The sequence below is a fragment of the Melanotaenia boesemani genome, chromosome 9 (assembly GCF_017639745.1).
Source record: "Melanotaenia boesemani isolate fMelBoe1 chromosome 9, fMelBoe1.pri, whole genome shotgun sequence".
Classification (NCBI taxonomy): domain Eukaryota; kingdom Metazoa; phylum Chordata; class Actinopteri; order Atheriniformes; family Melanotaeniidae; genus Melanotaenia; species Melanotaenia boesemani.
The window spans coordinates 29,882,485-30,026,663 of NC_055690.1; the positions used below are offsets into that span (position 1 = coordinate 29,882,485).

Sequence of the window (144,179 nt, forward strand, 5' to 3'; positions counted from 1 at the left end):
AACGCATGTGAGAACTTTGCATGTCACTTCAGAAGTAAAATCAATGCTATTAGATCCAGTCTTGTATCACAACAAAATTTTAGTTTTAACAGATCTGAAGCATTGTTTTTAGCCAAAGAAACACTGGAGAGTTTTGTCCTGGTTGATGCAGAGATGCTTGGTCGAGTTTTCTCCCAGCTAAACCCAACAACCTGCCTTTTAGACCCCATTCCCACATCTCTTTTAAAAACATTTTATGGTTTCTTCGAGTCTGAGCTTTTAAATATTGTAAACTGCTCTCTTCAGACAGGTGTCTTCCCATCTGCCTGTAAAACAGCTGTGGTGCGGCCTCTTCTGAAGAAGAATAATTTAGACTGCAACATCCTTGACAACTACAGACCTGTATCCAATCTACCATTTTTAAGTAAAATTATAGAAAAGGTTGTTTATACTCAATTACATGGGTTTTTAAACAAACACAACATTTTAGAAAAGTATCAGTCTGGTTTTAGGACAAACCACAGTACCGAGACGGCCCTTTTAAAGATTGTCAGTGACCTTAGACGTAATTTGGACTCTCAGAAACTTACTGTCCTGGTGCTACTTGATCTTAGTGCTGCTTTTGATACAGTGGACCACCAGATTTTATTAGACAGACTGAGAAGTCTGGTGGGCCTCTCAGGTACTGTTCTTAACTGGTTTTACTCCTATCTGGCTGATCGAAAGTTCTTGGTGAGTATGGATACATACTCTTCAGGAATCTATGACATAAAATGTGGGGTTCCCCAAGGCTCAATTTTAGGCCCAATACTCTTTAATCTTTACATGTTGCCACTTGGGGACGTCATCAGGAGACACGGCATTGATTTTCACAGCTATGCTGATGATACACAGCTTTACATCGCCGTGTCTCCTGATGACCTAGAGCCAGTTAACACCCTTTTAAACTGTATTTTAGACATAAAGTCATGGATGGCAGTCAATTTCTTGCAGCTCAACCAGGACAAAACTGAGGTTTTGGTCATCGGTCCTGAAGACAAGAGAGAGATCATTTCCTGCAGACTGAAAAACTTCAAACCCTCTCAGTGTGTGAGAAATCTGGATGTCCTTTTCGACTCTGAGCTGAATTTTATTTCACACATCAGAAATGTCACAAAGACAGGCTTTTATCATCTTAAAAATATCGCCAGAGTTCGCCCATTTCTCTCTCTTGCCAGCACGGAGGTACTAATGCATGCTTTTATTTCCAGCAGGCTAGATTATTGTAATGCCCTGCTCTCTGGTCTTCCCAAAAAGTCTATTTCTAGTTTACAGTTACTGCAAAACTCGGCAGCACGAGTTCTGACGAGGACCAGGGGGCAGGAACACATTACACCGGTTTTAAAATCTCTGCATTGGCTCCCCGTGCGCTTCAGGATTGATTTTAAGGTTCTCTTACTTGTTTATAAATGTCGTAATGGTCTTGGGCCTTCTTATTTATCTGACATGTTTTCAAATTATGAGCCCTCGCGGACCCTGAGGTCCTCTGGTACCGGCCTTTTAACTATTCCCAAAGTTAGATCTAAAACACACGGTGAGGCCTCGTTTCATCATTTTGGTCCTCAGCTGTGGAACAGCCTGCCAGAGAGCCTCAGGGCTGCAGAGACTGTTGATGTTTTTAAGAAGAGGCTCAAGACCTTCCTTTTTAGTTTAGCCTTCTGATTTGATTTTATTCATTTTCTGTTATTTATCTCACCTTATCTTATCTTATCTGTCTCATTTATCTATTTTATTTTATTATATATTACTTTATTATATTTTATTATAGATTCTTAACTGTTTCCCTATTTTATCGTTGTTTTAACTCCAGTGTTTCTTTATGGGGATCCTAAACTCTGGGAGTCAAGCCTGCTTGGTCTGCCCTCTGCAAACATGACTTGACTGGCTCCTGGTGTGAATGGGTCCCCAAAAATGCCGTTTCCTCACAGCAGCGCCAAGCCAGAGCCAGAGACAGATATTAGGAGTTTGTGTGTGTGTGTGTGTGTGTGTGGATGGGTGAGGGGGGGTGGGTGGGAGGTGTTTAATCTGTCACATAACTGGGTGTGTAAATGGCTTATTGTTTTTGTTCTGTGATTTTCTTTTTTTTTTATTTTAATATGCATTCATTTATACTATGTAAAGCACTTTGTGTTGCCTTTGCATGAAAAGCGCTTTATAAATAAAATTTGATTTGATTTGATTTGATATGTTTTCCAAAATTCAGTTGTTCATGCAGTTCTATTTTGAGTCACAGCTCTAAGTTGTTATTTATCCAACCATTTATATTTCCCGGGTAGACTTTCTTGTCTTGTATCTTTTCCAAAACCAGCTCGATCGTCCTCTCTCAAATCACTCACACTGCAGCAGGCAGGGCATGTAGCAGGGAGTAGGACAAAGAGCGTTTATAGGTGAGATGACCACTCCCATCTCATTTTCTCATGCTAAAACATAACATAACTAATTGCCCACCTTATTTAAAGGAACAGGTTCTTAGTGGAGAATTTAAGGTGAACTTTTTTATATAGGGAGTGATACCTCTCTATGACACCTTGTGGTCAGACTAAGAAATTACTTTAACCTGATTACAACAGATAAAACTTTTAATTTAGCTTGACCTAATGTGATAAAAAAAAAAAAATAACCCAGGAGGGGGATTTGGACTACCTGGGTTACACTTGCTTGAGCCGCGTTCTCACGCATCATCCCTCGCTGTCCAGCAAGTAAACTTCAGTGTCTCCCCTCATCTTCGCCATTCCACTCACTTTGATCTGTTGGCAAGCTTGATCATGTGGTCCTCGGGTTTGAAGATCTTGTCAACTGTTTTGAACTTTGTGTGGTCGTTAATCATGTGTGTTGTGGCATTGCAGCCAACCATAAGACCCTTCTTGTTTCCCTTTTTAGTATGACAGTCACGCATTTTACAGAAACAGAAAGTTGTAGGCTCCGCCTCTGTTTCTCCCTTAGCTTTTCTTACATGGTCACGATCTTGTCCTCGACCACGGCCCTTTTTTAGTTGTGGTGTGTCCCATTTTCATTCCTCTCTCCTCCTCTTGTATCCATCAGGGCATGTCCTGGCCATGTGCCCCTTTTTACCGCAAGTGTATAACTCAAGATCAGCCAGGGCAGTTTTTCTTTATCTTCCCCGTGACTTCGTTGTTCCTCTAGTCTTCATCACATTGTCTCCTTCAACATTTGTGTCACTTTTCCCTTATTTTTCGGTGCTCTCATAACTGCATAGCTTTGTCTTAAACTAGCAAAACATTACAGTGTCGTTGGTCTGGGCGATGTGCATGACAAATGGCTTGTAAGAATCAGGATCGCTTTACCACCATGGCCATCTGAAGCCCGTCGCTAATGTGCTCGTCTGCTCTTCTCAACGACGTGAATATAGTCTCTGCTCGGATAATATATTCAGTGACTGTTTCATTGCTGGCCTTATGAAGCGAGGAAAGTTCACAATGTAAACTTACAACTCGGGGTTTGTCCTTTCCCGCGAAATACTCACGAAGGATTTCCACTGCTTTCGTTCCGTCACGTTTTGCATCCCTCATCAGTGACAAACTCTTGTTGTCTAGACATTGCACCAGCTCTGCATATGCTTCTCCGTTCTTTGCCACATCTTCTGTGAGAACTTCTTCATCTCCTTTGGGTATCTGTGGCTCTTCCAAGATGATTTCTCCAAGGCTGCGTAATTCCATGTGCCCGAGGAACCTTGTTTTCTAGAGCTTGTAGCTTTTCTCCTCTCAGTCGAATAAAAGTCTGAACCACATTCAGCCTGTATGACTGGGCCCATTACCTGTAGCGTTTGACATTTCCACAGCAGTCCCCACATGTCTACAATCACCAAAGTGGTTTACCAGTATTCTCTAGGCTGATATATATCAAAGAAAATAATCATGATCCATGTCTCTTTCATCTGGGAACTCAGACGATTTATTGAACTGCGCATGCTCACACAGCATTTCGTACGAGACTTCAGTTCAAAACATGTTTGAATGGAGAAAAGATTACCAGAAGCTGGCTAGTCGTAGAAGTTCTGTTAATAGGAAATTCACTCATCACAGAATTTACAATTCGATTTTTAATTGTATAAAAGTAGATATTTCAACACCACTGCATAAAATAACTGTATTCGATACACAGACCTGTAATGGGGCTGACTTTAGTGGTGAACAGTAAAAATCACTCATTTTACTATTAATGTGGAAAATGAAACCAGAACATCACAGAATGCATAATTAATTATAAACACAATTATGGTTCTCACCCCACTATCGTGTTTGGGCGCCACCCTCGCCTCCCAATTGATCTCCTCTTCTATCTGCCTGCTGACAACAATGCTGAGACACCACTTAGTTATGCTGAAAAGTGGGCTGCATGCTTGAAGGAGGCGTATCAGATTGCAGAGCAGAACAGTCAGTATTCAAGTGAACAAGGCAAGGAGCAGAGTGACCGTCATGTTAAGGGTGCAATCCTGCAGCCAGGTGACAGGGTTTAGTACGCAATATGGGTGAGAGAGGAGATCCAGGCAAGCTGAGATCCTACTGGGAAGAGAGAGTGTATGTTGTAAAGCAGCAAGTGAATGACAGCCCTGTTTACAAAGTGTTTCCAGAGACAAACAGCAGTAAAGTTTGGACCCGTCACAGAAACCTCCTCTACCTTGTCAATTAGTCGCCTGTGGAAATGGCTGAAACACAGTCAACAAAACATCCAGAAAGAGGGGACAGAGGAATAGGAGACAAGTTAGGAGAGATGAAAGAGTAAGTTTGTGCCAAAGCAGTGATTCATCTGAGTCTGATGATGTCTCCAGAGCACAGTACTAGCTGAGAGTCCCAAGGTCACAAAGGGCAGATGAGACATCCACTAAGGTGCATCAGAGAGATCCAGTCAGTCTTCCACCAATGGCGGAGCAGGTTGGACTCCATAAGCTAACAGAAGAACCCAGACTGCCGCCTAGAGACATAACAGAGGACTTTTGATTGACAGCACAAGAACAATTCAGTGGACAGGAAGATGAATGAAGGGGAGAGGATAATGCACGGTCTGCACACCATGAGCATTATTTTGATGGTGTTACTGAACATATATGTGATCAAGCAAGGGGTGACACCAACAGTAACAGAAGGACTTCTCCACAGCAGGAGACAGTCAGAAGATCCTTACGGACAAGGAGACCACCACAAACATGGACTTATGACTGCCTTGGCCACCCATCTTACCAGATGCAGGGTACAGGCAATGCTTTGCACCTTATGGTACACAAACTCTGCCAATTTGGGAACTGCAACCAGTTTCACTGTCGCACTACACACCATATGATACACTATATCGAACACTTCCATACACAGTGGTGCCATATGCTGTTCCTGCTTTGATGCACCAAGATGTTAAAGTACAAAATCTGTTCACTGTTTATTTTGGATAAAGGAAAAAAGTTTATATAATGGCGGGAGCCATTATATTTTATCAGGGAGCATGTGACCCACACAGAATGTAGTCACATTGTCTTTAAATATTTATTTTAGGTTGCTAAGAAATATTGCCTAAAGTGTGGGATTAATGTTCTGTATGCTTCAGGGTGCGGCGTGATCGCTGCCCCCTTGCGGGTACACATTTCCTCCTTGTTGCATGGCCACACATGCATGTTAACACGTGCATGCTCACAAACGTGCTTGTCTCTCCATCCGCCTCGCACTAGATATAGCTGATCTTTGTGTGTTGGTTTATCTGCAGGTACGTTTGATGACTATTGTAATTTTTCATATCATCATCATCCCATTTTTCTTTTGGTATTATGTAGTACTGTGGTAGTTTATATTGTTTTTTTTTTTGTGATATGTTCTGGGCGAACCTGTCAGGTTCGGCACTGACATGTAAAGACTAAAGAAAATGAAATTACAATAAAAATAATAAAAATATCAAGGGCAGCCATGTATATAACATGTCTCCCTTGGTAGAGCAAATCTGTCAAGCAAAATATGGCACACAGACCACCGTTCTGTATGTTAGGATGCTGGACAGGACAGGGTAAAAAAAAAAAAGAAAAAAAAAAGGTTCTGTATTTCAAATTTAGGTTGATTGGGTGTAGTATCATGTCCAGCCAGCAGGGGGCGTTTGCAGTAGAGAGAGTGTTGTTGGTAACATCAGCAGGTGGCTCGTCATTCTGATGAGAGCTGCCAGTCAAACAATATGTCTTGTGTCTGCTTTGCTCCACTAACAGGTCAGTTGGGCTAAATAGCACACAACTAATAGTGAATATGAACCCTTGGGGAGTAAAGGGACGTTAAGAGCAAAGGTGTGTCAACTTTGAAGTTAAATGCAACTAAGTAAATCCAGTAGCATTGCTAATACGTGTGTAATAGCGGTGCACTGGTAAGCTAAGCTAGTTCACAGAATCTTGCTCCCTGACTTTGCTTAGGTTTTGACATGTTAAAATTGTTTATATGGTGTGTGTGTGTGTTTCAGGCATGGTCAGCACTCAGTTAACCAAAGGCTAAAGATTAAGGAAGCAGCCATGAAAAGTACTGTGTTAACATGGTTTAGACATAACAAGTGTGATGCTAATAATATGTTACTAATTGTGGTTAACATTCACAGATGCAATTTTAATGTAATGATTGTAGTCTGATTTGATAGAGAATATAATGCTATTACTTAGGTGAGTAAAAGTGAAGTATCACTGTTTTTTTATTAGTGGTCAAATACTTTATTTTGAATGTAGAAATAATAAATGCTGACGAGAGCTGTCAGTCAAACAACATGTCTTGTGTCTGCTTCGCTCCAATAACAGATTAAAAATCATCTGTCCGCTGGCTCCATGTCACTGGACGTGAAACCTATTAGTAAATAAAAAATATAAATAATGTTGAAAAATTATTTTGACATCTAGAATTCTTATTTTACCTTTAATAACCTTTAACCTTTAACCGTATGGTAACCTTTAATAAGGTTACCATACGTGGGATTAGAGTCTCCCGCATTACTTGTAATATAGGGTATTAAAATCATTTAGGTTCAGGACCCTGGACAGTGCTATTCAGCACATTGGACAGTGACATTAACGTATCAAAACTCCTGTTTTGCCAAGGATGCCTGCCTACCTGATGGAGAGGCCACCTTTTCGTCAGCCTACCCCAAGGCAGCCTACCATCAGCAAGTATGAGTGAGGACTGAATGAATAATGGATATACATTGTAAAGTGTTCTGAGTGCCTAGAAAAGCGCTATATAAATGAAATCCATAATTATTATAATGCATGAAGAAATACACATTTGTTTAAAAGCAGTTTAATCGTCTATGACTTTAAAATGGACATTAAAACTGTTCTGCAGTGATTGAAATAAAAAAAACTAAAAAGATTACAATTATTTTTATTAGTATGGATCAGAATTTTATCAGTAAAAAGTAAAATTCAAAGTGTTTATTGTCATTTGCCCAGTAAGGAAACAAGTTTATTATAAATAAACAGCAAAGAATATTGCAGTTACTGTGGTTGACAATATAAAGTCAGCATGCAGGGTACAGGCCATTGTTACAGACTCCTATCAGCTGTTAAGGAGTCTGGAAAGAAAGACACTTCTCCCTAGTGATGTTTAATGAAGCCCTGTGAATGTGTTGAGTCTTTCTAGACAATTGCATCGCCAAAAGTCTCATTACTTGAGACCCCATTTAATAGCTCATTTGGTGGTACTGCCATCTGCTGGTCATTTGATGTCCAGCAGTCCACCTGTCAACATGTAAACTACATATTGGTGGAAATGTAAACACAATGATGCAACTGTATTGTAAATCTATAAATATATTAAACTATATGAATAAAATAATATATTATTTATTATTTATCTATCTATCTATCTATCTATCGCTCGAGGTCCCTAGCTCTGAGGGGGTCTCTGGTCACCCGCTTTTGTTCTCTGCTTCTGACGAGCTCCCTCCTCCTCCGCCGCTTACAGTCTACACTGCCGAGGACATCGCTTTTTCTCCACCGCCTGTGGTTGTGGAGATCGCTCCTCTTCCATCTCAGGTTCTCGGGCTCGTTGTGGTGTGGATATCGAGTCCTCCAGAGATTCAGTCAGCGCAGCTTCTTGGAATACAGGCTGCACGACAGCTACGCCCGGTCTTGATGTCTACTAAGCCTCCGGACCGTCCCCCTGAACCAAGTCTGCTGTCTGCTCGGCCTCTGTTTACTTGTTTTTTTACATTGTACAGCACTTTGGTCAACATCTGTTGCTTTTAAAAGTGCTTATAAATAAACTTCACTTATTGAAATTGCATCCCTGGACATTGTGTGCATTGTATTATGTAAAACACTTTGTGCTACTTATGTATGAAAAGGGATTTTAAATAAAATTTTATTTTGATTTTGACTGATCCTGAAGTGTCTGATCCTCAGCATTGCATGGGTTTATGATTAGATTTCTTCATTTGCTAAGAGTCAGTGAATTTGAGGCTCTATATATAGTGTTTTCCAGATAATAGAAATGTTCTTTGTAAGAAGGGCTGATACAGACAGCCAGGGGGAAGTCTACAGTTGGCCGAGAGACCTCACAGATACTGCAGATAAGTTTAAGATGTCACTTCTTGTAATAACCCCCCCCCCCCCCACACACACACCTTTTTTAAATTAAACTGGTGCCTGAGCTCTTTTTTTTTATTTTTTTTTTTACCTCCAACTACTTTTGTCACATCACCTGCTTCAAGTAGTTCACATCAAAATAGCATCACAAACCAGATATAATGTCAACTTGCAACCACCACAATCCTGAAGCTGTATTTGTGGGGCCATTGTGCAGTGTCTCACCTCTCCTGCTCAAGTCTTAGAATGACACTAAATCCAGTACACACAATAAGACTGATTAATGTCACGCAGTTGCAACAGCTGCTCACTAGGGAGGATTTTTTTTCCAAAACAACTACTAACCAGGAAGAAAAAAAGTAGGAGGAAGAAATGCCTGCTCACTAATTGGCCAGGGCCAAAATGGCTAATTTGCCACAAGTAAATAATGGAGTGATACAGAGCAGGGCTTGTTTGAAGTGGACCAAACGATGCCGGACTGAATGCACCATAAGAGAGGTGTCTAGCTAGGAAGACTGGTAACTCAATCTCTTGCCAAAACCGCCTTTGTGTCCCCGCTTCCGGCTCAGTGGTATTTGTGATGATCCACAGCCCCCTGCAACCCTGACCCTGTTGAAGCAGATACGGAAAATTAAGAAATTTAAGAATAAATATCTATTTATTCTATATCTTTAATCTATCACTCTCTGATTCTCGCAAATAAAAGACTTCTGGGTAAAGACTGAACCACCCGATATATACCCAAAAACTAAACTGTATATATTTTACAGTGATTATCCCCATGGTTATTCCTAAATAACATGTGACACAAGACAAAAGCTCAAACTTAAAAACAGTTGCAGTAAGATCAAACAAACTTTGTCACCTATGACCAGATGCTGGCTTCAGTTACAAGCACCTTTGTACTTCATCTTTGTGAATGTTTAAACGAAAAGAAGGAACACACACAGCTTCTTTTCCCAAAAAGATGAGTTACGCAAACATGATACACGTTATTATTCAGTTTGGATGCAGGTTGCCAGTAATAGCTGATCATTCTTGGATCAATGTATTTATGGGTTATAGCATCATCTGTTTGCACAATGACCTGTTGTGTCTCAAGTTGCCTGGAGCAGTGTATATTATTTTAATGTTAACTAAAACAATGGAATGCTATCCTGTGGATGGTCAGATGTTTTATATGATTCAGTGTCTGTACTGTTATTACTCAGAAGGCTAAATTATCGTCCCAAAACATGGTTACATGCAATAGCTTAATTTAATAAAACCAAGGATGCTAACACTAAGTACCCTCTTGATGAAGAATTATTATTATTTTTTTAACCATGTTGTGGTCCCAGATTAATATTTATGGAGAGTATCATGTTGGTGAAAACTCTCCTTCATCCAGTGGTTTACTCAATAAAGAAAAGTCATCTTTGGTCCTTGTAACGAGGTCACCATTTGTTTGTATGACTAAATCAAACATCCCACGCTGTTTAAAGAGCACTGTTGCAAAACTTGCTTACCGTAAAGGTCCATTTATGCTCCCTTATGTTCATGAAATAGCAACATCCATTTCAAACGTTGTCATACGTTGTAGTCCTCATACTTTCATGCATGTTTTTTGTTGCCATGGTTGTTGAGTCAACTCCTCCACAGCAGGCAGCGCTAAGCTCAGAGTTGACAGCTTTGAGCCGATGTCAGTTTCAGACACCGTTTAGCAGCAGTAATGCCTATAAAGTTGTTTCCAACCACACAACACCCCCTAAACATCCACATATAGTCTTTCTTTAAAGGCTTGTGCAATTTCTACAGTTTTTGTCATTATTCTTTTTCTTTTGGTTTCCTGCCTGATGCTCTTCTTCTTCTCGGTTTGTTTCTTTACCTGATTGCATGTCAGCTATTCTGCTCAGCACTGCCCCTGTGATTTCTGGTGGTAATTTCTGCATTGAGCATAAATGAGCCTTAAGTATAATGCTGCTAGAAAAATAAGTTATTTCAAATTCCAATGTGTTTACAATTGATATTCTTATTAAATTAAATCAATATAAAATAGTGCTGGGCAATGATTAAAAATTTTTAATCGTGATTAATTGCATAAAATGTTGCGATTAATTGCGATTGATCGCATTGTTATGAACAAAAGGTCAGAACAAAAGAAGACCTACCATATGCAATATGAAGTAAGTGCAGTAAATATTGGTTTACACTAAATCAGAGGTCTGCAGCCTGCCACTCTAGAGCAATGGCCAGAATGCTAAAAATGGTTAAAAATACTAACGAATTAAGTAATGTTTTTAAATACAGATATAATTATTAAATGCAGATTTTTAGTAATTTTTCAGTTGTTTTCATTGCATTGAATTTCCATAACATATTCACAGTAAAAGTTTTTTTTTCCTCTTTCTCTTTCTCCCTGTCAGGTTCGGCACTGACATATAAAGACTAAAGAAAATAAGATTAAAATAAAAATAAAAATATCAAGGGCAGCCATGTATATAACATGTCTCCCTTGGTAGAGCAAATCTGTCAAGCAAAATATGGCACACAAACCACCGTTCTGTATGTTAGGATGCTGGTCAGGATAGGGGGGTGGTGGTGGGGGGGTAGGAGTAGAAATATTAGACTTATGGTTAGCTTCATGTAAGCTGATAGGAGGATGTTTAGCTTTGATAAGCTGCAAATGCATAAGATTTGTATTTGTGGCTCTAAACCTATGTTAACCCAAAACTGAATGAAATTGTCAGTCCTGGTAAAACAAGGTTAGGATAAAGCTAAACCCATCATGAACCTATCAAGGCAATTGGACTTGGGGCCACCATGGATACTGAGGACAAACTTCACTGGGCCCCAGTTGGGTATCCCTACAGAACCCTAAATATAAGGCCTGCAGCAGCCATCTGTGTCCGGTTTGGGGCCCATCCAGGGCTCTTCATTAACCCATCTGGCTAAACGTGTTTGCGGCCACCATGGAAACTGAGGACACAATTATCAGACCTGTTGCTACCTATCTGGGCACCACATAATGCGTGTTGGCTGGGCTCCACTTGTTTAACTGCTTGTTAACATCTAATCAGTCAATCACATGGCAGCAACTCAACACTTTTAGTCATGTAGACATTGTCAAAATGAGGTTCAAACTGAGAGTGATGAAGAAAGGGGATTTAAGTGACTGAACGTGGCATGGTTGTTGGTCTGAGTACTTCAGAAAATGGGATTTTCACAAACAACCATCTCTAGGGTTTCGAGAGAATGGTTTGAAGAAGAGAAAATATCCAGTGAGCAGCAGTTGTCTGGACCAACATGTCTTGTTGGTGTCAGAGGTCAGAGGAAACTTGGCAGACTAGTTGGAGATGATAGAAAGGCAACAGGAAGTCAAATAAGCACTGGTTCCAACCAAGGTCTGCAGAACAGCATCTCAACACATCCAACTTTAATGTTACTATTTACAATTTTACGTTAATTCAGTAATTAACAATTTAAATTATATTCTGAAAGTTTAACAGATAAAGCAGTTCAGGGTTCATCCTCACAGTCTCAGGGCTCTAATACCACCCCTGGTCCCCGCCCACTGGAAACAGAAACCCAGCTGCGTGCTCATGCCCATTTTACGGTTTAGTATGACTGGACTGTGACTGGGGGTGGGTTTCTCTTATCAGCAGATATTTAACAGACGCTGACTTTGATTATCATCGTAGTCAGTCATGGGTCTCCTTGGAACACAGTCATGGACACTGTGTGTCTTTTTGTGTTGGATGTGTGTTAATCTAGCATCAGCTGAACCGTAAGTTAATCAAAGAAATTTGTCAAATTGAACATTTTTAGATTGTTTAAATGAATGAGGTTATTACTTCATGTCAGTTACTCCTAAATGTGTGCTCCTGTCTGTGTGTAGACATTATATGGTGGCCATTCCTGCAGTTCTTGAAGCTGGAGCTGAGACCAGGTTCTGTGCAAGTCTCCGGCAGCCCAGCGAGACTCTGGTCATGACTGTCACCTTGAGGTCCCAAGACATGAACACAACTCTTCTTGAGAAGACATCCAGTGAAGAGTTTCATGAGTGCATTCTGTTTCCGGTCAGATCCTAAGAGTGTCTCCGATTAATTTGCTCATTTTTAAAATTTTTTTTTTTTCTTTTTTAAATGTTTATTTTTAAAGCCAAGATTATAACACAGAAAAAGAAAACTTTCACTGCATGAATTAATGATCTTTACATTTAAAAAAATATCTATCTGTCAAAGGTTCCTTTGGTGAAAACTAAAGAGGTGCAGACCCTTGAGGTGTTTGTAAGAGGGGCCACATTTCACTCAAAAGAAGTCAGGAAAATCATGATCAAAGTCTACAAGCCAGGAATGTTTGTCCAAACAGATAAACCGATCTACCTCCCTGGACAAACAGGTAACTATGACCTGATTATCTGTGGAGCTGATGGTGACGAAAACATTTCTAGAGGTTTATCTATTTTACAAACAGTTAAAAATGGTTGCAGCTACATGTTTGGGGTGTTTTCTGAGGACAAAAGGTTTTATTTAGTAATTTCCAATTTATACAACTGTGGATAAAATGTACAGCTTTCATCTGCTTTCTGTGAATATCTCAGTGCATTTCAGAGTTGTCACACTGGACTCCAAGTTTAGACCCGTTAGTCAGCTGGTGAGTATCTGTAAATCATTAGTTATCTTCTTTTATTCTGCAGTCAGAATATCGGGAATGTTTCAACAAACTTTTGTTGTGTACACAAATACAGTGTGGAAAGCAAAAGATGCAGAAAACACTGGGTGGAAAAAATTGAAAAAGGTTGTAGCCCTGATATCTGTTATCAGTTATCCAATAACTTGTGGCCACCAGAAAATTCAGCCACACTATTTAACTGATTTTGCCTTATGTCCATAATCAATCTGCTTCCACTAAAGGATCAATAGTACAGTCAGGTCCTCTTTAGTCTATGTCTATTTACCAAAGCTTTTTTTTTTTTGTTTTTTGTTTTTGATTGTGACTTTTTTTTTATTTTGCAACATCTTGAAAATTAAAAACAAGCAGTGAACTGCAGCTAAAGCAAAAAAAAAATTTTTTTGGCCATTTTTTCAAGCAAAGAAAAAATAGCAAAGTAAAGCAATATGCCCTGTAATAAATCTTTTTCTCTCCCTATTTCTCTTTCACAGTATGACATCATCACACTTGAGGTAAGAAAATAAACTAATTCAAACACATTTTTGTCCATGTTTGCCCCTTGTGCACAATAATAGAGTTTGCTCTGAAATAACACAAATGCTTTAAAATGTTTGATTTATTGACTTGTGGATTTATTGATTAGCATATATGGATTAGATTGCTGGCACGATGAATACACAATGCAAACAATGGATTTTTATCATCAAACAATTTTATATGTACAATTTGTTCAAATAAAAACAAACAAAAGAACTTGATTATTAAAAAGAACAAAACAAACCAAAGATAAACCTTTCTGACCTACTGCACGCACACAAACATCATCCAAAGCATAGACACACACACAACATACAAGCATCCCTGTCTCACACCCCAGCACCTCCCCCTATAATCCCCCGAATCCCACTCAACCCTCCTTCAAACCCCTACACCCCTCCTGCCCCCGGGCCGTACCCTGCAACCAGACACAGGGCATGCACCATTCCTACTACTTTACATTTTCTTAATCACCTGTTTTTTTGTTTTTTTTTTGTTTGTTTTTTTTTTTTTTGTTTTTTAAGGACTTTTGGGCTCCAATGGCCTTTTTTTTAGTAGTAGCTAAGCAGAAAAGTTCTGTCAGAGACCTGCAGCAAAGGGCCCCAGGCCCAAGGAACTGTAGCCTCTATCTTTGAGCTAAATCTTTATTGAAGAATGACCAAAATGGTCATTTTGACAGTTCGCTGCTGTCGGGTGCAAACCTTCTATCTCCAAAACTGTCATTTTTCAAAAAATGAAAAAAAAAACTGTATGGTTTTGTAATAACTGGACATAATGTCATCAAACTTTGTATTGTGTTTTAATCATATATATTTGGTTAAATATTTATAAAACAACAGACAGACATAAAGGGTGACCAATAGTACTGATTTATGAAGGAAAACAAAAATCACGAATTTTGAACATTTTGCCCGACAGCAACGAGTTATAAAATTAGCAATAATTTAATCAAATAAAATCATAAAGGATTGCTGGTCCCTGACTTCACCCGAAACTATGCGAATAAAGTTTTGTGGTTTAGAATAAACAAAGGAAATATGATACAAGTGGTCATTTTGACTACACTGTTTTATTTTTAGATTCCTATTAATCTGAATCAGATCAAGTGGAAGTATTCTGTAAAGGGTGTTATGCAGAGATGGATCGATGCTAAAATTGACATCATTGGAGCTTGGGGGAGGGTTGTGATAACATACCATCAGAAAGTCTCCTAGACAATGTGATTGCAATAACTATGCCATAACTATTTAATAATAGTAGTTTTGCGCGATAAAAGTAATTTACACTAATGTTTTGTACTCATGCAGTTTTTTGTATTTTATGTAATTTATCTGTTATTATACTTGCTAACATATTTTGTTAAAGATTAAAAGGCAGAAATATACCAAAAGATCCCATGTAAAAGTAAAGTTATAAACTGTATTTGAATGTAATTTTATGATTTAGTTTTTTTCTTATATTTCGCGATGTTTTTCTGGTGCCCCAGCTGCCAGAATATTACCATTTTGACTTTTTGATTTTTTACAGTCTAATACAGTCAAAGCACCAAGACATGTAAAAATTTCTGGGCTAAAATTATTTGATTAATGAACTGAAGTCACTCAGCAGGGTAAAAAAGACTTTGGTTTCCTTAGCTGACTGGGATGTTGGTCCCACTAAAGAGTCAAAAAGTGTAAGTGTGGCAAAGTTTTGCACCACAGGCTGGAGAGTTTTTGAAACAACTCTGAAACTAGTTTTTATCTCCCAGTTTGTTTTTTTAATGCATCTATATCTGATTTGTCTCACTGGACAGGATCCTCACAACAACAGAATTGGACAGTGGCTGAATGAATCATCCAACAGTAAAATACTGCAGCTTTCCTATGATTTGAGCTCTGAGGCACGAACAGGAATTTACAGGATCATTGTTTCAGTGGGTGAAGATAAATTATATCAAGACTTCAAGGTAGAAAAGTATGGTAAGTTAGAGTTGCTTTCTGAATGAATATCCAGGCCATTTGTTACCAGGTATAAACAATAACTTGTTTGGTTTTTCTCCAGTTTTACCCAAATTTGAGGTAACATTAAATGTAAAAGAAGAATTAAGCATGGGGCAGGAAGAATTTGATGTGGAAGTATGTGCAAAGTAAGTAAAAACTCAGTTTTTCAGGCAGTTTGAAATAAATTTTCTTTAAGTGAATGATTCATTGATTTTTTTTATTGTTCTCACAATTGATTAGGTACACATATGGACAGCCTGTGCCAAGTACAGTTACAGTTGAGGTGTGCCGGCCTCCCCCACGTCATTATTATGGTGCCTTGAATAGCCCTCCAGAAATGGAAGTAGTCGAGTTCAGGGGCCTATGTGACACAAAAACAAATAAGGTAGAGTTGCCATGGTTATGGTCTCATCTTTCTACAAAAACTCACACTTGATAAACTAATATGTCCTTTCTGATTGCGAACATGCTATACTAACTACAGTTTGTTTACTAACTACAATTTACAGTGTTGTGATCTTCCGTGAGACATAGAACCAGTTCACATAGTTCCATTTTGTGCTTTGTAACAGATCAGCTTACAACTGCAAACTTACAGATATAGATACAAATAAATTGTTAGGATATTTCTTATTATCATTTGTAATCATATAATCATATTTTGTAAATGATTAGTTTATATCATTGTCTAATCATTTGAAAAATATTTATGAGTGAATCTACAAAACATACATGAACTATTACTATATTATTTTTATTAATCATTTGTTAATGCTCTGGAAAGTTTTGTAAATGATCACTTCATCATTAACTAATCACTTGAAAATGACTTATTATGAACACCCAAATGAATGGTATTGTGATCAGCAGACTATCAATTAAAGCACAGTTCTATGCAAGGGCGGTGACAGTGGGCGATGCTGGGGAATCCAACGGTGAGCTGGAAACAAGTTCAACCGAGCAACAAGTAGCAACACTTCTGCAGTCAAAAGGGATTGCTCTGGATTACAACCAGGTTGAAACTTGCCACCAGCTACCCAGAAGAAACAACAATGACTAGCCAGCTGTTATACTGAGCTTTGTTAACAGCAGGATACACTTTTCAAACAGGGCAGGATGCTCAAAGGCACAGATGTTGACAATGAACATCTGACAAAGATCAAGTGGATATTGTAAAAAAAAGCACCTTACCTGAGGAGAATGACAAAAATCCAGAGCACATAAACAAGAAACTGCAAGATTATATCGAACTTAATGAATCACCAGAAGAGGCTAAGGTACTGATAATAAGGAGCATGGAGGAGCTGGAAAAGTATCCTCATCACAAAAATAGGTTAGATTGGATTTGAAACTGAGTGAAGGTAACAGAACAAGCAGAAACATAAGGCTCAGTGATAGAGCACATTCTGCATGGAGTGATAATGGAGAGATAACACAAAGGAAACTGGAAAATTATCAACTTATAAATATAGGAGCATGTGAGTGAAGTAGAATCCGCAAATAAAAACACACATGGTGAGATATTTCTGCGCTGCCAGGAAACAACACGATATTTACGAGCAGAGGAGCAAAGGAAAACAAAGGCAATGCTGACAACACATTCCCTATTCACTAGTTAGTGTTTTAGAAGATTAATACATTAATGAATTATACATTTAAGCTGAAGTCTCAGTGCCTTTGTTTTATCCCTTTGACTGTTCTTATTTCATGGCTATTTGAATGTGTGCTGTAGCTCAGTGGTTCCCAACCTATTTTCCCTGAGGACCCCCTTCATGCAACTACCAAAAAGCAGGAGACCCCCCTACTCACCATGCTTGGTATTAGGCTATTGTTACTAACATATAGACTTACGTTTTTCTTTCTTTTTCAAAATCAGAAGGAATCATCTGCATTGTGATGTTTCACAGATATGTCTCAATAATTAAATGGCAAAAAGTCTTTTCAGGCTCCCAAAACACTGGTTCTATTTGAATGAAACACCCAAATGTTAAAAAAAAAAATGCAATTAAGCTAATATACCTCAACTCATCTCTGTGTGGACATGGCCTTAATTTGAAATCACACTGGCTTTGAACAGTCAAAGCCTTGAGGACCCCTTGTGCCTTTTGTGAGGGGCTCTAGGTTGGAAACCACTGCTGTAGATGATGTTTGACAGGTTTAAATAAGCTAATTAAATTGTTGTGATGTGGCGATGTGAGGTGTTTCTGTCATTCTGGTATTAGGTGGGATGGCATGTATCATTGTGCTAAAGAGATTAAAAAGGAATAATTACACTCATGTATAACTATATGTCATATTATTATACTTATTTTAGGCTAACAATACAGGCTGTGCCACTTTCGGATTCAGGATGTCAAACTTCACCAGAATTGACCAAAAGATTTTGGTGGATAAGTTGGAAGTCAGTGCTACAGCAGAGGAGGATGGGACAGGCATGTTTATTTGTTTAATATTTTTCTATTAAAATGATTGGTTTGTCAAATAATAATACTAATATGCAGACTGTTATAACAATGATCCTTCTCATTTTCAGGTATTTCACTCCTACAAAGGACGAACATCAGACTCACATATAGAATTGGAAAACTGTCTTTTATTGACACTCCCACGTTTTATGAACGAGGATCAGATCTAAAAGGAAAAGTAAGTTTTATCATCTGTCAGGAGTACCAGGAGTATTGGTAGATGTTTTTTTTGTATTGTATAACATCTTTTAGATTCAGAAAACAAGCTTGGAATTGAGTCAATTAGTAAACAGCAAAGTCACAAAATTGTGAGAAGCACTATGCTATGTCTTCAGAAAGAAGAAGACATTTTACTGCCATCATATCCTGTGTTCCATATTTAACATTTTTTCTCATTTACAATATGCTTTAATAACTGGAAACTGGTGCCAAAGGCAAGGCAAAGCAAATGAATTTGTATAGTACATTTCGTGTACAAGACAATTGAAATGCTTCACGTGAAACATTAGGAGGTAGATGACTTTCCACACAATCTCTTTTTATTTCTCTAAAAGCTAACAATACAAAGAGATCTTCAGGATATTCCATAATGTCCAAAAGTGGCATTTGTAATACCCAAATGCATTAAGAGAAAAGCAAAGAAAAATCTCTTTATGTATAGTATGTATACCCTACCAGTCAAAAGTCTGGACACATTTACACACTAAATGTAATGGAAAAATTTGTCCAAACTTTTGACTGGTGCTGTAAGTAACTAGTATGTATACATTGGCATATATGTGTATGACTATAACTCAGAAATTAAAGATTCTCATCCATTTATTTGCCATGCACGTTAACATGCCATCAACAATGCAATGAACTGTGGTGGACAAGAGAACCTGGCAGTTCACCGTAAACAAGTGCTACAAAAAAGGGGCAATAAATGCCAAATGCAAAAATAAGCTACAAGTATAATAATATGAAAAAGAAATCAATTAAATTAAAATTAAAAGATTAATAAGCACTTAAAATCTGTAAATATTTGTCTTCAAATTGATTCTTGGTTTAATTTGTGTTTTGTTTCTATCTTGTTTTTTTATAATACTTGGATGTAATGTTTGATGGTACCACAGTTTAGGAAAGAGAGTAACTACACAAAAATGTCTATACTATATTGTTGAACTGTCGCTGTAAAAGTGGCTTTTTTTTTTCGTTAAAAAACAAAAAACAAACAAACAAACAAAAAACAAAACAAAACAAAACAGAAGAACATGGCCATGTGGAGTAAATAAAAATTAAAAAAAATATGGGAAAGTCCAGTTTGATATAAAAATCCCCCAAAATCTATACATTTTGCTATTTAAATGTTTATTTATCATTTTCATTTCAAGCTTGTGTTTTCCGTTATTGAATAATAGTCTACTGCCCTCTTTCTGCAGCTGTTCTGTTGCATGGTCCCAGCTGATACTTGATCTTGTTTAGTGTTAGTGCTACTTACTGCCTGAGTAAACAACAGAAGAGCTCCTGCCATCACTGACTTGTACTGCACAGTGCATCTGATATCTGTTGTCTTAGTAATACATTATTCTACTTTTAACAGGTTAAGGCTGTTAACTACAACGATATGCCCATTCCTGACATGCCGTTGTTCTTGTTTGTGGGGGAAATTTGGTCTGCACGCAGGCTGCAGAATATCACTACTGACAGCAATGGAGTGGCCACATTTTCATTAAGTACAAATGAATTCAGTGAGAATGTTGTACTCCATGTAAGTAAAAAAAAGTATAACTACAGAGTTTGAGAGAACATATTAAAGTCATGTCACAGCTTCCTCCTACATCGACCGCTATGAGCTCATTCTATTGTTTTTATTTCCTTAAACCAGGTGGGCAACACACCAACGCTGTTATACCCTGGATACAGAACTGCTTTTTATGAGGGTAGCAGGCAATCGCTGTCAGAGTCCGTTCCTCCTTCCCCTGATACGACAACAGTAAGCTCTCTGGAGGTGAAGAAGAAGGATGAACCACTTTCTTGTGGCAAAGAAGAGGACATCTCCATCAGATACACTCTAGTGAAAGAAGAACAGGGCACTGTTTATGTGACGTATCTGGTGAGGAGGTTTTTCTGTTTGTTTGAACAGAGTAATATCAGAAGAAGAACTAATCATTATTTGCAGGTCCAGGTCTCATGTCACTTTTAGTTGTAATGAGTACTGCAATGTCAGATGGTGTGGGGTGGCCAGTCAACATATTTCTCCAAATGCAATGTCCAGCAGGATCATTGTTAACTTTGATTAGGATCAGTGCGTGAAATACAGGGATTAAAACAGATTTAAGCAAAATCCAATGTCACTCTATTTACAGATTTTAAATGATTGAAGATATTTACTTTAAAAACAGGATTTAATTTGTATAACAAGAACAAAAAGTCCTTTGTCAAAACATAAAGTCTTACAGAGGAAATAAAAGCTTTAAGCTTGATTCATATTGCAGAGTAAACACAGAAAGACCAAAGATGAACCAATTAACACAAGTGCAACAGTTCCTGTGTTCTTGAAATGAACGGACAGAAGTGTAGGTATGTTTTTAAAGGTAACTCAGGGTTACTCACCAAACCCTCTAATTTCGCTGCCCTTCGTTCCATGTCCACCCATATTTCACACACTGGTTGGCCGTGTAACGTTGGCTGTATGTTCAACATTTGTTGTCACCTTCTCTCAATAATTCAGAAAACAGTTATATTTTATTTACTTATTATATTTAATTTGTTTAACACTTTATCAAATGAGCAAAATCAATCCAAAGTCTTTTATAAAGCAGAGCCCTGCATTAGAACTGGGACCCAATGCAAAGCTTGCAGGAGTGGGAAGGTTTAGGGTTGTATTGAGCGGGAGTGGGCAGCTACTCCCAAACTTGCTACACGATGGAAAGTGCAACTAAGGTTGGTAACAAAATTAAGGCTGGAAATATGAAAAGAAAGAAAAGAAAGAAAAGTAGACATATCCCCTAAGCTCTGATTCAAATTTAAAGTGACATTGGCACATTTGTTTAATAGATTTTGTCTTTTTAATATTAACTGCTGCTAATTACACATCTTATAGTTTCTAACCTCAGTCTACATGAACATAGTAATTAAAAAACTGAGAGATTTATGTTAAATATATTTTAATTTTTTGCATGTAGGGCAAGGAATAAAATGTTTCTAATGAAAAAGCGCATATAAATTCTTATAGACAGCCTATATATGAATTGGAGGGACACAAATTATGCAGAACCAAGCAGCAATGGTCTCAATTTTAGTGGGTGAGAGCGGCATTAAAAAATATTTGCACACAGGGCTCTACATGAAAGGACACAACAATTAAAACACTGAAATAAAACTATTAAAAAGAAATAGATGAAAAATTAAATGTATACTTACAAAAGTTGCAAATAACAGTAAATAATATTGTGTAGATCAGGGACAGCCAACTCCGCTCCTTAAAGGCCTGTGTCCTGCAGGTATTAAATGTTTATCTACTGCAACACACCTGATTCAAATCAAATGGATCTGGACAATTTCTTTGTTTTACTGAATTTGGAAACCTGTAGATGAACAAGGAAACCTATTCAGAAGAGTAAATCTGTCCCTAACATATAAAATACTTTAAACAGTTTTAAATGTGAACCAAAATACATCTGACCAGCAAAGTAAAACTTTTCTATTCTAATAGTTTGTAGGGGAAGACATCACACACTTCTCGTAATCACAAAAAACGTTCAAATACCTTAATATAAAATAAATACAGAAAATTTTAACATTAAACCTGTAAACTGCATAATGAACTGCAATAAAAAACAAAGCCTTTAACAATAGTTGGATTCATTTAGATTCAGCACTTACAGGGCCAACACATATTTCCAACATTACTAAAACAGAAACAACTGTAACCTATTTTTCTAAAAACAGACCCAGTAAAACCACATTATTTATAATGGGTCTGAAAACAGCGAACAAATCATTCTGATCCCAGTTTAACGTTATCCAGGGCGGGTCGTGGCAAACAAACAACTTACAGCATTCAGTAATTGTCTCCGTTTTTTTCCTCAACACATTCAGTGAAAAACAATCATCTGATGGATTTAAAATAGTTTTAAAACAAATGTTTCAAACTAACGTTTACGCCACTGTGTGTTTAAAACATGGATGTGGTGGATCCAGAGTTTTTTTTTTTTTTTTTTAAAAAAGAACATTTCCATAAACTTCCAAATATATTTCACTAGAATTATAGAAAAAACAAAGAGGAATTAAGTTAAAGTGTCCTTTTTACTAATTTTTATGTTTTACTTTTCTTATATCAACCTCCACAGGTCTTATCCAGAGGAGCCATCATCACGCAAGGACAAAAACAGTTCCAAATTCAAGATAATCAAAGTGGTAAAAAGCAACTTGTGTGGTATTCTTCTTTCTGAAATTTAAAGGATCAAGGAAAGTTTTATTAAACTCTGGATTGATGTTTAGGACAATGAATATCAAAGAATATAAAATATATCAGACTTGGTTTGCTTTTCTAGTGAATAAAGGAGAAGTGTCGTTCAAGTTTGAAGTATCCCCAGACATGGCTCCGGATGTCCAGATTGTGGCTTATGCCATCCTTCCCAGCATGAATGTGATTGCTCACAGTGCCGACGTCCCTACTGAGAAATGCTTCAGGAATAAGGTCAGTGGAAGAAGAAGGCAAGTGGAACCATGAGGGAAACTATGATATTTAACAAGTTACCAGAATCTCTGCATTCAAATTTTCTAGATGAACAACCCCAATTCCACAAAAGTTGGGATGCTCTGTAAAATATCAATAAAAACATAATGCAGTGATTTACAAATCTCATAACTATATTTTATTCCCAACAAGAGAATAAACTGTGACTGGTCTGATTAACATGAGACTGATAAATGTTGCCTACTTTTGCTAGTATGTCCGAAAAAAATTGTTTGGGGTAAATCTGTGCTGGTGTGAACCATGAACTGCTAGTTTCCTCCTTCTCACTTGACTAATAAGTAATCACAACAAGAGAGATGATACCAGGGACAGAAAAATCAGTTGATCACAAACAGCGGTCATGATTCAGAGAGGAGAGGGAGGAGAGGAGGAGGCTGCCATGCTGCGCTGGACAGACACTGAGAGGACCAGAACAGAGACGTTTGTGCAAAACTCTGCGAAAAGTTCTTCAAAAAAAAAAAAAATAAAATAAATTAAAAAATAAATAAATGCAAGAAAAGTGCAAGTGATCCTCATCCCCTGCGAGTGTGACTCTTTTAAATCCATCCGTAGAACTAGCCAGCCAAACTTTTTATAGCTGATCACCTCCATGTCTCACCGTCATAAATGGCGGACGCTGTATATACACTAAATTTGTTTTAAAAATTTAACACAGTTAATTACATAAATTAATTTCCTGCCAGCAGCGTGTTAATTTTGACAGCCTTAATAACAATATATGAAAGAAAGAATGAAACAAACTGCTTTCATGTTGTTTTATTATTTCATTTTTATTTATATTTCCTCTTTTATTGATTTATTTCTGTCTTTAAGTCAGTTGTTTTTTGTGTTCCAATAGGACTTAGTAGGAAGTAAGTTTTTTTCTTATATCAGTAAATTATGAATGCTGTGTTTTGTGTGTCCCAGGTGTTGCTGGAGTTTTCCCGATCATCAGCTGTCCCAGGAGAGCAAACCAAAATGCAGCTGACAGCTCAGCCAGACTCTCTGTGTGGTTTAAGTGCCATTGATCAGAGCGTTCTCATCAAGGAGCCTGGGAAGACACTAAATGAAGAGAAGGTAACTGCTGGTATCAGCTGCAGTTACATTTGGGCTCAATACCAAATGACCACTACACACTAACCCTCCGTTTGCATGGAGGGCTAATGTGGGCCATTGCAAACCACGTAGCGTGGAGGGCGAATAGACCGTTCAGCCCTCAAACAGCAAGTATGCAATGCTTCACACTTGCAGGCAAAATGGAGGAAAGAGTCTTTCAATATGAGTTTTGCATGTGTTCTGCATGTTTGTCACACTGACAGATAATCACAAAAGATTTAGGAAGATCAAACACAACTAGCAAATCTTACTATATGCTGACGTTTGATTTGATGTACGCAGCATTCATTTGTTTGTTAGGAAACATGAAACGGCAATGGGATTGAACATCTTGTGAATTTAAGTTCCACACTGTTGATAAAGTGCAGGAAACTCCTAAGGTTGATTGTGGCTCAAAGTTGTTTTTTATTATGCAAATGAAACAACAAACTCTCAAAGATGACAATAATAATAATACAGAGGAAAGCTGAATACCGTGTAAAAGTGTGAAAACATAACGGGATCAAAAACCAAACAAATACAGAAAACAAAACAGCACCACATTGGTGCAAAAGATAAATTTTATCAGGCATTTCAATCTAGCATAAAAAGGAGTAACAAAATATTAAAATAAAATAAGTTATAATTTAGAATAACAGACAAATTTCAAAAGTATTTGAAATATAATGTTACTCCTGTCATTGTAATGGTTGCTTAATTTATGATGTTTCAGGGACAGTGGAACAAGCTCCGAAGCTCTGGTGTATAGTTCCAAAATTTATACAGTGGTTGTTCCACTAAAAATAGAAATTTGGGGCATCTTTGTGTCTTAGTGTCCTCAGGAGAGAAAGATAGAAGACATTAGACCTTCTAAGCATTTTGTTCAATTGTCAGAACTCCACACAACAATATTTGTCTCTTTTTAACTTCGAACCTTGTTTTGCCTTTCAGATATTTCACGTGCTACCTGTCAGGAAGGTGTCTCATGTCCCGCATGAGGTTCAAGATCCCATAAACTGTTTACATGTGAGACCAAAAAGATATGTTTTGCCATACCCATATCCTGGAGAAGACACAAATGATGCCCACAGAGTTTTTGAGGTATATCTTAGACCAGTGTTTCTCAGTCCAGGTACTCTGCATGTTGTAGAGGCAACCCGAGTGATATTTGTTTTAAAGGCAATGGTGATATTTAACACACCTGAATTCAATGAATGGCTCATAACAGGCTTGCAGAAATCTTGATGAGGAAGTTCATTAATCTTAATCAGGCGTGTCAGAGTAGGAACACATCCATGCAGGGCAGTGCGTCCTGAGGATCTGGACTCAGAAACACTATCTTAAACAACAGCTATACAATATAAATAATAATGTTGTATAGAATAAACCTGTGAATACTCATAAAACATAACTGTTTGTTGTTATAACTGTAATGTTTAATGTTGTTTGTTTTTGGATTGTGTAGAATGTAGGACTGAAAATGGCCACAAACTTGGTCTTACGGCTGCCCAAATGCCTCAGATTCAAGGGAAAAGAATACCATAGAGGTATGTCAACATTTTAATCATTTTCTGTTAAGTGTCACACCAAATATTTGTCAAAATTCTAATAATTATCTGTATCACTATCTGTATTTTCTGCTGTTTAACTTTCTACTATTTTCTTTAAGGTCTACGTGGTGGGTATGATGTTCAGTTTAGTGGATCAGCTCCACCTGTGAGACTAGGTATGCCTGGCTCTCCTCAAGCGGACTATGTTACGGATGCTGAACCAGTGAAAACAGTCCGCTCTTTCTTCCCTGAGTCTTGGATATGGGACCTGGTGCAAGTCGGGTGAGCATCTCGGCTTCTTCAATAACACTGTGGTTAAACTTGAGGAGATTGAGCTTTATATAGAACTTCAGTAACAATAAATGTCTGTTGGGTAAAACTCTTTTACCCTGCAGCTACATATTCCCTCTTACTTGTACACATTTGTTAACAGCTGAAGTAAAACATATATCACATGCCTTATCATACAAACCATTTATGTGTTCTTATCATTAAATTATCCTGCTGTTAACACACACTTTGTTGAAAATCCTTTGGCCTACACCAGTCATGGCAGGGTCCAGCATAATTTAGCTTGACTTTCAGGGTTGTGCAGAAATAGTTGCGCAGCTGCTCAAAGTTAAAAAGAGGCACATGGTGCACACCAAACAGAAACTGACCTTCCAGTTTAACTGATTGAATTCACAAAGAATGGAACATGTATTAGCAACATACCAAATCATTGTCCACACCTCACCACCACACCTCTTTGTTTTACCTGGTGAGTAGTTTGAACACTTTCTGTGGAGGTGGCTGGTGAGGACGCTGTGGTGGGCTCTACTGATCTGAGTAGACACTAAAAAGAGCATGAGACAGACATGAAAACAGGTCAGGCGTGAAAAAGGTGAGAAGGATACAACCCCTCTAGAGGGGTCCGGGGAATGCTCACCCAGTAGAAATTTTTGGATATTTTATATTTAAAAGCTACAATCTGGTGCACTTTGAGAAAACATCAAGCAGAGTTACAGACTAATATGAATATATAATAAAGTTTCTAATGCATCGGACAGATGAAATGACAACTCTTGTCCTTTCACTCTGACTTCTAATTTGAGCCAAGACCAGTTCCAGCTGCACTTGATACCTGTGTCCATGTGTTTGACCACCACAGCATCTTTCTCTCCTATACACTCATTCTAGAAATACAATGTAGTATCAGGTTAACTCAGGGCTGCAGACTAACTTTTTTTATGAGAACCACAGTGGCCCCTAACTTAAATTTTTAGGACTGCAAGCAGAAAATTTAGCGGTGCACACTGAAATCGCCTTGCATAGCAAATATTCACATTTCCTCTCATTTTCACTGTATTAGTGATAAATACTTGAACAATAAATTCAGAAATTACAATGTTTATAATAGGGTTAGACAAAAAAACAAAAAGACATCTTACTGGTCGCACTAATACAAAACAAATCAGATTCGATGATTTGTTTTGATTCACTTTGTAGCCGAAGCAGAACTGCAACTTAAAAGTCTTAAAAGTCACTAGAAGTTGCTAATTAGCCTAATCAGCCTAATACATATAGTTGTAATGGATGGGGCCATAAAGAAGGATGTAGTGGGAAAGGCAAAAATGAATAAAAAGACAACCTAAAATGTTTAGAACAGCAAATAAATAAAAAAATAAAATAAAATAAAATTAGGTGCCTAAAACTTGTCACAGCACTCAACTTTTTAAATATTTTTGTCCACACTCTTCATTAATAGACATTACTCTGACGGTAAGCCAGCACAGGATCCTCCAGCAGCAGCTTTGTACATTTCATTTTCAGCCTGGTCATGAAACAGAGGTGAACGTTGTCTGCGCTGAATACAGCTGCTGCTGCTGCGAGAAGACCCAGCCTCGTACGAGATGGGTCTGCACAGCACCTGCTCCTCATTAGGAAGAGTAAACTATGTTCATTCACGTCAATCTCCAAAAGTTTCCAATAATACCAGAAAAAGTTGCTAGATTTGTTGTTAGTTGCTTTAAGAAAAAAGAAGAAAAAAAAAGTCGCTATAGGGGTCTGAAAACTCGCTAAATCGCTAAGTTGGCAACACTAAGGAATAATAAATTCCCCCAAGACCTGTCTTTTTTCCACACACAAGCCAATCACAGTTCTCCCATGCATTAGTGGCCTAAAAACAAAAACAACAACAAAAAACAAGGTATAGACCCGCCCTAAAATCACCGTCAGCCCACCAGGTAAGTATACCCGATGCCCAGTCCAGCACTGCATCTGTTCGCCTGAAAAATCTAATTTAAAAAAACACACTTATGTCAAGTGTAGAAAAGGAGTGTTTCACAAGTTCAGAGGAATAAAGCTGAGGCCTACGCTAACCCGGAGAGTAAAACTGTCATTTATTTTACCCGTAACACCAGTCCTACTTATAGTTGGATTTTCTAAAATACCTAAACTTTTCTCTGCACCTTAACATTTAGTCATTCAAACCACATGTAAATAATAGCAGAATATCTTAAACAATCAGCCAATGCAACATATGTAACAAAGAAATCAATATTTACACAAGACACACATCAGTGTGAGTACTTATGACTGATATGAGTTATTTAAGTTTGTTTTACTACCTGACAGAATGTATTGGTGTTTATCTCCCAATCCAGAGAGTCTGGAACGAAGGATGTGTCCCTCACCGTCCCAGACACCATCACCACCTGGGAGACAGAGACTTTCTGTTTGTCCTCTCAAGGCTTTGGATTAGCTCCTCGTACGAAGCTTACCGTCTTCCAGCCCTTCTTCCTCGAGCTCACGCTGCCCTACTCCATCATCCGGGGGGAGAACTTTGAACTGAAGGCGACTGTCTTCAACTACCTGACCAGCTGCATCATGGTAATGATGATTTTATGAGACATCTCTCAACTACAGCTCAACCTGATCACAGTGACACCGTTAGCAGGGATGTTTAGCAAGATTTGATTTATTATTTAGGACTAATGGTAAGTCACACTTTTGTGCTCTGTATTCATCCAATCTGTCTTGATTTTGGACTCATAGACCCTGATTCACTAAAGGTTTAAAAACGTGTGCTTAATAGCACACGCAAAAACATGTTGCAGCTAATTTACTAACCAGGCGCACTGAGGATTACATCTGTTAAATGGACAAAATAATGCACTCACTCCATTTTGCGTGTTTGCCTTGATGAATATGCAATATAAGCATCTCTGCCAGAAAGCACAAAATATCGAGAGGAGCAGATGCAAATGGATCATGGTAACACACGCAATCTGATTTACCAAACATGAAACTGATTGCACTGGCTATTTTTGCATCTATATTTAGTATGTTTGCAAGGCAGGTGCAAACTGGCACAACTTTACACACAAATGGCTGCAGTTATTGTTGCAAGGAGGAGGCATAGGCACCATGAAAGACAATGGAGGAGATCTTTGCAGCTCGTGTAAATACTTTTGGAATGTTATTGAAACATATGGCTGCGTTGCTGTGTTGAATGCTGTAACGCTGGATGGGCTGTTGCTGCTGCGCTCTGGTTTTGCTGCCACTGCTTGTACCCCATCTTCGATCCTCTCTTAAGGGCATTAATGACCATTGTCAGTACATATACAGCACTGACCAGCTGCACAGTGTTAGCTGCAATGTGCCCCCATTAGCACACATAGCGCACATCTCATACATAAAAAAGGAACCACAGGAGGCAAGTTTATTCGGTCAATATTTCTTGAGCAGAAAGTTTTAATTCATCAATAAAAACTATTGTTTTGAAACACACCTTGCTCTGCAATCAGCTTTAGTATGCTGCATTTTCCATACAGTCTGATGTCCAGATGAACTCCAAGGTACTTGTAATGAGGTGATTGTTTTTGTAACATCTTACAAACTGACTGACGAGTTCTCTGTACTCAACATCTTGTCCTGATACTCCCCACTGATACTACAGTATGCTCTGAAATGCAGAGAGATGAGGATGTGTTAAGGTCCATGACTGAGCTGCAGGGTGACAGAGTTAAGACTTAACAGGTAAGATGTGGGCTCATGGAGCATGGTCTGTTGGGCTGGAGGCAAGGGGTTAACTGAACCTTGAAGAACATGTCCAGCTCATTAGGTCTGTCCAGACCTCTATCAGTCTGCTCCCCTTTTAACTCTAAGCCGGTGATCTTTTTCATTCCTGACCACACATCCCTCATGTTGTTCTGCTGGAGCTGACTTTATAACTTTTTCCTGTAGTCTCCCTTGCACTACTTAATCTTTGTTTTAAGTTGTTTTGTGTTGTCTACAACAACTCCACTTCTCCATCCCTAAAGGCTTCTTTTTGATGTTTCCCGTCGTTTTCAGGTCACTGGTGATCCAGGGCTTGTTATTGGGAAAGCACTCACTCAGAGTTCTTCTTGAATTCTTTAGACTTCCTGGGCTGCACTATGGTGTTATGGTTAACACTGTTGCCTCACAGCAAGAAGGTTCCTGGCTGTCTCAATCTTAGCCTTTATGTGTGGATTATTGTTTGCTATGGACTGGTGACCTGTCCAGGATGTATCCTGCCTCTCACCTCATAGCTGTTGGGTTAGGCTCCAGCAACCCGTGACCCTGCATTGGAATAAGCAAGTACAAAAAATGGATGGATGGAATGCAGATTTCCCAACTAAAGAATAAGTAGTTGAGAAAACTTTAAAATGCTTGGCATGTTTTACAGTGCATGTCCGTGATGCCTGTTACGACCCAATACAGGAGTATGAAAAGGCGTAACAAAAGAAATGAACTGCGGACAGACGTTAATAAAGGAAGCGAGGAGATTTATTATAATAAGGGGAAATGGAGAACAAAACAAATGGTGGCAATGACAAGTGCTGGGTTTAGCAAAGCTGCTCAAACTAAAAACACAATAAAACCGCTAAGGTCTAACTCAAATCAGCCAGTTGAAAACAAAACCAAGACTAACCAAACAGGTGAATGAAAAACTGGCCTACTAATCTACGTTAACAAAAGGTGGAGCAGCTCCAGTAGCTAAAAAAAAAACTCTATATACATTTACGATCAAATTCAACTAGCCCAGCACATTCTAGTTTAACAATTCTAAATTAACTAAACAGCACTGCTGTAACGCTAACAAAAACAACTTAAAGAGAAGACAAAAGGGCTTTACGTTTTACCAAATAGAAAAGAAAGAAGACTACCAGTCTTTAACAAACTACAACACAAAGTCAAACAGTTCAAACACTGTTGGATAACACTAGTCTATTTACACAAATTACCACTGACTAAGCACACGATCAAAGTCCCCAAAGTCCAACAAGCCAAGGGCAAACTGTCTGTGCCAAACACTTGCAGATGACTGAGCATTTGCAGCAGTCTTTAATTTTCTGGAGGGCTAGAGCAAAAGCAGGGATTGGACCAGTGATGGGCGAACCAGAGGGGAGGAGGTGAAGGTGTGTCAGTTCTGGCCACTCCGAACAGGCAACAGAGGACAGGCATTTACATGCAGGATGAGCCCCAGGTGGCGGCAATGAGTGGCAGCTAACAGAAATAAAAGGGCAATTGGATACTTAACCATCTCAAAAATCTACGACCATGGTTTGTGACATGACTTCGAACAAGTGGGCATATACATATACAAACAAGCTGGTTCATTTCCCGTTTATAGTGGAACCAGTGTATCACTCATATGTAACACCAGTCATCTGCCATTGTGTCCTTGGGCAATACTCTTCACCCTATTTGCCGCCTGTGTTGGCATCACTGGTGTATGAATGTGGATGAATGTTTGGTGATGGTCAGAGAGGCCTTAGGCGCGGATTGGTAGCCACGTTTCCATCAGTCTGCCCCAGGTCAGCTGTGGCTACACAAGTAACTTACCATCACCAGGTATGGGTGAGGAGTGGATGAATAATGGATACACAATGTAAAGTGCTTTGGGTGCCTTGAAACGCACTATATAAATCTGATTCCATTATTATTATTAACAAAACTCTTCAGGTTATCGTCATTATTCCACATGAAATTTGTTATGCTGGTTATTTAAAACTAACAGAAACTTAAGCAGATAACACACCTTTTGAGATAAAATACCAGATACAAAATTAATGAAAAAAAGAAAAATTCAATTCACAATGTGCTGATTCAAAATCTAGACCACAGTTCATAGCAGTGAGAACTTCTGTAATCTTCAAGAGATGCTTTTTTCTATACATTTGATTGTAGAATTATTACAAAATATATTTTGTTTATCCTGAACAGGTGAAAGTGACTGCAGCCCCCTCCTCAGATTACACCCTCACTCCCCTCTCTGGTGATCAGTACACATCCTGTCTGTGTGGCAGTGAGCGTAAGACCCTTAGCTGGACCATGATTCCCACAGCCTTGGGTAAGACTTCCATCCACTCTGGATGACAGGATGGATAAACTGCTGTCCCTTTACTCTCTGTATATCTCTTTTTCACCTTTACAAACTCAGTGAGATCCACCAGAGTGGCTAAATGTTTTGATAATGAAGAACAGGAGATGAAAAGCTGATCTTCACTGATCTTTTTAGGGGCTGTGAATGTGACTGTGACTGCTGAGGCTGTACCGTCCCATGCTTCTTGTGACAATGAGATTGTCAGTGTCCCAGAACGAGGACGCATTGATGTGGTCACACGATCTCTCAGAGTAAAGGTTGGTGACACAAAACAAAAAAGCAGTTTCGAGCATTTAAAAGATTTTTTTTCCTCAAAGATAATTTATACTGCATCTCATTATAAACATCTCTTATCTCTTTTTCAGGCTGAAGGAACTGAGATCACGAAGACACACAACTGGCTTCTCTGTCCTAAAGGTCAGTTTTGTTCACACTATGACACCATAATTATGTTTTATGAATAAAGGAAGTTTGATGACATCCAGCAAATTGTATGATAAGAAAAATGTATTTCAATCCATTAAATTTCTTTACATTTAGTGACTTTATTTTAGAGTATAGTAAGAGTTGAACATGTGTACAGAAATCAGTTTATAGCTTCAAACATCCAGTCTGGTCTGGATCAATCATAATGCAATGACCCAGTGTATGCTTTGTTTTAGACTTTATCTTCAGCTTGAGTTTATATCCTGAATGTGACTGTCTGCTCACAGGAAACACTTTGAAAGAGGAAACTGAGATGCAGCTGCCTGACAATGTGATTGATGGATCGGCCCGTGCTACAGTGTCAGTGCTGGGTAGGCTGACAAACTCCTTAGAACTGTTAACTTAGCCAAACAAATTCTGGAAAGTTTCTGTTCCCTCTGGTCTCATGCTTTGATCATATATTTAAACCATGGCCCTTGAACTTGTTGACTTGTGTATACTGACTATATCCTGGTAAATTTATTGGATATATGTCTATCAGAATCAATTTGAAGCAACAAGTTGGATCCATGTTCAGCTTTGGTGAATCTGTGTTCTTGTGCAGGCGACATTCTCGGCCGGGCTCTGAAGAACCTGGATGGACTGCTACAGATGCCGTATGGATGTGGGGAGCAGAACATGGCTCTTCTGGCCCCTAACATCTACATCCTCCATTACCTACAAAACACACAGCAGCTGACCCCAGCCATCAAGGAGAAGGCATTCAACTTCCTGACCAGTGGTAAATTAGCTTAGTTTTATAATTAGAAAGAATCCCATGTCAGCGTTCATAAAATAGTTTTGTCATGATTTGAAAAGTGCAATGAATCAAATTTCCTTTGGATCGGGAGATAGACACCATTTTCATTACTTCACATAGCTCATTATTTCAAGTAGACATTTACATATTCAACTAATTACATTAGTTAAAGATAATTTGATAAGTATACTACTAACATTTCTCAATAAAAAATATACATAAAATTGGAGCTTTCACCAAATCTGATTACACTCAACCTCCTGCATGAGTTTGTACTGAATAAACGCTTGGCTAGAGTTAGAGTCGAGTTTGTCACAAAAGAAAACTTCTTCATCAGAAAAACCCAGCATGATTCTTTAATCCTTTAATGCTTTATGCATCATATTTGATACAAACTGTTTCTGACACTTTTTAAATCAATTTCTTTCAAAAGCTTGGCTCAAAACCCTGTTGTATACAATCTGATACTCTTCTGCCCCCTGGATAGAATGATACAACAATGCACTACAATAATTTTGACATATCACATTGTAGTAAACAGTTGATACACAAAAATAATTTTTATTAATTGTATTTTTACTAAAGCTGTCAAAGATAATGCATTAATGGTGGTAACTAATTTATGTAATTAAATGTGTTATTATTTTTAATACAGTTCATGGTTCATAACAGCACACATTTACCCCAAAGTGTTGTTGTTGGCGGGACCTTGTCTAACACAGTAGTTGGCTGGTCACAGCGTTTATATACCAGCTATGCAGGGGCGGGTCTAGAAAAGTTCAGATGGGGGGCCAGGCAGGAGCACTGATCAAGAAAAGGGGGGCACAAATGGGACCTTTCTATAGGCATAGATTTTATGAAATATTGAACTGATTATTACAACTAAAGTGATCATCTAATGGGAAAAAAGGTTAACAAAAATGTGTAAAACAAATAGCCATCTATTGATCTATGATCAATGATCTATTTTCTCAACAGCTGTTTACTTTGGATGATGCTGCTGTAGGACATTTATCACTACTGCACAAACACACTTCAATGATAAAAAGAAAAATGTGTTTATCCAGATCATCAGTTTTCATCATTATTCGCTGTTTAACTTCAGTCGTCACATCTGCTGGTTTTATGACAGAAATTATCCCCATGGAGATGGTTGGCGTGACGGTGATATATGAATTCTGGATTATCACTTTTCCTCTGTTGTTACCTGGTGTTGGAACGATCTACAAAACTCTGTCCAATCCAAAGAGTCCTTATCCACTTTTAAGAACAAGCTAAAGACTCATCTGTTTAAAGAACATTTCCTTACTTAGCTTAACACTTCTACTTGTTGGAATCAGTTAGAAATATTTGTCCAGCTTTTTGGCTCAACTCAGCACTGAATAACCTGCTTAAGATGATATTGTGTGATGAAATTGTGATTTTGTAATTAAACAAAAGACTATTATAGAGGGAAAAAATAAAATAAAATAAAAAAGGACTACCTCTAGCACCACAGCACCTGGGTCTAACAGGATTACAGCAGTCTGACAACCACGTAATGATGATGTCCTGTTTGATTTCTTGCTTGTGTTGTTCTTACTCTCACATGTAAGTCACTTTGGAGAAAAGCGTCTGCTAAATGACTGTAGAATAGAATAGAATAGAATAGAATAGAATAGAATAGAATAGAATAGAATAGCAGTATGGTCTAGAACATGGTAGAGATTATGCAGAACAACATATAGAAATGTATTACATGCTGCATTTACTGACCCTTGGACACTGACATTTATCCAGGTGAAGGTCAATCAACAATAAATATTCAAATTTCAGGCACATTTGCAAATGGTGATTAATTAATTTCCTACCTGTGATTAATCTGATTAAAATGTTTAATCATTTGACAGCCCTAATATTTACATTTTATTAATGGGCAAATTAAGAATTCAGAATAAAAAAAATAAAAAAGTCATTTTTGACACATTTTTTTCTTGGGTTGCAGTTTAAATGTTAAAACTCAATATCTGCACAAAACATTTCCACATTTATTTCCTACTGATTGACATCATGCTTTTAGTACGTCATCCTCTAAAGTTTCTGTTGTTCTGCAGGTTACCAGAGACAGCTTAACTACAAAGATGATCAAGGGGGATACAGCACGTTTGGATACGGACCAGGAAACACCTGGTGAGAATACTGGTGATCAGTCTGTACATGTTGTGAAACATTTAGACCTCTGAAACAAAGCCTTTATATATATTTGAGCTGGGTTTTAAAATTTGATTAATCTATTGAGCTATTAATCTAATGAATTGATTTAAATCTAATTAATCCAATACTGATTCATAAAACTTAGAGATCGACCATTTTATTTTTTTAAATGTTCTTTTTTCTGGTGACAACAATGACCCTATGTTATGACCACCCCTACAAAATGGCCCCTATGTAGGGCACTATGTAGGGAGTAAGGTGCACATTCGGACACAGCCAGAATATTTTGAAAATAACAGGAAGTGATGTCACTACGCACACATGTACATAGTCATATAGTAAATCTGATAATGGACAATAGACTGGTAAATGGAGGGAACAATATTTTGAATAGATTATTACAGATTATTACAGTAATCAGAGTTTTCCTGGATATTTAATTTTGATGGTCATGTAAAAAAGCTCAGTGTTTCATAAAAGTATTTATCTGAGAATACCTTTAATATTAAAAACAAACTGGTGTATACATAAATATCTGAAAAATAATAAATATATCTAATCAAATCAAATCAGATTTAATCCAAATATACCAAATCAGGCTGTTATGAATCAAATAAAATCAAATCGATTCAGGAAATTACTGGTGATACCCAGCCCTAGTTTACATTGATGAGTGACACACTGTGCTGAGGTTGTAGTCTCTTCTCTACAAGAACATGCACAAGAAATGTGATTTTGTGATTACCAAGAAATGTGTAAAGCGTAAATTAGCCAAATTTATTTCAATAATTAATGTTTCAAACTATTATTTTGACAGAAACTAGGATGAATAAATGTTAACTTTGCTTTTTCTCAGGCTGACTGCCTTTGTACTGAGATCTTTTTACAAAGCTCAGTCGTTTGTCTACATTGACCCAACAAAGATTGAACAGTCAAAGAGCTGGTTGGAACAAAAACAAAATCGAAGTGGATGCTTTGAACAGTCTGGGAAACTCTTCAACAACAGAATGAAGGTATGCGAATAGCTACTTTTCAATTCCAACAATAAAAAAATGTTCATTTACACAGAAAGAGATCCTGGCTTCACGGACTACACTGTCTGGCCAAAACAAAAAGTGGCCACCTGGATTAAACTAAGCAAATACATATGAGCTTCCTTATTTCTGAATGGGTTATTGTCTTTCAACTGGCAAGTTATTTAATGCCAACTGATACAATGAGAAGCTTTTGATTTAGTAAAAAAAAAAACACATATGGGGGTCACGTAATGCACTTTTGTTGCAGTGTTGATTTTTAGTCGACAAAAACTCAGAAAGGTTTAATCTAGTTTTAGATTTAAAAAGTGGAAATAAGATTGACAGGTTATAACAAGTATTGCAATTCATAAAACAAGTTAACCTTAATGCTTTTGCATAATAACCAGATCCTTTACCAGACTGATAGCTTTAGCCGAGACTTTCCCTTCAACAGGGATCCAATGCTGCCGTGCTGTACTTAACTGCTGTTGTATCTTGAAACCAGTCGCAGAGATGTCCAAAAAGTTAGACAAGCTAGTGGACAGACTGGCGACGGTGGAACAATGAGTGTCCAACTTGAAGAATAAAGCAGTGGCTAATGCACCACGGCTTGACTTGGTGGAGTCAGCGCTGAAAAAAGCAATGAGAAAACTTTATTATGAGAACCAGAGTCAACAACAAAACGTCAGAATTATTAGACTGAAAGAAGGCACCGGAGGCGAGAATCCACACATGTTTTTTGAGAAGTGGATTCTTGAGGTCTGGAACATGGACATGTTCATGTTGAAAATTGAACAAGCTCACCGTGTGGGATTTCCGGTGGGATCCACTGGCAAACAGGGCCCGCGTGCGGTCATGATGAGGCTTCATGAATACACTGGGCGGGGATTAAATTCGCCTTTGTGTACCCAGCTATAATTAAGATTCTCCCTCCAAATGGAAAAGCAATCTCCCTTTCCACGATGAAGGAAATCAACGACTACATGAAGACACTCCCTACTACCTAGTGACTGTATCAACTCACCTGTAACCAGGTAACGGGTATGATCTCCCTCAAAAATATCTGCATATACAAATGAATAAAGAAGACTGCATAGTGGACAAAGGTATTATATAACACCAGGATAGTTTTTGTTCATCTTAAGTTTGATGCACTTGAACATGTGTATCTATCAGTTTATGTTTATGTGCTGCTTACTATTAGTAGTTACACAACTGTTGACATGCTGGCATTTTGGCATTCTTTATACATTTTGTTAGAGCATATGTTCATTTGCTCCTAAAACACACAATGGGGTAGTCAAAACGATGGTTAATGAAGTAACTTACCCCAGGTTGGTGCGCCACAGCGATAGCTGCCAAGAGGTCCCACAAGAGAAACTCTGGAGGCGTTGGTCTCATGACCATTCACTCTGATTGGTTAAGCCCCGAACCCCCCCACCCCCCTCCTCTGCTCTCACATCTTCAGACACAAGTTAGTTTTGGCACAAATATCTCGCAAGGAATGAGTCAAAAGTCAGGCCACAGTTTTATCACGCTGTGACTCGCGAGAGCACATTTGTGACTTGCAGCAGCAGATTCAGGAAGTTGTAATCGCTAAGTTGAGGTTGTAAAGCAAAATGAACACTTGAAAAAAAAATTTAATTACAAGTAAACTATGGAAGATAATTTGTCAGATGGACTAATTTTTCTCTGTAACTTCAAATTCAGTTCACGTGTGTGTGAGTTTTCTTTACAGAAGAAAATTTTGACATACAAGTTCAGATTTTTGATGTGCAACTTCTCACATTTTATTCTACAAGTTTTCACATCAAATCTACAAATTTGTTCATTTTGGCACATTTTTACCTTCATAGATTTGAACTGTCATCTTTCCCCTTCCTTAGACAGAGATCACCCTCATAAATATCAGTCAAAATCTGGCAGAGCATTATAAACTTTTCTTGAGATATTTAACTTGTTAGATGGTTGGAGATTCATTAACCCTGTATGAGGCAAACTCATTTTTATATTATTTCCCCATTGGTGGTATTTTCACTACTAAGAGGATGTCTTTTAGTTAAGGTTGTTATGTTAAACAGTAAATCAAAAATGTTTACATTGGACATTAAGTTTAATTTGAGGTAGTTAAATATGTAATTTAACTTATGTAACTTATTTTTCCCCGGTCTTTTTGGTGCTGTGGCTTTAAGAACGCATCCAGGGTGTGAAGTGGTAGAACAATGAACTAAGTTTTTTTTGTACTATATTAGCTGTGGAAGCACACGGTTTTTTTTACCGTGTCTTGGTGTTTAATTTGTTATCCAGACAGTCTTGAACTGGCATATTTTTGTGACACTTAAGGAATAAACCATTTTGTTGTTTCTTCAAACCAAGACAGAGTGGGGCTGGATAATTAAACCTCATGAGAGACACATGTAAACCATGATTAACAGCTAATATGCTTGTGAGGCAATAACAATCCCTAATAAGAAGAAATTAACCTCACCTGTCATTTTCTCAAATTGACTATACATTTATAGCTGAACACCTAGCCCATTTAGTAATACGGTGATATTGGATCCTTTGCCCTCTTAGCCTGTGCACCTGTTACTCTAGAAATGCAGCCTCTTAGGTCCACAGAGCAATCATTTTATTGAAAAAAATTTACTTTTACCTTTGAAAATATCCATATGTAACATATTTAGCTAAATGCAATATAATATCTTACAAAATGTTTGTCTATCTCCATATATGTATAGTAAATACAAAGCAGGGGCCTCTCCAAACTGCCCAAAATGTAAGACTGTTATAGGGACAAGATTTGACTGCCACTGGGAATGCGAAAAGATCCAACATTTTTGGCAAACTGCATGTACTGAGGTAACGTGATATTTAAGCAGCAACTACAGCCTAATCCAAAACTGTGTTCACTGCGACATATCCCTGAGTCAGTAAAATCACATAAGAACACTGTACATTATTTGCTTATGTCAGGCCAAAAGGCTGTCATTGTAGGAGAAGAACCTCCTTTAATATACTGGTGGAAGTCTCTGATATCAGACTATATTTCTCTGGAAAGATTAAGACTCTGTATCAACGGTTGGAAGGACTTCTTTACAGCAAAGTTCGGCTGTGCTGCAATATCTGGGAACTCAGACTGCAACTACCTGAAATGGCAGATTTAATAAGGACTTCAGAGACCACTGCTCTGGATGTGTTATAGATTTGCAACACTTGTCACAATCTGTACTGTGCTGGACTGTTATGATTTTTAACTTTTTAACTTTAACCGTCCAATGTCTTATTAAAAACTGGAAGATTAGTGGGGAACCATCATCCGGAAACCAATGTGGTAGGCAAAACGTTCTAAATCGACAATCAACGACACGTTTGGTGAAATTTTAAACAAAGAAAATGCCAGGAGAACTTGAGCTAAAAATAAGAACATTTCCACACACAATGTGACGGGAATTCGAGGGATTGGGAGTGAACAGCTGTGTAGCCAAAAAAAAAAAAAAAAAAATCAGTCAGGCTAACTTGGAAAAAAAGGCTTCTATTTGCTAGCTAGCATAAAGATTATACTCTGTAACGATGGAAGAAGGTAACGTTATCTGATGAGTTCAGATTTCACCCTGTTCCAGAGTGATGGGAGCATCAGGGTAAGAAAGGAGGCAGATAAAGTGATGCAGCCATCATGCCTAGTGTCAACTGTACAAGCCTGTGGGGGCAGTCTATCATCTGGGGTTGCTGCAGTTGGTCAGGTTCAGATCTAGGTTCAGCTGACTACCTGAATGATTGAGCAGGTTATTCCATCTTCCCTGATGGCACGGCCAAATTCCAAGATGACAAAGCCAGGATTGTTGGGGGTCAGATTGTAAAAGAGTACTACAGGGAGCGTGAGACATCATTTTCACACATGTACTGGCCACCACAGAGTCCAGAGCTGAACCCCACTGAGACTCTTTGGGATATGCTGGAAAAGGCTTTGACCGCCAGTGGTTGAACTGTCCCATCAATGATACAAGATCTTGGAGAAAATTAACGCACTGGATAAAAATAAGGCTTGTAACAATGAAGGAACTTATTGAGATGATGCCACAGTGAATGCTTCTGGAATTAAAGCCCAAGTCCAACAAAATATTAGAGTGTGTGACTTCTTTTTGAGTGGTGAGTTTGTGAGTTTTCTTTGGCCAGACAGTGTATAAAGTGGTAGAAAATATGCCAGACTGTCATGAGATGCGTGAAATTTATATGTCACGATTTCCTCTCATCAATTCAACTGGATTCAGCAGCATAAATTCACCTGGAAGATTCTTCTTTTGCCGTTTTCTTTCATTTGTGAAAAAGAGAATAGCACTATATTTGTGGTCTCTGTTCCCTGTATAAAAGAATGTGTTCTGTCTCTGCAGGGTGGTGTGTCTGATGAAATAACATTGAGTGCTTACATCACTTCTGCCTTCTTGGAAATGAATATATCCACAGATGTGAGTCAAATTCATATAATAGCGTGGTATTTTTCATTTTGTGTTGATCAAAACAAACGGGTCAATTAAAATACAAGAATAACTTGAAATGACAATTTAATTTTCCTTTTTATTCATCGCCTGCCCCCATCCTCCTCCATGCTGAGTGCACTGTGAATTTACAGCGTTTTATTTCCCCTGCCCCTTACGGCTGTGAACTTGGTGGACACAGTGACTGAATAATTATTTTATCTGCTAAGGATGCTGTGGTGAATAAGAGCCTGATGTGCCTCAAAGAATCTATCAGTGACCTCAGTAACACCTACACTTCAGCTCTGCTGGCATACGTCTTCACACTGGCAGGAGACACAGAGACCCGTGCTCACCTTCTGCGGCACCTTGACACAGTGGCTATAAAAGAAGGTTGGTGAATATCCTGGAAGAAATCATTCAGGCTCCAATGCTATGAGTAAATTACATTTGGTTCTATTTGAATGGTTTTCAGGAGGTTTCATCCACTGGTCTCAGACAGCAACAGAAAAATCTGACTCTCTGTCAGTGGAAATCAGTTCTTATGTACTGATGGCCAAACTCAGTGGCCCGTTCTCCCCTGAGGACGTGGGCTACACATCAAGTATCGTTAGGTGGCTGACTGGACAGCAGAATCATTACGGAGGCTTCTCCTCCACTCAGGTACTGCAAGGCTTCAAATCTGTTGGATCTGTTCTCTGTGGGGCTGAGAACACAGCATATGACTCCATGTCAGTGACTTCATAACTGTGTGTTTTAGGACACGGTGGTGGCTCTTCAGGCTCTGGCTCTTTACTCCACTGTGGTGTTCAGTCCAGAGGGTTCGAGCACGGTGACTGTTTTGTCTCCCAGCGGTCAGCGGACATTTTATGTGAATCCAGTCAACAAACTTCTCTACCAGGAGGAGATGCTGCAAGACGTAACAGGAAAGTTCAGCCTGGAGGTGAAGGGCGCTGCATGTGCTTCAGTACAGGTCAGTGAACATTGAGGAGCTTATTGTTCTTTTTTGTGCACATGCATTCATCCAATCTACCTAATACTGAAGTTAATTTCAGAAATCTGAATAATTTTTCTTTATTTTTATCACTTATGATACATGTATCAATGTGTAATACATAACAGAACTTCTTCCCATAGTCCAAAGGCATGCATGTTAGGTTTATTGGTTACTCTCTGTGTTGGCCCTGCGATGGACTGGTGATCTGTCCAGGGTTTACCCTGTTAAATGCTGGGTTAGACTCCATAATTAATTATGATTAATTTTTGTGAACTAAAAGCTTTAAACGTGTTTTCCAGATTTCTCAACATTACAACATCCCAACTCCCTCTGATGTCACCACTCTGAGTGTGAAGGGGGAACCAGAGTCCAACTGTACCAGCAAGTCTCAAAGACCCAAACTCACTCTGAAGCTTCAATCTCTGTATGTAATCAGAAAGATTCCTGTTCCTGTGATAAAACTGTAATTCTGGACAGTGATCCTATGTTTGCACTAACAGATACAGTGGAAAGGAGAGCAGTACAAACATGGTGATCCTGGACATCAAAAGTCTGTCTGGATTTGTTCCAGACCCAGACTCTCTGACGCAAGTAAGTTATGTCAATTGTAACACTTGTTGTCATAGTAAAATTGACTGAAAGCCAACTGAATGTTGTTCTTGCAGCTCAAAAGTGCTCAATTGGTGGATCGTGTGGAACAGAAGGAGGATCATGTTCTGGTGTACTTACAGGAGGTGAGAGAATTTCACAGTAGGGAAACTGTTAATGATGATCTCTATATTTGTAGCTGACGGTGTCGTCTGTTCTTCTACCAACAGTTAAGGACTGGAACAGCCATCAACCACAGTTTAGAACTGGTACAGGAGCTCCCAGTGAAGAACCTGAAGCCAGCCGTGGTCAAGATCTATGACTATTACCAGCCAAGTAAAAGCTTAAATTCCTTTACAGAGAGAACAGGACACACAGACACACTTTGGGCCTTTGTAGAGCTTTTTAAACACACAAAATAATCATCGAGCGGTGAGGAGGTGAGCACCACAGCCTAACAGCAAAAAAGTCCCTGGTTCAACCTGTGTATGCATGGGTTCTCTCTGGGTTTTCCAGCTTCTTCCCACCATCTAAAGATATATATGTAATATTAATTACTCACCCTAAACTTTCCCTAGGAGTGAATGTTTATTTATTGTTTATGTTGGTCCTGGAATAAAGTGGTGTAGTCTGCTTCTCGCCAGCTAGTTGCTGGGATAGGCTTCAGCTCCCTGTGACCCTGAATTGTAATAAGTGGTACAGAAAAATAATAAAAAAAATATTATATATATATATATATATATATATATATATATATATATATATATATATATATAATTTTCCAAAGATACTGAAAGACATGAGTCACCTGCATCACAACAGCTGAAGGAATGTGGCCAAGTTTTTGAAGCTTTCCTCCAAGAAAAAAAGAATAAAATATGAAAAAAACCCTTTTCACACAGCGCATTTAAGTAATGCACTGCTGCAATTTTACTATCAAATTTAAATCTCACTTTTTACTGTTCAGACTCTGGGCTTCTTGGAGGTTCTGGGTAGTGACTTGGTGGAGTGTTGTATGCTATCTTGGATTGTACATTATGGACACCATGTTACAACTTGAGGTGGTCAACAGTGCACCTGGTGCTGCCAGGTGTCATCTTTGACCCAAGGTTTGTGACCAATTTCTGGCTGTATCAGATTTATTTATGCTCGATGCAGAAAACGGACACACAGATGGATGGACACTTTTGTCCGTCTCCTGCGTTATTTAAGTGCATAAATTTGGTCCATTTTTGGAGGCCTTGCAGATCCTTCACTTGATGCAGCAAATGGAGCAATGCCATCAGAAACTGTGAGGGCAATGTTGAGCAGTATATGTAGAGATGTAGAGATGGTGGGAGCTTTTGGAGAAAGGCTTTGTGAGTATGATGGGCATGTTGGGTGATTGCAACATACAGAACATGTCAGAACACGGAAGTGAACTCTGAACTCAGCACTGCCCACTAGTGGATGAATTGACTTAACAAATATGGCAACGTAAAGGATGCATGGAAATATGACGAGATGTATAAGAACGTTTTAAATGGACATACCTATTCACATACATGAGGGAGCAAAAATGGGCCTTAAGTCTTGGACTTCTGGGTTAGGGCTATGAACTGATCACCACGTGGTGAGTTAGGTCTGGTAGTGGAAGATATTGCCCTGCCAAATAAATAAAAATGTGCTCTATTTTGATTATTCCTTTATTTTCCCATATTTTAAACCCCCTATCAATCTAAAGATGTATAAAAAGATGATTACCCCATATTGGAGTGTACTGTGATAATGGCGTATCTACATTTTTTAAGCTTGGATGCTTATGGAGAATAACAAATTGCAATTAAGGATTCAACATTTTAAAAGAGAAATTTAAAAAACTATCACATATTTTTAATCAAAACCTGAATATGAGATCATTTAATGCAATGCCAACAACTTTTACTCTGGACATTCTACATTGTGATGACTTTTATTATTGATACTGTCTATAAAAACTACAAAATACATTCAACTGATTAAGCTTTCACATGTTGTTTTTGTCTTATAATTTCTGTTTTTCTTCTTCCTTTTAGGTGATCAGGCTGAGATTGAATACATCTATCCTTGTGCAGCAGGCAGTAGTCTGTGATGGGACTGAGCACCACTTTGAAATAGTTTTAATTTGTTTTCACCATCAGAAATTTGAGATATATTAGATGGTTCATTGATGGAACTGATTCTGTACAGCACATGTGCAAACTTGCTAAAATAACATATTTTACACTGAAAAAAGTGTTTGTAAAAATGATTTTTGGTGTAACATCATATGTATGAATATGACTAGCATCAAGGGTGAAAGTAAGCCGATACGGTCTGATACTGTGTACCACTAAAACATTCACTGGTGGTATGCAGTACCAGGAAGATGGGAGAGTGGCTGCCTGCTATAAAGGTCTTATTCAGAACCAGGTCAAACAATAGATCCATAAGCAACATGCAGTTTTAAAAACTGGCCTCCACAGCACCCAGCCATCGAAACACGTACCGCATATTAAGTCTTTACGTTCGCTGCTGAATGCTCTGATTAAATTCAGTAGGAGAGTAATCAGTTGTGTTTTATGTTTTTATTTTTTTTATTTTAATTTTAACTGCACAGAACAAAATGGAGATTTCACTGCGCATGCATGCCTACTTCTCAAATGATTGCTATGGAGAGACATTAAAATATTGAAATGTTTTTATTTGTTTCAGTTTTTAATTTGTTATTTTAAAATGCATGAAGTGAGAGAGAGATAAAGGTTTTTGAAATAGTACCGGCAAGAATTTCAAACTACTTTCACCCCTGACTAGCACAAATAATATGGTGTTTTTGTCTTTCATTTTCACCTTGTAGAATAAAGATTGTTCAGCTATTCACCACATGGGATTCTGTCATTATTCACTGAGATGATCACCTGTTCAGTTTTCCATTTACCAAACCAAATTTGCATAAGTGAACCAACTGAATACTAAATGTATCTACTACACTGTGTTGAATGATCTTGTCAGACAATGAGCCGAATGTGACATCAAAATAGAGTTTCTTTCTTGTTAAAAAAAAAAAAAAAAAAAAAAAGTTGGCCTGTTGACCTCAGCTGAAGAAACTGAACTGTTAACTCATCAACATGATGATTGTTAACCCCTTAAGATGCAGACGTACCGGTCCCGGTACATGACTACTAATCAACAACATTGCAGCCATGTGACCCCGCTTGATAAGGGCTTAATCAGTTAATCGGTTATCAGGCATTGCTAAGTTGTACACTGGTGTGGTTTGTTTTGGAAAATCATACTCCCACTGAAACCTATCAAAGTGGATCATCTACCACACAGTTTTAACCCATAAACTGGTTCAGAAGTTAAGTAACCTTAGTCTGGGTAGCTCACTGTGCACCTGGACACTTGACCTTCTCACAACACAACCCAGAACATCAGGATGGGAGACCTCTTCCACCGTCATCCAGGACATTGAGACACCAGGTGCATGTCCTCAGCCTTCTCCTTCTCTTTACATATGACTGTTCCTCCATCTACACCACCAACGCCATCAAATTTTCAGACAACACCAGCGTTATAAGACAGATAGACAGATCTCGTTCGTTCAGTCACTACCCACAGCCCGTGACCATAGGTGAAGTTAGGAGTGTAGATCAGGGGTGTTTCCTGGACCTGGGAACATTAGGGGCTGAGCCCACACCCTCGTAAAGAACCAACATGGTAAAAACTGCTTTTTATTTAAACTTACTTGAGCATTGTGTCACCTTGTTTAAAGCCAAATACTGTAATATGTGCTTCCATATGTATTTATTTTCAATCTTAAACGTGACAATGTAAACAAGATCTCTAAAATCAGAGGTAAACTTTTACTTTTCCAGACATCTGCTGTTTATCTCCACAACCTGCTCTTTAGTGCACATCTTCTGCAACAAAAGGATGAACGTGAACTGTTTTCAGTCACTTGCAATTTTCAGAATAAAGATCATGCTTTAGTATTTACTGTACCTCTATCATCTCATCTGCTGTATCGTGCTGAACAAATTTTCTCTGCCAAGGGGAGGTCTATGGGTAAGGCTCCTCTTGATAATCTGATTCATATATTTGTTTATTTACTTTGAATCAGAGTTAATAAACAAAGTGAAAAAGGGAAAGAAGGGAGAAAAAAATATCATCAGGATGAAATAGCCCATAGTCAACCTCTGACCATTTGCCCATTACTTATCTCGATGCCAGTCTCCTCAAGAGCTTTCAGGTCTTTAATAAGGGGCTCAAACACCTTGTCCATCCCAAATTATTCCCAAAAAGTCCTGCTCCTTACACAAGAGTACCAGCTGCATTAGATCTATGGATGATCTGTTATGAGGCAAAATATCTGTTAGAGTGAGCTAAACAGCTAGAATCTTGTGTTTTTTTTTTTTTTTTTTTTTTTTTTAGAATAACAAAGTGGATTAACCACTTCAAATGCACCCTGATAAAGGATAAGACCAAGAGAAGATGGCTCCTCTTTAAATAAAGGGTTGCACTGAGCTCCCTTTCCATCATTTACATCCTGGAAAATACCCTCTCATGATGGCTGGGACGTGTTGCTGTATACTGCTCCTGCATGGACTTGCTTTTAAAAATGATGATGATGATGATGATGATGACCTCAGGACTGCGAGGTGAGGACTGAAAACTGGTCAGAAAGGAAAAAGCCACAGGGGAAGCTAAAGGCTGGGCCAGAAACTCTGATTATTGGTGATTCCACTGTAAATGATGTTCGGTAGATGTGGGGAAAGTCCTCTGCTTTCCTAAGGATGTGATCAGTGACACACAGGAGAGGATTCTGAAAGCTGTGGCTGATCACCCAAATGTGAGAAACATCGTTCTACATACAGGATCAAATGATGTCTCCAAGCAAGGATCTAAGGTTCAGCAACAGGACGTTACTGGACTGTTAAACACAGTGAGCTCTCTGAAAGCAGCTGTTTTCATCAGTGGACCTGTGCCAACCATCAGAAGGGTGGAGGAAAGATTCAGTAGATTACTGGGAACTGAATAATTGGCTTATATCAACATGTGCTAACAACAAACTGCATTTTATTACGAATTTCTACATTTTTGGGAATGCAGGCTGTAGGGAGGACTGTAGCTAGTTTAAGGGTGGATTAGTAATCACTGCAGGGTGTCGGTTTAGGACAACAATTGTTATGTTCAGGTGAGGTGAGATGGAATGACCAGGTCCAGGATTCAGCGTTGAACTGTCTTTATTGATGAGTGGGAGATGCGTGTGTACAGTGGTGCATGTGTGTGGTTTTCTACAAAAAGAATAAAGGAAATACAAATTATGAGTACATGTTTCCCTGATAAATGTAACTGTCCACACAGAATAAACATGTGCCTAAATGTCTGATTATAATTAGTTATTAAATATATAACATGAATGCCCATAAATAATAAAGCAACTGTTAATGCACTCAGCATGATGTATCTCACATGAATGATGTAATATGAACCACCAACATGAATTGCAGCAAATGGGCCTACAGGCGGTAAATATGCTATGCTGAATGGCTAACAGTTAGCTTCCCAAAATACTCTCAAAGAACTTAAAATGGCCATTACTCTCGGCCAAACACAAGGGAAGCTGAGTACAGGGGCTTATAGAAGGCAGGTTTTAGACAGCACCACAGCACTGAGACTTCTCTGACCAAAGTCATTAAGGACATATGTTTGAATACAGACGATGGAAAAATGTCAGTCTTAGTCTTACTGGACCTCAGTGCTGAATTTGATACAGTCGACCACAATATTTTACTTAAACGACTGGAGAACTGGGTGGGCCTCTCTGGCACTGCGCCACACTGGTTTAAATCTTATTTAGAGAACAGAAAGTACTTTGTGTCAATAGGTAACTTTACATCTGAGCAAACAAGAATAACATGTGAAGTTCTCTAAGGATCCATCCTGGGGCCTCTTCTGTTTAACATCTACATGCTCCCGCTGGCACAGGTCATAAAGAAAAACAAATTAGTTACCATAGCTGCGCAGATGACACACAGATATATATTACAATGTCACCAGGAGACCGAGGCCCCATAAGGACTCTTGGTAAATGCATTGAGGAGATTAATGACTGGATGTGTCTGAACTTCCTTTAGTTGAACAAAAACAAAACTGAGGTGATGGTTTTTGGAGTCAAAGAGAAACGATTAAAGGTCACCACAGAGCTTCAGTCTATACACCTAAAAACCTGATGGACTCAGACCTTAATTTTGAGAAACACAAGTAATAGCAAAATCAGCCTATTGTCACCTTAAGAATTTATCAAGGGTAAAAGATCTGATGTGTCAGCAGGACCTGGAAAAACTAGTCCATGCTTTCATCTTTAGTCTGCTTGATTATTGTAACAGTATTTTTACAGGTCTACCTAAAAAATCAATTAGACACCTGCAGCTTATTCAGAACTCTGCTGCTCGGGTTCTCACTAAGACCTAGAAAGTGGACCACATCAGTCCTGCTCTGAGGTCTTGACATTGGCTGCCTGTTCATCAGAGAATAGACTTTAAAGTTCTGCTGTTGGTGGATGTTAGGAAAAAAACCTCAATGAACTTGGCCTGTGGTGCTGAACCCCTGGAGTAAGGTTCATGTTGACCGACCACAGAAGAAGACAATAAAGTCCTTTGATGTGTTTTACAATTTCGCTCCCAGGGGCACTAAAGATAACAGTGTCCAGTAAAAACAGTTCTGATCACAATTATTAATGACTAGCTGTGTCTTCACAAATGGTCACTATCTCATCAAAACAGTCAATACAAGATTTTTTCATTAGTCTTTAAAGCTCTGAATGGTTTATGACCAAAATACATCAGTGACCTCTTGACCCAGTATGAACCTACCAGAACCCTCAGGTCATCTGGATCCAGTTTCTTATCAGTTCCCAGAGTCAGAACCAGACATGGAGAAGCTGCTTTCAGCTTCTATGCTCCACATGTCTGGAACAAACTCCCAGAAAGCCTCAGATCAGCTGAAACATTTTTATATTATTTAAATCCAGGTTAAAGACCCACCTGTTCTCTGCTGCATTTCAGTAGTTTTTATTTAGAAGTTCAAATCTGCATCTGTTTCTTTTAAGCTGGAATCTTTAAACTTGATGATGTTTTAATATTGTCTTTCCACACACTGGATGATGTCAGAAAAGAAAAATGGTTCAGCTCCAGATCATAAATCCTCAGTTTCTCTTTACAAATCTGAAAGTGATACTGCAAATTTGTTTTTCACCACCTGCATTCAACTTAATTGCTTTCTAATTTTTCCGCTCTTACCAGCATGTCATTTTTCCATGGAGCTCTCATTTTGGCAGTGACCACTTTCACCTTGGTGGGAGCAATGACATCAATAATGCTGTAATTTTACCTTTGAAATTATCCACATGCTTATTGACTGAAGGCTAGAAGAGAGAGAAAGAATGTTTGAAAACCTCGACTTGGTTATTTTTGTTGACAATAACAGCACTCAAAGAAAACACAGGAAGGATCAGACAGAGCAACATTAGCACAACCTTGAAAATTTCAAGACCTTTAGAGATGACCAGAGCCAGACAGTGTCCTCTGTTGGGATTTTTTCTATTTAACATGCTCTCAAATCTCAGGTTTTTGGTTCCTGTGTTCTGAGGGTAAGCATCATGAATGTTAAAACCAACAACGGAAACAAGGCGGGGTTTCAACCAAATATAGCCAGAGGATTTATTAACAACTGAAGCAAATTTCAACAAAATCAGGCCCAGCTGATATGAGAGGGCCGTCACAACACCTCACATTCACGACTGAAGAGTTGTGTTCACATTAGTTTTAGGATGAATCGGGAAGACTGGAGAAGGTGAGTTGAGAGAACGGCTTATTTACAGGGGTTATTTGAACAGGTGATCTCTAACATGATAAAATAAACCAGGAACAGATAAGCTGAATCATCTCATGAGGGTCTCTGGGAGAAGAGATTAAGATTAAATTGCCTGCAGAAAATCCAGAAGAAATTCTCCAAGTGAAAGTTACTGACCGGTGAGTATTAGTGACTGTGGTGGCAGTGCAGATTCCTTTTGCTAATATGGAATATTGAACAAGTGGCTCCAGTTAACTCCCTCTGTGAAGCAGTCAAAGGTGAGTGAAATGACTTAAGCAAGCTTGAACTTGCATGTGATCACTTGGCAGAGTCGGCGCATGGATGAACAAACGAACTGGCAATGAGAAGAATGGAGACTGGAGTTTAGAAACAACGCACAGGAAATCAGCCACCCTGAGCAGGATCAGTGACATCCACCATGATCGAAGGAAAGGAGAAACTAAAAAGGAAAAAAGGGCAAAAGCTATATACCCTAACAAGTTCCTGTTTTACTTGAAGTTTTTCATTTTTAACAAATAAGCTCCAAGACCGCACTGCACTGCACTTATTTAGAATTAAAATAAACTTCTTTCTATCAACACCCAAAAGAGTATAAAAATAAAAAAAATTCTAATAAAAGCATGCATGTTTCGAAAGACCACATGAAAAACAAACAGGTCTGATGATATTGCTCAACGGGTTAACAGTATAAATCTCACTGCTTAAACAGTTGGCTTGGTTTGGTCATGCAGCTCTGTCTCCGCCCCTTTCCTGTTGCACAGTGAGATTGAGACTAACTGAACTTTGTTCTCCAAACCCAGAAACACAGAAAATAAAAGCCTGAAAATCACATCAGTCTTACAGAGAATCTTAACTCCAATTCCTTCAAAATGTTATATTATTCTTACTGAGAATGTTGTATACAGTCAGCATCACATCTGTACAGGATTAAATAGTGAGAGACACTGGAATCAAATAAAAGATGGAGGTTGGTTCTGTGTGGGCAAAGCTGAAGGGGGAGTTCGGGGACCTCTGTTATCAGCAGCTTTTTAAGAGACGCTGACTCTGAGGGTCATCACAGTTAGTCATGGGTTGTCCTGGGATTCAGATGTGGACATGGACACTCTGTGTCTTCTTCTGCTGGATGCATGTGGTTAAAGTGTTGTCTGAACCGTAAGTTTTCTTGTACTTTGCAAACAAGAGAAATTGTTGATGTTTCTGGTTTAGATGAACACTGTGATGCATATTTTCCTCTATGTCAGAACCGATAACATAACTCCTGTAACCTGTCTGTGTGTAGACATTATATGGTGGCCATTCCTGCAGTTCTTGAAGCTGGAGCTGAGACCAGATTCTGTGTGAGTCTCCTGCAGCCCAACGGGACTCTGGTCATGACTGTCACCTTGAGGTCCCAAGACATGAACACAACTCTTCTTGAGAAGACATCCAGTGAAAACTTTCATGAGTGCATTGAGTTTCAGGTCAGATTGTTTTTGTTTTCTTTCTTGAGCATCTTTCAATACAATGTCCTTTGATTTGGAGACCAATGATGGAATTATATACAAAGACGAATGCCAGAGTTAATGACCTTCCTGTATATATTTATATAAATTTTCCTCCTAAAGGTTCCTTTAGTGACAAATGAAGAGGTGCATAACCTTCAGGTAGAGGTACAAGGAGACACATTTTACTCAAAAAAAGTGACAAAAGTCAAGATCAAAGTCTATGAAGCAACAACGTTTGTCCAAACAGATAAACCGATCTACCTCCCTGGACAGACAGGTAACTATGAGCTGATGATCTGTGATATTCATAGTTTAGTCTACATGACACACTATGCAGAGTTCTTTTACAAACACTTACCCATAATTGTTCAGCACTAACATGTCCTCAACCGTGTTTTTTTTTCTTCTGTTCTCTACAAAGAATGTCATAGGAAGTTTTTGTTTGTCCAACTGTCCCAGAAGTTTCATTAAGTCAAGTTAAACCAAGGTTATCTATGATATCCCATTACTAGGTCAATTATTAGAAACCTTCTATTCCCAAAACACCTGTGATTAAATTCCATGCTGGTTCATCTTCTCTTACATCAACATTCAGGATCTTTGATGAAACTCTAGGAAGAATTAAAAATTCCATGATTAATTGGTTTCTTTTCATGATTAATTGGTTTCTACCAGGTCATTCTAGGATCAGAGGTTTAGGGGTGCTGAGCCCCCAGACAGCTGCCCAGCCAGGCAAAAGAAATTTAACTGTTTTATATATTTTAACACAATTTCATTCCTACATTTGTGAAAGAAAAGAAAAACACTTTTTGGTAAAAGTCTGTTACTAGACCATCAAATCTGATAAAGGTTATTTAAATTCTGAGCCACAGCAAAAGAGGAATGGATTGGAATCATAAAAGAAACATACTGTAAGTATAATTTCTGGGGGAAGACAATACATTTTGATACAGCAGCTCCTCAACATACACATAAACAGTATGTATGTTTCTGGAATAAACCATTCCCTGTAGCGAGTACCAAAAATAGACAAATTTTTTGGACTTTTATTTGAAATACAGCACAAAACATGTAAAACACATTAACAGAAATGGACTTTATCAATCTATGTATTATATAATACAAATGCATAAATAAAAATACACGATTACTTTTTGGTGTTCAACTCTCTCTTCTTACCTGGTTCTTCCTGACCTTGCCTTCTCTCCTCTCCTTCCCTCTTTTCATCTCAATAGATTCAACAAATAGATTTTATTTAAGTAGATGAAAAAAACTACATAAATATGATAAAGCATTTTTATTGTTAAAATATTATCTTTCAAGCAAGCACAGTATGGTTTTTTTTATACATTTCTACTTTGTTAAAAAAAAAATACATAAAAAATAAATAAATCTCTCAAATTTTCAGGTTGCTGGGATTCAATTTAGGGGTGGTTCAGCACCCCCCCAAAGTGGGCTAGAAATGCCTAAAGTTTCTATTTTTGTATTATTGGCAGGGCCGGACTGGGAGTCATACACTCACTCAGGCCACCCCAACTCATATACTGCAGTCTGCACACAAATCCTCACACGCAAGTGCACACACGCATTCATGCTCACACACAAAGGCTAATTCATCATCATACCTGTTAAAGGACCAGGAATGCAAAGACGTGTTCTGGACATCGCTGGCAACCCATTTGGGGGTTTATTGATTCCAAAGGTGATAAACTGCTGTTTTGGTTTGAGTTGATCGGATCGTGGATGGCTCTACTGGGAAACTTATGGTTAAGGAGCGTTCTTTAGAGCCATCTCCTACGTTGCCTAAAACCTCCCATATTCAGACCAATCACTTAGTGGCAATGTTCTCTAACAGGGAGAGCTAATCCTCTGGTCATCTGTTTAAAATCCAACTGTGATATTTGTTGATCAATAAAATTCCAAAACATGGCTTTTTAGGAGTGTGTCTTTTCTTTCTGTGCCCTTTTGTAACCAGAATGTGTTAAATCAGCATTGATGTAGTTAAGATGCCAACAATATAATACTTCAATTTCTCTCAGTACATTTCAGAGTGGTCTCATTAGACAGCAAGTTTAGACCTGCAAATCAGCTGGTGAGTAGCTTTAAGTATAAAATTCTTTGTTTGACACCACTGTTTACAATTCCACCACAGAGTCCAAGTGGACTGTCCACAGCAGCTGATGCAATTAAACAAAAGTTAAACATGAATGTTTTCTTAAACCTGCATTATACTTTCATCATACAGCTTTCTCAGTTTCCTTTAAACTTTTTTTTAATTATTATTTTTATGACACCATGAAATTTAACAAACATCCCCACAAACACCCCCATCCCCTGAACTTCTTGTTTTCAAATACGTTGTTAAAATCAATAACTTCAAATTTCAGCCATTTACAGTTTCAGGGTGTTATCATTAGTGTGATCTTTTGAAAAGTATTTAACATAGGACAAAGCCCATTTTAAAATAGGTTGGGAAGATTTCAGCAAGGAAATGAAAACTTAGGTCTGTCATTTGTGAATTCAACACTGAGGACAAATTGCTTCCATCGTTTTCCCCGAGTGTCTACCACTAAAGGATAGTTGTCACTGTTCTTTTCATGAACCTTCACATCATCGCTGAGCAAAGGCTGGGTTCTGAAGGCCAGACTTGATTAATAATGTCTTACTAAAGTTAAAAAGTAAACTTGTTATGCCAGTCTTTGCTGACTGCTGTAAAAGCCTAATTTCATTAAATAAAGAAAAATATTTCAGAATCATGAAACAGTATGATGAACTTGTGTTTAATCCTTTCCTTTTTGTTTATTTTTAGTACAGCATCATTGAACTCGAGGTAAGAAAATGTAGACATTGTGTATTTTCTTGTTAATTCTGTAGATTAATTTCAGAAACAGCTTTGTGTGAAATGCACAACACTTAGTTTGTGTAGCATAAAAATTTTAATGAATCAATTAATGTGTCATAATTTATGGGTTTGAATTAGTTTTTACTGTTGCCTAGTTCTGTTGTGTGTACTGTTTTATTTTGTAGAATTTTCCCCTTTTGTATTTTTGTTTGCTTTGCATCATCACACCTGGTTAAATTTGCACATTTGCTTCGTTGTGTTTCCCCTGTTTTCTTATTGTAAGTCCATCGGTTATTTTAATTACAACCGTATTTCTGCACCGGTCTGCCTCCTGCCTCCTCGCCTCATATTTCTATACCGTGACATTATGTTTGTTAAGGAATCTTTAAATGTACAATATGCAGGTTATCATGCAATTTTAAACTTAACACCTTTAACAATATTTAATTATAAATGAGAGGACATCAAACTTCACATTCCTAAATCCATCCATTTACTTCCACTTACACAAGATTGCATTGTGGGAATATAAATACAGCACAGATATACAGAAGAACTCCAAGACTTATTATTTATATTAGCAAACAGAAAAATATAACTTAAACCAGGCTAATGTGGCTCCTTCAATCAAATAACATGTTAAAGTCTGAATGTTGGTGTCAAATGCAGCACTGAGATATAACAAAATGCTCTATGTACAGAGAGAAGTCTTTTATCTGAGGTCATGAGAAGATCATTTGTAACTTTCACCAGATTTGTCTCTATGCTATGAAAAGCTCTAAATCTTAACTGAAACTCTTCATACTGATTATTTCTGATCAAATGAGTGCATTGTTGTGTTCAATCTATTTTCTCAAGAATGTTTTACATGAAAGGGGGTTTGATATAGGTCTATAATTAGCCAACACTCCTTGGTCAAGAGTTGGCTATTTAAGTAAAGGTTTGGTAACGGCAGTTTTAAAAGATTGAGGTAAATATCCTGTCAAAAAGATATGCTGATTAAATCCAATACAGATGTATTAATTAAGGGAAAACTTCCTTAAACTGTTTGCTTGGGATGGGTTCTAAAATACAAGTTAAAAGTTTAGATGAAGCAATTGTTGTGGTTAACTCAGAGAGCTGTACAGGACAGAAATGATCCAAACATAAATCTGTTTAAGTGCAATAAACATTTGACCCAGTGATTTTATACGTTTCTTTCAACAATCTGTTTATTGATTTTCACCATTTATACAAACATAAAAATTTCAGGGCGGGTGTGAGCGTGGTTAGCATTAGAGTCATTGTCAAGCCCTACTCGCGGTCATGCTATCACTCATACTGGTTGTACTTTTTTGCATCGCTTTGGATGGTTGACAAGATCTTTCACAATCACTTTTACTAAATGCACTCAAGTCGATAGTTGATATTACCAGTATTTTTCAGTCGATTAGCGAGGAGCCGATCTTATTGTGACCTGTCACCAGTGTGCCATAACCAAAAGCCCGGTTATTTCATACTTAACAAGAAACTTTGTACATGGCAGGGCGAGGCTGAGCACACAGCAGTGCCTGTGTCTTTATTTACCATGTGTTGTAATTATTTTCAGACTTTCTAACCACTTCAGTTAGCTGTTAATTAAAATGATCCATTCTATCCATCATCGGAAATGTGGAAGTCACAACTTTCAGTTTCAAGCTTTTCCGAGTTTACTAACCCCACCTCAAATGTCCAACCGATCACACTATACTTCTCGTAGCACCACTAAAAGAAAGATGTCACTCTTCTAGTTTGGGGGTTTCTGCCCCGAGTGCTCCGATGACCACGGGCACCACTGTTGCCTTCACTTTCCAGGCCTTCTCAAGTTCTTCTTTCAGGCCTTGGTATTTCTCCAGTTTCTCATGTTCTTTTTGCCTGATGTTGCAATCACTTGGTATTGCGATGTCAACCACAACGGCTTTCCTCTGCTGTTTGTCCATCACCACAATGTCCGGCGGGTTTGCCATTACCATTTTCAGTCTGGAAGTCCCACAGGATCTTAGCTCGGTTATTCTCTACCGCCTTTGGAGATGTTTCCCACCTTGACCTCGGAGCTTCTAGTCTGTACTCCTCGCAGATGTTCCTGTACACTATGCCAGCCACTTGGTTATGATGCTCCTTGTAAGCTTTCCCTGCCAACATCTTACACCCTGCAGTTATGTGCTGGATTGTCTCAGGGGCCTCTTTGCACAGTCTACACCTTGTATGGTAGATCTGGGCCTCTATTGCTCTGGTGCTCAAGGCCTGCTCCTGTGCAGCTATGATCAGTGCCTCTGTGCTGTCGTTCAGTCCAGCCCTTTCTAGCCATTGGTACGATTTCTCGATATCAGCCACTTCCGTTATCTGTCGGTGGTACATCCCATGGAGGGGCTTTTCCTCCCATGAAGGTTCCTCCATCACCACATGGTCTGTTTTCCACTGCCTTGGACTTTCACCGAGCACTTCATCCACTGAGGCCATCTTCCTGATGTTTTCAAGGATGTTGGATGTTTCATCCTGGATAATGGTTCTGACACTCGCTAGTCCTCTGCCTCCTTCCTTTCGCTTAGTGTACAGTCTCAGGCACGTGCTGCCTTAGGCTTATTATGTTATTCTTAAAGATTTTAACAATGGTGCTTCACTTAGGCTTAAAAATAAAAGTACTCACAATTGCTACAATAAACAGAAAAAAAGTGAGCAACAATTGATCCTTCATCTTCTGACTCAGCATACTCTAAGCTTCAGATGCACTGTTCAGCCTGATCAGCAAAACTTAATAAAACTAAATTCTTCAGTTAATATTTCTTTGTTTTTTAGTTAAATTTTATTAAGTGTATTTTTTTATATTTTAATTTAAAATTATATTTAATTATAAATTTTATTAGTCTGTAACTTTTTAAATATTTTGTCCACACTCTTCATTAATCGACATTAATATCTGACGGTAAGCCAGCGCGGGATCAGCCAGCCGCAGCTTTGCACGTTTCAATTCCAGCCTGGTGATGAAACAGAGCTGATCTCCTGCTCTGATGCAGCAGCTGCTGTGTGAGGTGAGGATGGTGGGATCCTCACTGAGAAAAGTAAAACTATGTTACAGTCCCCAAAAGTCTCCAATAATACCAAAAGTCGCTTAAAAAAAATTAAGAAAAAAAAGTCGCTAGAGGGAAGTGAAAACGAAAAGGACAAAGTCAATCAGTTGCCGACACTGAACCAAACCACTCCTATGTACCACTGAGTTATTCTTTGCTCTCTTATCATCGATTTCATCTGTGTTCTCTTCGCTTATTCAGTCAGTTAAACACTGTAATCATATACTGTATGTATATCGAAATATCGGAAATGTGTTCAAAACTCACATCACCGTTATTGAATAAAAGTATATTGCGATATATACTGATTTTGAATTATTGTCCAGCCCTAATAGAACCACACCAATCATCAAAGAACAGGTTACATCCCAGCTATCTCACTGAGCTCTCTCTTCTGCATAAAAACGAGAAAAAAATATTTGTACTGATCACTTACTACTTAATAATATTTGGTATTTAAAGTATACAAATACAAATATATAGATATTATAGTAAAACTCTTTTCTGTTTGAAAATTTTAATTTCCAGTTATTTCAGTGAGTGCCTGATAAAGGGCTACTTTACTGACTGTTTTCTCAGAGCTCTCAGTAGTAGGAGTTTGATCATTTTATGTTTTATTTTGCAACACTAAATTTACTTGAACTCTGAGTAATATTCAGCAAACCATAACTTGATAAAATTGATTAATACAGAGTGGATTTTGAGACAAATTTCTATTTGGTCAGCAGACAAAATGCAGAATTTAATGCTGTTTAGCAAAAAAGTGCTCCTATGATTGTTGTCCAACTAATAATCAACATTTGCAACGTTATATTTTGTTTGTACTTCATACAAGTCACTTGTATCTGTTCCTTTAGTGAAATATTCACACCAAAGCAGCCTGGTTAACTTTTTTCTTTGTGTGTGTATGTGTTATGAAAACATATTTCCCTCTGATTTGTCTTACTGGACAGGATCATCAAAACAAGATTGGACAGTGGCTGAACAAAACTTCCAGCAGTAAAGTTTTACAGCTTTCTTACTCCTTGAACTCTGAGGCCCGTGAGGGCTTGTACAAAATCACTGTGAAAATGGGTACAGATGAAGTATATCACAACTTCAAGGTGGAGAAGTATGGTAAGCTAGGGTTGTTGTTTCTTTACAGAACAGTTTAGTCTACTTATTATTTTAGTGGTAAATGTTAACATGCATTTTTGTTTATAGTTTTGCCCAAATTTGATGTGATGCTAAAAGTCGATGACGAAGTGAGTATCAGCCAGGAAGAATTTAAAGCTGAAGTATGTGCAAAGTAAGTAAAACCTGTATAAAATGTCAAATGCCCTCTCTCTCTCTCTCTCTTTCTCTCTCTCTCTCCCATGAATGAAGTTTTTCTCTCTGTTTTGATTAAATTAGGTACACATATGGACAGCCTGTCGCAGGAACTGCTACAGTTGAGGTGTGTCGACCATTTAATGGTCAACATATATACTCTATCTCTATTGCTGTTCCCATCAATCAAAAGGAGCCTGTGAAAACTGGCCTATGTGACACAAAGACAATACAGGTGTAGTTACTATGGTTACAGATTCATCTTTCTACTGACAGATGCAGACTAACATTAACATTCTTATCAGCCTTAACTTGGTCTTCTGAGGGATAGGACACTAGAATTTGTTGTGTGCACTAATGTGGACTATTGTTACGCTATAATCAATTGTGTTAATTTAATCTACTAACAGAATAACAACCAAACTCATTACTAACCAACTAGAAGTGGGTTTGGAAAATGTTTGGTTGAGAGATCCAGCTACAGTCTAGTCTAGACCAATACCAGACCACACAAAAGAGCAAAGACATTGGTGAACCACTTGGCTGAGGCAGCAAGTTTTGTTAGCAAAATGCAGGGTAAGACACTTTTGGGATGGCAGTGGCTCACGCGGTAGAGCAGGTCGTCCAATGACCAGAAGGTTTGCGGTTCAATTCCCACTCCCGCAGTCATCTGTTGTTGTGTCCTTGGGACACTTACACGCAAGACACTTAACCCTCCTTGACTCCATTGCTGGCATCACTGGTGATTGAATGTTTGGTGATGGTTGGAGAGGCCGTAGGCGCGGATTGGCAGCCACGTTTCCGTCAGCCTGCCCCAGGGCAGCTGTGGCTACACACGTAGCTTACCATCACCAGGTATGAGTGAGGAGTGGATGAATAATGGATACACAATGTAAAGCACTTTGGGTGCCTTGAAAAGCGCTATATAAATCTAATCCATTATTATTTATTACTTTTAAAGTCCTCATACATCTCCATCAGTGACGTGCGGTTAGGAGAGGCAGGTGAGGCAGCGAATCAAAGGTGATGTAGTGCCGAGCTGTGCCTAGCCTCTGACTGCACGATCCTATACAAACTGGGTTGCATGCCCGTTTTTGTTCCTCAGCATATCACCAATATGAACTTTACAGAAATATTTGTTATAAACCATGACTCTCTACAGTCTGTGTAATGTGTTTAAACTGTGTGAGAGAATTATTCATGCTGATAGTACAATAAAGTGCAGAGAAAAGTCAGCAGGCGAGGTAGGCAGTACCCTGCCTGTCTGCCTCACCATAATGGGATTTCCTACCAGTTTCGTGGCATGAATGTCACATTATCAATCTATTCCATTATCAACTGTATTACTTTTCCACAGACGGGTCCTGTGTTAAAAAATATCAAAATAGTTTGCCACGAAATTATTCCAAGTTATGTATTTTTCCAGTAGAGTCCTTATGAATGTGTCTGCAAACTCCTTCTTCATTTATAAAATCATATTTGTGGATCTGACAGCCATTTGACCCTTCTGTGAACCCAGTGTTGTTGGGTACATTTGTACCTATTCCCCACTCTCTGTAGCAGTTTTATCCAGTCGCACACACTTTTTTATATGATAAAATAAGATCCCGTATTGATCCCACAGAGGGGAAATTTCACTGTTACAGCAGCTTCTTCGATCAATCACTGAAAAGTTTGAGTTTCTGTTGGTAACACGCTTCAAAACTTCAGATTTGTTTTTGAGGAGAAAACTTTTGACTTTCCAAATTTCAAAACAGGGATCAACAGGGATCTTCAAAAAATTAAGACAATTCAAAAACTTTCACAATTGGATAAAAAAGAAAAGGTGCAAAAAAACCAAACAAACAACAACAACAATAAAAACGGTCAAGACAAACAATTACTTGCTTTGGTTCAAACTCGAAGATGTTCTCTTTCTTCGAAAATTTGGGGATTCCTTTCTTTCTTTGTCTCTGCTGGGGTTTAAGCTTCTTCCACTGCAGGGTGATGTATGAAACTTCCAGCCAATCTTAACACAGGATTCTGGCGTGGAGGTGGAATGTAATTTGATGACTAAAACTGAAAAACTAATGTACCTGAATATAATGACTAAAAGATACTTCCATTCTCCCGTACTTAAGAAATGTCATGTATGAAGCATATCCTTATTATATCAGCAAAAACATTTAACTATTTAGATGAGTGAAGAACTACTCATCACAAGAGAGACTGAATAAGGCAATAATTGTTTAAACGTCTCTGGATATAAACATATATGTATGTATGTAACAAAAGAAACAGCACCCAAACTTAGCTGTGAATAAAACTGGTTAATGAACAACAAAAATAGATAATTAATTAATTTGTCCAGGAATGTTTTAAAACAACCTGATTGGTTAGTGGCACATGTATGAATGGTGAGAGTATACCTGGAAGGAGAAACAGGAGGACTAAGCTAAAAAGTTAATCAATGTTAGATTACCTTTCTAAGACATGGGGGGGGGGGATAATCTTATAAAACTCTTAGATGCCGTTTGAAATGCAGTGGTCCTGGTGATTGTAGCCACTAGGGGGCTCTGTGGCTCCATGGAAAAATGACCTTTTTGATTTTTTTTCACAACGTTTCAGTAAAACAAAACATTTCTAATCAATAACAGAGTCCTAATCGATAGCTGTTCATTTTCCAAACAATTTAAAGAAACTCATAAAATGAACAACACATTTAACAAAGTTATACTAACATGCTGTTAAAGAAGATGGGTTTTTCTCTGGAATATGATGACAGCACCCCATAGCTCTCGTCTTAGTCCAGCTGTTCACTTTACCAGCAGGAGATTAGAAGATGAGGACCATCAGTACTTTGACTGATGAGTTCTACTTTAAATCTGCAAAGATCCACCTACAGTCGGGTAATTGTAGTCATTCATGCGGGCTGGATATTCTGCATAAGCTGTTGGACACAATGATGATGACGGCTTGCTGGGTGGGGCTTTTTGCATGTGCTGGGAGAAACTGCTGAAACAAAAGCATTTTATTTTGTAACATTGATTTTATCTCTTTGTTTTTATTCAATTTGACTTTGTAGACAGACAAGAATGGCTGTGGAACTTTCATTTTCAGGATGTCAGTCTTCACCGATGCTGACCAAGGAAATGTGCATCAAATACTGGATGTCAGCGCCACAGTAGAAGAGGAGGGAACAGGTAAACTTATTTTATTTGGTCTGGTTGAGTTTTTTTTTTTTTTTTTCATTATTATTTCTGTACACTAAATGCAGATTTAGTGAGTTAAAATGATAAATTATGTATAATTGAAGCATGGTAGACACATGATTGTTGTAACCTTTTGAATTTTCTTTTACAGGTATTTCACGCCCACAAGGCAAAAGAATAAAGATTTCAGATGTTTTTGGAAGGCTGTCCTTTACCGACACACCACATCTTTATAACAGAAGCTCAAATATAGAAGGAAAAGTGAGTCCAACTTGTTGCCTTTCATTTTTCTGTCTTGCAAGTTGCAGTAAATTGGAAGTCATGTCCAATTCTCAGTGTTACATTATTTTGTTTCATCAGATCAAAGCTGTTTATTACAATACTACACCCATTCCTGACATGCCGCTGTACCTGTCTGTGGCTCAGTTGCTGATGAATATTACAACTGACAGTGATGGTGTGGCAGTTTTCACATTAAACACAACTACATTTAGAGGACACATCCATCTTCAAGTAAGTAGACAGTAGCCCTAATACAGTCAAAGTTGATTTGTTTGTTTGTTGTGCCAATATGAAACTGATAAAACATCAAAATGTAAACCTGTTTTTTCTCTGTATTTTGCTACCCAATGTTTTACCAAAATATAATAATAAAAACTGAGCTTGTGTTGCATCATTTCCTTCCACATAAACTCATGTTTATTTTATTTATTTATTTTTTTTTACATTAAACCAGGTTAGACACTCACCCAAAGAGGAGCATCGTCTATACAGACAGCCTTTCTATGAGCCTGGATTTCACACATTATTTAAGTCACTACCTCCTTTTTCTAAAACTAAAAAAATCAGTTCTTTGAAGATAAAGACAAAGAATAAACCACTTCTCTGTGACACAGAGGAGCACATCTCCATCCACTATACTCTGGTTAAAGAAGCCCAGGGCACAGTGGATGTTATGTTTCTGGTGAGTAATATCCAGATATGTCACCTTTCTTCTTTTATCATGAAACAACACGGTAAGTAACCAGTATTTGTTAATTAAATAAACATTTGCTGTACAAATTCATGATGCAAGAGAAATCACAAAGCAGACCAACAGTATCTAGAATCACTGATTATTGTAGAGAATTTTACTTCTACATCACTAATGTAAAGCCTTATTAAGGTCTAATGCAGCATGACTGTCAGACTTTCACAAATTCAAGTCAAGTCTCAAGTCACTGGTTGCATTGAATACTTTCCCATGTGACGCCTGCCCTCTGCTGGGCTTAGAACAGTATATTATAATATTCAAGAAATTTAAAATCCGTACTCCCCTTTCATCTCCGAGTATGTTGTAACACCACTGTTGTTTAGCAAATGCTCTGTCCCTCTCCTCTGGACAATTTCTTTGCTTTATTCAATTAGGAAAACCTATAAATGAACATGGAAACTTATTCAGATACTAAATATGCTCTGAACATATAACTTAAGAGTTTTTACAATGAAAAATCCATTAGGACCCACAGAGAAATGTTCAAAACTTATTCTCTAGTTCGTTGCATCCATTTTTTCTGAATGTATAGAAGTGGACCAATATGCTGCACACTAGCGCAGGGATCACCACTTGTGATACTCTTTTAAGGTGTTATGAATTTACAAAGAATTTACACGTTTTCTCTACCTTCCCAGATCCTATCTAGAGGAGCCATCATCATGCAAGGCCTAAAACAAATTGAAGTTCAAGATCAAACAGGTGTGTAAATGCTTTTTTAATAATCAGTGATTAGATGATCAGAGAATCGCATTGTGATTTCCCCTGAAACTGAAGGATTCCAGAAGTATTTTCATGTGAAAACCGGTCAATGGTTATAATACTTGGTTTTCCTTCCCAGTAAATGAGGGTGAGGTGTCATTCAAGCTGAAAGTGACTCCAGACATGGCACCAGAATTCCAGGTTGTGGCTTATGCTGTCCTTCCCAGCAAGCGTGTCATTGCTCAAACGGCTGACGTTGCTACTGAGAAATGTTTCAACAATAAGGTCAGTGAGAGAAAATGAAAGTCATAAAAATAAGACCTCAGAATTATTGCAATGCATTATTTGATTATTATTGTATGCACCAGGGGCAGAAGACAAGTGTCATATTTTGTACAACAGGGTTTTAAGCCTTTTTTATCACAAAGTGATGAAAAAGATCTCAGAAACTGTATGTATCAAATATGACATGTATGACATTAAAGAATTAGTAGAGAGGCTAGCTTGCTAGTATAAAGTAAATGTTATGGAGAAGTATTTAAAACAAAAAATATGAAGATTAAAGTGGTCCTAAACCCCCTAAAAGACAAAAAAATGTGTGCAAGTACAATCCAATTTATAAAGTATGGCCTTATACGCAGAGCAGAGCCGAGAGCCAACCATGGAGAGCTAGCTAATGCTATCAGCACTGAATCCTTCATCACCAAAGTGGCATCTAGAAACCAAACATCCAATGGATGCTCATGTGAAAGTCAGTGGAATTTTTCACAAAGGAATAAAAAATAAAAAAAGAATGAGCTACAGATGGAGAGAAACTATTGTGTCTGGCAACGTATAGTTCAGAAGTTTGTTAAATAAATCACTGAAAAAAAAAATTTGTGTAAACTTTATTTACAATGTATTTATTATTATTATTGTTATTATATTGTTCTGTCATTTTATTGATAAAATTTTATAGCAAAGTCACAACTATTCTTCCTGGGACCCAGCAGGATCCAACCTATAGCCAAATGAGCTTTACGCTTCCTCACATCTTGATGTTCACATTATGAGACACTATGTCATTTAACCCTGTGCATTACCCTTATAATATTGTATACTCTTTATATATACATAGACATATTTCAACCAAAATACTATATATATACATGTCACATGTATATAAACAGTTTGATGGTGAGTATGAAACTTCTGAAGCCTGGGAAACGAATAGGCAACATGACAAGATGACCAAAGTCCAGAGCACAAAAGATCAGCCAAGCAGTTGTCAATCAGCTTGTTAGTGAACCCCCCCTACATGGATCTGCAGCAGTAGCTGCCTCAAGCAGAAGTACAAGTTGTAATGGAAAATGAGTGCCTGAATATGTAGTCTAAGGCACCAGACTACACTGTTGGATGAATGCAAACCAGTGGGAGCACTGTCATAAGTTCTACGGGGAAAACTTGAGCCCTGCCATTCTTTAAACCACAGATCACCAACTCTCTACTTCTTGGGCCAGTGTCCTAGAATTTTTAGAGGTTTCCCTGTCGTGATCTTCTGGGTTTTGCTTCAGTATTCTCTTTTTATAGTTTGTTGTCTGTTACTTGTGTTTTGGTTTCTTGTCTTAGTTTGTAGAATCACGTCTTTGTTGGTTCTGTTCTCTTTACTTCCTGTTCAGTGCACACCTGGTCTCATTTTAGCAACTGCTCCACTTTCTCCTCGTTTAGTCAATTCTCCTCAGTGCATAAATACCCATTGGTTTCTTTTGTTCTCTGCCATTGTTGTCGTTTCTCCATGTAATTTTTGTGTTTGTAGTTTAGGTTTTAGAGACCAGTTACGTTTTGGTTATCCTGCCAGTGCAGCCCCTTCAGTTTTCATTAAACTTTTTACACTCTTTCAAATGTCAGATCCATTGTCAACTAAATGGATGAATTGAAGCTGCAGATTGCAGTGAACAGACCCGCCTCAGGACTGGTACAGTCTGCTTTTTAGGGAAACCTGGCTTTGCTCATCCATTCCAGACACGGCTATCGAGCTAGAAGGCTGCACAGCTCACCACCATGACAGAGAAAGTAACTCCAGTAAGAGCAAAGGTGTCATGGTTGTAGGAACCGTAGCAAGATATATGGACCGAACAGTAGATGACACTGAGTGCTGAGGAAGGATTATCAGTTTTATTTAAAAGATAATTTGAGTTGACTTGGTCTTGGTCCAGGATGTTTTTCCTAAGAAAGGAAAGGAAAGGGAAGAGGATCAATGTGCATCTAGGAAGAAATGATGGCAGAGTTAAGTAGTAAGGTCTGTGGCTTACTGAAATCCAGCTTCTCCTACTCTCCCGCCTCCAGCGTTTCCTCCTGCATCTACTTCTGCATCTCTACTATTCGTCACCTGACAAAAATATATTGGTGCATGACATGAACAGTGGGACAATTTGAGATGCAACAATCATCAATTTTATTGATACAGTTATAGAGGATAAACTTCACAATTATCATTAGTTTGGATGTATAAAAATCACATTTGTACATATTGTATTTTTCCCTTTTAACTACTACTACTACTACTACTACTCCTACTAATAATAATAATAATAATAATAATACATTTTATTTATCAGCACTTCCAATAAAAGAATACACTTTACAGGACTGTTGTGAGGTTTGTAAATGGTGAGGAGGATCTTAACGTGGATATAAGATGTTGCAGGATGGGTGTAACACATTTCTCTGAGTAACTTACACTTTGACTTGTAAAGAAGTCTCTTATGTCCACTTTTCCTTTTTTAGACATCTTGGCTGCGCCTAATTACTAAACACACATACACACATGGATACAGATTCTTCTGATGTTAAAATCCTTCCAGCTGACGTGACTCAGGCAGAACAAACGCCAAATTTACAGCAGCATATTAACAAGGACTCCTGACTGCAGATTAGCTTACAGGTGTGCGAGCGAGGTGGAGTGACAGCAGGGACGGCCAATCACACAAGAAACGGCAGAGCCAGTGGAGGAGCTTGTGGGCGGTCTAAACTAAGGGGAACAGGCTTCAGCTTGAGTGACTGTTCTCAGCTTGGTCCTAGCGCTTGACGTATCTCTGTTTACTATAGCGAAACATTGTTTTTGGACAACAAAAAGTGCAGGGGACCAAAACGGCCTTTTGAAAAAGTGCAGGGGACATGTCCCCTGTGTCCCCCCTAAGATTACGTCCATGCACACAGTTACCCCAGCTTTGCCTATTAAGCCATGTGTGTCCCCCAAAAAACCAAACAATCAGCCCATTTTCATAAATTGGGATCGAGGTGTAGAAGGTCTCTGATTTCAGGTTCTTGGGCATGCACATCGAGGAGGACCTGTCCTGGAAAACAAACACCACAGCACTGTTGAAGAAAGCCCAACAGACTGTAAGGAAGGACAACCTGAGGGAAAAACTGTTAGTGTCCTTTTACTGTTGCACCGTAGAGGCAGTGCTGAGCCATGGCGTTTGTGTCAAAATCTGTTAAACGTAGTCCTTTGCAACTTCTACCTATAGATTATTTTGTAGTGAGAACATATGTAAAATGCTATAATGTGAAGTCTGTATCTGCTGTGTAGGAATAGCGGTTAATGTAGTTAGCCTGTTAAATTCCTCTCTCTGATGACTGAAAATGAAAAAAATAAGCTAACTAAACCGTTCCGGCCTGATCAAAACCTTATAAAAGGTTTTGACCTTATAAAAGGTTTTGATCAAGTATGAAAATGAGATATGGTGCTACATACCATTAACAATGATGACGCAATGGATGGAAAACCAATTGAAAAGAAGAAAGCAAACAGCAGTTTGCTCAGTGTCAGCTCTGTCTTGCCCACCTAGAGATGGAAAAGCCATGGAGCAAGTCTTGCCTGTCAGCATTTTGATCATGTTAATGTGAGGAGCTCCAAAACCCAATGCTCCAAGGGCTGACCACATAAAGGGCCCTTCCAGGCGGCTGAAAGTCTATAATGGAGGGGTCTAAACTTAAGGCCTTGTGTTTGATGTGCAGAAGTTTTCGTTTCTTGCTTTGTACAGTCAGGTACCAACAGACTGCTTGTTTCCAGTTCACTACAGACTTCTCCTACCACCTTTCCATGACCTTAATTTTAACTTTAACCATGACCCCATAAAAGCAAACAGCAGAAAAGTCAAAGAAGATTGAGTATCTCGTTTTCTATAAATGTTGGTGAAATAAAACCTCTATATTTGAGCACAGCAAGTCTGGGCAGTGTGATGAGTCCTGTCCGTGTTTCAGGTATTCCTGGAGTTTTCACCATCCTCAGCTGTTCCTGGAGAGCAGACCAGCCTTCATCTGGTGGCCCTGCCAGGCTCTCTGTGTGGAGTAAGCGCCATTGATCAGAGCGTCCTCATCAAAGAACCAGAAATGACTCTGAGTGCAGAGGAGGTAACATAATGTAACCTAAAAACATGAGTATACATAATTTATTTTTACTGTAGTCTGCACCATCTTTGTGAATAAAACTTGTACCACTTTAATTGAAAACTATAAAAGAGAAAATCCAAATTCTATATGTTTTTATATCTTCTACTTAGACCATTACATCAACTCTACAGTAGGTCTATATTTATTTAAAACTGTTATCCAATGTCATTGGGACTTTTACTTTTTTACTGAACAAAAGACTTTTTTTTACTTTATAGTTCTAAATCATACTTTTCTTTTCAGATATTTAATTTGCTGCCTGTAAAGAAAGCAACTTCTGTCCCTCATGAACTTATCGATCCTCCAGAATGTTTGGATGTGAAGTGGTGGAGATTTGTTTTTTCACACCATGCTTCACAGAAAGAATATGCTGATACAGTTTTCCAGGTACTTATCAAACAACAAAAGATGTCAAATTAAAAAAAAATGTTGGAAATTGTAATGAGTTTTAAATATTGATTGTGCTTTGCTGGATTTTTGTAGAGTGTGGGATTGAAAATGATAACAAACTTAATCATTAGAAACGTCCGGTGCTTTGAATTCTTAGGTAAGATAAACAGACATGGTGAGCTTATTTCTGTTTGCTGTGTCAGTTGATACGTGTTACAGTTTTTCATGACAGTGGTCATCTGTGTAAGCTTTGTTGTTTGCTTTTGTTTACTTCTTGGTTCAATTTTTACATCGAAATGGAGATCCTCGCCAAGACCTACAACCTAACTTCCAAAGAACTCCAAATATGGGGATATCTCCTCCTCCTCCACCAATACAGACAGCTCGCACTTTCTTCCCTGAAACATGGATATGGGACCTGGTGGAAGTTGGGTGAGGTTTTGTAGCAAAATTGTTTATTAATAGAAATAATCAGCACTTTGTTCTTTGCCAGGAGACATATAATATTTTTACCAGTCAGCAGAGCAGCAGGGTCATTTAGTTTGGCGGATAGCAAAGCAAAAAGGAAAACAAAAAAACCCAAAACAAGGAAACACTGGGCAGGTTTGTCAGACCAGTAAACACAGATTAGAAACATGCAGCTCTGGAGCCAGAGATAACTGTAGAAAGTTTCAGAGATAAAAACAGATTCAGAGATTCATGGGAGGACACCATAGCATCCTTAGTGTATTACTTATCAATAACTAGTGTATAGCTAGGAAATGGTTCAGGGTTACTTGAGCCTTCTGAATGCTTCATGAAAATCCCAATTAGTTCTAACTGAAAAAAATCTCTTACTGGATCAGCTGGAGGTTTTTCAGAGTCCTGCATGGATGTCCTGATATTAGGATCATACCAGTTCATCATAGAATAAATTAATGCACAGAAAGGTTTTTCATTCTAAAATGGGATGTTCCTGATTTGGATGTTACTTGCAGGTTCTGGAAACCTGTTTTATTAAATTAAATTAGTGAATGGATGTTATTAAGAATAAATCCTAAAGGAGGGTAAATGATGTAATTGTTTAAAATTCATGAGTAAATGTTGGGCTTTTTAATAACAATCTGAACATAGAAATCTCAAAAGTCTGCAGTACCTTTATTAATTCTGTCTGCAGTAAAGAGATTTAAGTTTAAAAGATTTAACTAATTACTAAAGAGTACTAATAACTAAGAACTAATTAAGGAACTTCCCTGTCAGGATGTTAAAGACATGTTTAAAGAATAGTTTGGTTGAATATATAAATATTCTGCTGAGTTTCACCAGATAGAAATACTTTAAAACAAACCAAAATCTGGTTTGTGAAAGTTTGTTTTACCGTCTGACAGAAAGTTTTTGTGTTTATCTCCCAATCCAGAGAGTCTGGAACAAAGAATGTGTCCCTCACTGTCCCAGACACCATCACCACCTGGGAGACAGAGACTTTCTGTTTGTCCCCTCAAGGTTTTGGTTTGGCTCCTCGTAAGAAACTTACCGTCTTCCAGCCCTTCTTCCTCGAGCTCACGCTGCCCTACTCTATCGTCTGGGGGGAGAACTTTGAACTGAAGGCGACTGTCTTCAACTACCTGACCAGCTGCATCATGGTAATGATGAGACACCTGTCATTCACAGCGTGACCAGATCACTGTGACCTTGTCAGCATACGGATGTTTAGTAGGATTTGAGTTATTTAAAATGAATGGTAAAACTCTTAATTAGCTTAATTTTATCCCAATTTTAGAACAGAATTATATTCTGTATCTGTATAACAGGTGAAAGTGACTGCAGCCCCCTCCTCAGATTACACCCTCACTCCCCTCTCTGGTGATCAGTACACATCCTGTCTGTGTGGCAGCGAGAGTAAGACCCTTAGCTGGACCATGATTCCCACAGCCTTGGGTAAGGCTTCCATCCACCCTTCTGTAAATATTAAAGGATGACAAGATGGAGGAACTGCTGTCCCTTTACTCTCTGTACATCTTTTTTCATAAACTCAGTGAGATCCACCAGAGTGTCTAAATGTTTTGATAATGAAGAACAGGAGATGAAAAGCTGATCTTCACTGATCTTTTTAGGGGCTGTGAATGTGACTGTGACTGCTGAGGCTGTACCGTCCCATGCTTCTTGTGACAATGAGATTGTCAGTGTCCCAGAACGAGGACGCATTGATGTGGTCACACGATCTCTCAGAGTAAAGGTTGGTGACACAAAACAAGACTCAAAGAAAGCACTGCACACATTTTTGATATTTTAAAAAATTTCAGAGTAATTCTTTCAAATAAATTTTTACCCTGCATCTCATTGTAAACATCTCACATCTCTTCTGCAGGCTGAAGGACGTGAGATCACAAAGACATACAACTGGCTTCTCTGTCCTGAAGGTCAGTCTGGTTTTAGCCCTTTGGAGGAGCCTAACTGACATCATTACATCACTGATCTCCTGCTGGGATTTAATGATAAGTGTCTCTGTCTGTACACAGGAAATATCTTGAAAGAGGAAAAAGATCTTGAAATCCCAAACAACGTGATTGGTGGATCTGCCCGAGCTACAGTATCAGTGCTGGGTAAACCAATGAATTCATTTGAACTGAGTGTTCATTTTTCAGGTTAAAGATGGTGCTCATTCTGGAGGTTTCTACACTTCTGATGGGTGGTGAGCACCCTGTGGAGTGAAGGGATCAGCTCCTGTAATCCTGTATAAAGTGACTGGATGAATGTTGGAAATACAGCATATAAATGTGACTCTGGTATTTCATTGTCTTTGGATTTCACTTGAGGTTGTTTTCAGGTGAACTGCAGAGTAAACGCTTAACACATCTGACACAGAAATACAAAAAAACACTCAAACTCACTTTTAGGAAGAATGTAGTGAAAAGCACTAACCTTACATGCAAGTGTTTGGACTATGAGAGAACTCACTCATGCACAGGGAGAAAAGGGAGGAAGGCTCCCAGCCGAGGCTCGAACCGGAAACATCTCTGCCGTGGGTGATGGTACTAACCACCACATCACCCTGCAGGCCCTTATCAGAATCTATAATAAAAAGTAAAAAGTCAGGTAAGTTTCTTGTTCAGTTTTGGTGAATCATTGTTTCTTGACAGGTGACATCCTCTGCCGGGCCCTGGAGAACCTGGATGGACTGCTAAAGATGCCGTATGGATGTGGGGAGCAGAACATGGCTCTTCTGGCCCCTAACATCTACATCCTCCATTACCTACAAAACACAAAGCAGCTGACCCCGGCCATCAAGGAGAAGGCACTGAACTTCCTGACCAGTGGTAAGTCACTTTCAGCTTTTTAGAAGAAACTCCAACTTGTAAGGGACAATAGACCTTGTTAGATAAACATTTGTTTCTGCTGTCAACAGCACTTAACTTCACATCAAAACTTTGAGACATTTGCTTAGACTGTTGTGCTGTAGAGGGTAGGCTATGTGTTACAGAGTGTGCATCGTACATAGATTCAGATTGGCTAGCTGTGTGCTTTCCCATCTGGGGCATGCAGTTTTCAAACCCAAAGCAGCTCAGTGCAGTGCATTTCTGTAGATTCATGGTTCAAGATGAAAAGAAACTCTAGCCACAAACAAGTCACATTTGCTTTCCCCTCCTTGTCTCGAGAGCAACCCTGATATGTCATCTCCTAAGAACCATGCGCAAATAAAGTCATGGCAACCTTAAAAGGTTAAAAACATTGGAAATACATGCAATTTTTTAAGTAATTAAAATGTCCATGTTTCAATGACAATTTAAGTAAAACAAGGAAATAATTACATGTTAAAGCCAACAAGTAATGAAAAAAGAAATCCTGGCAAATTACAAAGTGTCTATTATTGATGTGCTGCTAATGCTGTTGTGTTGTCTAGGTTATCAGAAACAGCTGAACTACAAAGATCATAAAGGGGCATACAGTACTTTTGGATCAGGACCTGGGAACACCTGGTGAATATATTTAAATTTATTACACCACATATTCTTTTTATTATATACCAGACAGTTTCTCCATCTGAGCCACAGCTGCTTACAGCACATTACTAAAGAGATGACAAATTAATTCTATGAATATTCACTTTGACACAACATGAGAAAATATACACTGAAGTCACAAAACTAAAACTTCGTATTCGTGCTGATTAACATGAATTCTTTGTTTTTGTTTTTTTGAGATTTTTTTGTTTTGTTTTTTGTTTTTCCATCCAGAATTCACAATCGTGCAATTTGGCAGAACATCTGGTTTGTGCCCAAAACGTAGAAAGCAAGACAGTCACCATTAATCCAGTCATATCTTAGGTTACAATAGTGTGAAAAAGTGTTTGCCCCCTTCCTGATTTCTTATTTTGTTGAATGTTTATCATGCTTAAATGTTTTGGATCATAAAAGAAATAAAAATTTAGACAAAGATAACACAACAAGCACCAAACTGCATTTTGTGTTTACTTGTGTTATATTCGTCTAATAATTAAATTATTTTTTACTTTTCTCACCGTAGGTTTTAGTCCTGACTTTATGAACAACCAAAAGGCCGGTGCCAGAGAACCTCAGGGTCCACAAGGGCTCATAATTTAAAAGTAGGTCAGATGAATGAGAAGGCCCAAGACCATTAAGACATTTATAAACAATTAAAAACTGGTAGTAGTTGTAATTTTGAAACATATTTTTTGGGAAGATGAGAAAGCAGGGTATTACAGTAATCTATTCTACAAAAAGCATGCACCAGCACCTCAGTGCTGGCAATAGAGAGAACTAATTAAAGTGTTCTCAGCAGGAACACACTTTATCTCCTTTTCCAAGGACTCCAGAAAGAGTGGGTACTCTGAACTGCTATTTAGTGCACAAGCACAATCAGGACTTCTCCCCCCACCTGAAGGCTTAGGGAGGCTACCCTCTCATTCACCAGGATTAACCCCAACATACAGACTTTCAGCCAGGATGCATTAAGTATGCCCATATCTGTTTACTGCCTCTCACTCGGAACAACTCCAGAGTAGAAGAGGGTCCAGACCCTCTCAAAGAGATTGTTTCAGAGCCCAAGTCATGTGACGATGCAAGCAGAGTAATATCTAGCTGGATCCTTTCCACCTCAGGCACCAGCTAAGGCTCTATCCCCTCCAGCGAGGTGGCATTACACACCCCTAGAGCCAGCCTATATTGCCAAGGAACACCAATGTCCACCTTTAACCACCACCCAAATCAAAAGCAAGCATTTGCTTAATTGACATTAATAATGACTCATGTTTTGTACTTTGTTCCTTGATATCATGAGTCAGTAAAGGTAAACTTTTTTTTTTGTTTTCCCCAGGCTGACTGCTTTTGTTGTGAGGTCTTTTTACCGAGCTCAGGCTTTTATTTATATTGACCCAACAAAGATTGAACAATCCAGGACTTGGCTGCAACATGAGCAAAGACAAGACGGCTGTTTCAGAAAGTCAGGAGAACTCTTCAACATTAGAATGAAGGTAAATTGAGAGACCTTCTCATCTCTTGTTTTTTTTTTTTTTTTTGTTTTTTACAGTGATGGACTTCTTGCTGTGGCAGTTCTTAAAATAGCATCTTTTTCAAGAAAGGTTGAAAGAGATTGTTATAAGCCCTGAAGCTTTCATTCATAGATCAGTAAATGGGTCACATTTGTGAACACTTATATGCTCCATGATGATTCCTCTCGAGATAATTTTAACAGATTAGGACCATTATTTTAACAGATTAGGACCATTATTGGGACTCCTGATTGAGCAGTTAAGAGTCAAACCCATCTGTAATTAGCAAGTCACAATTATCTGTAAAGAAAATCATTACTGTTTGCACTCTGTGTGTAAAGTGTTCATAACTATGCCTGATCATAAAGTTTACATTGTGCTCTGCAGGGTGGTGTGTCTGATGAAGTAACACTCACTGCTTATATCACTGCTTCCTTCCTGGAAATGAATATGTCCACAGATGTAAGTGAATTAAAGCAATCTGATACTTTTCTTACTTTGTGCTGCATCTTGTTTTACAAAATGCTATACTTTTCTCAAAATTATTCACAATAACAGCTTTTTAAAATATGTTTAGTGGAAACTTGACTTGTGTGGCTCATTTGGACAAGCAAACTGTAATATTGTAATACGTAGTATGGATTTAATTTAATTTTAGATTTTTTAGCAATCTACAGAAAATATTCTATCAAAGGAAAGCAAATGCACACTTTTAGTTTACCTAAAAGCACAGTGACACCCACCATCATATGAAACAGGAAGTTTAGAGCCACCAGTGGGCTTCCTAGATCTGCCTACCCAATTAAACTGAAAAATCAGGGATAATTACCTTCAGTCAGTCATACAGCCATAATCTCTCATAAGCTCACAGACAGCCTCACCATTTTTTCCACCCATCAAGTAGTCAATCATTTCTGTTGTCCTTTAATTTGTTAAAGAATCCTGTGATAAAGAAGAGCCTTATATGCCTTAAACAGTCCATCAGTGATCTTAGTAACACCTACACTACCGCTCTGCTGGCGTACGTCTTCACTCTGGCAGGGGACATGCAGATCCGTGCTTACCTTCTGCAGTACCTTGACACTCTGGCTATAAGAGAAGGTTAGTCACCTTTGTTATGGAAATCATTCAGGGTTCCTGAATCTAACTCTAATTGTATCTGTGCATTGGTTGTTTTCAGGAGATTTCATCCACTGGTCTCAGACAGCATCAGAAACATTAGACTCTCTGTCAGTGGAGATCAGTTCGTATGTGCTGATGGCCAAACTCAGTTCCCCCCTTTCTGCTGAAGACAAGAGCTACTCCTCAAGCATTGTTAGGTGGCTGACTGTGCAGCAGAACCAATATGGAGGCTTCTCCTCTACCCAGGTACTACAACACAGATTTTCTGGGGGCTCTAGTGGCCTTTATTGTACAGTATATTTAGTGTACAGCAGTCTTACTGAGGCATTCCTGTGCGAGTGAAAATGAGTAATGAATGTTTTTTTTTAACATTTATGATATGTATCTTGTGCCTTAAAATGCCTTAGAGTATATTCATCCTCACTTTACATTCATAAATAGGTACACCCATTTCCAACGTCAAACATCACTGCCAACATGCATACATGCTTTACATTAGCATAGTTATTAGGCGATACATCAACTATACTAGTTCATTTCTGAGTTCTGATGTCAGTTTCAGAAAATAACAACTATAGCAATGGTGGAGGAAATGGACATTCTCATGAAGCGACACAGACTATTTATTGGTGTGTCCCAATTGAGGGTCTGCACTCCTCGAAGTGTGGATTCGTCGGCTACATACATCATCGTGGGGCGCGAAGTACTGTTCCAATTCACAGAATTTGAAGGACCCTCCTCAAACGAAGGCTACTGGTGACACACATCAGCACTTTGCACAGTTCACACAAACACACACACAAAATATGAGAGAACAACACAAGCACACACGCAGACATTTAATACACAGATCCATGTCACTCACTCAGATGGCAGACACACATGCATGCAAACAAGCAGTGGGATACACACACACACACACACACACACACACATGCTTCAGTAATATGCATGTAGCCTCATTTCTGTTAGATCATGAATACATTAAGGTTTGTCACTTGGAATGTGCTTGGAGCTGGTACAAGGGAAAAGAGGTTAAAATTAGTCAATCGGCTGTAGGAAATGAAGACAGACATCGTCCTTTTGCAGGAAACTCATTTATCAGACACAACTATAGACCTTCTTTCAACAGCCCAGTTTCCACATGTGTACTCAGCTTGTTAAAATTCTAGGCAAAGAGGAGTAGTGACTCTTATTAAAAGATTAAACTTTGAAATTGATAAAACATCATCCCACACTAAGAGAACACACCTTCTTCTCTTCAGTTCACCATATCTAGTCTAGGTTAGATTATTTCTTAAATAGCAGCTCGCTGATGAGTGACATGTCAGAAATCAAAATCTATTGGTGTTGATAACCTCTGGACATGAAGAAGCTTTTTTGTATGTCCTGGCATGTTATATAAATATGCCACATTACATCAATGTCAGTTAAAGCAGTGGTTGGGACTGATCAATCAAATAATTATAGGGGGCGCTATAGAGCCATATTTCCAGTATATGTCAATTTGAATCAGTTCCAGGCCTGACCACTCTGCTCTCTGCCGAGTTTGGTGGAGATCAGGAGTACATCTAGGGCTCCAGACTTACTTTTTTTATGAGAACCACAGTGGCCCCTACCTTAAATTTTTAGGAGCGCAAGCCGAAAATTTAGGGGTGCATACAGAAATCGCCTTGCAAAGCAAATATTCACATTTCCTCTCATTTTCACTGTATTAGTGATAAATGCTTGAACAATAAATTCAGAAATTACATTGTTTACAATTCATATTTAATTGTGTAGCAGTTGTCATAACATAAAAAAAATCTTAATGGTCGCACTAATACAAAACAAGCAGACATAGAACTTGTAAAATCAGATCAGATTTGATTTGATTTTCACCTTGTAGTCAAAGCAGAACGACAACTTTTCACCATCATCCCCTATAGGGCATGGTGACTTGTCCATGTAGTTCCTGACAATAAACAGCCACTGTTCCCACTCCTCAGTAAGACAAATAGATATTGGCTGTCCTAAAAGTCGCTAATTAGCATAATCAGCCTAGTACATATAGTTGTAATGGATGCTACAATAGAGAGGGATGTCATAGGAAAGGCAAAAACTGATAAAAAGACAACCTAAAATGTTTATAACAGCTGAATAAATAAATAAATAAAATAACTCTGTCAATATTTTCTTTATTTTTTCTTGTTCAGCTATTTAAGTGTATTTTGTTTTTTAATTAGGAGTCTGAAACATCACAACACTTTTAACTTTAATATTTTTGTCCACATTCTTCATTAATAGACATTACTCTGACGGTAAACCAGCGCAGGATCCTCCAGTAGCAGCTTTGTACGTTTCATTTTCAGCCTGGTCATGAAACAGAGGTGAACATTGTCTGTTCTGAATGCAGCTGCTGCTGCTGCTGCAAGAAGCCTCGTATGGGTGGCGTCTGCACACCACCCGCTCCTTATTGGGAAGAGTAAAATATGTTGATTCACTTCAGTCTCCAAAAGTCTCCAAAAAGTCACTAAATTTGTAGCTTAAAAATAGTCGCTAGAGGGGTCTGAAAACTCACTAAATATAGCGACAAAGTCGCTAAGTTGGCAACACTGAGGAATAATAAATTCCCCCAAGACCTGCCTCTTTTCACACATAAGCCAATCACAGTGCTCGTTCACAGTGCTCACGCGAAAATCGTCTTCTTCGTTGGTGTTCGTCTCTTTTTCTCTTATTAAAGTTAGTTTTCTAATTAAAATTAGTTTGAGTCGGCAAAACAGCAGTTAATTTGTGCATTACTGTGATCTACTGGGCTGAAGAGGGAAGCCGACGTTTGTTAGCGAAAAAATTAATTCAGTTATAACTACTACAAGTAAAAGACAGGCAAATGTATTGGTCGCCTGTGCGAGTAGATGAACAATTCACTCGCACTGTCTCACATTTTAGTTGCAAAATGAGGGTCTGTTATTGCCTGTTTCATGGCATTGGACGCCATTCACCATGGTTACGTTTGGCGAAGGCACTTGAGTTTTTTATTGTCGTATCATGAAAGGGTTTGACCTGATCTGAAGCACTTTTAAGTGTGTGAGGTCTGTCCATCTTTTATATACAGTCTATGGTTCAGACCGATTTTGAGCACAGCACGATGAAATCTCTTGGAGGAGATATGTTAAATGCAAAGCAAAGAAACATGCAAATGTGACCCCAAAATAACATTTTTTTCAAAATGGGCAACTTCTTGTATAAGTTATCATATAGGTCCGAGGCTTTTTTGTATGTCCTACCATATTGTATCAATATGCTGGATTTCAGCCATGTTGGTCAATGTAGTGGGTGGGGCTGACCAATTAAATGATTGTAGGGGGCCTTATAGAACAGTATTAACAACAGAATACGGCGCATATCTTTGCAAATGAAGCAATCGCCTCAGTTATTGTGGACCCAGGCCAATGAGCCACAATATTGGTGAGCAACATGTTGTATTACATAGGATTTGGATGTTTAAAGAATGAAAATACTTTGGTTAATGACAGCAGATTTTCCTCTTGGATTATTATTGTTATTATTTATTTTTATTTATTTATTTTTCACTTGGTGCTCTTATTGCAGCTGTAGTACGATCAATAGCGCCGATTACATTGGGGAAATCGGACATTGCTGCAAATTGCATTGTTTTGCTTGCCTGTTGTCCTTCAGTGCAGGAAAGTTATTGTAATGTGACAAACCAATGATGCCGTCTAACATGTCTGGCATAACACGGCTGAAGGTTGGCTGTGATATCCTTGACTTGTCAGCCGGTTCCTCTGGAAGGTGCCGTTTGCCAGAAAACCCATTGTTGTCAGCACTTGCAGAGGGACTGGGAAGGTGAGCTTTCTCGTGGTGCATCTCTGTAACTCTTGACCCAAAGCATCACAAAGGTCCAAGAGCATCACAGAGGGGGCTGGAGGCTGAGGGTTTGAAGGGGAGCTGAGTGGGGTTTAGACATCGTACGGGCAGATGCTGAAGTGTGTTTAAGGGTGAAATTTTGTCAGATTAAAATAATAATAACAATAATAACAATAATGTGGTTTGTCATTCATTTTTCTTCTTACAAACTGAAGATTATTTCCGCTTTTCTGTTTGTGTTGTAGGACACGGTGGTGGCTCTACAGGCTCTGGCTCATTACTCCACTCTGGTGTTCAGTCCCCAGGGTTCGAGCACAGTGACGGTTCAGTCTTCCAGTGCCCAGCTGACATTTGATCTTAATCCGGTAAACAAACTACTTTACCAGGAGAAGATGCTGCAGGATGTGAAAGGAAAGTTAATCCTGGAAGTGAAAGGAACTGCATGTGCTGCAGTGCAGGTCAGTGACTGTCTGGTTCCTCCTGTTTCAAATGAAGACTGACACGTATTTCTGCTATTCCTGCAAAGAAAATACAATATTCATTTAATTTCAATAAATATTTTATTGAAAAACTGTAGGTCTTTAAATATGCGTAGTTTTACCATTTACCGTACCATTTGGATTTTTTTTCTTTTTTTGTAATTAGGGTTTAATAGGTAGCTATAATCAATCAATAAAACACTTTCTTGGTAGCATAAACTGGAATCCTTGTGTTCAGGTTTCACAGTACTACAACATCCCAACTCCTTCTAATGTCACAACTCTGATGCTGGAGGTTAAATCAAGGGTTGTCTCTGCCAGCAAAAGACTTGAAGTCACTCTGCAGATCACATCACTGTAAGTAATCACTGTGCATGTTACACATGTGATAGAGGAATGTTTACCAGTAACTTGATCTTTTAAGGTGGATTTGATCAAAATTCTATAAAAACAAAAATGGTTTGCCCAGCTTGTTAAAGTGAAGACTTCTGATGTCTGTCTCACTCTCTGTGGCCTTGCAGGGGTGTGCACAGACTCATTCTTGTTTCTATGTTGGTTACCTGGTAGCACTCTGTCCTCTGAAGCTGCTTTAATCTGAATGGTGGTGTTCTCCTGATTCTGTGCCTCTCCTTGAGAGAGGCACAGAACCACTGGTGCAACCTCTGTCTCTGTTCAGTTGTGTTTGACTAAGGTAGGTGGGTTAATATTAGTGTAAACAGTACAAGATGAGCCAATCAATCTCTAAATCTCTCTGTGACACCCACTGGAAAGCCAGGAATTCCAGTTTTCCAAAATACAAATGGTATTTTTTTTCAGACAAGCAATCACTTGCATTTTCCAAACTATTCCCGATAAAGCACTGCGCCTAAGCCTTGGTTGGAAGTATTAGTGAAAGGTTTACTAAAGTCTGGAAAAATAAGGATGAGTGGCTGAACCAGAAAGTTAATCAGCTTCTACAGTATTTCTTGATGTCCTTCAGTCCATGGTTAGTGGGAGGAGACACCCCTGCATTTTCAGTCCATGTCATGATTGGCTAATTCATGTGTGCTTGAAGGCACTTTCAAAAGATGATAGAAGGGACAAACAATGCAGGAGAAATCCCTAATGTATTGCCTATATTAGGTCAGGAGCCCCATGATAACTCTCAGCTCTAGGTTTTTGCTCTCTTCCCTTTAGGGCCCTCCTGAAACAGTATCAGCAGGGTCCATTTTACTACCCTCTTCTGATACAATGAAGAAGTTCTCATCCGTTTTTCTCTCCATTCCACCAACTGTTGCAGAGGATGTAGACCAGGGTTTAACTCCAGAATTTAACAGCTGTCCAGCCAGACAACACGATGCAGGGAAAACTAAGCATACATACCACTGCAACTCTGGTATAGGAATTAATTCGGCATGGTAGCAACAACAGTCTCCATGACAGCCGGATGCCATGTAACCAGCCAACCAGGTGAGTGCTTGATGGCATAAACTGGCTCCTTACCTGCTTAAATATGTTGCCACCCTCAGCTGATTGGCTGGTAATGCAAGTAATCACTTCATGCTGCCACATGTGTATCATCAGCATATCTGTAAAAATCAATGCCATGTCTTCTGATGACATCTCCAAGAGGCAACATGTACAAAGTATTGGGCCTAAAATGAATCCTTGGGGAACCCCATATTTCATTTCATGGATTCCTTAGGAGTCGGTATCCATGCTTACAAAATATTGTTGATCTGTGAGATAGGAATAAAACCGTTTAAGAACAGTACCTTAGAGGCCCACCAGACTTCTAAATCTAAGGCTAGGTACACACATAAAGATTATGCGGCTGTTTATGTCCTGATTTTCCCCTTCCCGATCAAGGCCGGCAAACCTCCAGTTATCTTAAGTCTTATAAGATGTTCCTATGAGATTATTATTTGGTCTGAGGTTTGTCAAGGGCAAATACGTCCCGACAATTGGCTCCGAAATGGGTCGTGGGTGACAATCGGAAGTACTGAACGTTAAGACCAAAATTCTTCACGTGTGTGTAACTGTATGGATTGTGATGTGGAACAGAATGTAGCCAATCAGAAAGCAAGCAGACTAGAGAGCAAGCTGTGTTCAAGCTGTCTCTTATTTTTTCAGTTCTGGATTTTTCTGTTAACAGTAGTCCCAAGACCCCCAAAATTCTTTTGTCTTGTAGATCCTCTTCCATTCTGGATGTTGTGTTTTCCTGTTGTTGCCATGGTTTTTCTTCTTTGTTTTTCTGGTTTTTGCCATGGTTCTTCTTCTTTGTTTTCCCTGTTGTTGCCATGGTTCTTCCTCTTTGTTTTTGTTAGATCACGTTTGGTCACGCGATATTTCTGGCTCGGAGGACTAGATTGTAGATTGTTTGTAGGAGACCATCATTATGTGTGTGTTGTTCTGTGATGAGATAATCCGCACTATTAAATTCCTGATTTTTTGATCTTCACACATGAGGTCTCGAACAGATTAAAAATCTCATAAGATTAAAAAAATCTTGTGTGTACTTAGCCTAACAGAATCTGGTGATCTACTGTATCAAATATGGCACTAAGATCGGGTAGAACAGAAAGTTTCTGCAAGTCTGAGTTAAATCTAAGGTCATTAACAATCTTTAAAAGAGTTGTCTCTATACTGTAGTTTGTCCTAAAACCAGATTTCTATTTTCCTAAAATGGACTTGGTCTATCCTGCTGGAGTGACCCCTGCTCTTTTAAAGGATTGCCTCTAATCTGTTTTCTTCCTCTGAAACAGAAGCCAGCCAGGTAGTGTCCACTACTGCCACACCTCTTGCCTCTTGTGCCAAGGAGCAATTTTGGGAAATGAATATTGAGTGTGAGACATTTTTCTGTACTGATTGTGGTTGTCCTGCTGACCATAACCTGACACAAACCACTGTTCCTGTGGTGGACCCTGTAGTGGCGGCTGCCACCATGGTGATACTTGTCCATCTCTTTGACTGGGGTACGAATCCGGTGAAGTCTGTGTCTGGGTATGTACTCTTTAAATAGTGAAACTTCTGCTTTCAGGTCATACAGAAAAGCCATGTTAGAACAAATCTCTTTTAGCTCAGACAAAATATCTGGTTGCATTTTATCGTTTTCTGACTGAGTCAGTTTCTCCAACAACAGTTCATCTAACACACTTGGCAATTCAAGATCTGGTTGAAGATCATGTTTAATATTGTCATTTTGCAACCTCATTAGTATCGTGTGAGGGAACATATTTTGGACTAGCTTAGGGTCATACTTTAACTTGGACTGATTCCTGTGCAGCAAGATTTTCTGTCGCAGGTCTATAGCACGAAAAACAAAGTTTTGTGAGTCCCTTTTGTGCCCTGAACCTCTGCACTAAGATGTTTGTACAGATCTGTTGAACTTCTTTCCTGATAATGACGCCAGAAAATTCTCCTCAATGTGGGGAGTGTATGGTTAGTTTTCCCCTCTACCAGACACATTAGCTCTTATTACAGCATCTACTATTGCATATACAGATTTATATTTATATATTTTATTTTTCCTATTCTTCATTCCTTCCCCTGACTAGTCATTGCAGTGTTTCTGTTTCATGGCTCAGCCGAGCTTTTTCTGCTTCATCATGCAGCAACTGAGCTTCACCAAGATGGCGAACATTCTCAGTTTTAGGGGTGATTCAGTAGCATTCTGAAACTCATTTACTTTGTCTTGAAGATCAAGTTCAGTTCTGTATTTAGCAAGTTTTCAGACATATCTAGTGACTCTATTTCAAAGAAGCAACTAGTGACAAATCTAACGAGTTTTTCCGGGGTTATTGGAGATGTTACGTCCTCACTAGTCTAGGGTTTGAGGACGGAACACAGAGCGAGTAGACCACTGGATAGAATTAAAATAACACAATTTATTTGTCGTACACATAAAACAAATTTGGGTTCCACAAACAAATAAAGCTTACCCAAGTGTCGACTAAAGCAAAAGAAACAAATAACAAAATATAAACAAACTAAAAATGTCCCTTAAAGGGTTTACCAGTTACTCCTAGCACTAAATCAAGGCAATTTAAACAATAATCAAACACAAGATGTGCCAAACAACGGGTACCAGCTCCTCGGCGGTAGTTACAAAATAAACCAAAATATAAAGCCCTTAGCAATCAGGGACGCCAATTCAAACCAAAAGAAAATAAATAAGTTTTTCAAAAACCAAATACAGAATTCCTTTACACCAAGCACGAAGTCTCTCCCAAACAACCAACACACAAACTGTCCCACAGTCCAGCTTGTTAGCAAACTGTGTACTAAATTCCACTGTCTGCCCCGAACGTAGGAGTAGGTGAGTCTTTAACAGGCGACGTCCTCAGGGATTGGCTGGACTTCCCGGTAGCACGTCGTCTGTTAACCAATCCTGGATCGAGGAGGCGGAAGTTCGATCCGTCAATCGTCAACATGCCGGCTGCAGCTCCTTAGTGTAATCAAGTCCTTGGCAGCAGAGCTGTCAGCCGTAACAGGAGACTTGTGGAAACTGACATGAAAACACGTTTGCTTCTTCTCAATGAACTGCGCTTCCGCCCCTCCCCCGTCCATCCACCCTTTTATATTATTTATTCTGTATGTTGTTTGTATGTTGTTGGCTTGTGTTTTATGGACCTGTGTCTGCAAATAAAGTTTATTATTATTAACTCTCACTGCTGTAGTCAGAGGAAAAGACATTCACCTCCATGACCAAAATGAAAGTAACATGCAAAGCAAGTGTGGACTAAAATATTTAAAAAGTTAAAAGTTCTGTAACATGTTGTAGACACTTGATCAGAGAACAGCTGGAGCTGCTAGTTAAAATACTTAAAATGACACTTCAACTTTGGGTCTGTTCATTTTTGGTCAGGTATATTTTCTATTTCTTTTAAAAACCATTCTTTCTTTCTAAAAGCATTTTTCCAGACATAAGAGCTTGAGTTTAAAATAGTAATGTCTGTGTCTATTATTCGATTCAGTTGTCCACTAAAATCCATTTAAATTAAAAAATGTTGCAATTCAACAAAATTATGTGATTAAATAATATATATATATATTCAGTTGTTGTTCTGTTGTTGCTGCTACAATTCAATTTCTCTAGGAATTAATAAAGTATTCTAATTTCCAATTCTGAAATTAGTGGCAACAGGTCTGGTGGAGCATGAATCCTCCCCACAGCATGCATCTCAACATTTTTATGAAATAAAAGGCAGCCAGCGTCGCAATTTCTCATTTTCCTGGTTGATTTTTTTTTTTATCTTTCATTACAGATACACTGGAAACGAGAGCAATACCAATATGATGATCCTAAAAATTGACCTGCTCTCTGGATTTGTTGCAGACCCAAAGTCTTTGACGAATGTAAGTAAACAGAGATGGTGTAGGACTACATTCTTCTGCTCATAGTGACATTGATAATAAAACCACTGGATGTTGTTTCCTCACAGCTCCGCCAAGCTGTGCTGGTGAAACTTGTTGAACACAAGAATGATTATGTTCTGGTGTACTTGGATGAGGTGAGAGCTGTTGAATTGAATCATATGTGATGCTGTTTGAGGTCATTACCAGGGATGTGAATAAAGTTTCTGTCTGTTCAGTTTTTTAGGGGTGTAACTATCAATCACAGCTTGGTGCTCGTACAGCAGGTCATGGTGCAGAACCTCAAGCCAGCCATGGTCACACTCTATGACTACTACCAGCCAAGTAAATCCCTAAATCTAAAGTTCTAAAGACTTAATTTCATATTATTTTACCATGTTTTTTTTTCTTTCTCAGGTAATCGAGCTCAGATAGACTATATGGTGTCCCTTTAAGGTAATAAACTATAATCACATAACACAAAATACAAATATTCATTGCAAAACATAATACAAAATTTCAAAAATGCTCCTTCTAGCCGCCTCCTCTCTAAAGAATGTAATATTTTTTGCTATAAAACCCTATCAAACACCTTTCTTTTTATTTCTAACATGCATTACCAATTTGGAAAACAATAACCTTCTTGGTAATATTATGAATATAATTAGAATATCATTTGTTATCCTTCATTTAAGTGTAGTAAAATTGGTAGACATTTTTTTAAATTGTTATTATAGTTTTGATAAAATGAAAGTTTTTTTTTTTAGATCTGGTTGTAAGGATAAGCATATTTTAAACTGTATACAATGTGTCTGAAATAACCAAAGTTATGTTTGTTGATGATTTCTCCCCTTCGTATTGGCACACTTTTGTGGATGCTACCTACATGTTTAGCTGCGTTGCTTATTCCACATAAGCAGCATCCTTACAAATTCTACGTCATTGTAAAGGTGACTAATCAGGCTTTCCAACCACACAAATTACAACACACACTGGTTTTATTAAAGGGGAGAAATAATCAGCCAAACAAAAATGTCCTTACTTTTCTAAGGTTATATAACCCTAGACTGTTTAATTTTGTTTTTATAAAAGAAAAGTAAGGTCTGAGTAGTTGATGTAAAAATCACATCTTAAATTAGAATTAGTAGTATGTTCTATTACATAAGTTCTGAGAGTATTTCTCTTTTGCAGATCGAAGAGTGTACTGTGGTCCGCTGGTGATTGGTGGTGATTTCTTCCAATTAAGCTTTTCACACATTAAATAAATTCAGTTGTTTTTATGTCAACATGCAGTATTAGTTTTGTATTTGCTCATATGAAACTCATGGATAATGGACAACAAAATGCATAAACTGGTCGCATTGACCTCTTTCAAGTTTTTGCAAGTCAATAATGTCATTTTGTCATATTGTTTGTAAGATTTTAAATAAATTGTAATTCTGTCATTAATTTGAAAGAAGCAAAGTCAGTATGTAAAGTACATATGTATATTCATAAAAGCACATTTTGTTTTGTTTTTTATTTAGGAGTCATTAGGACATATAAGGTGATAATAATTTATACCACAACAACTTTGTCCAGAGGAACTTATGAGACACAATGTTCAGGTCCTGTTTACACCACAACGTTGAGAAAGTAAAACGCAAAAGTGTGTCTGTGTTCTGGCCTCTCATTTACACAGTAACAGAGTTTTTTTTTTTTTTTTTTTGGGCGGATAAAACCACAAAGATTTGAGAACATCCTACAGAGTGAAATTTTCTTGGAATGCAAGAAAAGTCTAATCAGTGGCCACATTTGTATGAGAGTTTTGATACACCTTTAATTCAAAATAAAAATGACCTTATAAACACCTAATTCTGAATAATTCTGAAAATGACCATTACGAATTTGAATAAACTTAAATTTAAATCCAAATTGAACAATTACTCAATCATTCCATTTTAAATTAATTCTGGTCATTCTGAGCATGCCCGCTGCCTTGTCCTGTCACGATGACGGTACGGTGCGCCACCTTCCTCCTCCTCAGCTGAACAGAGTGAAGCAGCACGCTGGTGTTGAGCTGCTGCCTCAAAACTAGAATCAAAATCAGAGCGAAGATGGTTCTTATGTGATCTTCCATGTTTAGACTAAATAAAAAGAAGCAGGAACAGACCAGAACCCAGACCAGAATCCAGAACACAGTCCAGAATGGGGTCCAGACCACATTCCATACCACAGTCCAGACCATAACTCAGACTAGAGTCCAGACCAGAATTCAGACCAGAGACAATACCAGAACCCAGATCACTGTCCAGACAAGAAAACAGACTAAGGTCCAGAGTTCAGGTGGGAACTCAACCAGTCTCAAGACTAGAATCCAGATCACAGACCAGACCAGAGTCTAGACCAGAGAGTAGGCCACAGTCCAGGCCACAGTCCAGACCAGACGTCAGACCAGAATCCAGACCTGAGGCAACACCACAGTCCAGACCAGAAACCAGACCAGAACTCGTAGCAGACATCATAAAAAAAATCAGGAACAGAGACAACACCACTGTCCAGACCTGTGGCCAGACTAGAGTCTAGACCAGACACAAGATCAGAGACCAGACCAGAGTCCAGACCAGAACCCAGATCAAAGTTGAGGCTAAAGACCAGATCACAGACCAGACCAAAGTCTAGACCAGAGAGTAGGCCCCAGTCCAGACCAGACGTCAGACCAGAATCCAGACCTGAGGCAACACCACAGTCCAGACCAGAAACCAGACCAGACCTCGTAGCAGACATCATAAAAAAAATCAGGAACAGAGACAACACCACTGTCCAGACCTGTGGCCAGACTAGAGTCTAGACCAGACATAAGATCAGACTCCAGACCAGAACCCAGATCAAAGTTGAGGCTAGAGACCAGACCACAGACCAGAGTCCAGACCAGACTCTGGACCAGAGGCCAGAGCAACATGGAAAAGCAGCATTTAAAAACATGTCTGTTCTCCCCTGCATGTTATCCTTTAACTTCTCTGGACTGTTGCTGCTTTTGGTCATTTTATTTAAATTACTTCATATGATTTTATCATGATTTTTGCACACCCTTCAAAGTAAGTCTAAATAATATTTTAATGGGTTATTTGTATTTCTTTATCTTCTACTATGTAAATAATTGTGTATCATGTATAAATTATCATGTATGCATTTATACATGATACATGTGTGTATGTATCATGTATGAATCATACATGATACATACACACTGTACACACATTCTGGTCTTGTTGCCTGGCTGGTCTATCGCGTCAAATTTTTGTCAAAACCAGGGAGAGCAAAATAAACATGCTCGCGCGCAGATTACACTACCATCGCGCAGAAATTCATTTACCGAGAGGACAAAAGATCCTCTCGCGTGACAGACGACCAACTCCCGCGCGCGTGTGGAAGGCCTCGCGCGCGCATTTTACGTTCCGAGCGCGCGAAGCTGGATCAGACGCGCGCGCGTTTCTGTCATGCCGCCCCCGCTTGAGGATGGCTGCGCTCTCGCCAGCGTCTCTGCCCTCGCGGTGACGTTTTCCTCGCGCGGATCAAAATGTGTTTTGACACATGGGGCGGGACAAATCCCCATTCTATAAGCCTTCTCCTGATTGGTCCGCGTACACAGGAAGTTGTGTCAGGAAGACCTTGACTGACAAGACGGCTGGAGCCGGGACAGTTGCGGTGGTTTTGGCATTTTGGCAACGATACTTTGCTTGAGGTAAGTGGAATTCACAGCAGTTCTTCCCGAAAAGTACGGATACTCCTCAGTAAACTATGCCGTTTTCGAATTAACAATTCTACAAGGACAAAAATCAATTCGATAACTTAGAATTGCTTAGGAATATGTAGTTAGCACGAGTAAAATATGTCAATAGACCAAGGTACTTTTTGACAGTTTGTTTTCCTGGTATAAAAGGCACTTGCAGAAACCAAAAACAGACTGTTTTTTCGTTTTTTTGCACAAAACGTGCTTGTACAAAACGTGTCAGGATCGAGAACCAGGCAGTAGAGCTGGTGAACACTTATAAATATCTGGGCACCCACCTGGATGACAGGCTGACCTTTGACCTGCATGTGGAAGGAAGTGTATTTTTACCGGAAGCTTCGTAGTTTTAATGTTAACAGGACTTTTATGCAGGTACATCCTACCAAGATGTAGGTCTAACAGACACAAATACTCCTTTGTCCCTGCAGCCATTGCCCTGTTGAACAATAAATTTTTATTTATTTTTTTTTATAGTCCTTTTAAATATTTTGTGTTACTTGTGTGTTTGTGACTGATTGTTTTTACTGCTGGCTGTACAACTAATTTCCCTCACGGGATAATAACGTTTCCTTGAACCTTGAAAATTCACCATAAAAATAAACTTGCCTTTCCATAAAAAAAAACAAAACAAAACAAAAAAAAAAAAACCCGCTGCAACAATGATTTATGATCTTTGGGTTACATTTTCAGAATTTAAAGGTTATTTTTAATTATAGAAAAAATAATTAAATCTACTTTATAAGGCCTGTGTGATGAATGATAACAGAAATGCAGGTAAAAATCTCACTTTTGAATTTGTCATCATAAAGTAAAAACATTGAGATCATGTGTATTTTCCTGTCAACATCCATCATCCATCATTCTGATTCTAAATTAAACTGCCTGAACAAAACAACAGTCTTTTCCTGGATTTCACCAGTCCAGACTTTCCATCAGAAAAGGGCTGCAGGGATTAATATCCTAATGAAAAAACTTTGTATTCCTGAGCAGTCAGGTCAGAAAATATATCCTGTGGTTGTAGTAAAGCATATAAATGATTGGTCTGCAGCAAGCAACACAACTAACACACTTTGTGAACGGAGACCCCTTTACATTTTTGTCAAATTATAAAACATTTTTAAGAAACACTCATGTCTGTTCAGTTATCCAAATACCCGATCATGTATCAGCAGTGAGATGCATAAAAACATGCAGTTCTAGTTTCATAATTCTGTTTTCATGCTCCACACATTTGTTAGTGAATTCTTAACTGTACTGTGTGGATATGATTTATAATGTTTATTTTGAAAATTAAAAACTATGCAGCAAATGAATCATAAATTTGCTCTGAATGTTTAAGAGCTCAAACATAAGCTACATTTTTCATAAATTAAAAGATGATACCTTTTAAAGTGAAGTATGATCAGTCCAAAGGTAATCACTGATTCCTGAAAATGTGAAAACCATTTATTTCTTTATTTATTTTTTATTCTTGTAATGGTCTTATGTTTTTAAGTTATTCTATTATTATTCTTATTGTAATTGCCATATTTTTAATGAACTTATATTTTGGGATGCTAGCAGAATTCAAAATAATTTTAATTAAACTTTTTTGGTACTTACACTTCCTTCTGCCACACATTGAACATGAAGTCTCATTAAATGCAGTTTTATTTATTACTTTTTTTTTCTTATTTTTAAAATTTATTTTTATGTAAATCTTCCTGAAACACATTTTTTCTGACAACTGAAATTAAAGAGAAGAAATGTCATTGGTTAAGCCCTACATTAGGACATTTGCTCATGTTATGTTTACTTATGTTATGGGTACTTATAATGATTGTGGGATAAAGTTAGTCGGGTAAATCCAACTGGGTGCAGCATGTTTAAAATAGGTGATGGATGCATTGCAGATAAACTTTCCTCAAAAAAGTAAAAAAATGTGTGTTTGGCCCATTATTTCTCCCCTTTGATAACACCTGCTGGTGTTGTATTATACATCATTGCAAAGCCGGATTAAAAAGCTACGTGCTTTCTAGCGACTTGAGCCATTCTGATCAGAGTTAAAGACTTAACTTTGAAAGTTTTACTTCACTTCTCATTGTGCCTTTATTAAAGGAAAATTTCCACAAGCATTAATCAACCCTTTACAATGAGGTATAACTTGTAAGGATTGGGTTTCTGTGTGAACAACACAGCTAAATGTACAGGTAGAACCCCTAAAAAAATGTATCTTGGAGATGTGGTATCACTACTCAGAATCTCATCCCAGTATGTCAGTCAGGTGCCAATCACACATCTGTAACTGACAGACCTGGCAGCTCAAAACGAGACTGAATACCAGCCAGAAAATGTTGGAGAGGATTTTTGTACGTTTGGTGGTGTAATGGAATTTCAGTTTTTTATATTTACTCACTTATGCTGGGCTTACACCAAACAATTTTCACAGTCGCAGACTAAAAACTGAACGTCTTTAGTAAATCTTAGGAGTCTTACTGGAGTCACAGCGCTCTCCCGTCATCTCGATCGTTAGGTTTAAGGTGGAAATCTGCCCTGTTTGATGTCAGTCTTTCCCTAGTCCTTTGTCTGCAACAATATCAAACATGTTTGATATTATCGCAAGTCGCAGTGACGTAACACAATCAACAACCAATAGATGAGCTCTGACACAAGCAAACACAGAAATCCTGACTGTCAGAATGACAAAAACAAACAAAAATAAATAGAATAAAAATAATAATTATAATAACAAGAAGAAAATAGATGAATAAAAAATAAATAAATACAAAAGGACGAATAAGATCGTTGTAGATGAATGGTCCCTGCCTCTTTGATATAAACTGTCTAACATTTCACAAAAATGCTAAAAGAAGCTAGTTGTAGTCTTGTAAATATTGATCCCAAGACTCACAGTCTTTGTAAAATCTCTGTTTGAGACTAGACTAGACTGAAGACTCTAAACACATACAAGAGTAATATCCAATCTGTTCTAACATTGTTTTAATGACTGTTTAAGAGATTTGTGTCATTTTCCACAATTTGTATTATTATTATTACTGTCATGAGTTGTAAACAGTTATCTTAGTCAACTTTGAATCTGCTACATTACCAATAACCACCACACCAGGAGACCAGAGAGCCCAGGTTGCACACACATATCTTCGGATGGATCCAAGTAAAAATTAAATACAAACCAGTGAAATGCAGCTGAAAGAAGCAGTACTGTCTGAAGGGGATCTTTGGTGTTGTATGCATTGTGTCTTTGACTAAATACTGTCCATACTGCTGGGACATTACATGCTACCACGTAGCTGGCTTTTATAATTAGATTTGTCCAGCTTTTTGGCTCAACTGAATAAGCTGTGTGCACTTACACCCAAGATGATATTGTGTGTGATGAAATCATGATCTTGTATTTAAAGTAAACTAAAAAAAAAAAAAAAGTACTGCCTTTAGTACTACATGACAGCACCTGCATCCAACTGGACTCACAGCAGTCTACCACTTAATTATGACGTCCCTCCTGTTTGAATTCTTGCTGTGTTGTTCTTACTGTCAGAAGTAAGTTGCTTTGAATAAAAGCGTCTGCCAAATGACAATAGAATAGAATAGAATAGAATAGAATAGAATAGAATAGAATAGAGGCTAATGAGGACCATCTGGTCTTTAATAAATGCTAGCTTGTTGGTTGGGATGAATATTTCTCTCCAAAAATGTATGAAATTATTGTGGTTGCACTATTTAGTCTATTGTTAAACATGACTTGATCATCACTTAAATCAACATTAACATAATAATGCATTCAGTGACAAACGTGTATGTGCAGCAATAATATGCTTATTTTGTTTTTTCGCCCTCAGTAATCTCATCGCTTCTGTAGTAGATTCTAGCAGCGCGGGGTTTGTTTGGAACTTTTGGAGGCTCCATGACCCACGTGACCGCTCTTACGGCGAAGTTAACGGATGTTGCAACTCTGAGTATATCGAGGGCTCTGGGCCTATCAGATTACGTCACTTTACGTCACTTCTGGGATGTAGGGGAGACCAAATGACAGCTGGTTTGTTTTCATCAAGAAGGAGAATTCAAATAATCATTAAAGGTACGTTTAACGGACACCTGCTCTGATGTCGGTGTGCGCGCTGACTTCTGGTTGTAGTGTCATCACCTGGAGGTGATCGATGGCGTTTTTTTTTATCGCTGTCATCTGTTATCTACGTCCGGCTCCACCAAGCTGCTGCTGGGGTCAGACTGGGAAACACTGGACACTGCTGTGACCCGAACCTCAATCACAGATAGAGCCTGCATCCCGGTTATCAGCAAAATCTGCTTTCCTTTAGTTGATTTTACAATGAAAAATATTGTTACTATCTGTACTGGGTTAGCGATGCTCTTTGGTGACATAGCCAAATTCAATTACAATTTATAGCAATTTTGAGGGTTATGGGCCTTTTCGTTCTATATATGACATGAAAACAACTATATTACAAATTTTCTTAATCAACAAGACGTAACGATCAGATCGGCATAGATTTCATAGAAGAAGAAAGTCGTGTAATAAAGAGGTGGCTTTTTATATCAATGTTTTGAATGTCAGCTGCGTTTTTCACTACCATCTGCCGCTATGGCCATTTAGCATGCAAAAGTTAGAATTTTGCAAGAATGAGTTTTAATTTGACAAAGTTGTTGACAAAGAAGAAAAATTTCGCGGCTTTTCAAGGCTTTTCGGTAATTCGTGCACATCAAACAAAAAGTCCCAATATTCTAATATAGAATATAATATTTTATATAGAGTTGTGTCTTATTTATTGATTAGTTATTTACTTACAACATTTCAAGGGTTTTACTAATTATTGAGATTTTTTTCATTATATTGGCATAAATCATAACGACAATACACCTTTAAAATGTGAATTCTTCATATCAGTTTGCAGGTATTTGCTATAAAAGAGGTAATAATAAATTCATTACTGGGCTAAAATATTTGTCCCAAACAGATTGTCATGTCTTATCATTACGATGTTTATAAACCTGTGTTTAGAAATGTATGACTGATTCTCTAAGAAGCGTTATTGTTGTGCTACTTCTCTGGAGTGCAGAAACTGATCATTGACCTTGTTTGTTTTCAGGTGTCATGTGGTGAAAGTCCTCCTTTGTCTGGCCCTATCAAGAGCAAATTCTGCCAGGCAACTAAAGAGGAAGCAGCACCTTCCCCTGCAGATGTCTGTCACACCTCCTGTACCAGCCACTCTGGAGTAAGAAGTTGACTGGTTATATGGTTGCATTTACATAGAATGAAGTAAATGAAGCAGTAGATGCAAAATGAATCAAACAACATTTGGGATTTCTGACAGGCCACCAGTACAAAAACAAAAGGAGAGAGAGGGCAGTGATAGTCGTCAATACAAAGGAGACATATCTTCAGGTAAGACATTCCCTGCCACATCTTTGGAACAACAGCTGACTTGATTTCTCTGTGACTAGCAAACCACAATCCATTTCTATAGTTTACAACAGTCCATTTTAGCCAGATCAGATATTGTAACAGGATCTTTTTCTAAAGCAAAACTGTAAGGAAAGGAAAAGGACAGCAGATGGCGCCAAAGAGGCAGGGTGGTGCTGTCCTTAACAACATGATTAATACATGATGTAACTGTGTAAACCTATCTATCTATCTATCTATCTATCTATCTATCTATCTATCTGTCTATCTGTCTATCTGTCTATCTGTCTGTCTGTCTGTCTGTCTGTCTGTCTGTCTGGAGCTGAGAAATGCTAGACCAACTTTCTTTTCTGACATCTAAGAACAGCATTAATGTTCAAGCTTCGTTCATTACTGTTGGCAGACTAACTAATCCTTCTGTGTCAGTAACCCCAGAACTTCTGTCCAACCAGGCCTGTAATGAATTTGCTTCTTTCTTTTCTGACAAATTTCAGAAAGTCAGGCAGTTAGTCAGTGCTTCATGCCAGGGGCAGGACATATGTCCCTGTGTCCACTCGGAGACATAAACACACTTTTCTTCAATCAGTCCTAAAAACCTGGATGAGATCATTGGTTATCTGAAAACCACCACTTGCTGTCTTGACACCCTGCCAACCGAGTTTTTTAAGATTGTTTCAGGATGCATGGCCTTAAAAACTTACAGATTGTAAACACGTCTCTGCTTTCAGGTGTCTTCCCTCAGACTCTAAAAACAGCCGTCATCAAGCCACTACTGAAAAAGAAAAACCTAGACTCGTCACTCACAAGCAGCTACAGGCCGATATCAAACCTCCCCTTTCTTAGTAAGATTATTAAAATAACTGTTTTGATGTCTACCAGTCAGGCTTTCTGCCACACCACAGCACTGAGATGCTTTAGTTAAGGATTTTTAATGACATCTGCTTAAGCACAGATAGTGGAAACATTTCAGTCATGGTACTGCTAGATGTCAGTCCTGCATTTGACATGGTTGACCATAACATCTCACTAGACCGGCTGAAAAACTGGGAAGGACTTTCTGGCACCGCGATTAATTGTTATGAGTCCTGTTTAAAAGACAGGGACTACTTGTGTCTATAGGTAACTATAAATCTGAGTGAACCAAAATAATCTGTGGAGTTCCTCAAGGCTCCATCCTGGGGACACTGCTGTTCAACATCTACATACTGCCACCACCATCACCAAAATATGTTACCACAGATATGCTGATGACACACAAATCTACATAACCATCTCACCAGGAGACTACAGTCCGATCCAAACTTTGATCAACTGCATTGATCATATTAAAGATTGGATGTGCCAGAACTTCCTTCAGTTAAAAGAAGACAAAACTAAAATAATAGTTTTTGGAGCCAAAGAAGAAAAATTAAAAGTCAGTACTCAGCTTCAAATCTCAAACTACAAAGTTCGAAGCTAACAACCAAGCCAGAAATCTGGGAGTAGTCATGGAGTATGGAGTCATGAAGTAGTCATTTTAGCAGTTATATCAAGACAGTTGTGAAGTCGGCCTGTAATCAGAACATATCGGGGATTAAAGGACTGATGACTCAGCAGGATTTAGATAGACTTGTCCATCCTTTTATCTTTAGTAGACTGGACTACTATAACGCTGTCTTCACAAGTCTCCCTTAAAAGTCCATTAGACAGCTGCAGTTAGTCCAGAACGCTGCTGCTCGAATCCTCACTAAGACCAAGTGAGTAGATCATAGAACAACAAACTCTGCTGAAACTCTCAGCAGTTTAGGGTTAAAACTTTTCTATTTGCTGCCTTTTATCCCCACACAGGAACTTTATTTCCTGGATTTAATCTATTTTATTTTAGCTTTTTTCTTTGTTTTTATTCCATGTCTTTTATTTCTTTTAAAGTTTGTTTTTAATGCACTTGTTATTGCCTCCTGCACCCCACTGTAATGCTTTTCATGTTTTATGTGAAGCACTTTGAATTGTCTTGAACATGAAATGTGTTATATAAATAAACTTGCCTTGCCTAACTTACATGAGGGATTATCTAACACCTCAGCCCGGCTGCTAGTGTCTGCTGGCAAGAATAGTTTGGGCAAGCTGTTTACACACAAGCCATTACACACAATCGGGTGCCAGCAGCTGCAGCAGATAGTTGGGCCGGTCTAGTTTTCATCTAGAGTTTCCATGTTTTCACCATGCATGCAATGGTTCTCTCCAGCTTCTCCTAACAAATAAAACATACATGTTTGGTTATCTTTTAAACTGACCCAAGGAGTAAGTGTTACAAATTGTTTGTTCTGTCCACTCCATAGCTGAAGAGGAGACTGCTCAGCAGGAAGGAGCCATGGAGCCACCAGAGGACCAGGAGGGCCGCTCCTTTGTGGAGGTTATCAGTGAAAAGTACAGCCCAGAGAACTTCCCTTACCGCAGAGGGCCCGGGATGGGGGTGGTGGTGGTGCCCACTGCAGGTGTCCAAGGTTCCCCCATGAAAGGTGAACTGGAGAGAGATAACGATGTGCAACTCTGTCATACACAGGGGTTAAATTAGGCCAGTTAAGACAAAGAAACTCCTTGCGGTTTGTTTTCTACTGTGAAAAATCAGATATCAGGAACACGTCGATATCAGAGTTCTGATTAGAACTCTAGTGATCAAAGATTCAAGAACGATGCAGCAATTTACCATTTTTGTTGTTTGTTTATTTGTTTGTTTGTTTTCTTGACTGGGTCAACCAGGGGGGTATTCCACGAGCGTAGCTAAAGAAAGCCAGGCTGTATCGGGAAAGCCTCGCTTGAACACAACACAGCAGCCAGACCATCATTCTGCTGCTACCATGAGGGACAAGACAAGTTTAAAAAAAACATAAAATCTCTATCAGGCTTAACTTCACAAAGTTTTTACATCTGGTGTTTTTATGATTTTACCTCTTTATAAAATGTGTGGATAGACATATAAGATATGAATTGAGGTGAGATGAGATGATGTATGAATCCTGGGGCTGGGACAGACAGATTCTAGGGGTGATTTGTGATGTCAGTATAACTGAAAACTTTTTATGTAAAAAATATTTACTGTCACAAAAAATAAATCAACTACATTAACTAAAAATGAGTAAGTTATCCTCTTTCAGTGTTACTGTAGTGTTAGTGTTACTAACTGTAGCCAAATTGTTACTGTATTAAAAAGTCTGTAAACTGTAGTCACTGTGTATATGACCCAAGGTCATACATATCTAAAGCATGTCTCACTGTGAGGTCTGTGGGATCGAAAGCATGTCTTCTTACCTTCAGCTGTTTGATGGGTGAATCTAAATGTGCACACATAGACTTGAAGACTGAGAATCATGTTCTTTTCATCCTGTTAGAAAGTTTAAATCCATGAGTCTACCAGGCAGGTCTTCGAGAGTCGGATCCTCAGCTGGCTCCCACATGAGGTCTGATTTCAGCTCTGTTTATGAGCTGTGGATTGCAATTCAGCCCATATCCAGTAGCTTCACTGCTTTAATTTCTTATCAGGCTTTCTGCTGATAGTCACCTCTAAGTTTCATGTCTTCTCTTTTCAGTTTTCAAAACTGGTATTACAGTTAACCTGACTGGCAAAGATTTTGTATTGAACTTTGATAATTTTCTACTCCATTCAGCTTTATATGTATAACACCAGTTCACTGTAGTCCAATTATAATCAAATTAAAATAACTAAAGCATGGTTAAGGATCATTAAGCTGGACTTAACTATAACATTTATTTTAAAGAAAAATATTGAAGTCTGATCTTAAAGGTAGAGAGGTAGACCACAAGTAAACTTGCAGTCTGATGGCAAAGTGCTCTGTTGGGAAAATATGGAGCCATGAGCTTTTTAATACACATGGAGTTTGGTCACTAAGAGCTTTAAATATGAGGAGAAGAATTTTAAATTCTATTCTGTATGTAACAGAGAGCCAATGAAGAGAAGCTAAAACTTAAGAAATATTATCTCTACTGATAAGTCTCATCAGAATCTTCTAGTTTTTCTGCATCACACTGAGATGAAAGGTCCCTAATTTTACCTGTTTATATGTGAGTCCAACACAGATCCGGGTCCAAAATAACTCCAAGGTTCCTCACTGTAGTACTGGAATCCAGGATAATACCATCCAGGGTCATTTAATAGATAGACAAGAGTCTTCCTGAGGTTCTCAGGTCTAAAGAAAATAACCTCAGTCTGTCTGAATTTTGAAGGAGAAGATTCAGATTCATCAAGGTTTTTTTTTTGTCTTTAAGAAATCTTTATAGCCTGGTCAACTGATTGGTTTAATCAGGCTTTATGGATAAATATATCTGAATATCATCTGTGTAGAAATGAAAGTTTATACAATGCTGTCTGATAATATTACCTAATGGAAGCATGTACAGTGTAAAATGTATTGCTCCAAATACAGAACCCTGAGGAACTCCATGACTTTCTCTAGTGTGTGAGGAAGACTCATCATTACATTAACAAACTGGAGTCTGTCATATGACTTAAACCAGCCTAGTGTGCTTCTTTTAATCCAAATATCGTGTTCAAGGCTCTGTAGCTAAATGTTGTGATCAGATGTATCTTCATACTGTCATGATGTGGAGGAATGACTGAATTTTACCCATTTCATGCTCGTAACATCAACAAACACAACTTTCTCTCCTGTTTAAGTAATCCTTGCTTTTTCCTCTTTCTCGCTTCTCCTTCTGTCATCTCAGACCGCCTGAACCTGCCCAGTGTGCTTGTGTTGAACAGTTGTGGAATCAGCAGGGCAGGAGACCAAGCTGAGATTGCTGCCTTCTGTGCACATGTCATGGAGCTGGACCTGTCGCACAACAAGCTGCAAGACTGGCATGAGGTGCCATCTCTTGGTTTTTATTACAGCTGTGTGCTCTGTATTCTTCATAGTGACAAGACATGTTTGTGTCATGAAGCAGCACTTAGATTAACCTCTTTATAGTCCAAGGAATTGGTAAAGTAGTCCTAGTAATTAGTAAAGTAGCTATATTTCAAGGATCTTGTAAAGTAGTCCTAGAAATTAGTAAGGTATAGTCCTTGGAAGTAGTAAAGTTTCATTAGTAAAGAAAAGTCTTGTGATTTAGTAAAGTAGTACTAGGAATTAGTAATGTAATTTATGGTGAGGAACTGTGTTAAAGTAGAAATCTGAGCAGTTTTCTAGATGCTTTAATAGAGGTGTTACACAGGTAAATATTAGGAAGCTATCAGCCAATATTGATGATCACTGGTCAGTCAGGAGAAATGAGGGATAGTCCCATAATTCACCTTTGACATAGGATAAGGATCCAGAAAGAGGTGAATACTTCACTTTAAAACTTCCATGGAAACTAGCAGGACCTTCATGATTCACTTCAAACAAAGGTAGAGTCTTAGGAGAACACAGTGTTTGTCGTCTTTTGGTTTTGGACATTTTTGTTTACTATTTGTTGGCAGCTAGCTCACAGTGAGTTTTTGTCCCACAGTAACTTTGTAACCAGCAGAGTCTCTGCTTTCAAATGACTCCTTGTTTGTTTGGTTTGCTTGAAGTGGAGAAATTAGCAGAAGCTCTAAAGTGGACAGTGCTGTTCTCTTGTTTTTGTTACATTCCCATATAATTGCTGTTTGGTTTGGATGCAAATGGTTGGTAGACTCTTCTTTCTGAGTTTCTTCTTGTCATTTTGGTATGCTACATGTTAGGATTGCTGCTTTCGACTGTGTGCAAAATTAGTTGTGCCACATGCTGTCGCCTGTAGACAGCCAGAGGTTAAAGGACACCAGATTATCAGTACACACACTGTTGTTTATTACCATTTCCAGAACTGCACAAAAAGAAAGAAAAAAAGAAAATAAAACACATCATTGTCCATTTTTCAGATCAGTAAAATTGTGTCCAGCATCCCCAACCTGGAGTTTCTGAACCTGAGCTCCAACCCGCTGGCAGGAACATCTCTGGAACAACGATGTGCTGAAGCCTTTTCCCGGGTTCGCCGTCTCGTACTGAACAACACTCAGATATCCTGGGACACGGTAGTGCTGCTGACTCAGCAGATTCCTGTGTAAGAAGAGCTACATTAGAGCAGTCCTCTTGAGAATCAATAAGATGACATTAATTAACTTTTATTAAAGAGATTGAGGACTGCTTTGTCGTCAGTCAGAACAGATCAGTAGGTTTTCTTCAGCCTCCGCTCTGCTGTCCTTCAGGCTGGAAGAGTTGTTCCTGTGCCTTAATGAGTACAGTAGTGTGAGTGCCTCCAGTGTGGCCTGCCCTACACTGCGCCTGCTTCACATCACCGATAACAGCCTCCACGACTGGGCCGAAGTTCGCAAGTTTGGCTCCATGTTCCCCAGCCTGGATACTCTGGTTATGGCTAACAATAACTTGGCCTCCATTCAGGACAACAAGGATATCCTGCAGCGGCTCTTCCCCAACCTTCGCAGCATCAACCTGCACAACTCAGGTCAGGAACCAAAGCATTGGCTTGGCTGTGCGATGGTTTTAGACATGCTTAGCTACTAAAAAATAGAAAAAATAGATTAGCTTCTGGAATTTTAGGGGCATTTTGTGAAAGAGTATTCAAAAGGATAATGATGGCTTGTAAAATCAGCACAGTAAACATGTTACAGTGCAGCAAAGGAGAGTCCTCTCCACATCAGCTTTTATCTGAGAAATCATTTCTATTTGGGGGAAGTATCCGTAATATTCTAACTTTAGTGTTCTTTTGCATTAACGAGGACAAAAACAGTATCCAAAAATGTGTTCAGATTGACTACGGATTTCATCTGTCATATCTGGGATGCCTGGGGCCTAAAACCAGATCTTTCATCCAAACCATTTAGTCTAGTTTAGTCCATTTAGATTGAAGCTGACATTTCTTCCACAGGCTGAAGACATTTTACACTGCAGTCACTTTTATGGAAATGTTAGAGAACACTAACAAAACCTCATTCAGCAACATATTAACACACATTTGGTGCTCTGCAGAGTGTTTTTCAGCAGCACAACAGGCAACATGCCAAGTGAAGCCCAGTCTCTTTATGCCAGTATCCAGCAGTTTAGTGTTGGCTTTCCTTCTTGTGTTGCATGTCGTCAGGTCTCAACCGATGGGAAGACATTGAGAAGCTGAACTTTTTTCCCAAGCTGGAGGAAGTACGTCTGCAAGGCATTCCCTTACTGCAGACCTTCACCAACGCAGAACGACGCAGCCTCATAATAGCACAGTAAGTACCACCAGCTGCAGTATGTTTGTAATGACTTCCTCCATTCATTGCTGTAAGAGAGAACTATGAAGGGCTGATTAAGTTAATTTTAGACATGTATCTCATTCAGAATATCTGCTGATTAATTGCATAAGATATTAATGTTTCCCCACAGGCTTCCCTCCATAACCCTGCTAAACGGCAGCGTTGTGACTGATACTGAACGAGAGGACGCAGAGAGGTTCTTCATCCGTTACTACGCAGACTGTCCTGAGGAGGAGCTCCCTTATAGGTAAATGTACTTCCTGCCTGTACAGTATTCTAGCCCCCACAGGAGTATAGTGTTTGTGTTTTATGTGTTATTTAAACAGACCACATACTCTGCTTTTCCTCTTCAGATACCATTCCTTGGTAACAAAGTATGGGAAGCTAGAGCCCCTTGCAGAGATTGACCTCAGACCTCGTTTCCGGGCCCAGGTGGAAGTTCATTGTGAGGAGAAAGTAGAACAGGTTAGTTTGCCCTCTAACGCTTTTCTGTTCAGAATAGTTCAAGTATCAGGCCTTCAAGTGTTCTCATGCACCCTTTCTTCATTTAGTTTCTTCCCTTGTCATACTTGCAGGGTCTTTTAAGTGGCTTGAGTAAAAGATTTAAGCTATGTCCACATGGCACAGAAGCTGGTTCAGGTGTGAAAACGATGTGAAAACGGTGACGAAAACTAGGAGAAAGGCTTCAACATCCCCATGACTCCGCGGTAGTACATACTACAAGGCTGTGGGGGTGCTAAAGAGTAACACTCCAAAGCTACAGCAAAACAACGCATGCACAGATAAAGGCTCACTGTGTGTTACAGGAAGTACATATTGGAAGCAGAGAAGGGAAGATAATTGAGGATTCACTGCAAAGCAAAAGAGAAACATTTCTTTGGACTAATGAAGAAGTTGAACTTCTTCTTCAAAAAATACTTGCGTACAAAGCATAAAAAACTTGAGGAAGGGTAGATTGGGAATCGGTGCGTGTTCGTCACATTGACGTCATATCCACTACTGGTGCGTTTACGCTGTCCGCACGGTACCGCATGGAGGCTAATCCCTGGCTTCGTGGGGAAAGGGTGGTTTGCTGTAATACTTTTGCAGTTTTGCTGCAATCCGGCATCGTGGGGACGGCCCTTTATATTATTGTTTGTATCTTAGTTCTGTCTTGAATCTTTCATACCCAACTGTCTCTGAAAATCGTAAGAAAAGAAGTGATACTTTTATTTCAGAAACATGTCTAAAAATGGTTTTACATCAAATCATCAATGTTTTCACAAACAATACACACATAAAAGTTGCTAACATTTACATTTTTACCACTGAAAACTTCAAACGTTAATACACACACAACTCAGCAATGGTTCAATCAGTGTGCATTTAGTACTAGATGTAATGTTAAAGGGAAAGGGTGGAGCTTAATGAAAATGCTTTTTTTCCTTTTCTTTTTTCATATCTCATTAATGATGAATTGGGGCAGGATGGTATCGTTCAACAGAAGCATACAAAAATTCTACCTTAAGGTTACAATATTTGAGAGAATAGATTAGTTGTTTTGCTATGTAATAGTTTTGATCCTGCCTTGGTGGCCATGTTGACGTCATGTCTGCTCTCCATTATCAAAAACTAACATTTGATTAGCCCTTATAAACTCTACCAGTCAGTATTACCCTGGTTGTAGTGAACCCAAAATTATTATCCAGCTCTGGAGTTTCAACGTAACCTGGAGGACTATACTTTCTTTCAGCTTATTGTTTGGGTATTGTTTCTAGCTACAGCAAAATCCATTAGCATAAACATGGTAAAAGGAGAGTGTATTGTGAATTTAAAGATGGACAGGAATATAATTGTCTTCTTGACCTGTTCTGTAGCTTTTACCTTAACAACTGTATGTTATAGCTGGTGTTGCTTAGTGAAAGAATTAATTCAGTAATAATTATAAAACAGCCCTTTTCCCCTGTTTCCAGGTTAGATATTTTATAAGGTATTAAATCTGAATCAAAAGCACCAACAGTAGGTGACATAACAACCAGACTCTGACTTATTGATCAGTGGCCTTAAAGTTGGAAAATTCTCCTGTTATATTTTGTTGTATTTAAAAAATTATGGTAGGTCATTTGTTATCAACATTACAGACTTCAGGGTCTGCTGCATGCAGTTTATCAGAAAACATGAAGTTAGGAACATCTCCACAATCCTAAAAATACAAGAAATCTATTGATACCAAATATGTCATGATTGGAAAGGACTAAAATACTGATAAAACATGGAACTGTTTGTTATCACGAAGCGGAAACAACTTAGATGAAATTCTGATAGTAATCAGTCCGTCTTCTCCCGAAATGAATTCTAACATGTTGCCTAGACAACTGCTGATGATATCAGTTAAAACTCTGTTTTAGTTCAGGTGCTGCTCACCTCTCTTCTCTAAGAAATTAATAAGAAGCTGCCCCTCACTTCATTTTCTTATCCTGTGATTTTTTTCTCTCTCTCCCTTTTTGGGCATTCAGGCTTCACTTTCTTTGGGAAATACATGACTTTCTCCTCTGGCTGTCTGATTGCACTCTGTGTGTAACCCAAACCGAGTCTGTCTACACCTCCATTCCAGCAAAATGGCTTATTACCATAATCAGACATTTTAAAATTGAACACAAAAAAACTTTTTAATCCAGGATTTTTAAGGGTCCCCACCCTGCTGTGGCCCGACGCCATTGCATTTAGAGACAACACCGATTAATTATCATCATAAATTCATCAAAGCTGTTACCGCTCATTATTTGACTCTGAGACATCACAGTGAAAACAGTTCAGCTATGTGTTTATTTTATCCCTTTCCCAGTTAGGCAGTTCCCAGCCAGATAGTTCCCAGCCAGATAGTTCCCAGCCAGGCTGCAGGTTCAATACAAAACATGACTCTGTGACATTTACTGGCGAATAAATTTCAACATAAATATTTAAACATATTTGTTGGAGCAAATTTCCAGCAATCACTTAAATCATCTAAATGGTAAGCTCCATCCCAATTTACCCCACAGAGTTACACACTACTGTTCCTGAAACACTGTTGACAATATGAGCTGTAGTGCTCGTGGGCACCAGCATTTGAGAGGGGTTTTAATGGTTAAGGTGAATAATTTTAAAACCAGGCAGAGAAATGAAATCATAGTTAAAGGTAAGCCATGCTTATGTTGGTTATCTTTGTTTCAGGTGAGCATTCGTTTGGACCAAACTGTAGCTGAGCTGAAGAAGCAGCTGACAGCTGTGGTCCAGCTGTCCACCAACAGCATGAGGCTTTACTACATCGATAAGGGCAGCGCCTTCGGTCCAGAGGAAATGAAGTACAACACCCGGGCTCTCCACTCCTACAGCATCCAAGATGGTGATGAAATACTGGTGGTCCCCAAGACCAAGTGAACACCCAACAGATTGATAAGAATAAGAAGGATAAGAAGAACTTTTTCTTGATTTACTGATATTGAAAATCACTGGAAAACACATATGGAGCAGCAACAGCGGCCCACTTTTTGCCATAAAGAGTATAATAAGAAAAGCTTAAATCAGCACAAGAAGAATCATGGAGACTTGCAGCCAGACCATAGTCGGCTGCTGGTTGGCTCTGGCTGAAAATTTAGAAATTATTTATATCAGCTGTATTGACGGGAATTCACTGGAAAGGGAGGACAAAACAGTCATACTGGAGAACAGGCCAATGAGCTTTAAGCTTAAGCAGAGGGAGTAGCCAGCAAAGCTTCACTGGCTGCTCTTAGAACACAGCATGTACCATAGCACCTTCATAGGCAAGTACCCAACACCTCAAGCTTGCCCACCGATTAATAACAAGGTATTGCTGCCAAGTGGAGATGGGTCACTGCTCTCATATGCACCTTTATCTTAGGCACATCAGGAAGAGCAGGAGTTGTTTGAGCAAACATGATCACATGTAAGCAGTGAACTTTGCAAGCAATTTTATATTCATGAAATTTTTTGTTAGGGTGAAAATATTTCTGTGCTTTACTGCCAGAGTTTGAGGATGCTGCATACATTTGTAAAACAAAAAAAAAAAAAAGGATTATTTTAAGAGCCACAATGCCTTTCAAAAATCAGTATAGTCCTTACCTACTTAGTAGATTTAAAATGTTTTATTTCCTTGTAGACCTGATCAGGAACCATTTTCATAATTACTTGTCTGAATAGTTTTTATTTGAAAACTCCTAAATTTCTATGTACTCCTGCTGCATTACAAAATTCAGCATTTATAAATATGCAAATGCAATCCCCCCAAAAATAGCATGTAAGTGTTGTCAGAGAAATGTGGGAGTTAGTTTAGTTATTAGCATCAGCATTACTAGGTGTCAAAGGACAATTCTTAATATTCCATAAAATTATTGATTAATAATCATTAATTATTGGGCGCCACCTGGAGATACTAGAAACTAACAACTAAACATTCATATTAGCCTCAAGGATTGTTGGTCTGCATACTGAGTGGCAGTTTGGGACAGAGGCAAAGCTAACTAAAGGAAATGACTCCAAGCACTTAACTTCACAACCAGCAGTTATCACGGGACATGCAGTAAGTTACAGAGTTCATAATTTAATATTTTATTCACAGTAGAAGATCCAATGCTGAGACATTTTACTGTTCCATGAAAAACACTAGGTCATCTTTAATTTGATTCACCATGTTTACTTCTGTGCAACATCCACTGTAAGCATCGGGAACCGAGGACACAAGTTGCTGGACCTTTGGAAGAGGAATGTTGTCCCATTCTGGTCAGTTAGAGCAGCACTTCCTAACCTATTTTCCTTGAGGACCCTCTCCATGCAACTACCAAAAAGCCATGGACCCCCTCCAGCATGCTGAAACTGTGCTTGGCTTTCTCTTCAGTTCAGGTTTTTTGACACTTTCATTACACACCTTCAGCACATGAGGAAGCGAAATACTGTTCTCTATTTCATCAGTGCTTAAAGGGGTAGTGCACCCTAAAATGTGTTTTTTGAGCTGTAAACAACACAGCGTTGCTTAATTATGATGGAAACTATCTATACTGTTGATAAAAAAAAAATTTTTTCATTTAATTAAATTTTTTAAATTTCTTTTAAAAAAAACAGGATTTTGTGGGTAAAAAATGGCTCATAACGCCCCCTACAAGGTAAAACCAGGTTTTGTATTTCATGATGTAGAGCCATTCTTGAGCCGTACTTGGTGCTTCTCTACGTCAAGAGAAAATTATAAAAACTTCACAGCCCCTCCCTCCATATACAAATGGGTGGATTCTCATCTAGCAGGCATAGAAAACCACGCCCATCACAGCATATGAAGAGATGTAAGCTTAAATGGTCTAGATTTGCTAGTTTCAGACTTCTGTTCTTTCACAGAGTTTCTAATACATATTCCTGCAGTGGGACGGATTTGTGCTTTTGAGGGGTGTAAAAGTAACCCCGGACTTTATTTTTACCTGCTGAGGCTCATCTGGCAACAGACAGCAGCTCAAATCGTAGCAGCAGCAACTTACAGCGGCACTTCCACAGCTTTCCAGAGCTGCCGAAAGGCCAGCGTAACAGCGCTAACAGCTCAGACTGATACAGTTCAGGATCTTCTTGTTCTTGTGTAGCTGAAGAGTTCAGCAGGGGAAAAGTCTTCCACCTCAAAGACCGGCAGATTTGGCAGTGGGTGGAGTTACGCTAAAAGTAAGGGGTGGAGTTACACTTTAACATACAACATACATTGTACAAAATTACTTTAAAGAATTGACTTTAAAACACAGGTTAAAACTTTAAAGTAGCATGGATATGCTGGATATGTTTCTAAAGTGCAGTCAGGACAGAACATAAAGTGCATTGTTCACCTGATTCATTCCCTACTGCTAACCAGGGGAACCAAGGGCAGTTTATGCAGTTTATTAATTTCTCTGATAGCCTGAAGGAGGAAACTGTTGCCGAGTCTGGATGTTCGAGCATTTAAACCCTGACGTCCAGAGAGACCGAGCACAATGAGAGAAGAGCAACCACCTCACCAGACAGTGATGCAGTAAGTCAGGAAGCTGTCTATTGTCTCTCTGTTGGAAGCTGTTGAGGGAATTTGGCCTTTCACAGTCTCTGGAGGAGATGCTTTCATCAACTAGCTTCTCGCCACAAATTATGTATTCTGGCTGAGTCCTTTCTAAAAAACAAAGGTAAGGTAACTATCAACATATAGCCTTAATTAAAAAAAATAATAATGACAAATCTTCTTTACTGTGTTGTTGCTCAGACATGTTTCATTAACAAATTGTGCAGGAAAAATCAAGGTTTCCACGTTATGAACTACTCTACCACTGCAGCTGCACAGACCTCACTGAACCACAGTACATGGAAGGAAGAAAACTAATTGGATGCTCAAAGTGTGGCGTCCTATAAACTGTTTTTTTATTTTTGACTAAGGATGTATCTTTTAAAATATTGTTGTGTAGCAGATGTTGATGACCTCTGTGTATTTACTTTGGACATGGTTTCAAAAGTTAAGTGTTTTTTTTAAGCTGCCAAAACGCTGGTTCCTTGTGATTAAAATTTCAACATGATAAAAACCTTAAGCAGAAACACCTCAACTCATCTCTATGAGGACATAGCTTTACTTTTACGAACAGTCAAAGGCTTTTCACAGTCAAAGCCTTTCAGATCCCCTGTGCTTTTTGGGAACCTCAGGTTGAGAACTACTGTGTTAGAGGAGCTGCTCAGCAGTCCTGGTCTTTGTGGTATTTTGTTTTTCATGATGCTCCAGATGTTTTGTATTGGTGAAAGGTCTGGACTGCAGGCAGGAAAAGAGCTAGACTTCTCCTGTGAAGCCGTGCTGTTGTGATTGATGCAGGATATGGTTCAGCATTGTCTTGTTGTAATCTGCAAGGCCTTCCCTGAAAAAGACATGTCAGGATGTGAGCAGATCATGCTCTAAAACCTCCATGTACTTTTTAGCATTGATTAACTTCAAGATATTGACAGAGTCTATGCTACTTCCACTACACCGGACCTGTATAAAAAGAAAACAGAACTAAATTTACTATACACAGCAGAAACTACCAAATTATTAACGCAACTAAGAGATAAATATTATGAATATGGAGAAAAGACAGGAAAACTACTAGCTCAACAAATTAAAGAAGAAAGCATCTAGATTAATCACAGAGATATGAACAGACACTGGTCAGATAACAACAGATTCAAAAGTAATAAATGACACATTTAAAACTTTCTATTCAAAACTTTTTTTTTTTTTTTTTAACTTGTCCTGTCCAGCATCATAGCTAGCAAAATGATAATCTGGTTGCTGTATCGTGCTGAACAAATTTGCTCTGCCAAGGGGAGGCCTATGGGTAAGGCTCCTCTTGATAATGTGATTAATTTATTTATTTATTTACTTTGAATCACGGAATCTATGTAATCTTGCTGGACCTGACCGGAGGGGACAGAAAAAGATGGAAAATAGCAAAAAGAGCAAAAGGGAAAGAAGAAAGGAGACAAAAAGATCACAGACAGAAGGAAACGACCCTTCAATCCACACCATCACCAGACAACAAACTGTTACACCTGTACATGAACACACCAGAAAATTTCCTACAACTTTAACAAAAGCAGAAACACACACACAGAAAAAAAAAAAACAGGGCTGCCAGTCATTAAGAGTTTTTAAATAATAACCAAATCAAAAAGACATAACAGCGACCAGATACTAACTCACAGGAAAAATACAAAAAAAAAAAATTTTAAATTATCGCTTATATTAAAAACCCACTAGGCAACTCAGTGACTGTGTCAGCATGCAGAGCATGAGAAACAAGGAGTGATCAGTGATGAAGGGTGGTGAGTGAGATCATGTAAATGCAACCTTGCCTCCACGGAGGCCAGAGGCAGACCAGGGCCTGGGCCGGGCCCTCAGCAGCAGACCTGGAGCACCAACCCAAGCCACCCCACCACAAAGACGACTCCAGCCCCACCCGAAGGGCAGCAGAGGAGAGCCCCAGCAAGAGCCCCCCACGGTCCCGGGGCACAGGCCCCAGTGGGCCAAGATCAGCAGCCGCCGGCCCCGCCAGGGACCAGCCACCCAGGGCAGCCCAAGCGAAGGGCCCAGGGCCCCAGGAGCCCAGAGGCGGCCGCCCCACCCCCCAAAGGCAGAGGGCCCGCAACATGCCTAGGAGGACCAGGCCCCCCCAGACAGCCACCTGGCGTAGGCCAGCACACACCCCGATGTTCCAGCCGCACACCCCGGGAACCAGGGTGCTATCAGCCCCCTCCCCCCACTCCCCACCTACTTTATTATTACTATTCAAAACTTTATTCCTCAGAATCTAGGAACAATCCGAATTTAGTAGAGCATTTTTTTAAAAAGAAATCTCAGAATACCTTCTATAAGTATAGAAAATTGCTAGACCAACCAATCTCAAAAGAGGAAATAAAACAAGCCATCATGAGTATGCAAAATTTTAAGTGCCCTGCCCCCGATGAATATACTGCCAAATTTGATAAGGATTTTATAGATCAAATTGCCCCGTTTCTTTAAAATCTTTATAATGAGGCACTGACAATAGGTGCACTACTCCCAGCCTATTGAATGTAGACAATAAAATATTGGCAAAGATCCTGGCCATTCATCTAGAAATGGTTCTTCCAACTGTTGTGTCACCAGTTCAAACTAGATTTATTAAAGACAGGCAGCTATTTTTCAATGTCAAGCGACTGCTCAATAGCGTCCAATGTTTTCATTGGACACTGAGAAGGCCTTTGACAGGGTCGACTGGAGATTTTCTTTTCTCAACCCCGTCAAGGTTTGGATTTGGCCCATATTACATCTCTCTGATCCAACTGTTGTATGCCACCCTAAAGCTTTAGTGCAAACAAATAATATGGACTCATGCTCTTTTCCTCTCCATTGTTCAACAAGACAAGGATGTCCCTTATCCCCATTATTATTTGCACTGACCATAGAACCTCTTGCTATATTATTATGCTCTGCAAATGATTACAAAGGGATTGTAAGAGGTATAGAACACAAATTATCTTTGTACGCAGATGATCTATTACTATACTTCTCAAACTCTTCGCTGTCACTACCAAAGATTATGACCATGTTATTCAAGTTTGGGGATGTATCTGGATATAAAACTAATGTAACAAAAAGAATATTCTTCCCTATTAGCATCAAAGCAAAAATCTGATAAATACATTGAATTCTTATTCATTTGCTGCTCCAGACTGTTTTAAATATCTTGGAATAAACATCATGCAGGAAACCTCTGGCCTCTTTGGTGAAAACTTTGTGAACCTATTTCAACAGACAAAACTACAGATTGAGAGATGGTCTAATCTCCTTATCTCTCTTGCTGGACGTATTACTATTATCAGAATTAATGTTTTTCCAAAATTTTTATTACTATTTCAGTGTGTTCCAATCTTAATTAATAAGAACTTCTTAACTAAAATAGACTCTTTAATCACATCTTTTATCTGGAACCATATAACAACAAAAATTATAAGAGCCTTTTTTACAAAGACCCAAATCTGTGGGAGGTATGGTTCTACCCAATTTCTGACTTTACTATTAGTTTTGCAACATTCTGTGTATATCATTTTGGAATGGAAATCTCAGACCTGATTGGGAACGGATGGAAAATCAAGTCTTTTACCCCAACACATTGAAATCACTAATTTATTATACTTCTGATCTTTCTAAATTTAAATGTCATAACCCTGTGGTGTCCCACTCACTGAAAAGTTTGTCTCAGATAAGGAGCCACTTTCAGTGGAACCACTGATCAATTTTGACACCAGTGTCTAACAATCAAGCACATAGGCTACTATCAGATCAGAGGTTTCAACAGTGGGACCTCACGGGAGTGCATTCAATCAAAGATTTATTTATTAACAAATTATTTCCAACATATGAATAATTAAAACATAAATGTAATATCAATAACAAATACTTTTTTAAAATATTTGCAAATTAATACATTATTTTCCATATTTTCCCACAAGAACACATTATGAACACCATACTATTAAACGACCCGCTCAAAAAAGGGTCTATTTCAAAAGTATATAGCACCCTTTCACAGCTAGAACGTACATCTACACTAGACCACATGAAGGATGCCTGGTGTAAAGACTTGGTAATAAACATCACAGAAAACCAGTGGATTGAAGCTCAAAAACGGGTCCATGCCTCCTCAGTCCATATTAGACACGGTCTGCATCAGTTTAAAGTCCTGCACTGACTGCATCTATCCAAACAAAAATTGTCTAGGATATTCTGGGGCATGGATGCCTCTTGTGAACGTTGTAGCTATGCTCCTGCCACACTGTCACACACTTTTTGGGACTGTCCCATTATTACTCTCTACTGGTCTAAAAGCATAAAGACTTTGTCAGAAAATTGGCCCTGTAATGTCACTGTTTGGTGTTTTATCCCCAGATATACATCTGAGTAATCCACAAACTGAGGTTCTATACTTTCCATTGTTATTAGCCAGACGTCTGATCTTTTTAAATTGTTTGTTTTTTTTTTAAAAAAAAAAAAAAAAAACTCCAACCCACCGAAATATTCTTAAAGAAATACTGCAATGCTTACATTTGGAAAAAAAATAAATACTCCTTAAGACAGAAGGAACAAATGTTTTACTCAATTTGGCAACCTTTTATAAATTATTTTAATGAGAAATAAATTTGGACATACCTCCTAGTTTACTTTATCAATGCTTTATCTGATAGGTACTTTATGTATCTCTGTTTTTTCTTCTTATCTCTTTTTCTTCGCAATGTTACTCTAGCTTGCCGTTTTCACTTATACATGTAAAAATGTATACATTTATATGTAAGATGAGAAAATATTAATAAAAAGATGTTGGAAAAAAACAGAATTACAGATTCATCCATCTGACAACAGAACAGTTTCCCACTTTCCCTTAGACCAGTTTAAATGAGCTTTGGACTACAGAGGACAGCAGTGATTTCCAGTGGAGAATCATGTCTCTGCTTGCTGCAGTGCTGCCTGAAAGCCCCACGATCACCCACATGTTGATTTTCAGATGTGTCTTTCTTGTACAGAGATGTCTCCAGATTCTCTGAATCTGTAGATATTATATATCTACAGATATAGATATATATAGATATATTTTTTTTATTATTATTATTATTTTGTAAAGAAAATATTGGTTTATGTGTTTTGCTAACCCTAGCATTCGGTTTTCATTTGCATTTTACACAGGATACCAACTTTTTAGCATTAGGGGTTGTATTTTCAAGTAATCCAAAGACCTTAAACTTCTGTTTGAATATTGTGTAATTTGCATATTGAACCATGTTTGGCTTCAACAGTATTCAGTAATGTTTGTACACTCAATTTCTGAACTAAGTTTCAATGTCCACACAAAAATAGTTTTTCTGCAGAAGATAAAGAACATGATTTTCTAGTAGGTAATAAGTTGAACGGAAAATTGTAAAAAAAAAAAAAAACAAACAAAAAAAAAAATTATTCCACTTAATACCAAAATGACTTTAGCTGCCATATAATCACAAACTGTGTGGACCCTATAAGGGTTAATAATTTTATAAGATTGTCGTAGCACACTAAATTTTGAACCTATACTATGAACCAGGTTGTCTTCTGGGATTTTATGTAAAAGGGGCGGAGCTCATAGAAGACAACCAGTTAGACTCGTATTCCTGCATAAGAAGCGACACAGCTGAAAGATCCTGGTCCCATCACAGCATGAGCAAATCCAACTATCTATGATACATGTGTGTTGCAGGTGCATTTTTGAGGTACATGAGAAAGTTTTATCAGTCTTAATTCTGTCAGGTGGAACACCAGCTGTTTTAACCTCTTCTTGACAAGAGCCTCCTGTACAGGGCATGAGAAACTAGAGTGCAGAAGATATTTGCACACGCTTGAAAGTAACACTTCTAGCATACCAAAATAACAGGGAGAAACTCAGCTAAAAGGAATGTAACAAAAACATTAGAACAGCACTGTCCACTTCATAGCTTCAGCTAATTTCTCCACTTCAAGCAAACAATGTGTGATATGAAAGCAGAGACTCTGCTGATTACAAAGATGTCTGTCTCTTCACTGTGGGACAAAAACCCTTGGAGCTAGCAGCCAGAATCAGAAATTATGTCTTATATTTGCCATTTTATGGTCAAAAGTTTTTTCAGTTCTAAAAACTCCCTTTGTTTGAAATGAGTCATGAAAGTCCTGCTAGTTTCCATGGAGATGAAGGAGGTTTTATAGTGAAGTTTTCACTCCTCCTATCATTGACTATCTTGGGCTTCACTTCTGGATCCTCATGGTGTTTCTAAGATGAATCTGTGGGATATCCCTGCATTTTCCTGACTTTGACATTGATAGAGGAGTCCATCATCAACACCGGCCAATGGCTTCCTGAGATATTTACCTGCGTAACACCTCTAATAAAACATCTGGAAAACTTTTTACCTTCTACTGTAGCACACTTCTTTGTCAGACATCACTCATTCCTAGGACTACTGGGCTTCTATCCTCTAGTTTCCATTGAAAATAATGTGGTTTTCTTTTTGATTCTGACACTTCTGTAGTAATCTCACATGTCTCAGCTTTCTGTAGAGAAACAGCCCCTGCAGATGTGAAGATAGACTTTTGGGTTTGTCATTTCAGACAGGAGACATGAAAAATAGACTTGTCAAGAAGAGGTTAATCATCTTTGCAGCCACTCCAGAGCAAGCTAGGTTTCCAGCATGAGTTGTCATGGTGATACAATCTTGTAAGAAGTGAACCAACTACAAAGTTAAAATCCAGAGCTGAACCTGAAGTTACCTGGATAGGACACAAATCTTGCTTTGTACTACAGACCCCAGATGTTCTTGATGTAATACAACTGTAGTCACACATACCCACACAGACATTACGTGTTAAAAGGCACTGTTTTAAGTAATAGCTGCTTAAATTTCGTTGATAATAAAGGCGATTCTGATTTTGTATGCTGCCCCCCCTGCAGGCTCCATCCTGAGGAATGCTTAGACACAAAATCCAGTCTCAATTGAGAACCCAAAAGACAATCTCTTAAACATTCTGGATTATATTAGTTTAAAACAGTTTGAAGATAACTTTTTAGAGCATTAGTAAGATTTTAATTCAGTTTCACTAAGTATTTTCATAAGTACTTGCAAGAGTGTCCCCTTTTATTTATTTATTATTCTTTTAATTATTATTATTATTACATGGAATATGTATAGTATGCATTGGATTTTGGGGATCCTTGTAAAGAGTATTATTGCTGATGTGGAAACAACTGATAAGTTCAGCCACAAACTTTTGAAGAAACAAGTGTATGTTTGAGCTGTAGATCTAGTTCATCCACCACAGGCAGCATATTCAGCTCATTGTGCTTGGGCTTATTTCTTAGCTGAGAAGTATTAATCATGCCAAGCATGTAAATGCCACAGTATTCCCCTACTAACTGTGCTTTGTCCATGTTTATTTAGTATCACTGCTGTTTTACTTGAATATAGAATGAGTCGGAAGCACAAAGGTGCCATCATGTAAAAAGAAAGTTCGTTCTCTTTCAGTTTTAAAGTATTTTTATGTCAGAATATACTCTGATCTTTATAAGGTCTTAAAGGTGGGTAAGTCCAACACATTACATTAATGTGTCATTTATTGAACATAAACGATTGAGCAAATTTTCTGGATGATGTTATCAGTCTCTCACATGGTTGTGGAGGAATTTTAGTCCACTTTTTCCATTTTTTTTACTTCAGTTGACTGAGGTTTGGTTTCTGTGCAGCTCTCTGAAGGTCCCACCATACCATTTTATCCAGGTTGAGGTGTGGACTTTGACTAATCATGTCAATACCTTATTTCTTTCTTTTTCAGACATTCTGTTGTACATCTGCTGCTGTATTTTGGGTCATTGTACTGTTTCATGAGCCAGTCTCAGCCAAGCTTTATGTCAGACAGATGGCCTCACATTTGACTCCTTAATACTTTGGTATCCCGAGGAGTTCACGGTCCACTCAGTGACTGCAAGGTGCCCAGGTCCAGATTATCATCCCTCCACTGCTGTGCTGATAGTTGGTTTGAGGCGTTTGTACTGATCTGCTGGGTTTGTTTGTTTGTTTGTTTGTTTTGTGCATTCTGACCAAGCATCTCCAATGTGGTCTGTCCAAAGGACATTGCTCCAGAAGCAGATGCAGCTTTGCAAACCTAAGCCGTGCTGCCATGTTTTGTTTTTTTTTTCTTTTTTTTTTAGAGAGAGAGAGAAGAGGCTTCCTTCTGCAAGCCTTCCATACAAACCACTCTTGTTCAGTCTTTTTCTAACTTGACTCTCATGAGCTTTAACATTTAACTGAGGCCTGGAGATTCTGAGATATGGTTTTTTTCTGAGCTAAACTTGCTGGAGCATCCACTCCTGGGAAGATTGACATCTGTTTTGAGTGTTTTCCACTTGTGAATTATCTTTCTCAATGCAGAATGGTGGACTCAGATAGTATAATTACATTATAATCCTGCTCAGATTGATGGGCAGCAACAATTGCTTCCCTAAGATCACTGCTAACACCTTTCTTTAGAATAGAAAGAGATTGTACTTTTTCACATTTTTGTGACCCTTAACAGATTGATAGGAGCAGATTGGATAAAAAGATCTATCATGCTGAACCTCTTCTTTCCTGTTATATCCCAGTAGTGTTGAGTGTAGCATGAACCACAGCCATAGAAAGCAGCACAAAGAGGCAGTAGTGCAGTGCAGGGACCAACATCTGGATTCTGGAGTCACATACTGAGCTGTATTAATCAGAGGAGATTTGGAGTAAGAACATGTATGTATTTGTGTGGACGGTGGGTGTCTCAATGGTATGCATGGCGCCTGTTATCTGACTGTGTTTATGAAGAAAGTGGTCACTATGCCTGCTTAGATTTATAGCGTTGCACTTCATGGAGTTTTGTTTTACAATAACTGAAAGGGAAAAATTTGAAGTCTTAATGTAAATTTCTGACTTTCTTAACAATGTTATTTATTGTGTATCCTGCTTATTGTACCACCAAGTATTATATGTGAATATTGGTCAAGTCACTATGTTGGTCCTAAAAAGCCTTTAAGAGAAAATCCTACCTTGATTTCTTTTCCCGTCTACTGGTTCTATTGTTTTGTGCTGGAATTGCTCAGACCGAGTTAACACTAAATATAAGGTCCTGCAGAATGATACTGTGAGGCTTAGAGCCACATTTTATCCATTATTCAGCAGTTCTACAGGGACACATCAATCCCAGAGACAATAAATGCACCAGCAGTAGCTTCAGTACCACAATGCAGTTAAAGCATTAAGATGTTTGTTAATTTATTTATTTATTCCTTCCATCGTTGCTATCATTCATACAATTGCCTACATGGTCATAAATAACCTGTAAATTATATGACATCTAAAGGAATACTTCAGTATTGTGGAGAACCTTTTTTGCCTTTTTCCTACATAGTTGCCACTCTGTTAGCAGGTTAACGAGGCTTATTATTGAGCCTAAGGCTGCTGTTTGTTTGCAGTTTACTGTTCAGCATAAAACCTGCTCTATGTCCATTTGATCCAGGCAGTTTGGAGGTTTATTAAAGGTGCTAACACTCCTAAGTGCATAATTATGCTCCCTTCAGACGGTAGTGGAGTTAGAGGGGTAGCCAGGGTGGCACAGGCCACCTCAGAAATCTAACTGAACATGCATGTGGAGGTTGTAATATTAACTTGAACGCTAGAGGCACCCATACAAACAAGAGCATGAACACAACATTCGAGGTAAACAAAATGGCGAATAGCTTTAAAGACTGTCTCTCGGACCTTGTCCGCAACTGCCAGCATCAATATGATTTTTCCTCCCCATTGCACGGTGACAACATTCATGCCTTAACAGCTGGCAGCAAATTGGAAGTGTTTTGGGGGTTGGTGCCCGGTAATACAATGTGACCAGTAGATTGACCTTTTCACTGTTTCAGAGTCTAAGTGCTGTGTTCTCCCCCCCTGGTGGTGGCCTCCAATATTGAGCGTTTTGGTCATGTCACACTTTCGTCGTTTGCAGCAAGTATGTACACAAACATAGCAGAACACTGACGTGTACACTTGTGTTCACAGCAAGTATATCCCAGCACAATACTGCTTAGCATTAAAGACTAAACAAACTAAGTCTGACTCTGCTGCTGTTTGTTTGTAGGTTGCAGTTCAGCACAAAAACTGCTTTGAATTTACCTGATAGTATTAACAGGTTTGTTTAAGACTGTAAAGTTGTAAACTGACCAGTTTAAGATTTATTTCTAAGATGCCTCTGCTTCTTTACATTACTTTCCACACAGAAATATGGTGTCTCTATTTTCACCTCATTATTGGCAGCAAAGCTACTAAGCATATGTCCCAAAACATGACAGTATTTCCATTTGGTCCAGGTAGTTTGGAGTGTTAATAAAGGTGCTAACACCCCTCACAAGTATTCTTCCTCCAGATGATAAAAATATAACCAAAGACATAGCCCATTGACTCCATCCATACCCCTTTTCACTGGTGTATCTGTTTAAAATAAAAGAAGCATGTGAACAGTTTCAACTAAAAATAATTCAGAAGTAATGAGCTGATATCATGCTGGAGGGCGTTTCTTTTCTTTTTCATTTATTCAATGAAAAGATCTACATTTTAATAATGTTGTTAAATTCTGAACACAAGAAGACAGTTTTAGTTCAGCACATCAAGTGTGAATGGGAACATGTGAGAACTATATCAGTATTTCCATTCTGGATGTATCAGCAATTGCACTCCTTGAGTAGTTGGAATGCAGCAGATATGGATCTCAGAATGATATATTTGAATATAGTTATAGATTTTGGTTGTATTAACTGTGCAGTCTCACCAGGTTTGCTTAGATTTACACACCAGTATTTAAGTAAGCACTTCACTCAGCTGTATGTAACACAGAACTGCTCTTAATCTGTTTAAGATGTTGTCTTATAAGAGGCTATATGAAGTCTTAAAAGGTTCAGAATTAATCATCTTTCTTTTGTTGGCATATGAAAAAGAGATGTGTCACAGAATGGTAATAAAGGGCAGGCTCCTCAACTGTTCAACAATCTTTCATTTCTGTAACCATGTACAGTGTTTTGGATCTGTGATTCAATCACTTTTACTCATTATTTCAATGTCAGTTACTAAAAAGAAAAAGTTTTAGTCTGCATTTCTTTATACTTCTTCCATCTTTGATCCAAGTAACCATAATAATGCCTAAAAATTGTAAATGCAAAATGTTATATATGCTAAGAATTCAGAGCAAGCAAGGTGGCTTTTAGCTCAGAGTACTGATTACAAAAGCTTCAAAAATCCAAGTGGAATTGGCAACTTGCACATCAGTGACGACACAAGCTACAGGTTTGGAGCAGCACATGCTGCAGAGGTTATGTCTTTTTAAGTTATTTTTCTTCTAGTCTGTAATCAAGACAAAAAAGGAAAAACAAAACAAGGTCCACAGTGTGCTTATTAAAGTATTCTTTTAATGTGTTTGTGCTAATAAAAAAAATAATTAAAAATTTTAAAAATATGAAAAAGCATTTAAAGCTTCAAAATTAAATTTAATTTTGGAATTAATAAAAATGTTGTTCTATTGTAATATATTCTACAAAGATTAATTACAATAATAATATATTATTATTCTAATATATTCTTATAAAAGCAAATAATTTTTAAAAGGGGTGATTTAAATTAGAAAATTATATTTTAAAATGAGCCAAATTAGTGCAGCTTTTCTGGATCATTAAAATATTGTTCTACTGTAATATGAGGAAAAAATAAATAAAAATCAAAAAGTGTGATTTTAATCAGAATCAGAAATAAAAAATAGAAAATACTTTATTAGTCCCCAAGGGATTTTATATTTCATTTTTAGCAAGAAAATCATTTTCTGTCTTGCATGTTATTGAAATATTGTTCTATTCTAACACATAATAATAATAATAATAATAATAATAATAATAATAATAATAATAATAATAATAATAATAATAATAATAAAAACATTTTTGAAAGTGTAATAACTAAAAGGTTTTTTTTATGTTGCTTTACCTTAAGGGAATTGTTAAAATATTGTTCTGTTGTACCATTTTCTTAAAAAAAAAAAAAATGGGGAAAAAACTGTAAAAATACAGTTTATAAAGCAATACATACAGCTACATAAATCCTTCGTTTGTACTTGCTGAATTAACACACTTGGATATAATGACGGCTTCTATACTGCCTCAATAAAAGTTCTCTACTTTTTCACTAAATTGGGTGCATAGCTCTTTGTAATTAAATAAGTGCTCGCTATTTTTTTTTTTTTTTTTTTTTTTTTTTTTTTTTTTCTTTTTTTTCGTCTTTTAATGGAGTGCATTGTTATAATTTGATCTGTCGCTGCAAACTGGGGGAAAATGTCCAAATGTCCTGAACATGCCTGAACGTCGCATTTTTTCAACGAAAGCATTCTTGAATGTTTACGTTCATCACCATGGCGATGGTGTAGGAGGCGGGTCGGTTCGCGAGCTGGTGACGTTTACAGCTAGGTACAAACCAATCAGAAATCTATTATTCTGCCGTACTGACGTCACTGTTAAAGCGAAATGAACCGTTACTTGGTTGCTGAAATTCTACTACTGGAAGGGACGGAAGATATGGCCAAATACCAGCGTATGCTTAATTAAAGCCCTGGGCCGGTGTCGACGTCTTCCCAACATTACTGTTCATTCTTCGGAGGATTTTTAAATAATGGACTAAAATTAAGTATCTAGCGGCTACAGAGGTACTTTCTGGGGGGCGTTTGGATCGAGATGATCTCCAACTCCGGGGTGAGTGACTGCAGCAACCTTAAACCACCATGAAACTGTATGTGCAGTTCTTTAAAATGGGCAGAGGTTTATTCCGGACAATTAAGGCAGATCTTCATATAGAAGGTATAATGATCAAGCTTACCTTTCCAAAAAAAAACAAATCATACATTTTAAAAGACACAGTTTTATGTTTTGAAATCTGGACATACACATTCCATAATGTCCTGGAGAATGAATAACGACCGAAACAACTCTAGAAAGTTCGAATATAGCTAATAAATTAAGCTGATTTAGTCATATTCAGCTGTGTTGAGTTGGTAAGTTATATCCCCGCCTGTTAAAACGTACTGTGTGTGTCTAGTTTGCGCATACGCAGTCTCAAGTCGCTGTCACAGCACAGCTTGCCACGGTGCGGCTTTCCTGGCTACACCGACTGTACTTGCTGGAGTTAGCTAGCTGAGTGACTAATAAACTGACCGATGTGGGGTATTTTATTAAGATTACACAGATGGGATCGTAATATTGGTTGATTTATAGTGTTGGGTTAACTTTGTGATTCCCGTGACTTCCTCTCAGCCCCAGGGGTAGTTGATGAGACCAATAAGTTGTTGTGACTATAGCCTCTCCGCCCCTTTCACGGGCAGCGGTCTGCTTTGCTCCGCTTCCATTACTAGGCAACGCCGGGGAGGTCTGACCGGACCGCTTCTGTTAAAAACCCCCGGAATAACCTAATTTCCTCAGTTTATGTGTTTAAAAATAGTGTATTCACAGTCAAATTAGTTAAAAACTGCACCAATGTCTCAGCTCATCGAGTATTACACGGGGGGGGGGGGGGTGCTTGTGGGTACCGTCCCGTCCCTGCTGGCGTCACGTAACGCTATACCCCGCTCTCACAGTCGCTCTTTTTCCATTGTCTCCCCAACACACGTCAACTGTTTCCGCGTGCCAGAAAATACTCGATTTCACTTGGAGTCCAGCTGTTAACCCTTTTCTTTAAAGCAGCGGTATTATTTAAATTAGGGAATTTTAAGATTACAAATAAGAAATAAAGTCACTTAAAGATAAAATGTGATGAAACAACACGGCATCCTCGCAGTGCCCCTCTCAATCTGCTGCTACGGCAGTGCAGTGAACGTGATGCTTACCCAGCTTAGCTTATAAAAAGCTTTAATGCTAGTCCTTTAAGAGCGAATAGGAATGCCAGAGAGTGTTGAGAGACCTGTGGAGGTCATAGGCGTCTGCTATATTTACCAGCTCTGTAACTTGATCTGTGGCATTCTGGATAGCCGTGGCCATACTGTCCTCTCTCACAAACACTTTGGGTCCACAGCGTCCCAAGCTATCTGTTGACCCGTCCGCTCAGAACAAGGGTGAGCTCCTAAAACCAAACTAAACTCACAATTCTTCTTCCCTTTCCCTCTTTTTAGGTGTGTGGTGTTGGATGTTTGCTCAGATGAATCAGGATGTGGGAAAAAGTTTCAGAATGTAGTTTTCTTGCATGAGTACAGGAATGTATGGTGTGCATACAGTATTTACAGTATAGTAGCAGCTGGTGACTTTTCCAGATTTGATGGTAAACTAAAACAAACTGGGTGTGTGTTATATTATCCTAAGTCAAACATGTAATTTCTGTTAAATAAAATCATCTTTTGTTGTCAAACTGTTTTAACGTAATAGAATTATGGAAATAGTTTCCACTTAAATTGAATCCTTTGAACTAAAGTTAGATATTCTGGCTAAACTTGATGTATTTGATTTACTGTTAGTTAATTATCATGGTTCACTCCAACTAGTTCTGTAAGGGTAAAATGACACATTAACCAGTATCTGACTTGATTTTCTTGTGCCATTTAAACTTGTATGAACAGAGTTTGAGGTGCTTAATTAAATAAGTAAGTTACAGCTACTATTTATTCGAAATGCAATTAAATCATATGTTTACCCCCAGCTGGTGTCAAGTTCGGAAAAGAAAAACACAGAGCAAACAGAATTAGTTGGAATAAAACTTTACTTTATAAACAGTCTAATGTCTGAATGAAAATACATTTATTACTTTACTTTTACATGGGATGTTGTTTTATTTTGGCAATTTATTTTCTGGGGGTACTTCATTTTTCTCGGCTAGTCTATGTCAGGGTTGGCAGCCTATCATCTCACCATTTGTGGATGTTGGAACCCTGAACTACTAGTTGTTTCAATCTTATTGCAGACTACGAGTTTCAATGCATCCATGTTTCCACACGGATGCACGTAAAGCTTGTTTGACGGGACATGGTAGTGAGGTAGGCAGTAGCATTAAGGGTCTTGCCTGAGGACCTAAAAACCTGTCCTTAGGCCTGTGCCGAATTTGAACTCGGATCTCCCGTGTGGGAGCTGGATTCCTTGCTAAATGATCTGTGCTACACTGAAAATATAACAAGAATGTAGAACATTTAAGTCGGTGTCGTATTGGTCTGATGATGCCAGAATGTGAAAGGCATGATGAGGAGGACTGTTTAAATGCAGGTCATCAGAGCAGCGAAGCTGAGTGAAGTACCACCAGAAACATCTGTCTTCCATTAAACATTACAAAGCCAAAATAGAACCAAGATCGCATGTAAAAGTAAAGCTATGAAATGTATTCTTGTTATGGAATTTGACTTTGTTTACAAAATAAAGTTTTATTTCAACAATGTTTTTTTTTTCAAAGTTGACACCAGTTGGGGGTAAACATGTGATTAAATTGTATTTCTAATACACTTCACTTTGTATTGTTGTATCAACACAATTAATTCTTGTAAGTGGCCTATTTTAAAAAGTAGTTTTGAATAATTGCTTTAAAAATGACCTCATACTCCTATCATATAAGTTAAAATGGCACAAGTAACCCAAATACATCAAGATGAACCAGAATATTTTACTTTAGTTCAGTCAACAACTTCTTTCTCACTAAATGAAAGCATTTGATTTAGGTGGAGATTGTTTCCAAAATTCTGTTATGTTCTAACTAGTTATTATTTTAGACAAATGCATCACTCTTTCATGTTTGAATATGATGTCCAAAGAATCGAGCCATGGCCTGCGTGGAAAAATACACAACAGATTTTATCTTTACCTGTCAGTTTATGGACTTGTAGGCAATATGTTACAGAGATTCTCCATAAGGGGAGCGGTCATTTCAGACATTCATGCCTTTCAGATAACAGTTATCGCACAAAGTACAGTGTTGTCCCCTGTGTGACATGTCGCATGTGTGTGTTTCCACAGAAGTGATCTCAAAGCTTGTGTTTACACTGTGGGGTAGCAACGGCAGAATGAGCTGCCCCGGAGCCCTCACAGTCTGCGGGGACTGACACAGCTACAAATACAGCAGGTAACTTCACACACACATACACACACATGCCTTTACACACACAGCTCTATCCCCACTGGTTTTACACCACTGAATGCTGGTTCACAAGTTACACCCCAGTTCAAAAGAAAGTAAAAAAAAAAGAGTATAAAAATAAGTTTTGAGATGTGTTTTATCAGATTATTTAGTGACTCAGAGATATTTGGAAGTTGCTGCTCCCTCTCTCGTTACAGTATCGCTGATATGAAGCCTTTCAGGCTATTATACTGGACATTCAGACGGGAGTAGATAATAGAACAATAACATTACCATATTCACTTGTTTAGATATAAAATCTAGCACACAATAAAGCTGGTATTTATATTCTTATTGAGACTGATTTATAAAAATTCCTTTAAATAAAAAAAATAAAGACTTGCCTGACAGTGAAGTGTCTGGTATGTCTGCAGTAAGGCTGGGAGGGACCGGGACAAAGTAAAGCTAACAAACTGTGTTGCTGCTGAAGACAGGGGCATATCCAGGAATTTGTTTTTACAAATTTCACTAAAGGCAACATCTCAGGATTATTGTTAACTTTGGTTAGAATGCTGATATTAAAATATCTTTAAGCTCTTTCCAATGTCAAAAGCAAAACTCTGTTTACAGATTTTAAAGAATTTTATAAAAGGTACTTTAAAGAATGAGATGAATAGGATCAAAAGCAAGAAAGTCATTAAGAAAGGCTTTAAACATTACTCATATTACATAGCACAGAGAAAGACCAATAATCTGCCTTATTTAATTTAGAGTTTAGATTTAAAGTGTTTTACAGAACACATAAGAAGACAAAAGGGCAACAATTAAAACAACTGAAATAAAATTATTGAAAATTATAAAGATGAAAAATAGATACTTCTAAATCAACTTTCAGATAACAATAAATAGTGGTAAAAGCGAGAAAATATGTATTTACCTTGGTTTCCATGTTAATAAAATTGACAAGCTACCGGTCAGAATTACACAAAATGTCACGAAAGCAGATTTTCTTGGTCTGATTATTGTCAAAAAAATAATCACAATTTTACGATTATCACGATTGTTATGAATTAATTAATTTCCCAACACTATAAATGTAAAACATCTGTTCTGTGGAATGAACACATTTCTTTTTTCTTTCATATCAGCTCATTAACAACAACGTTATCACACGTCACATTAAAAATGCGAGTTTGGCATCACGTCGGTGAGAGAAGCTGATCGTGATCATATAGGTGCTTTGTTTGGTGGCTGTGGAACATCTGGAGTTCAGGTGGAGAAAGCTTTGCAGATACAGATCAATAAATCATTTTAGTAGGAAAGTAGGAAAAGAATTTAAATTCAGATCGTTCCTGCTGCAGGTTCATTGGGCTGAAGGAACTATCTGAATTCAATAAGCCAGGTTTCATGTGGACTTCAAAATTAAATAATCACAATATTCTGCTTTTACACTGAGATCAGGCAGACTGATTTGATTTGAATGGAATAAAGAGATTGCATCTAGAAGAGCTAAATCAATTACTCAGGCCAATAAATCAGCCCGTATCAGCTCTTTGCAGACATGTGGTATCCACTTACATGGTAGCTGAAGAGTAACAAGATAAAGCAGCTTCCTGGGAAGAAACACTTTTGTTATGATGTGGGTGGTTCCTTTCAGCAGGACAATGCACCATCCACAGTTTACAGCAGGTAACCGAATGCTCTGAATAGATGAAAAATGACTGAACTATTTGCTAAAACACAGAAATCAATACTTTTAGAGCAGCCCTGATTTCTAACTTAAAACTTGCCCGGATGTCATTTTTATCACAAAGAACAGAGAGAATCTGTCCAGGCCCTGCCTCTAAGTCTTCTCATCCAGAGCGTCTCCTGTTTGTGTTGAGATGGGACATATGAAGCTTCCTGTCCTGTGTGTAAAAAAAAAAAAAATTAGCTGTTACCTGTAAATTAAACCTTAATGACTGACCAGATGATGAGCTCTGAATGAAGACCCAGTCCGGTCCGTTGTCACTGCTGCATTTACAGCTTCGTGTGTGAATCACCAACAGATGGTGGTAGTAAGAAATGCTCATCAGCTGCTCCTCTCGGCTGTGAAGATCTGTAATCAGGAGTATCAGAAAATTTTTACTTCCTGTTGTAAACTTTGAGTTTACTGTTTCTTGGTGGTGTGACCTGTTTAATAAAAATCTGTTCAAAGATGCAAAATGAAACATGACTATAGTATTCAGAGCCCCAGAGCAATGTTAGACTCCACTGGCAGGGTTCATAAAACCTCCTCTTTCAGAGCACTTTTATGAACCAGATCCTAAAATTCTGCAGTTAGATGGGTCTAAAATGCAGCAGAACTTGCAATTCTACAATAGATGAGGCTGAGGTAAAAAGGTAAAAGGTGTTGAAGTGGATCTAAGCAGCTGTTTGAGACGACAGGAAAGATCCAGATTTTACATCTAAGTGTAATTTAACCGTTTTTCCGCTTGGCGCAAATTTGCAACAAACCACTTCTGGCTATTTTTAAAGAATTTTTTTTAATCTTATTTAATTTATTTTGTTAATATTATTTATTTACTTATTTTTATATAATTTATTTATTTATTGCTATTAATTTATTTTATATTTAATAGTATTTGAATTTTTTCCTGTCTTTTTTTTTGTTTGTTTTTTCTTATTTTTTACAGTATTTATTTTGTTGTTTTTTTACAGTTCTGCCTTCAGGTTTGCATCCTCTGAGGAGGTGATTTTTTGGGGGCCATTTTTCAGAAAATATAAATGGAAGCAAAATAAAAGCTTCTCTTTTATCCATGGTTATGGCTGGTCATTTATTATCAAAACATTGTGTTTGCTCTTTTTAAAATGACATCAAAATGACAACATAAACTGACCAAACCCTGATCAAAAGTTTGTTTTTTTTGTGTGAGTGAAGTTTTTTTTTTTGGTCAGTTCAAAACAAATAGAATACTGTTTGAGTGAAACAATCTATTTGCAGCTCATGTAAATAGCCAGGGTTTATGTGGGTGGATTAGTAACATCCTCATGCCAGAACTTCTGGTGTCCCAGCAGAACATTGCATTATAAACCAGATGATTAACGCCATTTACCCTACCTCTCTCTTTGTTCCCTTCCTGATTCTCATCTTCTCCTCTGATTTGTTTCAGTTCCTGGTCGCGTGTCAGCTATTCTGCTCAGCACTGTCCCAGTGATTTCTGAGGGTATTGCTCCGTCTTCTGCATCAAGCGCTATGCGTCGCCAAATTTTGCGCGTAACTGACACAAAAGACGGATGAAACTGTCCGTCCGTCTGCGTAGCCGTCTTCTGTGTGGATGGATTTGAGGGCATCACATGCATGGGGGATGAGGATGTTTTACACCCGCACTTTTCCTGGTGAGAGGGTTCAACATCCGCATTGTTCCTGCATTAAAAAAAAAAAAAACTTTTCATGTAGTTTTAAACAAACATCACTGTTCTGATCGTCTCTCTGTCTGTCCAGCCCAGCCTCCTCCCCCTCACCTGTTGTTTTGTGACACCGGCTGTCAGCGATCAGCTGATCGGCTTTTCTTGTGCTAGTACAGTCTCTCTTGATGCGTTCATCTTTCAGCTGAGAAGGAGGAAACTAGGGTTCATGGTTCACACATATTTACCGAAAAGTATTGTTTTTGGACACATTAGCAAAAGTAAGTTAAACTTATCAGTCTCATGTTAATCAGACACATGTTAGTGTAACGTGAAGCTTAAGAATGAAAAATGTTGATAGTAGTATTTCAGTTAGATATTGTTCGCTGTTATTTCATAACATTTCAGTACTAATCAGGTTTGCTAGTTAAACAGCTGTAAAATCGACTAGTCATCAGACAGCCATGTCCCCATCTATGGAGATATCTGAACATTATATATATGCGTGTGTGTGTATGTGTGTGTGTGTGTGTAAAGACCACGTTCAGCAGGTGCATCTGGCAGTTACAGGTGACTTGGACATTTATGGAGTGATATTCTTGTGGTTAAGGGACCGTCGCTGGCCTGTGTGCAGTTTTATTAGATTTTAATTAACAGAACAGCAGAAAACTACACAAATGCTGATGTGTGTCAGCTTTCAGATGTTCGTAAGAGTACTTTTGAGTGTTTGTACGAAGATTCAAAGATTTTAATGAATGCCACAATTTTTGTAAAATGTTTGTAAGCTTTAATAACCTATTTGTTCGTGAGAACGGTTGGTTAATAAGTTCCAATGTTTTTTAACAAATAGTTGGAATAACTGTTTATAATATAGTAATTAATGGGATTACACACTCTTAGTGTGGCGTAAAATACCTAAACCAAGTGGTAGAAATGGCTCAGGTAGGTTTATTTCCACAATTTTTTAAATAAAATTTACTACACTCACTGAAAAAAAGGTTTTACTATGGTAGACGAAAAGGGGTTAAAGTAATACTGTGTAACTTTTCTGACCATAAACGTGTACTGTGGCAGATTACTCAAAGAAACAAAAGATGGCATTATCATAGAAAGAGAGGAAAAGAAAGAGAAAGTGACAGAGCAAGCGGCGAGACATATAAGACAAGACAAGAATCAACACTTACTGACTTTTACTGACTGGAATTCTTAGAGAAGAGACAGGATGAGGATGGATGCTGAATTAGCCAGCTTACGGGGGGCGAAGAGTGAAAATCTGCCGAAGTTCACAAGTGTTTGTTTAAAATATAAAGTGAATTACATTTTAATTTTTCTTTCTTTAGAAAGAGAAACAGCAGGTATCAGCTGTGTGATGTTTTGTTTTGTTTGTGTTCATGTAAAAAAGATTTAGCTAAGTTCTGTGAAACCTGCCCTTGTAGGTGAAACCTCATCTTTCAGCTCTTTGCCAGCAGGACATCAGCCATCAGCTGCTAACACTTCTCTCCCTCTGTACTCATGCCGTAACTTCTGCCACTTTGCTGGGAGCTTTTTTAATCCACTGCATCAGAACTGAAGTCGGTAGGCATAGTTTTCATCTTTGCTCCTGTTTTTAGCGTTGCGTTGTTTCCAGCATCGAGACTTTATTTTGTCTGTGATTCACTGAAAGAAGGAAAGGCATGCAGCCCCTGTCTCCAGCTCTGATAGGGAGTTTAAATTGCCCATAGATCACACCTCACTGGTACTTTAAGTAATTTTTGCATTGGTAGCAAGCAAACAAATGCAGCTTGTTGCCTCTGTAGCTATAGTAACCACTGCTTGGAGCAGCCTCAGGGGAGGCCAAAAATGTAGAGTAACCAGTGTGTGCTGTTGTTTCCGTGGAGACGTCTCCTCTCAGAAGTGAAATCCATAGTTTATTTTTTTGTTTGTTTTCTCACAGTCCACAGTGTCCATGTTGTGTGATGTTAACCCGTTAGGTGGGATCTGTTGTTTGCAGCTTGGCCTGTGCTTCACTCACTGCCCTGTTCCACCTCTGTGTGCTGTGCTCGTGTTGATTATTCAAAAAATAAAGTTTTTATTACTGTCATTTTGACCAATCACCATTATTCATTACAACTAAAAAGAACAAATTGTGTGTGAGCGCGAGGCAGCACCAGACAGGCCAATCCCGCTGCACCAGTGTAGTGATTGTTTTATCTGTTTTTGTCCCTCTCCTCTTGTGGGACAGTCCAGGCCCGTATTGCATACAAACCAATAGGGTGTCAGAATGGTGTATGTTTATACATCTCATCCAGCCACAATGAAATTCATTATATCTGGATGGCTCAATTCATCTGCATAGTTTTTTTTTGACAATGACAAGCCAGAATTTAAACAAGCAGAAATTAAACAGGTAACGAGGCTATTTTTAAAATTTAAGGAGTAGAAAGTACAGATAATTGTGTAAAAATGTAGGGAGTAGAAGTAAAGAGTAGAATAAACTTTAGTTAGATAAAGTATTTGTACCTCGATACTTGACACCTCGGACCTTACATTGGCATGGTTGTTAGCCAGTACAGGAGCTGTGTCCCAGTTCAGGGTCTACACACTCTGAAGTGCAGATTCATTAGCTACATACGTCATCATGGTGACTGTCCCATTTCAAAGGAAACCGAATCCACCTCAAATGGCCTCAAACGAAGGCTGCTGGGGATGCATCCCTTACAGCCTCTTTTCTCCCAGAGTTTATTGTGCACAACAAGTTGCAACACACTTATTAAACGTTGGCATTCAAATTCTGTAATATTTTATATTAGTGGATATTTAAGGGGTTAATTAATTGTCTATGGGCTCAATATTAGGTCATAAACATGCTGCAGTTGTAAATGAATGTTTGCATCTGTACATCAAGCTTGTCACCCTGTAAAATAAATCTGCCTGAAAAATTTCAAGTTTGCAAATGTGCAGAAAAGAGTTTGCATGGTTGTAAAAAAGATTAGTATTTTTGAAAATAAAATTAAAGTTCTTTTGCAAAAACCCTGTTCACAGATGCAAAGTACAAAATGCATGCGAGACTCTCAAGTTCCAGTTGCGCAATATGTCCATATCTTTACACTTCTATCTGATTGGATGGTCATAAATCAAGCTATCCAATCAGAGAGAAAACGGCTTCCCCACCTCACATAACGCAAACATTTATTTACAGCTGCAAAATCTTTATGACTCAATATTGACTTAAAACCAAGTTTTTACAACAAAAGTTAAAAAATGATAAAATAAAATAGATACAGTAAAAAAAAAAATAATAATAATGAAGAAATAACTAACAGAAAACAACTGGTATAACATTAAAGAAGATTAAATATTAAATTAATTAATAGCACTAAATAGATAACTAATTGTAGTGAAAAAAACTGATTAATTATTAATTTAAACGATAAATAGAATTTTAAAAGGACAAGAGGCGATTTGCCGCAAATTTTTGACACGTTGTCAAGGGTTTAATCAAATTTAAGTGATGTGGGATTTTCTTCTGACCTCATTTCTAGTTCCGGGACTGTGGCTCATCGCTGTTCTTTGTGGTTTTGTGAGGTTCTGGATGTTTCTTTACCCAGTTTTAATAGCAATATGACCAGCTTTTTCATTTGGAGATTAGCAGCTCAATCCATCTGAAACAGAGGAACTTCTGCTCTCTGCATCCATTTATGTTTGTGTGGGAGTGTGTGTGTGTGTTTTAGCTGAACTAAAATACACACCTACTGCCAGAGTATATATACAAAACGTGTGTTTAGGCGGCTGGGCCCAGCAGTTGGTGCTGCTAGCTTTGTGGGCTTAGCATGGCCACAGCTGCATCTCTGTGTTTTGGCCAGCAGCATGCGATGGCCGGTCTCCAACACCACGCTCATGTGCCTACTCCAGATCCATACGCTGAATTATTGAAAGAGTCACACAAAGATCCAGAGAGAGCCACGCAAGGAGAAAGCTACATGACCCAGAAGGATGGGAAATTACATCGAGGAGAAGGGGGTACACTCACAGGATAGGCTGAGGAGGAAAAGAAAGTGAGAGAGGATAGGAAGCAGAGAGAGAGACAGAGAAAAACAGACGCAGACAGACTGAAGAAATAGGAGCCTCTCTCTCTGAGCTCAACGCGGATCAGCAACACTAGATACTTTATTATTCAGACGCTGCTGCGCATGTGAGCAGGACTCGCTGAGAATCAGCCAACACAGGAACACTGTGTGCTGCCTGGCCTTTACCTCCAGCACCCGGGTCCTGCAGGACAGGAGATTTGCAATCTAAAGTGTTGAAATAACCAGAAAAGATTGTGTTGTGTCTATTTATATTTTGACCTTTTTTGGCCTTGGCTTAAAGACGGTTCCAGGTTGTTTTTTCCAGACAAGCAGGTTGTAAGCATCACCGAAAATCATCAAGCTGCAAGTAGTGTTAATCTAGTTACCACAAACTTCCGTCTTATTTACAGTGCTCCTTTGCGTGGAATGGCATGCAGTGACTTTATAATGACATGCTTGGTGACTCTCAAATATCAGCCTCCAGTTCATGTAGTACAGACCAGGGATGTGCATGACTAGTCGACTAATGATTTAGACTTTTAGTTTAGTTTAAAGGTTTTAGTATTATCACTCATATATTTGTTTTATTTAGTCCATTTTTATTATTTTTATATATATCTTTTACTTATTAATTATGTACTTATTATTTTATGTTTTTTATGGTTCTTATTGTTAGGGTTAGGCTTAGGTTTATTTGGTTTAGGTTTATTTTTATCTCTTTTTTAACTTTTTAATTTCAGTGTTTTCTCTTTGGGATCCTCCACATCGGGGGTGATGTCTACTTGGTCTGTGGGTCGTTGCTGTGGCCATCGCCCTGGTCAGGGTGGTTGGTGGGGTCCTGCACTGCAGTCCTGGCTGTAGTATGGAGCCCCTGCCTGCCCTGATCTTGGCGGTTTCCTATGGTGATGCATCTATAGTCCTGGTGAGGCGGCTACTGGGGTGGATGGATCCCCAAGATATTGCTTCCTCACCTCAGTGTCAGGGTAGATTTTTATCTCCTGATGTTTATCTTTAGTTTGTTTTTATACTGATGTTTCAGCTATGGAGACAGAAACAAGAAGTCCGAGTTTATGCTTATGCAGAGGGTTGGGGGTTGTATATGTGTGCTGTGTGGGTCTGAATGTGCAGGCGTGTGTGAGAGCATGATCAGGTTTGTGTTAATGAACTTTGTTTTTTACTTGTGTGTGAAGGTCTTATATATAATATATAAGTATATATATATATATATATATATATATATATGACATGTTAGTGCACAGTCGCCATGATTGCTGGTAGTGGACTAGGTTTCTTCACTGATCCAGCAGATGGGTTCTGATAAGTTTATCCACGTGATGTTGTTTCTGGACTATCACAGCATTAAAGCAGCTCCCTGTTATCTCAGCTGCTTCTCAGTGGATAGAAGAAATGATTCACTGAGAACCTGCTTCCTGTCTGGAAATCACTAAAAAAAACTTAATGGTTGGGAAACTGATTATATTTCTTCAGCATTGCGGCGTGCCCTTTCTGTAGAGCAAAACAAAGGGAAAACAATATTTTTCTTTTGTTTTTGTTTGTTTGTTTGCAAACATACTCAACTTACGAAATACTAAATGAAAAATAAACAATCCACTCTCAGTTTTTTACTTTATTAATACGCTCTTTCTCAAGTGGGGGTACACATACCCCTTGGGGGTATGTTGAGAACCTCCAAGGGGTATGTGAGAATTGTAACAAAATAGTGCTCATGTAAAAGTTAAAAATAATGGATTTAAACATAATTAGGTTTTTTTTTTAGTGATTTTCAAGGCATCCAAAGCATTTTACATTGAATCCATTATTCATTCACACCATCTTCATACTTGGTGATGGTAGATACACATATAGCTACAGCTGTCTTGAGGCAGGACTGACTGCACATGGAAGCCAAGTCTGTCCCAACGGTGTCTTCTCCGACTACATCAGACATTCATACACCAGCAATGCTGACACTGGAGGCAAGGAGGGTGTCCTACCCAGGGCACAACAAAAGATTGATGGGGTGGGGATTTGAACCGCCAACCCATGATAATTGAAAGCATGGTTGAGATGTAGCAGTGAAGTTGGCTTGGAAAACACAGAGAAGAACCAAAGACGGAGAAAAGTAAGCAAGTTAAGTTCTGTTAGGATTTAGCTCAATAGTTTTTAATGTGGATTCACATCCATGGCAACCAACCTAGCCAAGGACATGTTTTTATTTGTGTAGAAACTAGCTAACAGAGCATGACGCCAGGAAGATCTCTTGCAGCTTATTACTAGAAAGATGTCTTCCACAGGACAGTTTTTCCAGAGCTCAGGGGCCTCATTTATCAAACTGTCTACAGTGCAAAAAGGAAATGTGGCGCACAAAAAAAACTTTCAGATTCATAAAGCTTGCGCACGTGGCCCGTCCCACGCTTGTTTTCTGTTCATATAATCAGACTTAACTCTAAAGTTGGCGCACATGAGGGAGCGCCTTGCCACACCCTTGGGGTGGCCATAGAAGGTCAGGTGAATACCTATATTAAATATTCATCATATAATTTCCATGATGCCTCAGGAGGGGATAAGAACAAAAAAGCGTAATTTTTCGGTGTGTGAGACAGAGGATCCTGATGGACCACGTTGACAAACCTAAAAAGGTTTTATTTGGTGGGCATGGCGTGGACATTACCAGTGTCAGAAAGGCAGAGGAGTGCGGCAGATACTGTCAACGCTGTGTCAGAACTTAGCGGCAACATGCAGGTGTAAAATGTGAAGTGCAAAAATTGCAATTCACCCCTCATCCAACTAGGGGCTGTCAATCCTCATTACCTCCCATGTTAAAAAGACTAACTTCACAGCAGAAATAAACATGTTTAAAGCCTGGTACAAAAAGGAAGAACAAAATTTGAAAGCAAGAAGGGACTTTTTCAGTGTGAGAGCAGAGTTTTGAGAGAGAATATGATATTTGAGCGTGAAAACAAGAAATCTTGCTCCTCAAATCAAACAATTGTGCTCTTAATTAAAGATAGGAAATAACAGCTCTAAAACTGTCCACCTTATTTAGCTGGATGGATTTTATAACATGTAAGTTTTGTTTGACAATAACAGAACAGAGTGTGCACTCTTAGTAGAATTAATATCAAATGTCCCTCTGTAAACAGCTTTAATATCTAACGTGGTGTGAAAGGTAATAGTGGATTGTGCACAAATATCTCCACATTTCACATCATTTCCTTGATTTTATTCTGTACCGGTGGTGTCACCGTTTCCCGTTTTTCTAGATTATGTGCGTACAACCTGGGTCAGAGTTGTGTGGAGGCAGAACATTTTCCCATCAAGTTTGATTTTCATAAATCCCAAAGTTGACTACATTTAGCGTACGCCGGTTTTTGTTCCTATGCCAGCTTGATAAATGAGGCCCCACGACCTCCTGCCGCTGAATGTTCAGAGAGAGGACAATGTTGGACAAAAACACACCAGAAAATCTCAAATCTGTGTCTGATGACACCCTTTGCTGCAGGACAGATACAAGGGAACAGATGTTGAGCTTGGTTAAGGGGTGCTTGAATGTGGTACATTGTTGAAAAAAGTTTGAGAAAACACTGCTTTAATGTGAGCTGAAAACCTGAGAGTGTGCTTTGTATCTGGATTACAGTAATGGTGAAAGAACATGATGTTAGTACATTAATATGTATGAGTCACTTCTTGAGAGCTGACTATAGCTAATGGATTTTATGTAGTCATGATGCACTGCTCATTCTCGAGTCATTTAGTCTCTTAAAAGCAGATTAATTCTTGGTGAGAGGAGGGTATGAATAATGGGCCCAACTGCTGTAAGTATTGATCAGATTGTTGCTGATGAACTATACAGAACTTGTGTCTCTTTGCTGGTGTCTGCAGTACGATGCAGTCTTCCAGAGGCTCTCTCTCTCTGTGGCTGAGAAAACAGCAGCATGTCTCGCGTCTCCTCCACCGCCAAGCGCTATACTGGCTCCTCCTACACCAGCCACTACAGCTCCTACGGCTCCTCCCGAACCCCGGCCTTAGCTCCTACAGCGAGCGGGACAAGCTGTCCACATACAAGTCCCCTTCCTCTCACCTCTTCTTCAGGTTACTCCTCCAGCTATCTAAGCAGCTCTGCTGTCCGCAGCCGTAACTACAGCACCTCTTCTGACCCCGACCGGGCCGAACTAAACCATCCCACGTACCGACATACTTGGAAGCAGCAGCAGCCGTCGAGTGAGAGCCTCAGCAGAACCCCCATCAAGAGCTATGGAGGGTCAGGGCTGAGTGGGGGGTCTGTCTATTCTGGCTACAGCTCCTACTCTTCATCCCCAGCCCAGTCCAGCTACCTCTCCTCTTCACCAGTGGCCTCCAGCATCTCGCTCAATCGACGGAAATCCGTATCACAGAGCGACCTGAGCAGGGACCTGGCCGGTGTAGGCCTGAGCGAAGCTTCCTCCTCTTCCTCCACCCCGTCCTCTTCCACCAGTGCCCTGCGAAGTGTGTACCGGAGTCGAACTGCAGATGTTACTGACTCGTATGGTGCTGGTTCCCGCCCGGTCTACTCAAGCCTGTCACGGAGCTCCACCCAGGAGGCCTTCAGCAGCAGCAGAGCATTCAGCTCTTCAGCATGGGAGCCAAGCAGCAACGGTCTATCTGACTCTTCAAACAGAGACTCCACGGTAAGGCCACATCCTGTCTTCTTCTGTTTTGCAGTTGCTTTCCTCAGTGAGAATCAATATCCAGGAGCTGAGTAAGCTTGTAAGGCAGCAGTCTTATCAAATGGTTTCATTTCATTAAGCCCATACATGGTGAAGCTCTGAAATGCTTTATAAATCTGGTAACACTGTTTTTGATCAAATGGGGGCACTGTGTTGGTCCAATTAGTTTTAGTACACTTCTTGTAAGAGACTCCACTCATTCAACCTTCCTTCTTATTTCTAGTTTGGTATTTTCTGTTAAAATAAGGGTATCAAAATGCTTTTTTTTCTTGTGCTATAAGAAGAACCAGTCCTATAACACTTTGTTCCCCAAACAGCACAGCAGGTCTTCGAGGCCTTGACTGTACAGGAGCATGTGTTAAATTGTCCACATAGAACGGGTTTAGGGTTTATCAACTAAATTTTTTATGTAACATTTCATTATTAAAACGTGTCTGAGAAACACCACAGTAAAAACTTTCCTTTTTAAAAACAAAAAAAGAAGAAGTAAGGCTATATGTTGATGGTTATCTTGACTTTGTCAAAGTACAGGATTCAGTCTAATGACAGCATAAAACCAAGCATGGTTTCAGCATGGGCTGGAGCAAGGTGGGCCACAGCTTTTTGGTAGTTGCATGAAGGAGGGTCTTCAAGGAAATTAGACTGGGAACTACCATCGCTGTAACATAAAAAGGAAGAGATCATCACTCTGTTCCCAACACCTTGGATTGTGTGACAAATGAAGCTCTTACCGTAGCATACACAACTGACCCGCACTAACCCAGCAATTAGCTAGCTTATACCTTTCTGAGAGAAAGTTTTGGCGCTGATGATCAGGGTCTGTAGGCCATTAGTCTCATCTTTAAGTTCAGTGTTACAGACTTGAGTTTCCTCCATGCAGGTCAGAAAGCTCAGCTGACCCATTTCCCCTCTGGGTTATTACCAGCAACCACTTACATGAGCAGAAGAGGTAGGGCGGAAAGGAGGGGAGAGCTTTGCAGACAAATCTGGGCTAGAACAAAGATCTTAGTGCATTTCACGTTGCTACAACCATCACTTGATATGTGTTGAAAATACAATCTTTAAAAAATTGATTCAGTCTCAAGATGTAATGTTCAAAAGATAAGCCCACACTCTCAGATTAACATCATAATGTGAATTTAACTTCAGACAAGAAATCCAGTTCACAAAAACATCAACATTTAAAATTACATCTGCCAGAGTCATTACATTTTATGTCCCTGCACCCAATATTAAATGGTTCCATTTCTTTTGTAAAATAAAAAATCCATCCAAACATTTTGATAACCACTTAATAAAAATGTAAAATAACAATTCTATTCTCGAGGATAGTGATAGATAGATAAAACTTTATTAATCTTCCAAGGAGACACACATATAAATAAAAATAGGATAAACGTTACTAACAATAGTAATAAAGGGTAACAGATAAAAAATTTTGTTCAGTTCAGACACATCTGGTTGAAGCAGCCTAATAGCTGAAGGGATGAACGACTTTTGGATGGTTCCACTGGTTTGTTATTGGACTTCTGTGCTCGTCAAGTGTCCACATGTGCACTTGACGAGTGCCAGGCCTGCAGACCTAAACGCATTGTGAGGGTCTGCTGGGAACATCTGGCGGAGTCCTCTGTCAGAAAAAAGTTTCAACTCTCATCTCGGGCAGAGCTTCATCCATGTACTGGGTGAGGCAGGGGACATTGAGTCCTAGTGGGCTGTGTTTCATGCCTCTATTGTACAACTGGGGCTGTGGCCATAAAGTGGTCCGTACCTGTCACAGTGGAAACCCCCAAACTCGTTGGTGAAAAGCAGCATTGAGGGATGCCGTCAAGCTGAAGAAGGAGTCCTATTGGGCCTTTTTGACCTGTGGTACTCCGGAGGCAGCTGACGGGTATCGACAGGCCTAAGCAGAACACAGCTTCGGTGTTCGTTGAGGCAAAACTTGGCATGGGAGGAGTTTAGAGAGGCCATGGAGAATGACTTCAGAATGGCTTTGAGGAGATTCTGGTCCACCAATGGGGATGGGGGTCTGCTGACCTCGAGTTTAAGTTCTAATCTTTTATCTGTTAAATGGTTTCTATTTGGATTTGCTGTAAGGCACATTGAGTTGCTTTTTTTGTAGCAAATGTGCCTTAAAAATAAAATTGCCTTGCCTTATATATCATATACTGTGTAGCTTCACCTTCGGATAAGCTAAAATGGACCATCTGACTTCATTTCCATGTGATCGTTTTGAGACTCAATCAGGAAATCTAGTCCAGGGCCATTGTTATCTAACCTAAGTTTAGAGACAGCTCCTGGAAAAGGACAATGAAAACCTTTCATTCCCACTTTTCTCTCTTTGACCTCCTGCAGATGACTGTTAGACCAGGGCAGCATGACCAAGTGTAAAACTGTGATTTGTGCCTAAGTAGCTCTGTGGTTTGTAGCTAGTGTCTAGACTTTTTGTTGAGTCAACAGTATTTTTAGAGTGTCTGACTCAGTTTGCCACCTTGCTCAGACAGCTTATGGTTGATTAAGGAAAGTGAAAAACAGTCTGGTACAAGGTGGCTTTTTTTTTTTTTTTGGCAAATAAAGATCAACACCTCAGTCTCAGTTTTTTAAAGCTTGTATTGTGGGTGTGTCTGATTGGTAGGGTTTGTAAGGTCAGTGTAGTACATCTGTCACATAACATTGTGCTTTTCCATATCCTCATTGTTTGTACTTCACAAATGATGAAAGATTTATGGATATAGTTTGTACTGCTTATCAGGTCAGAGTGATGGAGGCAGGAAGGTGTGCAGCAGCGGTGAGTTTTTTAAACCTCCTGCTTCTTCTGCATGTTACAGGCTGAAACTTTTACTGTCTGAACATCACCAGCTGCTGCGGCTCATTATCAGCTGTGCAAACGTCTTGATGTCTCAGATACGCTGATTGAACCCAACTTCTCCTCAATAGAGCTGAACTTAATCCACTTAGAAGTCTCGCCAACAGCTTAGGATTGTTATCTCATCCACTTCGGGGATCACTACTCTAAATCTTGTGGCTACAGAGCTGGCAGGATTTGATGAAGGTTGATCAATATACAGAGGAGCTTTACCTAGTAGGTTCAGTTCTACTTTCACCCCTTAACTCCTTAATGCAATTACATGAAAACAAAATGAATAACAGGAAAAAAGAAATAAAAAGAAAAAGACAGGAATAAAATAACTTTGTTTGTTCATGTAACAACGGATTTGTTGTTACATGAACGAGAAGATGGTAGCTAATGTGGCCTGGTTGCAGGTGGCTTCATGGACATCAGTCAGAGATGCAGAAGAGGTCCAGCAACAGTCAAATCTGGCCACAGCCAAGTGTGACGTACAAGTCCTCAAGAAATAGTGCAATACTATTGGACGGTTTTTGTTTTTTGCTGTTTCTTTTGTTTGTTTGTTTGTTTTTTTTATAGTCCTTTGCTTTAATCGGCTGCTCACTTTCAAAAGATTTCAAATTTTTGCTATGAACCTGTGAACTTCAGATCTGTAGCAACCCTAAAACTTGGGTCAGAAGATAATTCAGTGGCTTTGTAAAAAACTTCAGCCTTTATTTTCCTTCCAGTTCTGCAGTGAACTGAACAAAAGATGCCATTATGTCCTAAAGTAAAAACACAATTTCTTCTGGGACTCTCCCACATCCTCGCTGGGCATGTTGGGTTTTAGCAACAGTGTGTGCAAGTTAAAGAATGTCATGTACATGGTCGGTACGAGGAGTAACGGTGCAACGGTTGCAAAGCTAAATGTTTAATGTAAGCTACATTTAATTACTTAATTATTACCAATAGATTCTGATCCGATCACACCCATGTGGATCCAAATTTCATTCCGATTGAGAGGTGCAGGCTATGCCGATTGGTATTCCAATCAGCATACATTATTCTGAATTTCGGGTCGAAATTATCCATACTGCGCATGCCTGTTACGTCTGGTGCATATCAACGTTGCCCTTTACGTCACGGCTAGTGGAAGACATGGTGGGACCAAAACAAAACTGATCCATATGTGATACAAATGTAGAATTTTTTAAAAAAATTTTCATCTTAAATTACTAAGGAGGAAAAACTGAAATCAGTATGACAGCAGTAAATTGGCAAAAGGCTGCGGTCCATCAGGACCAAAACCTCACGCCATAAAAACAGTTTCTTCCCCTCTGCAACCGGCCTCATCAACATGGCCCAGGACCCCCCTATGACTCTGACACTGGTTCAACCATTACCCCATCCCCATGGACACGACACGTTGTATTAACGTTGTATAAATGCTGCCACAATCTGAATGTCTGAATTCCTCAGTTCAGATTACATTTGATTTACAATTTAATTTACAACACTCGCATAGCTTTTCTTTATATTATTCTTGTAAATTTTCCTATTTTAGTGGTTTTATTTAAATTTTTTGTATATATCTGCTCTTTTTGGCCCCCATGCACCAAAACAAATTCCTTGTACATGTAAACCTACCTGGCAATAAACCTGATTCTGATTCATCATAACATCTGATAGGCTACTATAATCACGTTACATAGAAGACAGAGAAGGAATTCATGGCTAGTTTTTGCACATAATTTTACTACCCAAATCTCTCAGAAGTGAAAAGAAATTCCATGTTTTGTATTATAACAGTAGTATCACAATATTCGAAAAAGTATTGAATCTGATATTTTGACTGGCAGATGTTGAAGTAGCGACTTCTGTGTTTTATTTTTCAATCACAAGTACGAGCATGTGATGCATGCCAGTGCATGATATGATCAAAATAACTTTTTCAGACTCATTTCAGCACAGGTCTGATTGGAAATCTAACCCAGTTTAAGAAACTTTGTGCAAACATACAAACATGGCTGCTGTTAGCATAAAAAGGTTCTTTTTTTAGGGAGCAGTTTTCCTAAAGTGATTTTACACCTGAATAACACAGCTCAGAGGAAGCTTTCATCCCGTTTTTATTCCAGACTGCATCAGATATCAGTGCATCACACTCTCTACGCTCTGCTTATACTCTGTTTCACGCGTATGTTCAGTCTGCTGAAGGAATGTGCTTCTCTGTTGTTTGTTGTGTACACACGCTTGAGCCTGGGTCACAAGATTGTTGCTGGGAACATGCTGCACTTCTTTCACTTTGTACATGAGTTCATCTAAAGTGACTCTCTGTCCCAATCCTTTATCTGAAGACAGGTGCAGAAACACTCGCTGTATTTACACCGTTTAAATTTTTTTTTTTTTAAATACAGATTTTAGGGCTGGCAGGTTTTGGGGGGACTTTTGTTTTGTTCTTTTTTCTGATTTTTGTCTAGTTTCATACCAGGAAGTAAGAGGCGAGGTACAAAACATTCTTACTTTATGGAAACGTTCATTTAGAAAGTTTTTTTTTTTTTTTTTTTTTTTTTTTTGGCATTGTGTTTTTTTTTTTTTTTTTTCTTTTCTTTTTTAAAACATGTGTGACACCAGCAGCAGTACTGCAGTATATCACCCTGAAGATTTCTCAAACACTTTTGCTCTTAATGTTCTGAAATGTTCAAACACAGACCCTTGTTTACCAGAAACTGAGCCCTTCTGACTCAAAAACCTGTCCATCACCTGACCACGGCCAGAGGATTGAAAAACACTTGTGCAACAGCAGCTTGTTCCTAATGTTTTGCTTACAAGAGCTTAAGCAGTCAGCAGGTTTGTTTGGTATTTTTCTTCAGAGAAGTATTGATGAGTGTGTTGACATACAGAGAAAAACCCTGTTAACAAGTTACCTCACAGTGATCTGTATTGAATCTATGTATGTATGTATCTATCTATCTATCTATCTATCTATCTATCTATCTATCTATCTATCTATCTAGAAAGTGATAAAGAATTGTGTTAAATAATCTAGATCTCAATTTCAATCAAAATAATCATGATTATCATTTTTGCCATAATCGAGCAGCCCCGCTTGATAGTAATATAATGATAATTATTAATGTGTCATTGCTAAAGATCTGTTTAGTTTTACTTTAACATCTTAGCCTAGACGCTCAGCCAGGCTATTTAATCGATTTACGATTGAATGATCAAGGCACTGAACCTGTAGATGAGGCGAAGTTATAATCTATTTCAATGGATTGATGGATGCTGCTTTGTCTAGACATCGACTTACCGTTCTTTCTTATGCCGCTGTACAACTGCAGTTGCAGATAAACAAATCTTCTAGCAGTTTATATCGTTGTACAGCAGCAGCTGAACGGCAAGTGCTGTTAACAACCAGCTGACCATTCTTTCTTTGGTATAACTCTCCAGATGCATTCCATGTGTTATTAAATGTCCCATATTATACATTTCTTCATCAGTTTCAATTTAGAGGTTGAACAACACTGTTTTCAATGTGCATTGGCTCAAATTCAGGCTTGGTCCTTAATTTCAGCCATTCCAAGAGAACAGGCTGTTTCTATGTCTGAACTTTTAAATTTTCATGAGTGGAGCCTTCAGCGATGTGATGGGCTGTTATGGTGATGTAAGACTGGGTTGCGCGTGAAGTCCATGCGTCGCAGGTGAGAGCAACACGTTCTGCTCTGCTTAGTTTTTCTTTTTCTTTCTCCTTAATGTCCATGTAGATTTAAGGCACTGCTGTTTCAGAGAAATACTTTCTGGAAGGTAACACGTACCTCGGCTCCAGTGTGTGTAGCATGTTCCTGAATCCTGTGTTCTCCACAACACTATAAGGCCGCAGGTCTTTGCAAATAAAGCCAGCGATTGATTTAGTTTTGCGCTTCCCTTTTTCAGAGCTGCTGGGTAGTTTGAACAGTGCTGCTTTGAGTGTCTGCTGGCTTGCTGCTGCAGTATGTTTAACTACTAGCTCTGCATTTACCTCAGGGTGGTGTCTTGCTAAGTGGGCAGTAACGTTTGTTGTGTTTCTGCAGTATGGGATGTGTGTATTACAGTCTTTACAAACAGCTTTAGACATGTCCAAGTCTGATTTTTCCTTCAAAGCAACAAATCCAAAATGTGTCCATACTTTCGACTTAAAATTTGATGGTGGAGGTTTTATGTTTGCACCTTTTTGCAAGTTGCCTGCCATTTTCCACCTTGTGTTTAAGTTTAACATCGTGTCACAAAATAGTTGATTTTGAACAAAAAAAAAAAAAAAAAAAAATTAAAAATTATAAAACAAAAAAAACGCAATACTTATGTGAATCGATTTTTTCTGCCACTCCAAACATTTACTACAAGTCTACATTTTAAAATCCAGGTGGAAAACACTTTTATTTCCTTATTGAAGAGTAACACGCTTTCCATCATCTATAAATGATATTTTTGTATATTTTTATTTTTGTGCTGGCTTTAAAAGAAATATGTTTTTATTTCAGCCACATTGTTCTTACAAACACACACATTTTTCATTGTGTAGTTTGCTATATTAATAAAATTTGCAATATATATAAAAAATAGCCTCAAAGAATGAAAGATTACTCTGCACTTTCAACTTTAAATGACTGTTGCTTAACTCAAGAGCAATTGGTAAGATTGAAAGTGAAACTGTTGAGTTGATCGCTACGGTGACAGAACAACACGCAGAAGAAAATGTTTGTGTTTTTTAATGTTGTTGTGGCATAGAATGAACAAAACCCTGCAGCTGTGAGAAGACGCCGTTGTTATGTGAATAAAATCTAAAAACATGAGGCATAATAAAAAAACAAAACAATAACATACTGAAACAGAAAGACAAGCGTCCTAAAGAATCAAAAGCAATAAAAATCATTCACTCATACTATGGGTCAAAGAGTAAATGTGCGTTTAACATGAATTTAAAAGTGGACAACGAAGTACCCAACTGACATCCAAAGGCAGATTGTTTCACATTTTAAGAGCCTCCTTCATATTGTGTTGCAAGTATAAGCTGGCCAGCTGAGCTGAGCTGAGCTGACAGGTCAAAATAGTGAATTACTGTCATTTTGGCAAAAGAAACTTTTTTAGGATTTATAAAAATTTGGTTTGGAGAGTTGCCTATTTTATTTATTTGCCTGCTTACATGCATTTTGTAGCCTGTGGATGTTAATATCTGTGTTTGTGTATTTGGAGAAAAGATGATTTGACATAATATGAAACTTAAGCGGAATAAACCGCAAGAAGAGTTGTTAATTGTACAAGGTATAAGAAAGAAAGGCAAGCCGATGTAACATCAGTCCATTGAAATAGATTATAACTTCACCTCATCTACAGGTTCAGTGCCTTGAACATTCAGTCACAAATCTATTAAACAGCCCGGGACAGTGTCTAGGCTAAGATGCTAAAGTAAAATTAAACAGAATGTTTGCAATGACACATTTATTATTATCATTATATTACTAACAAGCACATCACAAACCAACACAAAAGATCTGAT

At 38.5% G+C, this 144,179-nt stretch overlaps 3 protein-coding genes, 1 long non-coding RNA gene and 1 pseudogene across 6 annotated transcripts; 4 read left to right on the forward strand and 1 right to left on the reverse strand.

The window, feature by feature from the left end:
- Positions 1-12,180: 12,180 nt before the first annotated feature.
- LOC121645782 (pregnancy zone protein-like) lies at positions 12,181-45,092 on the forward strand. The gene is made up of 35 exons (XM_041994475.1): positions 12,181-12,338; positions 12,450-12,630; positions 12,796-12,952; positions 13,155-13,207; positions 13,717-13,737; positions 15,555-15,720; positions 15,803-15,887; positions 15,982-16,126; positions 18,056-18,173; positions 18,275-18,384; positions 19,789-19,956; positions 20,074-20,301; positions 22,541-22,607; positions 22,745-22,890; positions 23,857-24,006; positions 24,976-25,125; positions 25,490-25,571; positions 25,694-25,856; positions 28,220-28,445; positions 31,806-31,932; positions 32,101-32,222; positions 32,331-32,382; positions 32,679-32,762; positions 32,996-33,172; positions 35,284-35,359; positions 36,240-36,396; positions 40,791-40,865; positions 41,105-41,267; positions 41,350-41,537; positions 41,635-41,847; positions 42,171-42,295; positions 42,372-42,462; positions 42,537-42,605; positions 42,690-42,795; positions 44,514-45,092. The coding sequence occupies exons 1-35, from the start codon at positions 12,259-12,261 to the stop codon at positions 44,567-44,569; spliced, it is 4,377 nt and encodes a 1,458-aa protein (XP_041850409.1). The 5' UTR covers positions 12,181-12,258; the 3' UTR covers positions 44,570-45,092.
- Positions 45,093-51,381: 6,289 nt separating this feature from the next.
- Positions 51,382-86,394, forward strand: LOC121645781 (alpha-2-macroglobulin-like protein 1). The gene is made up of 36 exons (XM_041994474.1): positions 51,382-51,486; positions 51,614-51,794; positions 51,939-52,095; positions 53,858-53,910; positions 54,628-54,648; positions 58,700-58,862; positions 58,950-59,034; positions 59,139-59,289; positions 62,119-62,236; positions 62,397-62,506; positions 62,606-62,758; positions 62,982-63,209; positions 63,917-63,980; positions 64,120-64,265; positions 68,226-68,375; positions 68,658-68,801; positions 68,898-69,006; positions 69,107-69,236; positions 70,201-70,426; positions 70,595-70,721; positions 70,898-71,019; positions 71,152-71,203; positions 71,303-71,386; positions 71,924-72,100; positions 72,685-72,760; positions 74,118-74,274; positions 74,680-74,754; positions 75,231-75,393; positions 75,473-75,660; positions 79,527-79,739; positions 79,999-80,117; positions 85,007-85,097; positions 85,184-85,252; positions 85,334-85,439; positions 85,512-85,550; positions 86,286-86,394. Exons 1-35 carry the CDS (start codon positions 51,401-51,403, stop codon positions 85,547-85,549), a joined length of 4,332 nt encoding a protein of 1,443 aa, XP_041850408.1. The 5' UTR covers positions 51,382-51,400; the 3' UTR covers position 85,550; positions 86,286-86,394.
- On the reverse strand, positions 83,135-87,846 carry LOC121645791. The gene is made up of 3 exons (XR_006011511.1): positions 87,837-87,846; positions 84,540-84,550; positions 83,135-83,212 (listed from the first exon to the last, which is right to left on the reverse strand). It is a non-coding gene; the product is annotated as an uncharacterized LOC121645791 (long non-coding RNA).
- Positions 87,847-88,772: 926 nt separating this feature from the next.
- Positions 88,773-105,561, forward strand: LOC121645765 (tubulin-specific chaperone cofactor E-like protein). Of its 3 annotated transcripts, none has more exons than XM_041994453.1 (11): positions 88,773-88,818; positions 93,972-94,097; positions 94,197-94,267; positions 96,604-96,783; positions 99,005-99,144; positions 100,158-100,339; positions 100,485-100,741; positions 101,375-101,501; positions 101,656-101,772; positions 101,879-101,990; positions 104,718-105,561. In XM_041994453.1, exons 2-11 carry the CDS (start codon positions 94,063-94,065, stop codon positions 104,922-104,924), a joined length of 1,428 nt encoding a protein of 475 aa, XP_041850387.1. In that variant the 5' UTR covers positions 88,773-88,818; positions 93,972-94,062; the 3' UTR covers positions 104,925-105,561. The 3 variants fall into 3 exon arrangements, with proteins under 3 accessions (XP_041850387.1, XP_041850386.1, XP_041850389.1); XM_041994452.1 differs by lacking the exon at positions 88,773-88,818 and adding an exon at positions 92,835-92,944; XM_041994455.1 differs by lacking the exons at positions 88,773-88,818; positions 93,972-94,097; positions 94,197-94,267 and adding an exon at positions 95,095-95,127.
- A 14,573-nt stretch (positions 105,562-120,134) lies between these two features.
- The window catches only part of LOC121645783, a 53,183-nt pseudogene continuing 29,138 nt past the window's right edge, over positions 120,135-144,179 (forward strand).

Coding starts and splice junctions, on each gene's coding strand:
- LOC121645782 (XM_041994475.1), top strand. CDS start 12,259: ATGGGTCTCCTTGGAACACAGTCATGGACACTGTGTGTCTTTTTGTGT. Junction 31,933..32,100: donor CATGATTCCCACAGCCTTGG/GTAAGACTTCCA, acceptor TGATCTTTTTAG/GGGCTGTGAATGTGACTGTG. Junction 41,848..42,170: donor CTGCATGTGCTTCAGTACAG/GTCAGTGAACAT, acceptor CGTGTTTTCCAG/ATTTCTCAACATTACAACAT.
- LOC121645781 (XM_041994474.1), top strand. CDS start 51,401: ATGGGTTGTCCTGGGATTCAGATGTGGACATGGACACTCTGTGTCTTC. Junction 53,911..54,627: donor TTAGACCTGCAAATCAGCTG/GTGAGTAGCTTT, acceptor GTTTATTTTTAG/TACAGCATCATTGAACTCGA. Junction 69,007..69,106: donor TATTTCTGTTTGCTGTGTCA/GTTGATACGTGT, acceptor ATCGAAATGGAG/ATCCTCGCCAAGACCTACAA.
- LOC121645765 (XM_041994453.1), top strand. CDS start 94,063: ATGTCTGTCACACCTCCTGTACCAGCCACTCTGGA. Junction 100,742..101,374: donor CATCAACCTGCACAACTCAG/GTCAGGAACCAA, acceptor GCATGTCGTCAG/GTCTCAACCGATGGGAAGAC. Junction 101,502..101,655: donor CGCAGCCTCATAATAGCACA/GTAAGTACCACC, acceptor GTTTCCCCACAG/GCTTCCCTCCATAACCCTGC.